The 120,473-nt window shown below is 38.3% G+C and overlaps 6 protein-coding genes across 16 annotated transcripts in view; 3 read left to right on the top strand and 3 right to left on the bottom strand.

Annotated features, from left to right (window-relative positions):
* Positions 1-5,535: 5,535 nt before the first annotated feature.
* Positions 5,536-21,045, top strand: carm1l (coactivator-associated arginine methyltransferase 1, like). Of its 5 annotated transcripts, none has more exons than XM_053475814.1 (13): positions 5,536-5,810; positions 9,726-9,851; positions 10,275-10,381; positions 11,722-11,805; positions 11,894-12,004; positions 12,862-13,039; positions 14,484-14,574; positions 17,213-17,294; positions 17,385-17,470; positions 17,545-17,634; positions 17,722-17,859; positions 17,967-18,056; positions 20,870-21,045. In XM_053475814.1, the coding sequence occupies exons 1-13, from the start codon at positions 5,648-5,650 to the stop codon at positions 20,877-20,879; spliced, it is 1,356 nt and encodes a 451-aa protein (XP_053331789.1). In that variant the 5' UTR covers positions 5,536-5,647; the 3' UTR covers positions 20,880-21,045. The 5 variants fall into 5 exon arrangements, with proteins under 5 accessions (XP_053331789.1, XP_053331788.1, XP_053331787.1 ...); XM_053475813.1 differs by having other exon boundaries at positions 11,701-11,805; XM_053475812.1 differs by having other exon boundaries at positions 10,275-10,411.
* Positions 21,046-21,992: 947 nt separating this feature from the next.
* On the top strand, positions 21,993-36,249 carry pum3 (pumilio RNA-binding family member 3). Its single transcript, XM_053516146.1, has 18 exons — positions 21,993-22,044; positions 22,338-22,421; positions 22,657-22,839; positions 22,953-23,091; positions 23,721-23,796; positions 26,669-26,762; positions 26,842-26,908; positions 27,220-27,394; positions 27,480-27,583; positions 28,434-28,512; positions 28,638-28,736; positions 28,843-28,896; positions 29,218-29,298; positions 30,102-30,244; positions 31,806-32,028; positions 32,873-32,960; positions 33,106-33,196; positions 35,109-36,249. Exons 1-18 carry the CDS (start codon positions 22,041-22,043, stop codon positions 35,233-35,235), a joined length of 1,911 nt encoding a protein of 636 aa, XP_053372121.1. The 5' UTR covers positions 21,993-22,040; the 3' UTR covers positions 35,236-36,249.
* Positions 36,250-36,353: 104 nt separating this feature from the next.
* Positions 36,354-39,116, bottom strand: kcnv2a (potassium channel, subfamily V, member 2a). Its single transcript, XM_053516153.1, has 2 exons — positions 37,266-39,116; positions 36,354-36,845 (listed from the first exon to the last, which is right to left on the bottom strand). The coding sequence occupies exons 1-2, from the start codon at positions 38,589-38,591 to the stop codon at positions 36,594-36,596; spliced, it is 1,578 nt and encodes a 525-aa protein (XP_053372128.1). The 5' UTR covers positions 38,592-39,116; the 3' UTR covers positions 36,354-36,593.
* Positions 39,117-39,203: 87 nt separating this feature from the next.
* On the bottom strand, positions 39,204-63,956 carry vldlr (very low density lipoprotein receptor). 3 transcript variants are annotated; one of them, XM_053516143.1, is made up of 20 exons: positions 63,622-63,956; positions 57,435-57,554; positions 54,829-54,951; positions 52,878-53,000; positions 51,308-51,679; positions 50,817-50,939; positions 50,353-50,475; positions 48,865-48,984; positions 48,568-48,693; positions 48,121-48,292; positions 47,780-48,001; positions 46,269-46,387; positions 46,021-46,160; positions 45,256-45,397; positions 44,991-45,140; positions 43,465-43,527; positions 42,973-43,014; positions 42,486-42,563; positions 42,227-42,396; positions 39,204-40,056 (listed from the first exon to the last, which is right to left on the bottom strand). In XM_053516143.1, the coding sequence occupies exons 1-20, from the start codon at positions 63,674-63,676 to the stop codon at positions 40,021-40,023; spliced, it is 2,619 nt and encodes an 872-aa protein (XP_053372118.1). In that variant the 5' UTR covers positions 63,677-63,956; the 3' UTR covers positions 39,204-40,020. The 3 variants fall into 3 exon arrangements, with proteins under 3 accessions (XP_053372118.1, XP_053372119.1, XP_053372120.1); XM_053516144.1 differs by lacking the exon at positions 42,973-43,014; XM_053516145.1 differs by lacking the exons at positions 42,973-43,014; positions 43,465-43,527 and having other exon boundaries at positions 63,622-63,955.
* A 5,800-nt stretch (positions 63,957-69,756) lies between these two features.
* Positions 69,757-87,242, bottom strand: sh3bp2 (SH3-domain binding protein 2). Of its 5 annotated transcripts, XM_053516150.1 has the most exons (15): positions 87,053-87,242; positions 86,313-86,373; positions 85,942-86,129; positions 78,467-78,606; positions 78,160-78,262; positions 76,868-76,985; positions 76,696-76,763; positions 76,001-76,083; positions 75,840-75,902; positions 75,216-75,729; positions 74,937-75,045; positions 74,601-74,656; positions 74,329-74,404; positions 73,798-73,857; positions 69,757-71,629 (listed from the first exon to the last, which is right to left on the bottom strand). In XM_053516150.1, the coding sequence occupies exons 3-15, from the start codon at positions 85,974-85,976 to the stop codon at positions 71,492-71,494; spliced, it is 1,563 nt and encodes a 520-aa protein (XP_053372125.1). In that variant the 5' UTR covers positions 85,977-86,129; positions 86,313-86,373; positions 87,053-87,242; the 3' UTR covers positions 69,757-71,491. The 5 variants fall into 5 exon arrangements, with proteins under 5 accessions (XP_053372125.1, XP_053372123.1, XP_053372122.1 ...); XM_053516148.1 differs by lacking the exons at positions 85,942-86,129; positions 86,313-86,373; positions 87,053-87,242 and adding an exon at positions 83,498-83,817 and having other exon boundaries at positions 74,937-75,042; XM_053516147.1 differs by lacking the exons at positions 85,942-86,129; positions 86,313-86,373; positions 87,053-87,242 and adding an exon at positions 83,498-83,816.
* Positions 87,243-118,194: 30,952 nt separating this feature from the next.
* spp1 (secreted phosphoprotein 1) overlaps positions 118,195-120,473 on the top strand; it is a 2,843-nt gene continuing 564 nt past the window's right edge. Inside the window, exons 1-5 of the mRNA XM_053516156.1 lie at positions 118,195-118,309; positions 119,244-119,310; positions 119,495-119,551; positions 119,762-119,803; positions 120,108-120,368. Coding sequence (XP_053372131.1) covers positions 119,257-119,310; positions 119,495-119,551; positions 119,762-119,803; positions 120,108-120,368 — 414 coding nt within the window. The 5' untranslated portion in view covers positions 118,195-118,309; positions 119,244-119,256. The remainder of the gene's footprint in view (positions 118,310-119,243; positions 119,311-119,494; positions 119,552-119,761; positions 119,804-120,107; positions 120,369-120,473) is intronic.

Here is a 120,473-nt window from a genome sequence, read left to right as displayed (position 1 = left end):
ATTCAGCAGCTGCAGTTTTGCCTAGCCACAAAAAGAAGCGATGTGATTGGGTCTTTACGGATGAATTGTTGAATTTTTTTTTTACAATACGTAAGTTTAAAGCTTCTAAAAATAATATAAACCTAGAATGTATAGAATCTAAGGAATGTATACAAATATAAACCTATGTAAAAAATTATAGATAACTTTGCCCAATTTCCCAGATTGAGTAAAAGATTAAATAAAAGGTTATTTATTGCATTTTGCAATCAAACCCATCACGTGTACTGTACATGCATGTTAAGAAAAAATCACTTCACAGTCAGTTCACTGCTATTACATGCACAGAAGTCTTAAACTGAGTGAACCTCAGTTAAATACTTTACCTCTGAAAATACACCCAGCTGAAGACAATTCTCATGTGCATTTGGTTAGTTTTAACAGATATCTTATTTATTTTTTTATTCTTTCTTAACATAGTTCTTTTAAATTTTTAAGGTTTTTAAAATTTATTTTTTTTAATAATATTTTACTGTGTGTATTTTATTATGTTCGTGAAAGATTTTTTATGAAAAGAGTTGTCAAACTTGTCCCACATGAGGATGGGTTCCCTGATTGAGTCCGGTTCCTCTCAAGGTTTCTTCCTATTGCCTTCTCAGGGAGTTTTTCCTTGCCACTTTCGCCGTCGTCCTCGGCTTGCTCATCAGGGATAATCTTACCATCTTGGGATAATCATTATTATCAACAAATAAAAATTGAACTGAATTGAATTGTCTTAAGAAGAGCTATTTAAATAAAATTTGCTTACTTACTTATTCATTTATATAAGTTATATTTTTTGTTAGGTAAAAAGACAAAAAATGTAGAGCCAGCTTGTCATTATAAAAGAATAAATCAATAGCACTACTTAATATCCTGTTCGATTTTCTTTTTAATTGTTTTAATTATTTCACACAATTAAATGCATTTTTCTCTGGACTCCAGGCAAATCTGTTTTTTGCTTTCCACGGGATGTGGAAAGCAAAAAGCACAAATGAAAAATATATCTATTACGTGTTTATTTACACAGTGTAATAGTTTATCTAATGTGTGGTAGTTTGCTTGCCCAGTTATACATTGTTTCATTATCTCCATTCACATTGCTAAAAAAAGTGCAGGTACAATAAGGTAAGGCAAATTTATTATTTTACAAAAAAACGTTAGAGCTTTTCAAACTGCTCTCTTTTATCTTCTTTATTTTTAAGATATTGGATGACTAAAATTTGAACGTGCATTGTCAAACATAGAGAAACTGTTTAAAAAAGGCTTAAATGTATGAATCTAACAGAACACAATTACAGTATATGAGTAAAAAATACCTTATATATATTATTATATATATATATATATTTCTCTATATAATCCCCTGTTACACTAATGCACTTATCCAGGCATTTCACTAGTACTTGGATACCATCAAGTTAGAAAGTTTTCTCAGTATGCTGACGGCATGATCTTGCTCCTTGCTTCACATGTGAAACGCTGGCCTCCCAGGAACGCCTTTAATGGCCCAATCATGTGGAAATGACTTAGAGCGAGGGCTCCATAACAATAGTACAATGTGGCAATAACTTCCAGTTCCTGTATTGTGCAAATGGTGTTAATAAATGATTGTTTGTAGAGTTCCCACAGACTTATGTATCTTCTGCAAGTTGGTGACAAGTTATCCATCATTTTTTAAGGATCAGACATTTTATTGCAAAACCATTTTGCACTTGATATAGTAGTGCGAAGAAAAATGTTTTTAAAACCTCCTTTTTAACTTTCCCTTTCTTTATCACACTACCGCACCAGAAGTTTTTAATGATCACCCAAACCACACATATTGTAGTAAATGATGAAAGATGTGCATGCATGCACACAACAATATATCACATACACCAGTGTTTACTTCTTATCAGATAAACATGATTTTATCAGTGTGCAGCTACCACATTTTGTTTATTGAATTATTTTATTACGTATGAGGCGAAATCCTCATGTATAACAGAAAAAAACAGTATATATTATTATTTATTTATTTATTTATAAAATGAACAAACAACTGTAAATGTGAACTGGTAAATAAGTTGTTTTGTTAAAACTAATGAAATACCAAACTTGCTCATGTTCATTACACAATAAGCATTTACAATAATTTATTTCCAAAGCAGCTTTTATGTAAAATTCATTTTACACATTTTGCTCCCAGTAAAACCATGTATATAAAAAAAACGTTAAAAAAAAACTTAAAGCCTAAAAATGTCTTTTTCCCCCCAAATGCCATAAAAGTTCATGTTTAAGTTAAAGAGAGAAGCTAAGTTATTTAAATATTGTAGCAAGCCATCTGATTGCACATCAGACAGTAATATATTAATTTGTGGGCATTGGTAGGTCAGTGGCAGGTTTCTTGCTTGGCATGTGGAAGGCCCGAGTTCGATTCCCAGCCACTGGGTGCAGTGCCGGTCCCAAGCCTGGAGAGAGTGGGAGAGTTGCATCAGGAAGGGCATCCGGTGTAAAACCTGTGCCAAGTTCTGTGGACAGATCAGATGGTCCACTGTGGCGAACCCTCGACAGGAGTGGCCAAATCAACAACAGTAATATATTAATTTAAACAACCTTTTGTTTACAACTGTATGTTTTTTAGCTTAAATGATATTTAATTTTATTTTATGTGACATAAGTACTGATAATATACCTTTTTATATGAGGTTTCTGCATGAGATCCCAGTGTCCTTTTACGGTATACTCTAAGCACATCAGATTTTCTCCTATACACACACTACATTGTGTGTACAGCATATCCTGACTATTTTCTGAGACTTCTGCCTGTTTGATTAAGTTGAATTTATCAGATCAAAGAGAGAGAGAGAGAGAGAAAGAGAGAGAGAGAGAGAGAGGTTGGATCTGAATAGGATGAAATGAATATCTAATATTTTATGAATACCTATTTTCATCTACATTTTTTGTTGTCAAAAAATAGGGGTGAAAGTATAATTTATTATAGCACACAGTAATAATTAAACTCTGATAAGGAGAACATGCTGAGACGAGGGTAATATAAGTGCATGTTGCTCATGTGTAATGATTACTGGTGACCTCAGCACTTATGAATTCTTGTATTTCAGTGGGTGAGACCAATGATCAGTGCTCTATTAGGAACATTAACTAGTTCACTTACTTATTTTCTATACTTTAGAAATCCTGTATTCGGGGTCGCTGGGACCTGAAGCCTATCCCAGGAGGCTTAGGGCATGAGGCAGGGTACACCCTGAACAGGGTCCTAATCCATCACAGGGCACACACACATACACTCACTCACACACTCATTTACACACTACGGGCAATTTGGGAACGCCAATCAACCTAACCTGCATATCTTTGGACTGTGGGAGGAAACCGGAGTACCCAGAGGAAAAGAACGGGAAGAACATGCAAACTCCATGCACACAGAGACGGGAATCGAGCCTGGCTGGGAATCAAACCTGGACTACAGTACATCACCGTGTCGCCAACATTAACTAGTCATGACTTGAAATTTATTGGGTGGAGATGATGATGTCTTGTCCTCTGAATGGGTTTGACTCCTTGCGCTAGATCAGACAGGCATGATTTAATATAATGATAAGGAAATGTAAAACCCTGCCAGTGTTTGCTATAGCTATTCATTGCCACTAATTCATACTGAATATTATTTACCGAGAGAATTTTCTCATGTGATAATAACTGCTGTGTACATTCCTCCATCCGTGAAGCCAAGTATAAGCAATTTAACTCTGGGATTAAGTTCTTTGAATATTAAATCTTTAAATCTTGATACATTCCTGTTCAGGTAGGTTTAGAGATCAATATCTGGGTTTAGCGATTAATCATTCCTTTTTTTTTCAAGTTCTTTCAAATTTCACTTTTTCATTCATCACACTAGTAATTATATGCATTTCTTATAAGTGTAATTATAGTTACTAATATTCTTTAAGATTAATAATTAAATCTTAATCAAAAAGGATCTTTAGAACACTTTATAATGAATATAACTCCCATAATAGTTATTTTGAACTGTGCTCATTTTCAGGTCATAAGATGAGGGTGTGGTTATGCTCCATGCTCAGAATCCATACATGTACCTAAAGGGAGAAACACACTTACACACCCTAAATGGGGAAGTGTTAAATGTGTGTGCACGGCATGTGTACATTGAGTAATATCATGAAACTAAAACAGATTTACAAAACTTTTCCATGGCATGGATTGCACAAGGTGTTGGGAACATTTCTTTGAGACTCATTTTGAGAGGCAAGGCCCCACATTATTAACATATTACAATGTATATCTTAATGTATGTAATTTCATATTCAACAATATACTTCATAATATATTAAATTTCTATTTCTATAATAATCTATATGCTTATAGATTACACTGACAAAGTAAAAGTGTGTGCATAATTCTTAATAATGCACTAGGTTTCAATAATGTTTTAATAGGACAAATATATAAGTATAAATATAATGTTTTTTCTCTTCATTGCAATATTGCAATGAAGCTGCAATTATTGTATTGTAAATGTATTATTTAATATATTGCACTGTATAATCCTATCAGATCTGCAGCACTCTTTTACACCTGAGATGTTTCTCTGTCTCTCTTAAATCATCTGTTTGCTTTTGTTAATAAATAAATTGTTAAACAACACAATTAATTCCAGGGCACTACATAATATCAACAACAGGGGATTAACAACATAAAACTATAAACTAATCTCAAATATTCAGAAACATACATTTCTTGTAGAGTTAGAACACATGTCACTAGCGACATCTTGCTGTCAAATATGGTACTGCACCACAAATATAAGTTGCTTGCATTGTTATTTGCAATATACTGTATAATTAGCAGTGACATGTGATGAATGAATTTAGGAAAATATTTATTCATTCATCTTCTTCTTCTTCTTCTTGTTATTATTATTATGGGCAGTACAGTGACTTAGTGTTTAGGACTGTCGCCTCGCACTTCTAGGGTCTGGGTTCGTTTCCTGTCTTGTGCCTGTGGGCATGGAGTTCACATGTTCTCCCCATGCGTGGTGGGTTTCGTCCGAGTACTCCAGGTTTCCTCCCACAGTTGAAAGAAATGCAGATTAGGCTAATTGGCTTTCCAAAATTGGCCATAGTGTGTGAATGAGCGTCTGAGGGTGTTTATGTGTGTGTGTGTGTGTTTCCTGCGAGGGATTGGCGCCGGGGCCCCCTGCCACCCTGTATCCTGCGTACACAGGATAAAGTGGTATAGGCATGAGTTTAGCTATATGAGTGATTATTATTATAATGATAATTATTATAATTATTATTATATAACTGTAAATACTGAGAATATTTTGCCAACAATGCTATTAAGTATAAGGTGCTGCCTCATTTCTGTACACTATTGCCTGATCCAGAGTATTAGAGAGTTTACAGTCACACCCATTCCTGTTGGACCGTCTTTTCTCTCCTCCCCCTCGTTTGACTCTTTTGAACTTCCACTGAACTTCAAGACGTCCATTTCATTTCGGCTCGTCCCACTACACATCACAGCAGTACACTTCTTTCAGCATGAAGTAATGTAGAAAGCTGTCTGCATTAGAATGTTAGTGAGTGTGTGTAGGGTGTAAAAGATGGGCAGCGGTGTGGAGCAGAGCTGCTTCTGTGTCACTCTGAGCTTTCTGAAGGACGCTGAGGGAAACGATGGACTGCAAGTGTCCACAGAGAGACAGCATCAGGATCTCACACTGAGGGTCAAGAGAGAGACTGAGGACATCACCCTTACAGTAGAGGACGGTAAACATGGATACAGACTTTGTTCGTAAAAACAAATGTCAGCAATTTCCATTTCCATTGTTGTTTAATTTTTATTACACAAAGATCTATATGGGTAGATTTAGAGATTATCATGCTAAATTGCAAAAATATCAAGTTGAGAATTAGGATTTTATTGTGCATTTAGAAAAAAATATATATTTTTGGTAATATCTGAAAACTAGCTGCCTTTTATTTTTTTTTAATAATGCATTTACCAATAATGAGCTTTAATGTTTTATAGAATTCGGGTCAGTTTTGCTGATCATAATGAGAGATGACTTTATTTATATATATATATATATATATATATATATATATATATATATATATATATATATATATATATATATATAATAACAAGATTATTATTATTATGAGCACTTTTTACGGCAGTGCACACATCAAATCGAAAGTGTTTCCTGATTTTTATTTCTCTTTACATTGTAAAACAAAGCTGAAGGCGTCCAAAAATATACAATAATCTCCTTTGAACAGTTAAACAGTTTTGGTCTTGTTTTCCTGGGAAGGTTTTCATGAGAGCCAGTTTCATCATGGTGCTTGATGGGTTTTGCAAATGCACTTGACACAATACTGTTCTTGCAGGAACTATTCCAGAACTGTTGACATTCATGTCTTAAAATTTAAATATCCAGTATTTAAAGAAACTAAATCTTTAAACAAAAAATAACCATTATATTAGAAGTGTGTCCAAACTTTTGACTGGTTTTGTGTATCAAACAGCATCTCTTTGCCTATTTGTACAAAGCTAAGCATAAAACATCACTCTCAGACCTATTTCACATAATTATCATAAAAGCATGTTGCAGCTAATATGTATTAAAGCTAGTGTAGATGCAAATTTTTATTAATACTTGTTTTTTTATTTGAAAAATATGATTTCTGAAATAGTTTTATTTAAAAGGATAAACTAACACAATTGTCTGTACTGAAAAAAAATTAACATGTTCAATTCAACGTGACATATAAATACATTCTACTGAATTCTTTCCAAGAAATATAATCATATGCAGTAATATCAAATAAAATTTTTGTAAGCAAATGTAGGCAAATATATGATTTCATCGAGCATCACTTGAACACACACACACACATGTTTATTCACTCATTTTTTTATTGTATCCTGTCACTGAGCGTCCATAAGATAAAAAAAAAATTCATTATATAAGAAATTTAGAACTTTAAACCTTAGAGCTTAAAAAAGTGAAGGGATGTGTTCTGATTAGGACAATTTAATTAGAGTGATTATTAATTACTAATATACAGTACGATATAATGATCGTAAGAACTGTAATTTTTCTTGCCACTGTCGCTCGTATGGCAGCATGGTGGTGTAGTGATGAGCACTGTCACCTTGCACCTCCAGGTCCTGGGTTTGATTCCCATGTCTGGTCCGTGTGCAAGAGGTCGCCACATGCTTGTTTCCGCCCACAGTCCAAAAACATGCTAATTGGTGTAGAAATGGGAATAAATACATCAGTCACCGCTGGCCTCAACAATCCCTAGTTGGACTACAGAGGTTCATGGATGGATGGATTGTCACTTGTAGCACCAACTGAGACATCTTTTGCACCATTAATGGATTTTTCTCCTTAGAAAGTGCATGTAATGTACCTTGTATTAGAGTGTTTGTCTGAAAGTTATTTAACGGTAAAATACTGAACATTTCAATTGTTTACATTGAATCTTTTGGGTTTTTTTTTTTTTTAGGTCTGCTACATTTACATTATCATGTAACACAGTTACAATATATTTACTCTGGACTAAAAGGTACCACTCCAGTGACAATAAAAGCACATTTTAATACTTTTATTTGTACCGAGAATGTTTTGCATAAATTGTCTTCTTTTAATATATAACCGTACATGCAGTTAATAAAGACTGAGTATAAAATTGCTGGAATAATCCTTTAATGTTACCTACCCTACTATAATAACCCTGTTAAGCCTAGGTAGAGAGGAATAACCAGAGACATGGACAGGTAGACATGTGCCAGCTCTCTTTACTCGGCTGGTCTGCACAACCCTGAGTAACATTTATTTAGGCCCCACGAGGATTTTTTTCCTTTCTTTTTTAATCCAAACCTTTAAATAAAACAGCAAAAATGCTGGATTTTTAACGTTGATTAGCGGTGTGTGTGTGTGCCTGTGTGTGTGTGTGGTCCAGCTGCTATGTGTGCTGACAGCTCGTGAGGATTAACGGCACCGATGTGGAAGCTCAGAGGCCATACGCCGGTTCTGCTTGGCGAGCTCCAGTCTCGCGTGCACTGCTAGACTGTTTTCCTTTGCTACGGTACACTGCACCGCTCCTGGCGCACAGGATCAGATAGTGTGGCCATGTTCGGCACATACCTAATCCCATACTGAGGCTTAGGATATGAAGGGTTATGGACATCAGGTGTGCAGCTGGTGACCCAACTCCATCTCCCTTACACTTTTACTCAGTCCCGATCAGCTTCTAAAGTGTCTGACATTTCAGCTATTGTGTATAACGGTGAAGGAAGGAGAATAAAGGACTTGTGCCAGACCATATAGCCTGTCCATAAAAAGTTTACATTAAGGGACTTACCTGTCTTCACATTGTGAATTTAAAAGACCTATCTACTGTACAAGGTCCAGGAAAAAGAATCTCACTGTTGGTCCAGTATGCACTAATACAGAACACATTGGTTGCTTTCCTGCTCTTAAATAACCTGATTTATCAGTCCATAACCAGGATTTATAGATGTGGTCTGATGTTTATCATGTGCAGCGATACTGTAGGACATCTTCCCAGCTTATCTTCACAGGAGACTGATGTGGCCAGTGTTAACATACTGTGCATACTATCAAACTAAAACATAATGTGCATTAATAGGAGAATTTCATACTTTTTTACAGCAATTATGTCTGGATTTTCACTTGTTCTTTCTCTGTCTCTGGGGGTCTCCACGGTTTCTAATCAAAGCTAGGCTAGTTCTGCCTCTTGCCTAGCCATGCATCATTTGGTGAAAGATACACAACTACTCTGACCATGATTTTAAGCCAGTCTCAAAATTATAATCCATTTACCATGAAAATAGCATTATAGCAAATAGTATTTAACTATTTTTAAAAAAAAATGTTTTAAGTAGATTAAATTAAATCCATCACATAATTGTTCATAACATCACTTTTGTTCAACATTTCGATTTTAGCGCATTCCACTGCGCTCTCAGTTCTGGTATTTTTTTCTCGCTTACGTCGGACTGCTGTGGATATGCTTGCTCTAACAATCTGTGTTTTATATCAAACTTCCTGCAGGAAGACTAAGCATATATTGATTTGTCCATTCATCTTTGAAGGTTCAGTTTTCATAGTCTACTTACCTTTTTTTGGAGTAAGCCATGCTGTATTACACGTGTATTTGTGTTTCATGAGGATTTAAGCGTATTATAGGTGCATTATGGTTGGTTCTGTGTCTTCCGCATATTCTGTGTATATCTGGTAAATTATTGCATCGTTTGGTTCTGCTGAGTGATCCATATAGTCACGCCCACCTTTAAGAAAAATTTGTTATATTCGTCCAAAACAGTGCTGGATGCAAAAAAATCTGCTCATAAAGTCCCTTGGACTAAACGTTCTGATTTCATTTATGGCACAGATATAACTTCAGGCAAATACCAAAGGACTGGCAAAGTTTCATTTTATTCTGTCGAGCCTGTTTTACATAATGCTGTGACAAATTAGGCTGGACAGACATACCTATACACTGTATACATACATCAGACAAAGAGAATAGTTCCTGGTCCTCCAATGCATGAAATGCAAAGAAATCACTGAAGGAGCGAGTTCTGACCAATGTACAGACAAAACCAACTTTTTTCTTTATTTTGATTTTCCCCATGATTTCTTGTAGGTGATGGAGTCTGCGTCTTTAAGGTGTCCATTGTGAGGGAGGCAGAGTGTTGCCGAGTGGGGACTCAGTGTTTCCTCGTAACTGTCGGCTGTGTGAGCATCCTACTGCAGTTCAAGACACAGACAGGTATAGAGTATTCCTTATTATTATTTTCATTGCAAATTACTTACTTTATTTTTTATTCATGCTGTTAACAGTGCAAGATCATGCCAGTGTCGTACCTTGCTGGTGTACATAAAATGTTTTTGGTCCATTTCTTTGTGACTGAATCTAAATACAAAATCTACAGTATTTACAGAACTCATATAAGGAAGAACAATGATACTGTATCTGTCTATAAGTCCTTTTTTAAAAGTTTTTACACAAGAGTATTCTTCATTCTCAGGAGTTTCTTTTAGTTCCTGATGTCTAAGCCCTGCTTTAACATGTCCGAGAAATCTTACACCATCCGGGTGTTTGGCATGTTTCCTGAATGAGTCTGTAGAAGGTCTTGCAGAAATTAGATATCCTGATCTTATCCAAAAAATCAATTATTTCCCCCAAATCTAGAGTTTCAGACCTTCTACAGATCAATAAGGGCGTGGATTGACAGTGGGAGAGAGGCGTCTGCATTCGACCAGAGAACAGAGAGCTCATCTGCCCTCCAATACTTCCAGGTGACATCCAGCATTCAGATTCAACAGTGTGTAAGAAATCATTACACAGCAGCAAATAAGTCTCCAAAGTCCTATAAATGAATATGTTTGAAAAATGTGCACATTTTCCTCTTTAGCCTAAATGTAGGAGCCATATGTACCAAAGCATATGTCGGCTAGGTAAAGCTAAGGTAGTTATTGTACACAGAAGTTGTATTTACCAATACCAGTACAATTTGTATTTAACAGAGCCAGATTATTCTAACTCACACTCTGACTTACACACATTTTTTATACTACTTCTCTTATGCAGGGTCACTAGAGGCCTGGAGCTTAAATTAAGGGACTAAGGGCATTAGGCAGGGGTGTACCCTGAACAGAGTGCCAGTCAATCACAGGGCACAAGCATAAACAGACGCTCACTCACACTCGCACTTCAAGCCAATTAACTTAATCTGCATCTCTTTGGATTTTGGGAGGAAACCCGGAGGAAACCCACTATCGGAAAAATATGAAAGTAGGACTCGACCTTGGAGGTCTGAGGCCACAGTGATAACAACTACTCCACTGTCTCGCCTTACATTAATCTCTGTTAAGAAATATAGCAACCATCCATAATAATATCATTATAATTATTTTATCATGGTTATGCTACAAAAACTTTTTTTAATCCTTATCACTTTTATCACAATTCTGTTCGGAAATGTTGGGAAGTGCCATATGGATCAATAACAAAATTAGTGACCTTGGTTCGGTTCCCGCCTCGGGGTCTGTGTGCATGGAGTTTGCATGTTCTCCCTGTGCTTCTTGGTTTTTTTGGTGTACTCTGGTTTCCTTCCAAAGTCCAAAGACATGCAAATTAGGCTAACTGGCGTTCCCAAATTGCATGTTGCCCAGAGGTTCAACCACGGTTATGGGAATAATTACAGTGGTCAAAATTGGTCCCTAGTTGGACTACAGAGTATTCTAGATGGATGGATGAGATGGCCACTACAATGGTTTTTAGCTCAACCATCCATAAACACATAAACAAGCCTGTTTCAGACACCCAGCATGGTTTATTTGATGATTTTTGCATGCTGTACACTAGAACTGTTTTTTATTTTTTTTATTTTTTTTTTAAGTTAAGCAATTATCCTCATGACATTCAAGTCATCCTGAAGCTCACGGAGCAAACTTTTACAACTTTATGTATATATTTTTAATCAAGTTAAAGGAGAATGGGGAAATTGTGTAAATTCATTTTATGGCCTCGCTCAAATAATTTACAAGAATCCATTTCTAATGGTAATATAGAGAATATATACTATAATTATTCTATTTTTATTTACTCTTCACAGTTTTATGGCTGTCTTTCGCAGCAGCAGAACATGCTTCAGGATTACCTGAGAACGGCCACATACCAAAAAGCCATTTTACTGAACGACCTTGACTTCAGAGACAAAGTGAGCTGGTCAGCGAAACCACTTCTGATCATTTCGGCCTTTTTTTAAAAATTTGTTCAGATATTTACCATCATCTCTCTTTGTACAGGTGGTGCTCGACGTCGGCTGCGGAACAGGGATTTTGTCCTTTTTTGCCATGCAGGCTGGAGCTAGGAAAGTGTACGCAGTGGAGGCCAGTTCAGTGGCCAAATATGCAGAAGTACTCACACCGCATTCATCACGTCACTCTATATGTCTCTTCATTCTGCCTCCGTCTCCATCAGAAAGCTTAAGAACGCTTAAGAATGTGCTCTTTGCTAATGTGTCATCTTCGATGTCTCAATGTCTTTCAGCATGCAGTGAGATCATGAGTGTTCGTGGCAATCGCGGTCATGTTCACACGGGATAAATCACTCAGTGCTGTGAAAATAAGTTGTCGCACATAGTTCCGTTTGAGGTCAAGGTGATCGATCTGGGGAAAACATCTAACACGTGCAAGGCTAAAAGAGCTGCTTTGTGCCTGACTTGAAAGCATGACATTCTGAACACTTAATGGCTTATGGACTGATCTGGTATTTGGATATGGAGTGTGTGTGTGTGTGTGTGTGTGTGTGGGATATGAAGGGGTGGGTGGAGGAAATGAAAGGAAGCATATTTTCATGGATGGAAGGATGCTTGCTCCACAGTCAGGCATAGTTTAAACTTAATTTTTTGCTGAATTTTCATTGGTAACAGTTTTAAAATACAACCAGATGTGTTTCGTGTCATTTCCAGCACACTGCAAAAAATCTGCCAAGTACAGATTTGAAGTGTAAGCTTAATTTTCATCTTTGTTTAGAAAAATCGCAATAAAGGTGCACTTTGTTATCTTAAGTGATCATTATCAGCAGAGCTTACATTTTTGCCCGTGTTGCTGCATGCACCTTAAATGATCTGTAACAGTACGTGTGTGTGTGTGTTAAAGAAGGAAAGATTGTAAAAAAAAAAAAAAAAAGTAAGAAACAAAACTTTAATATAAACTAATGGCAAGTAAAAGTGTGTCTGACAGTGATTGACTGAGGTATTTATATGATGTAGGTACTAGTGAGGAGTAACGGCTTGGCAGATAGGATCATCGTGCTTCCTGGGAAGATTGAAGAGGTGTCCTGTCCTGAGAAAGTGGACATCATCATCTCGGAACCCATCGGCTATATGCTGCTCAATGAAAGGATGCTGGAGAGCTATTTACACTCCAAAAAATGGTTGAAGCCTAAAGGTTTGTGAAGGTGTACCATAAAGGACACCAAAATAAGTTCTGATTACTGAATGGATTTCAACAGTACCGTAAAGTTAGCATTCATTCCTATTTATTTCACTGTATCTCACTTCCTTCATGAGTTCATGCAATTGTCCAGTCAGCAGAGGTAGGTAGAGTAGACAAAAAATCTACTCAAGTAAGAGAAGCCGTACTTCAAAATAATATTACTTAAGTAGAAGTAAAAAGTAGTCATCCAAAATATAACTATTAGGTAGGAGTAAAAAAGTATTTGGTAAAAAGTGCACAAATGCAACTGTGGTTTGATATAACTGTATTCCCCTACAGGGCTCTATCCTAAAGATAGTGGATTGTTAATATGTCTGGCTGTCTGGATATATAATAGACACCTCAAAATTGTTCCCCACTCATATTCCTCTTGGACATAAGGGTAAACCATATAAACACGTTGTTTGAGGTCTCGGGAGAATAGAGTAAATTGACCGATAGCGCCATCTGCTGTTTTGGAAGAGGAAGTTGCTCCATTGCATTTGTGAGAAAATAGGTTGGGTGCATTTGTGAGAAAGTTGATTTTTTTTCTTTGCAAAGCAGATTGTGTTTATTTGTTACATTTTGGCACATAATTAACTCCATATTCGGGCCTCCCGACTGAATGGTAGTAGCCTTAATGTGCAAGCCCCCTAGTGACGGGGAGGAAATGGCCAGGACTAAATTAGGAAGAAAAATCGGAAATTTTAAAAAATATATATTAAAAAAAGCCAGACAAAATGATGAAATAATGTACAGATTCTGGCATTTCCAAATAATAAAATTAATAATGTTCATGCTTCATGGACATGTTTCCTTCACTGTTTACCACCACAGCTAGAAGATATGACTACATGTGGTTATTGTTACTGTGGCTGATTGGTCAAACGGAGTCATGTGATTGTTGTTGCTACATCTGATTGGTGAAAACACAGTCACGTGGTAGATCCACCTGCTGCATTTCTCTGACAAAAATTTAAACTATCTAATGTGTAGTACAAATGGTTAGAAAAGTAACGACTCATTTTAGAATCGTTTTGAATCATTTTAGTGACTCGGTTCTTTGAATCTTGTTCATCATTAAGTTCATTTCGTTCTTTTGATCAAAAATAAAATAAAATGTTACATTTTCAATAAAAAGACCCCAATACGTCTACATACACATATTTTAGCTATAGTTCCAGTAATGAAAATATTACAATGAAGCTGAGGACATACAGTATAATAATAAACAGAATAAGTAGCTCACCTCTCATATCTTCCAGTCTGAGTCGTTCGTTATTTTAAATCTATTGCACCGAATAGCGTCTATGGGAGTCACGTGACAAAAGAACGAACGACTCGGAGTAGAAGAGTCATTGAGAGAATTGCTTAATTCTGCTAAGCCTAATATTAATTTATTTATTGTTTTGGTAAGGTATGATGTTCCCCACCTTCAGCGACATCCACCTGGCCCCTTTCACAGACGAGCAGCTTTACCTGGAGCACCATGCACGCTCCAACTTCTGGTAAACACTTTTCTTACCGTCGCAACATTTTATCTTCATAGACTTGTAATGAAATGAGGTGATGACATGAGATGGGGGAAAAAAGATCTAAAAAGTATGCAGTTTGAGTGTCAAGACTTGCACAATTGTTATTTCTGATGCATTCATATGATAATGTATAAAATGGGACTTGCACCAAATGCCGCAACATTTTTGTCATCAAAATATCTTTAGCTTGGAGACATTTCGAGTTTTAAAGTACAGAATTTGCACATACACTCAGTCGCAAGTAAATATATTGTAGAATATACAAGGGGCACTTTGGATTGGGCTGAATAACAGGATGTAGTTATGAGAGTTAAACCTTAAAATCTTTATTTCTCTGCCTGGTCCATATCTGAAACGCTGGCCTCCCAGGAACTCCTTCAATAATTCAAAATTGCTTTGATCGAGATCAGGATTAAAGGAAGGATGTGGCAATAACTCCCTGTAATGTTCAAGTGCTGTCAAATGATTTGTCCCACAGACAGATGCATTCGGGTTTGTCATTCATGCATTCTAGGACCTGCTTCAAAACGTTAACACCATTCACATGTTTTGTTGAATCTTATCACCATACTGTGTTTGAAGTCTTTTTTAAATCAAGACTGCATTTACGTACTAGAAATGTCCTCCCAAGTCCCGGTTTGACTTGAACGACCCCTTGTAAATACAAAAGCCTGCTTTTGGAAGCCGTAAAGATGACCTGAATAAGTTTATGCTCATATTCATACATTCCTCCCCTCCATGGATGATGTGTTGAACAGAAATACCACTGTCTTAACAGAGCATACTTGACCCTTCCTCACCCTCACAGTCCCTCATGCCTCCAGCACATATTCCTGGTTTCTTCTAAATGTTTATAGTCTCTTCCATGGTTTATTTGATGTCTCCCAAGGGCCTGGAGTTGGCCATCACAGTAAAACGGCAGTGGGCCCACAACCCACAGCTCATATTTTGTTCAAGCATGATGCTGTGACCCATACCAAAGCGGCTTCCTGCTGCTGTACGCTCCAGCAGAGTCCAATTCTGACTCATAGCAAAGAGACAGCGTGTCCACTGCATCTCTGTTTCTTTTTGCTCCAACGATGGAGTTAACCAAGCAAAGTGCGAGGCGGGTGGCTCTGGTTATCTGGAGAAAATTATTTGCCTTTCTGGATATAACATATTTTTGGAATCTGGCTTTTTGATGATGTGAATGCAAACTAGTTTCATCATGTTTTTTTTTTTGTTTATCAAATGATCCAGTTGATATCAATCATATCACCATTTTATCTTGTTTAATGGATGACATATTGTTATGGTTCTATCAGCGCTTTCCTCAGTATGCACATGTTGGCATAATCAGACCGTAATCAGATATTAGGGGATTCTGCCCAAGCAGGCCGCTGCATCAACACTGTGGAAAAGAATACCTTTCAAGTAAAATGGTACAAAGTACACAAAGTAAAGCACTGTATCTAATATTTATTCTTATAGCATTATGTTAAAACAAATATAAGATATGTTTAGACAAATTTCAAACTTTTTTTTAAAATACAAATTCCATCATTTATTGCTAGAACAAAAAAAATGTTTGAGATTTAACTAAGAAAAAAAAAAATTATAAATTAGGGATAATAGTCATATATTTATGTTTTTAGTATAATCTCAGGTGGCTGAAGATGACCTGAATAAGTTCATACTTATGGTGGGTTTCCTACGGGTACTCCAGTTTCCTCCCACAGTCCAAAGACATACAGATTAGGCTGATTGATGTTCCCAAATTTCCCGTAGTGTGTGAATGAGCATGTTTATGTGTGTACTGTATGTGTACAGGGTGTACCCCGCTGTGTGCCCTACAGTAAGTTTTAGGCTCTAGGCCCCCCGTGACCCAGTATACAGAATAAAGCGGTATAGATGATGAGTGAGTGAGAGAATAATCTCAGAATTGCATAAACTTGACTTGTTAAACCTGTTTAGATCTATTTTATCTTATACCCATTTACTTGATCTTGGTGTTTCTTTTTCTTTCAGTTCTCACATCTCATTTTTCCTCTAAAACACTGTAGTATATAATTTATCAGCAGTGGTTAAGAAGAGATCCTGATTAAACCTGTTGTCCATTTTTCTTTTTAAAGAATTGGCTTCATGAAGATGTAATAAAGTTAAAAGAATTGATATCATGTCAATGTTTTATTAAATATGAGTCTGCTTCTCATTAGAGGTTTCCTTTGCTTCACTGGTGCTTTGACTTCCTATAAATGTGTCCATGTCTGAATGTGGAACAAGTGGTGAAAGACAAGTCATCAGATCGTATTATTATCTTTTCCATTGCTTGCCGGTCTGGGCTTTTGGGCTGCTTTAACCAAGCTGTATGTCTTTCAGCACTGCTATTTCAGCCCTGCTATTTCCTGTCAATTTGCAGCTTTACAATGGACAGAGATTTAGGCTGTAAAGATACTTGACTTTATTTGAGGAATTGCTTCAGGACTGTTCCTCACAGTATTACATAACTGAGCACATAGTGTTGATCACTTTTAATTTTCAGTCCTCAATTGATCAAATATTTTTACATTTATTTAGACTTGCCTCTAATGTGTTAATTGTTATTATAAAAAGGGAATAAATATTTCCTCAGGCTTCAGACCTCTTTCTACGGAGTGAACCTGAGTGGACTCCATCCTGCAGCCATGGACGAGTTCTTCAAACAGCCAATTGTGGTTTGTCTCCACATTCCTCATTCGTATCTCACTGTTTTTGTTTGTCTAAAAAAAAAAAAAAATTTTTATTGACGTTCCCACTTTTTTCAGGACACATTTGAAACTCAGATTCTGATGGCCAGGTCTGTGAAACACAGCATTAACTTTATGGAAGCGAAAGAAGAGGACTTGTACAGGTATAGAGTTATTGAGTACTTGCTTAAGCATGCTTGCAAATAAAATGTTAATGTGTGGCTCTGTGGTTCTACAGGATAGAAATTCCATTCGTCTTCAAAGTCATGCAGTCAGGACTGATTCATGGACTTGCGTTCTGGTTCGACGTGGCGTTTGTAGGATCAAGGTGAGAAGTAAGATATTCACCTGATGTGAACTGATTATGTTGTCGGGTATAATGTCTAACCTAAGGATATCTGCTGTACTTTAAAAGGACAACAGTGTGGCTGTCCACTGCACCACATGAGCCCCTGTCTCACTGGTATCAGGTCCGATGTCTCCTACAGACACCTCTTTTTGCCAAACTAGGCCAGACATTGTCTGGACGGGTTCTTCTGATTGCCAACAAGAGGTAATACTACTAAAGATACTGTACATTGGTTTAATAACCAGCCGTGATGCTTTTCTCTAAACATTGTGAAAATTACGCTGTACTGTACCATTTTTATTATTTGACAGACAGAGCTATGACATTCATATCACAGCTGTAATTGATGAGTCTGGCTTTAAATCTGGCAACACCTTGGACCTGAAAAATCCCTTCTTCCGGTAGGCATCACATTGATTCCAACCACACACACACACACACACGCACACACACACACACACACACACACACACACACACACACACACACACACACACACACACACAAACGTTTTAATTACACGAGAGTAACAATGAAGCAGAAGTGATGCTGGTAATTTAGAAATATATATATATATATAAAACAGGTATAAAAACTAATATATATATATATATATATATATATATATATATATATATATATATATATATATATATATCCCCATGTATAGATTTGTCCATACTTTTAATTATACAATGACAAATGTAGATGGAATATTTTTATTAAAGGCATTATATTGGGCATTATAGCTAATAAAATTATTTTTAGGGTTGATATCAGTTATCAGTATATCAATATAGCCATTTTTTCCATTTTTTGTTTTTCAAGGAACCAATGAGGTAGAGGAAATTTAAAAAAGCAAAAACTATTGTAGTGTTTATTGTTTTTTATTTTTTACTCTTGGAAAATTGAGTCTTATAACTCAAAATAATTGCAGCTAAATAGCTTCAGACCATATAAATGGTATATAACAAACGTTAACTTTTAGAATATTTTTTAAATTATTTTTTGAGTTTTGAAAGTGTGTATGTACAGCGTATAAATAAAACATAACACTGTTTTAAAAAACTGAAATTATATGATGGGCAATTAAGTTGAACCAGGACTTGTGATTGAACCTGATTGACATTTACAGAAGACGTCAAGCACAGTACAGAACAACATTTAAATGGTGCAAAAGGCCGTATACCTGTGAATGGCGATCTCCACTGAGGTGGCTTAGAGTCTTACTGCAGTCATAACTGTGGACATTCAACAAGTGAAACGCCTGATCCTTGAAAATCAATGGATAACAGAAAGTTTTCTGGGTGTTATAGCCACACCCACCATACAGTCCTGACCACGCTCCAAGCCATTTCCACATGTTTGGGTCATTAAAGGAGATCCTGGGAGGCCAGCTTTTAAGATTTAAAGCAGGAAGTGAAAAAGTAGAAAACTTTCTACCTTGATGGTATCCAAGAACTGGGATGAGTGCATTAGTGTAGCGGATTTGATTCTCATATCTGTGTGCTGTTATTCTGCATAATCACAGTCAAAATCCCAGTTTGACTTGAACGCACCTCATACTTTTTGAAAGAACAATTTAAAATGTCCTACTTGTGTGTAGCAATGCTGCCTAACACAGAACTTTACTGCTACCTAGTGGTGAAGTTTGTCATATGAAAACTCATACATTGTTTGTCTGATGAAAACTATTGTTATTTTATGAGGGCTGCATTAGTAAGTCAGTGGTAATATATTACATACATTATACGCAGCCTGTATGCATTCATTACATACGTCTGTATGCGCTTGCCTGTTTAGGGTGCCAGGGTGGCTGCAGATGTAAAGAGCATTAAGTGAGGATTGGCAGAGTAGTCAGTGGCACAGTGGCTGGAGTTGGCTGGGTAACGTGAAGAAATGTGAAGCTGCAGAGGTAGTTAAAAAAATAAAAACCTTATAATAATTTATATGACTGACCTAACAGCTTTTTATAAGAACATAAAGATAAAATTAAACCGCTGGAGAGCATAGAGTACGTGTGGTGGCCTGGGAAAACCCTTACCATAGTCATTTTTAAAAATGCAATAATGTGCTATTTTTTATAAGGCTATAAAATTACAGACTTTATAGAACTACATACGCTCCAGATTAGATGCTAACATTAAATTATTTAACGTGCTAAATAGTAAAAACACCAGTTCCACTAAATCTCATTTTGCAAAATGAATGAATTTCAAAAGACACTTTTACATTAATAACCGAATATTCTTATGGAAAAAACAAACATTAGAGCAATTACATTAGGAATAAGAGGTTTATAGATATTGTTCATGTAGAATAGTTTTAATGCCTTAAAGTTTAAGTGAATATTAAAGTATTTAGTTAGTTAAAATTCTGTGTATAACATAAGAAAAATAAATACATTAAACTAATTTGAAATGTTTTTAATGTAGGGTGAATAGTGGTAAAGTGGGACACTTTTTGAAAATGGTTGTTAAATATGATGTGCCACACCCTGGAAGTGATGTCATAGCCACAGATTTATTATTATTTTTTTTTAAATATACTTACACATACTTGCTAATGATGAACTCATTGTGGATTTTTAGTAATAAAAACATATCCATGCAAAGATATTAATTATTAAGCTTAACTGTCCCACTTTACTACTATTCACCCTACATATTTTTCTTGATCCTTGTGAATGTTTCTAAAATGTGTGATCAGGGATCTTTATAATACTTGGGGTAGAAACATGGCTGTCACAAAAGAACATGATGCAAGCACCTTTCCTGTTATATTAAACTTTCAATCTTATAGTACAAGGTATAGTACAAGTACACAGATATACCAGGGACTAAGTTACGGTCATACTATCTCATTTATTAATTAAATGAGGATGGGTTCCCTGTTGATTCTGGTTCCTCTCAAGGTTTCTTTCTCTTGCCATCTCAGGGCGTTTGTCCTTGCTACCGTCGTTAGGGAGAAACCTATAGTTAGTACATTTTTCCTGTACATAACTGTATACAAAAATTATTTTAACAAACAAGGAAAAAGCGAACAAATGAGAAAAATCTGATATTTAAGGGTTGTTCTTGTAGACTATTTGAGATTCAAGTGGTCGTGTTGAAAACAATTGTGTATCAGTTAATATTATGGTGGTCTGGGGTCTTGTTAAAAATGTATTTCTCTCTCTTTCTCTCTCTCTCTCTCTCTCTCTTTCCACTCACAGGTATGCTTGACTCACAGTTTGATGCTGGGACAATCTGCTCCAAAATCCTCACTCAGTCCTACAAATACCCCGTATATGCCTGGACAATCACTTATAATACTCATAATTTAAGTCTGTAAGAGCTGTTTGTACCTTATCAAGTCTTTATCTCAAAAAACTGTTTTAGTGAAACTTAAACACAAATAAAAAACATTTTTATGTAATAAAGAACTACTGAATTATTTTTTTTTATGATTCTGGTATTACTTTTATACATGTATGGTATTCTTAGTTGAAATGATTAAGGCAAAACAGGTAGGTGTTAAAATATTTTTCTACATAAAATTATGCAAATCTCACTTTTATTTTGTTGTTTGTTTTATTCACATGGATGCATTGATAAAATATACCTCTAACATTTGAAAATAAATTAGATTATAAACAAAATAAACATTCATGAATAAATGCATTCTTCTTGCCATACTAATTCTGATTAGGGATGGATAAAGTAATATTTTTTATCAATGTATTGATAAAATATGTATGGTTTTGAATATGAAATAAGATTTCTAATTTATTGCAGACAATATTACTGTTCATATCAACCCCCCCCCCTTTTTTTTACTACATAACACACATTTGTCAAATAAAACAATGAAATCCTTCTGTAGCTCCCAAAATACAATATAGGTGATGTCTGTCACAAACGATTACAGAATATAAAATATTATCAATATAGCAAAATAAGCCTAAAACATGTAGTTAAAGAATTTTTTTTTTATTTTCGTTATTTATTCCTTATTTTGGTAATTTCTCAAAATTGCAAAAATTATAAAAGAATTAATCAAATTTAATTAAATTTGAAATAAAATTTTCTTTGTCATACCCACAGAGCCATAAACAGTATGATATGCATTGAAATGTTTATATAACTGCTCATGACAGAAAGAAAGATTTCTCTGAGATTACAAATAAATAAAAAAATATTTTCCAATAGAAGTAATATGTATATTTAAAACACACACACACACACACACACACACATATACATATGCACCGGGTTCCCTCTGGGTAGAGAAGCCGAAAAGCAAACCGTAAAGCCATTGTTTTGTCGCGAAAAGGAGACAGCCTGCTTTTTCACGACACCCGTAGCAGCGCTGCGTGCCGTAAAGCGTTTCTTCAATCCCAACACATGGGTAAGTGTTAAACGTGTCTTTTAGAATTGAGCTAAAGTCACTTTTTATACACACAGACGCGTCTTAAACGGTGTCATATCTCATATTTGATATATTTTTGATCAGTATTTTTGTCAGCTGCTTAAGTGAATGTATAACGCGTTTTTTCAGTGGTTATTAGCAAAGTTTACATGTAGCCTAGCTTGAGCTAGCACCTCTGCTGAAACATGAAGCATTTAAACTTCAGTGCTTCTGACATATATTTATTTATTATATTTCTTAACTTTGATTTTTCTAATGTTTCTGGTTTGCAGTTTGGTTGGACACCATGGAGTCCAAACCTAGAAAGAAATCATTTAACCTTAAAGATGGAAAGAAAGCTGGATATAAAGGGAAGGGTAAGAACAGATTCAAGTCTGTGTTTTGAGAGACTTTATTATTCGATCTAGTGTATTATAAGATGTTTTGATCCATACTTCTAATGAAAATGGCTCTACAGATTTCTTATTGTGATTTAAAAATGTTCTGTTTTTGTTTTATTTATCTGTTAATACATAACTGATTAAAGATTTTAATAAATTAAAGACTTTTCTTAATGTTGTATTGGACATATTGCTGTCTGAAAACCTTTAGGCAAACCTGAGGGAAAGCCTGGTGGGAAACGTCCTTTTAAACCTTACAACTCGGACAAAAAGAAAACTTTTACAAGACCAGCAGGTAAAGGAGGACCGAGGAAGAAGTTCTTAGATCAAAAGCCAACAGATGGAAAAATGACAAGGAAGAGAAAATTTTCAGATCATAAAAACTCAGAGGAAGGCATGTAATGTTTTTTTTTGTTTTTATTTATTATTATTGTTTTTAACATCCTTATTCTGAAAATTGAGCTGTATGGTCATTGTAGATGTTTGGGGTTGTTTTGAATTGTGCAGGTTCAGAGGCAAAGAAACCCAAGTGGAATGAGTTTAAACAGAAGAAGAAAGAGTTGAAACAGAACCGGCAGCAGAACGAGAGGAAGGAGACGTACCAAATTGTGAGCAGAGCCAAACAAGTGTGGGAGATGGTCAGAAGGTGAACAGTTCTCTATTTCTATCATCTTGGTGTGTGTTTTAGTGCTACTGTTATTATTTTAATAAAAGAATGATAATGGGTCTCTGAGAAGTGCGTATAGCTGATGCTGATCTTATACTAATGTCCTTAAAGGAACCGCAAAATGTTCTTGTCCTTATTATATTACACAAGCTTTTTTTTTCTTATTTACATCCACTTTAGTGAACTCCCTAAATAATATGCAGCCTGATATACCTTTTAATTTTTTCTTACATATTTATTGCTCAGAAATAGTTTTGATGGCAATGATGACTCAAAAATATCCAGTTTACACACCAAGTTTTTTTTTTTTTTGGTTCTGCATTCATCTTATACTGTTATGTATTTGCACTTTGTGTAGTCTCCAATTGTTCTAGAGAAACTTCATTTTATTTCAGCACAAACTATATACAATTAACAATAAAAACTCCCTTAAAATCTGTTTGATCCTTCTGTTTGACCTGTATTGGGTTGCTGTATGTTTACTCTGTCGAAGTGCCACATCTGAGCTGCTAAACTCATCTAACTACAATTCCATACACAGGTGTGTAAATTATGTAATTTACAGGTAACTACATTGCGTTTTTTTTTTTTTTTTTTTTTTTTTTCAGGAAAGACTGTGATGCAGACAAGAGAGCAAAGTTGATGAAAGAACTTCAGGAGCTTGTGCGGGGCAAGATAAAGACGGTACATGGTTGTTTTAGGCCTCATGTTCTCAGTGCTCACAAGGCAGATGTATTTGTTTGACTTTAAAACATTGGTTTTGTTCAAGAATTTAATCTTTGAAAGCCGTGATTAATTCTTAATTGCTGTCTCACAAAAATGGAGCATTACTGATTATTATACAACAGCTAGTTCTGTCTGAGTAGGTGGGAGGGGATCCACGAGTGCTGATAGAGCATAACAGTACTTGGACGTTTAACTATACGCATCATCCCACATTATGGTTGTTCTACAGTCATTCATTACACTAATCTCTGAATGATAGAGCGAGCCAATAAAGTCGGTAATTCCCATCCATCGTTAAGGCACTCCCACATCAAGGCTACAACTACCAATCAAGAGAGGGCTGAAGCCTGTCACATGTTTACTTTAAGCCATGTGACACTGGTGGATCACATTCTTTTTGAACTGCCTGCTCACGCATCATTGCGAGCAGCATAACACACTTGGAGGACAGCAGGAGCTCACAGACATCTGTGATTGGTTATAGGGCCAACATTGATGTGAGAGCACTAGAGTGCTTCCAGGGCACGCTGTGAAAGAGCTCGGCCAATCAGCTCTCATCAGGCACCCCAGCTGCGGGAGGCTACAGTATCACCCAGGATTCTAACTTGCAATCTCCAGATGATAAGGCGAGCTCGTTAGTGCTGCGACGTTCTGAGGCTACGCTTACCCCTGTTAACCCTAGGATGCACAAGTGGGTCAAAAATGACCCGGAGAGGTCATTTTCTTGCAATATCTTTGTAATGAAAAGTTGTTATCTTTTCATATTCCAGGTATTCCTCAAATAACATGTTTTTGATATCATTCCATTAAAATGTTTAAGTTACCTCTTATACTTTTTAAGAAATTATAATATTTGTATTACTACCCCAAGTTTCCATAAGTGGGTCAAAAATGACCCACATGCATTTCCCATACAATTTTATGGGAACCTCAAGTCAAGTCAAAGTTTATTGTCACAACCATAGTTATACATGCACAACATGTAGTGAAATGTATTGCATACAACCATCAGCCTCATTCAACAATCTGACAATAACAATTATTACATGACCTGTTCCTATAGTCAACTGCAGTCAGCGATTCATTCCCAGTGATTGTGTCACTGTGAATGAACAGCTTGTGCCATTCAGGGGCAGGAGTAAGTTTTTGCAGTACATGCCAAACAAGCCCACCAAGTACGGCTTAAAGATCTTCTGAGTTTGTGATGCACACATCCCATATGCGGTAGATGGGATGGTTTACATAGGAAGCCAACTAGGGGAAGAAGTTCAGAAAAATCTGGGGGAGAACATTGTCTGGCAGTTGTGCACTAGATTTGGAAAAAAACAGGTCGCAACATCACCACAGATAATTTTTTCACCAGTGTGCCTCTTGCGCAGCATCTCCTGGAAATGGATCTCACTATTGTGGGGACTCTACGGCAGAACAAGCCAGATATCCCTCCTCTGATGAAGGGCTCCAAATCCAGGGAGGTTCACAGCACAGAGTTTGGATTCAATGGCAGCATTACTATGGCCAGCTACGTCAGAAAGAAAGGAATGGCTGTTGTCCTCCTGAGCACGATGCACCACAATAAAATGGTGGATGAAAACACCAGAAAGAAAAAACAGAAGTGATCACATTTTATAACAAGACCAAAGGAGGTGTTGACACCATGGACCAGATGGTTGGCACATACACCTGCAAGCGACAAACACAGAGGTGGCTCATGGTGCTGTGGTACAACATCCTTGACATCGCCACCCTAAATGCCTATACCTTTTTCACGACTCAGCACCCTGAATTCAACAAAGGTATCACCAATGCACGACGACTATTCCGCAAAGAGCTCTCAAAGGAGCTTGTCACACCACACATGAGGAGTCGACTGGAAGGCTGCCCACAACTGCAAACCCCGATCATTGAAGCAATGGGAAGGTATGGAGTGACAAAATCCACAACCCAGCCAAAGGACAGAAGCAGACAGGGCCAACTGAAGAGAAAGAGGTGTCAGATCTGCCCAAGTAACAAAGATCGCAAAGTCAGCAATAGGTGTGGGAAGGTGTGCAATGATCACAGCCAGAAACAGGTAGTCTGTCACAACTGCATGCAATGAGGAGACAAGAAGGCAAAACAGGGACTATCACATCAAACGCTTTAGCAAACACGGAGACTTACCTGCAAGAGAATAGAAAGAGTGAGGAACTGTCAATGACCAGACATTTACACACATACACATAATGAATGTTGACATTGACCTATTGCTGTTCTGTATAATATTCGTTTTTTAATTATCAAAATGTTCAAAATCTGTAATAAAGTGAAAAATAATAGAATTTCAAACATGAAATCATTTTTGTGTGGTCTAAAATGTAATACAGACTATGTTGCAATTCATTATTCACAACCAAAATGACAAAAATAGCATAAAACACATTGACTTTTATAGGTGGGTCAAAAATGACCCATTTATGGAAAAGTGTAGGGTCATATCACTCGTGCATCCTAGGGTTAATTAAACTAACTGTCGGTCCCCAGCTCTGCCAGAATCAGAAGCATGTGTTGGCAGAGCAAAGTAACTGGTTGAAAAAACAAAACAAATCATAATCTATTGACAATAAATGATGTTAGTGGAACGGTTGAATAAAAGCAATATACCAGCGGGAGTGCTGTCATACTGAATATCGGCACCCTTGTCTTTCTGACTGCATGACACCAGTGCTGATATGCAGCACAATGAAACTACATCTCGTGTGAGATTATTTAAATAAAGGCCGATAAAGTTTGTGTAATGCGTCTTTTAAAAATAGAACAAATTCTGTTAGTCACAGTCATTCTTATCTTCTTCTAGATTGCTTTTGCCCACGACTCAACTCGAGTGCTTCAGTGCTTCATACAGTTCGGGAACGACAAGCAGCGGCAAGAAATCTTTGATGAACTCAAAGGTTGGTGTTCACAACAGCACTGTTTTGGCCATTTGGTCTAAAATTGTTTGTAATATATATTTTTTCACTGTTTGTCCAGAGCACTTTGTGGAGTTGAGTAAATCCAAATATGCAAGGAACATCGTGAAGAAGTTTTTAATGTATGGGTAAGTAACTGTTTCTTAATGACAAACACACTTTAATGATGGATGATCAGCTTTTGAACACTTTCCCTCATGACGTTTTTATAAATCCTTATGAAACAACAAAAGAGAAAATGCTGTAAATAAAGGTCGCCTACATTATTCTTTCATGAGCTGCTGCAGTGCGCTGCCTTATCCAACCTCCCATCTTTTACATTTCATCCTTGGCCTGAGATCATTAATCATCGATTACGACTCCTTCAGTATTTTCTGTTCATATCCACAGTTTGAGCTGTGTCCTGTAATAAACCCAGCTTGTGTCTCTGCTCCATCAGGAACAAGAACCAGGTTGCGGAGGTGATGGTGGCATTTAAGGGGAAGGTCCGGCAGATGCTCAGGCACTCGGAGGCTTCGTCTGTTGTCGAGTACGCGTACAACGATAAGGCCATCCTCTCCCAGAGACTCATGCTTACAGAGGAGCTCTATGGAAACACCTTCCAAATCTGCAAGGTGAGAATATTATCAGACTCATTATATTTAAAAGTAAAGTCACTCGACTCTAGGGTAGATTGTAACAGCAGGATTTTGTCTCCAGTCCTCAGCATGTCCTACGATAGAAAAGGTCCTGGAGAGCAATCCCGATAAAGCCGAGAACATCATGGAAGAAATGAAACAGATCCTCACACCTATGGCTCAAAAGTAAGCGTGAATAATAAGTGGCTATATAACGTGTGTGTCTTGTGTTATGTGCATTTCTTGATCATCGAATCAAGTGAATAATTCTATGTAGATGTTATAGAACATCCCCCCCCCCCCATTATCAAGTTTTTCTTGGCTTTCCTTTGTTTTCTTTTTTTTTTTTGCGTATGATTTATTTTTGGTTAAAGTTAAGTGTCAGGGGTGACAGGTCAGATTTGGTGGAAATTTTGAGCTCGTGTTACATAAGACAGCATATTTCTGTGTGCCCCAAATTCATTTATGGAACAAGTCCAGATATAGGAAGGAGGGGGAGAGAGAGAGAGAGAACATGAGTCCAAAATTAAACTTTAGGCAGAAAATAGGGTTTGAGTTCTAAAGGGCAAGTTATATTTGGGGGATTTAACTCCTTTATCTGCTACTTTGGTAAATGAGACGGTCACACTGATGTGCACAATCAAAAAAGTGAGTTGTGATGCATAAATAATACAGTTGCATCAGCTTGGTGTGTATTGTGCAGTTTTAGGACATTGTCTATTTCTTTCATTTGCAGAAGAGCATGGCACAATGCATGTTTAAAACATTTATCAGGCCAAATAAAAATGCGCTAATGCAACATCAAATCAACTTAACTATAATACATCACTTTCTAGCCTCCTATCAAATGGAACAAATAAACCAAAAATAATACAAAAATTCCCCCCCCACCCAAAAATTCCAAATTCTTTTTTTTTTCCTCAACCAGAATTCCAAAATCTTACATGCTGTAGTCTTAATCTGAATATTCACTGTTTTCCAGTATAATATTAACATTATGTAAAGATGTCTAATCTGTTTGTTTTTTGCTTAACAGAGAAGCGGTCATTAAACATTCACTTGTCCACAAAGTGTTCCTTGACTTCTTCCTCCATGCCCCAGAAAAACAGAGAACAGTAAGTGAGCAGTAAAGTGGGAATATTACTTCCTGTTTACTTCCATACTTTTAGAACTTGCATTTAAGTTTGTACTTAATGCCTATTTGAGAAGTGTACATATCTGTGTTAAATCCGCATTGCAGGAAATGATCGAGTCTATAAGGGAGTCAGTGGTGTACATGGCACACACACACGATGGCGCTCGGGTAGCGATGCACTGCCTATGGCACGGCACTGCCAAGGTGAGCTTACAGTGTGTCCGAAATCCTGTAATGGGTGGTTACTTCATCTCCTGTGATACTGCATTCCTCTAAATGTGTGTGTGTGTGTCTGTGGATTGCATTTCAGGACAGGAAGGTTATTGTGAAAACCATGAAGACATACATGGCAAAGTTTGCAACGGTAAACTGAGCTTTTTATTCAGGAATGATGCACAAAAAGTTGATTTAGCAAGCTTTTTGAGTGAAATACCTTACTATTGCACTTTATTGTCTTAGCACTTTCTTATACGTGTTCAAGTCAAACCAGGACTTTTAATTGTTTATATAATCCTTTGCTACACTAATGCACTAATGCTTGGGTACCATCAAGGTAGTTTAAAAGTTTTCTGCCCAGAAAAACAAAAATATTGTAAAAAAAAAAAAAAAAGATGCACATTTAGGTACATACAGTAACATTTTATATGCTTGCAGCAGTTGATGCATTTGATTGTGTGTGTCACAGGGAGAATATGGACACTTGGTGCTACTCGCAGCCTTCGACTGCATCGATGACACCAAACTGGTGAAACAAGCGATTATCTCAGTAAGTGCTTTTAATTTTTAATGCACACAATATAATTTTGGTTTTATATCTTCGTTCATCACTGAAGGCCATTAATCAGTTTTACAGTTTGTTTTTTTCCTTCCTAAAGGTTGTGTATAACTCTGAATCTGCCTCCTTTATTAGAGACTAGATGTGCCCATGTGGAAATTTAATTTCACACCCACAAGCACGTTTTAATATAATGTACAACGCCATCTGTTGAATTTTAGAACGAACTAAAAATTTTAGTGTGTGAAATGAAGGTGCGAGATCGCGTTTATTAAGTAGATTTTAACTGCACACTCATAAGCGCGTAGTTACAAACGTACTGTACAGCGCCATCTGTTGAACTTTAAGATGAACTAATGATTTATAAATTTTTTTTAAGGTTGATTTTTTTAAAATTTAGTTTATGATCTATGGGCGGTTTACAGTTACATTTTAAAGTAGCATATCTTCTTTTCCCGCGGGCTGATTGCGATGGAAAAAAAATAAAAATAATCATGTTTTAGAATGCGTGCCAAACAAGGACAAACAAAAATTTCAAAAAACAACTTGTGTTCTATTACTTACCTACTCATTTAATATTTCTTTTTTTCTTTTTTTTTAAATATCTTCAATGTACAGAAACACCAACTTTAGATTCTTATTATAGATATGTATGTATAGATTGCATATTCATTCGATTTTGAAGACTTTTAGGTCTCCTATTTTATCAGGTTTAAATGAGTACCATTTTGTGACGAACATCAGTGATGTTTTTTTTTTTTTTTTATCTGATTGAGAAATATTATAATCCGCAGGAGCTGGTGAGTTCCCTGGCAGAGGTCATCAGTAACAAATACGGCAAGAAGGTGCTGCTGTATTTGCTTAGCCCTCGGGACCCGGCTCATCTGTTACCTGAAATTGTGCAGCTGCTGGAGAAGGGGGACAGCAATGCCCATAGGTCAGACACACACTTAATTTGTTTGCTCATGTCTATATAATGGACCAGTAGTGTTTTATTTCAGGAGCAACAATTTACATTTATTCAATCTTAAATAAGATTAGAAATGGTTTTCACTAAAAACTGAATGATTGATGATTCTACAAGGGGCGTTCAAGTCAAACCGGGACTTGTGATGAAACTTCTTGTGAGTCAGTGGTTCTCAAACATTTTCTGTCATTTCCCACTTAAGTGGGGGGAAATATCAATTTCTAAACCAATAAGATCAAATAACACCAAATTCAAAACAGATAAAATACATGTGCAATTGTTATAACAGACTTACTTCGTCATTTATCTAGAGCTTTCTTTTAAAGAAGTCGAGTGGCTTATTAACCAGACCGGGGTGTGTTGTCTCTAAGTGTCTTCCTACTTTGTTGGGTCTCGTGCTGTCTGCTGTCAGCGGTTTAAGACACATAACACACACGGGTCTATCCTCTGCCCCCACCATTCCCACCATGAATCCAAGCACAACATAGGCTTCATCATGTTTTCCTTTCGACTGGCTTTTTGGTTGATTAGGCTGATAGGGCTGAATCACCTGGTTTTTGTGGTTCATGTAACAAATGTATCCATTGACGTTATTATGCTCACTACATACAGTCCGCTACTGACCCAGTTTGTGTGCGCGATAAGGTTAGTTTTATATATTTACATCTCCGAATTCAATAGCTGCGTAAATAAACCCGCAAAAATGATACCCACATATACATCCTCTTTACATTGTCTTTAAGCTACATCCGCCTTAAATTCTGCATGTTTAAAAGCATAAACATTATTATTCTCTACGGCGCAACAAATTATTTAGGGATTATCGCAAAAAGCCGCACTTTCTCTGATGTTATTTTAATTCATTTGTATTATTGATCCATTTCTTTGCATGTGATTGTTTAGTTTCGAGTGTCCGATCTTTATTGTCAATAAAGAAAAGCATGAATTAGAATAGGTACTTTCCTATTATTTTCCACTAATTCCCTCCCGTTCATTGCGCCCCACCTATCATGTCGGTGTTCCCCACTAGTGGGGCGCGCCACACACTTTAAGAACCACGGTTGTAAATGAAGGTGATGAAGGTAAATGAAGCTAGGATAAGTGCATAAGTGTAGCAAAGCATTATATAGAGAAATAAAGGGAGTTATAGATATCATAACTGTATTGTTAATCTGCAAAATATATATCAAAAGTATATGAACACCCCTCATAGGTCGCAAGCAGTAATTAAAAAAACAAACACTGATCTGATTAATCAGGGCTTACTATAGTCTTTGCTGTAGAACCAGAACTTAAGAATGTGCACCTATATGCCTAACTCAAGAGACACTGTACAATATTATAAAACATCATACTTAACAACACACACGGATATCCCCATCCTCCAGAACTTTTGGTTCGGAAACTGTATCCTAAGGAAATTGTTGCTCAGTGTACTATAAAAAAAAAACTGTATGCCTGTATTCATCTAACCATAATACGTTCACTTAGGTTTTACCCTTCTCTAACTAATATATTGTTTGTTGTGTAGTAAAAAGGATATGGCCGTGAGGAGGCGAGAGCTCTTGGAGGCTGTATCTCCTCCTCTGCTACAGTACCTATGTGAGAACACTCGCTCCATGGTGATGGATAAAGCCTGCAGCGTAGCAGTCAGTGACATCCTGGGAGCCGCTGTCGGTGACCTCCGACCTGCCATGGAAGCTGTAGCTCAACTTGCAGCTGAAGACTTTGTGGCCGGCGGTGTGGAAGGAGAGGTGTGTTATGGACTCGTCATTTATATTTATGGAATATTCAGGTTTTTATTCAGAATATTCAGCTGGAGGATGATGTATGGCTTTTATGAGGGAATTTGGGGGACCCTGTATATGTGAGGAGTGTCTTTAAGACATGGTGTGCCTTCCAGATCTCTAACTGATGTCTCCTTGATGCCTTAATGGTACATCAGCAAAACAGAGTTCACAGTCCAATACAGTGGAAAAGAGCTCTGAGACAAAATGGCGTCTGGAATTCTCTTCACGATTTAAAGGCACAGAGACAACACTATTAAATTTGACAGTACGGTGAATAGGGACAGAAATTTTGTCAAGTGGATCGGTATGCCTTACATAGTATTTTCGTGTCAAAGTCGTATAAGACTCATTTTGTCTTATAGTGCCCTTATATTTTGACTTAAGAACAAATTGGACTTGCAAACATGCTCCCGGAACGGAACTCGTTTGTAAGTCTGGGAATACCTGTACTGCACTTCAGAATCCAGGAGAGAGGAAGTAAAGTCTGACAAAAGCCTAGGATGTTCTTGTAAACTTTAAAAAAAAAAAAAAAAAGACATTTTGATAAATGATACAACAGTAAGAAGCACTTGTATAAGATGTGGCTTTTTACTTCTCTTTTAATATTTCTGTGCTTTTTTTTATATTTCTGAATTGCATGCAAACAGCTGCATTAATCCACTCTTTAAAAAAAATTTGAGAAACACATTGTGCCATCTTGAATAGAGTGATGCACATCCCTTCAAGCGTGTTGTATTAAACAGATTTAAAGCTTTATGACAAAAGTACAAATCTTTTTTTTCCCCTCCTTTTCTTTTCTTTTGTTTAGCTGCACATGGCTGAACACCCTGCTGGTCATCTTGTTCTGAAATGGCTGATTGAGCAGGACTCCAAGATTAAAGCGTCTGGGCGAGAGGGTAAGGGGGTAGCTTTTCTACCTTGTAGCCATTGCGCCTTGGAAACAAACACCCAGGGAAACACAATAAGTTTTAAAATTGAATTTTGCCTTGGATTTTGACTGAGACACCGCCGTGAATTTGTTTGCTGTGTGTGTTTGCGCAGAGCGTTTCTCACGGACCCTCCTGGACATGGTGGGGTTAGAAAAGCTGAAAACATGGGCTTCGGTCAACCGTGGAGCCATTGTGCTGTCCTGGTGAGTAAGCTTGTTTGAAGTGCTTTAAACGTCCTCACAGACTTTAGTAAACCATGTTGATGAATAGAGGAATCCTGATGTGGGACGGCACAACTTGGAGGCTTTTAGTGATCTAAAATGTGTTCGAAGGCATTTCTATTTACAGCCAAATGATCCCTGCTGAATTCCTGTAGATTATATGGGAAAAAAAAGTTTCACAAACTTTCACACCCAATTTCTCGCTCTCCCATCAATCCTGCTGTTTCTCAAAGCTTTCTTTTATTGTAAAGCTATATATATATTCTGCTGCACTTGGCCCTAGTGTAAGCCAGTTGTATAGTATTCATGCCACACCCCCCTCCGCCTGTGTTGGAGTGCTAATAAAGCCCTACACAGTGGCTCTCTCTTTCCATTCAGCCTTCTAGTAGGATTACTTCACTCCTCCATAACTCTCCTCACCCTCCCTGGTCATTGTGCCTGACCTCCTCTAATCTCCCTAAGACTTTAAGCAGTGAGAGATTTGTCTGTTTCCCTCCATACACCATACATGCACAATGGAGTTTTGTTTCAAGGGTCAAGGCATTTCATGACCATGTGGGAATGTGATATTTAATGTTATACCACGGTCCTGTCTGACCTTAGCTTTAGCTGCATGGGTTATATTAACACGCTTGTTTTATATTAACAGCTTAATAACGAGATAACGGAAATAATAATAAATAAATAATGATTATTGATAATGTGAGACTTCCTGGAAAGATACATTTAATTGAGTCGCTATTGTTTGCACCATGTAAAAAGTTTATTGCCACCAAAAAGGTTTTTTTTGCTTTATTTTTAAGTCTTTTATTCTTAACTTAATTTTATTAACTTTAAAATAGGGGGAAAAGAAAGTATAAGAGAATAGCTTTTTATGGCTGATATGCTGTAAGTTATATTAACAGAAACTAATTTGTTTCTTATAATTAAATCTTATTGTGACATGTTATTATTATTTTTAATGAGTGTAGAACATATTAAAATAAATGAACTTTTGCTAGCAGTGTTTTATCCATAGTTTCCTTACCTGTTTTCATATTTACTATGTATACTGGTTTTTTATTAAAAACTAATATATAAATATAGAAAGCTAAGTGGTCTAAGCTAAGTATGTCACAGAGGTTTGCTGTTACCTCCAAGTATGTATCAGCTGTGTCTTGAATTTCCGGTGTGGCTGAATTGGCCGTGTTTTCAGAAAGTGCGACTGGCTTTAACCGCAGTATAGAAATAGAGAGCGATTAATATGATGCATTGTTGTGCTGCATGTGAACCTCAGGCAGCTCGCAGTCTGAACAGAGACAAATCTGATCTAATCTGATCTGATCACTTTCAAATGAGTGTGAAACAAATCAGATTTGCCCGCAGTCAGATGCTGATGTCTGGCAAGGAGGCTTGGCACTGAGTCAGCATTTCAGTTCATCCCAAAGGTGTTCAGTAGTGTTAAAGTCCCACATATGGATGTGATGCTTAAGTGTCCTCATAATTTTGGGTATATAGTGTAAATAATAGATTTTTTTTTATTGAAGTAAATGGAATTAAAGATTTAATATAAAGTCGAAAGTCTCCATAAATTAAAACCTGTAGATAAAAACATAATTAGACATGGTTATGACATGAACTTATTACTGTGTGTGTGTATATATATATATATATATATATATATATATATAAGGGAGAAACTTAAAGTAATCAGTAAATGAATCTCTAATTGTGATATTTATTTCTCCTTGTTTTTCTGTCAACCATTTTAACCTGCCTGACTTATGATAAAGATTATAAATAGATATTAACCGCAGTATAAAAATGTATTACCATTAGTAGTGAATTCACCTAATATGTAATGGCTTGCATGGATTCTGAATTAACATTAAATTCACGTTTCCGCCCACTCCAGTCTTCTCCAGAGTGCAGACGAAGGTGTTGCAAAGGAAGTAAAGGCTGCTTTACGGTCTATTCGTCCTGCCCTTCAAAAAGTTAAAAACTTGAAAGGAGTGGAAGTTCTGCTGGAGAAACTGGCCTAGTAAAATCCTGGTACTGATGCATACTTCCCGTACACACTGCATCGTTCCGGTGCTAGACATCAAGACGGTGACAATTCTCAGCAATGAGTCTCCAGTTTCCCATCTCCACTCTGCTCCTCAGTAGGACTTGGCTTCATTTGGAATTGTCTGTAACTAAGCAAGAGGACAACAACCGTGTGATGTAATAAGTTTTGTAATTCTCTGAGATTGTTTTCTTTTGGATGGTTCCCCAGTGATTATATGTATTAAAATATAAAATACATGAACATTTTCTTACACACACCATTCAATTGTTTAATATTTTACAAATTTACATTTTTTTTTTTTCAATATTAAATATATTCCACTTAAATTAGAATGTGGTCACATTATTCTGTAACATGACATTATGCATATAACATTTATTGAGTTACAGGATGATTTCAACCTTGTGGAGTAAAGAACTAATGGATTGTATGGACATAGTCCTGCTCCATTAAAAAAAAAAAAATCTTAAGCCTGATGCGGATTTTTTTTCTCCTCATTTAGAGAAAATGAGTTCTGTTGCCTGGTACCCATCCTGTGTTCATGGAATTAGCAGCACTTGTCCTTATGCTTAAGTTATTCTAAAATCTGTTAATCTTATGACATAAGCATCATAATTGCTTTTTCATTGGTCTGTCTGGTTAGTTTAAATTGGCATTTTTAATCATGCTTTTTTTTATATATATTATACCTTAATCAGCTTTTACAGATTGAATTCTGTCCAGATGTTTATGAAGGTTTACTTAAGTAGGCATGGCCAGATGTTGGCCCTTGAACTTTTTTTATACAACCCATCCCCACAGGATTATTATTTTTTTTAATTCTCAGTGACCCATCTTTGACCTGTCTCTTAGAAAATAAAAATCCAATATGAGCATCACTATGTAAAAATTACTACATCTGGCTTGTTCCTTTAAATTCATACTGTGGGACCTTATTAATGATGTTGGAAAATTAAAGCTTACAAGGTTTGTCACCTGGTGTATTGAACCATTAGTAGAGAATTTTTTATTTTATTTACAACTACCATGTTAAATTTAAACTTCTTAGAAAAACAAGCAAAAATAGATGTTAGAGAAAATGTTTTATTGTAAGTACAGCAAAAATTTAATAAAGACATAAATCTAACAAATGCTGAAGATAAGTAACCATTATGAGGTGTGCCTTCCTCCAAAACTAAGATTTCCATTATTAAGTTTCGATTTCACATGTCCAAAGCTGAAGTACAATTGAACCGAACCAGTCTCCTTGAGGCTTTTGTAGTTTAGTTCCCCCCTCCAAGTTGAACAACACTCGGCCGAACCTCTCTTGGCAGAATGTTTTATGGGTCAGCATCAGGCTTCCTCACAGCATTCGGCAAACTTCTTGACGGCTCTTTTGGCAAACCTCACCTTGCCACGTGCCTTTACGGTTGATGTGTATTCGTGGGATTTCAGCTTGGAGTAATAATCCGAGAACTTGTTGTACAAGATGGAGATGGGCATGCCGTTCAGAATGATCCCGAATGAGATGCAGGCAAATGCAAAAATCCGACCCAGGTGCGTCTCTGGAAACATGTCCCCGTAGCCCACGGTGGAAATACTGACCTGCGGAATAAGTAGATGAACAACCATTGTAATTCATCTGTGCAAATAAATGTTATAATTTGCAGCTGTTTAGTGTATGTTGGGGTAAAAAAAAAAATAAGGGGGGGGGTGCTAATAGGAATGTGTTGCTGCTAAGCCTCAATTACGCTTAAGAGGCAATGTTAAGTAGCATTCAATTTTAAATAGTACAGCTTTGCATTGATCAGGCATCTACTGCCAAGTATTTCAAGGAAACCCATTTGTGTATAATCACAGCTACACTTGGGAAATTAATTTATAGATGCAACCTGGAAAGATTAATAGGAGCACTCAAATTTACCTTACATTTTTAACTTTTTTTTTTGATGGGTTAAAACCCTTTGCCCCACTTGAAGGTGTAGAGCAAAGACAAAAAAAAAAAAAAAAAAAAAAAGTACTTACAGCTGCCCACCACCATGCATGGGGTATGCTAGTAAAGTTTGTCTGGTGGACATCATGCTCCACAGTGTAAACCATGGCGGAGAAGGTGAAAACTCCCATCGCGATGAAAAGGAAAAGGCATCCAACTTGCTGATAGCACTGACGCAGCGTGAAGCCGAAGGCCCGCAGTCCGGTGGAGTGTCGGGCAAGCTTGAGAATACGGAAGATCCTCATGAGACGCATGATACGCAGCACCTGTCCCACTTTCCCCACCCGCCCGACTGTCTCAATGTCGCTACCATGCTTCTCCATGTCTTCGTTTTCAAAGCACTCCAAGATCATCTGGAGGTACAGAGGAAGAATGGCGATTAGGTCCACCGCATTCAGCATACTCCTCCCAAAGCGTTTAAGATCTGGTGTGGACACAAGCCGGAGCAGGTACTCCATTGTAAAGAATGCGATGCAGAGGGTTTCCACATGCTCACCATACGTTTTGCCACTAAGCTGACCAGATGGCACCGTGTACTGCATCTCCTCCACCGTGTTAAGGGTCATGGCCACCAGCGACACCAACACAAATAAGCTGGAGGCCACAGCCATAAGTTTTGCCGTTACTGAAGAGAAAGGTTTCTCCATGAGGTTCCAAATTGTGTGACGCGTATGCCCGAAGGCCATTCCTCTGAACAGCTCTTCGTTCTCCTCCACCTCGATTTCGGCTTGCAGCTCACGTTGCACTTTCAACTGCTCATTCAGCTCGTCTTGTCGTTCTTCAAACGAGATGCGGCAACAGCGGTGAGTGTTCTTGATTCGCACACCCCAGTAGTTAATTTCCTCCAGGAAGTTACGAGGACACAACTCATCTTTTATCCAGAGAACTCCAGTCCGGTAGAAATTAAAGATGATATGAAAGACATCAGGATCTCGGTCGAAGAAAAACTCTTTATTCTGGACAATGTAGTCATCGCAGAGATCAAGCTTCCTGTTATGGTCCGTGTATGTCGCAAGACGTCCAATTCTGGTCTTGGGATATCTGGCTGCCACCCTGTAAGGAATCTGGTAAACCTTACCACCTACGTTGATGTTCAGCATGTAGTTTTTAGTTGGAGATGATGTCTTTTGAGGGAGCGGTAAAACCTTGTCGTCATCTTCGTCGTACTCCTCCTCGAGGCTGTAGATATCACGGCTGAGTTCCTGCATCGAATTCCATGGTTTCAGCCAGTTTTGCTGAGCAAACGGAAGCTCATTTTCCCCAACTGGAGGAACGCTGGGAGAAAGGGTTGTGACCCCAAGCTTGTAATTGGGGAAAAGGCTTCGTCTCCTGCCCTTGAGCTTGAACATGGCCATCATGTCCCGTCAGCCAGTTTCACTGGGTATTGAGCAGGCAAGGCCAGTGCATATCCAGGGGGGGTCCTAACACACCAGTAACAAGGAAGCAGCAGCGATCGTCTAATGTTGCTGACCGAGAGGCTCTGTATGCTTAACGGTTTAAATGCTATTATCCTCTCACTAGATTCCCCACCCCGGTGCCTTTCATTTGCCTTACATCCTCAAATCTCTTCCACAACAGACTAGGTATTATCCCATATGCTGGGCATAAACCCTAATAAGGTTTTCAGGCTTTCTACGCTCGTATACTGGATCTAGACTAACCAAAAGGTGCTACCTAGTTCCTTTCAGAAGAGCCTTATATTATAAACATTTAGCCAATTTGAAATTCTAATCCGGACATCTCCATAAAAGAAAAGCCCTTGAACGTCAAGTGCATTACTCCATCCTGTAATCCTAATTACCCTGAGCCATATAACCTTTTCATACACTAGCGTTATCTCCACCCTATGGAATTGAATGATGCATTTGTAATGATAATTTCTCAGTTTTGGTACATCCCCTGCAATGCTAATCTCTTTTCGTTCATCAACCTGTTCCCATGAACAGAAAAGGAAAAACCTTCATGGCGACTTACAACTGATCATTTCCTTTTATTTTTATGTATTTGCAATCGTTTTTTCCCCCCCAACACAGCATTTACACCTTCCTGTACAATGCTATAAAAAGGTTACAGGAACAGCACAAACATACAAAATAGTTTAACAAACCTTTCTTTTTAAATACACTTTAATCTACCCTGGTACTATACCCCACCATAGCAAAAAAATGTTTCAAGTCAATTGTATACAATCTTATTTACACATGACCATTTGACCAAAGTGCTTGGAGAATCCTGAAAACTCGTTAAGTTAGGGATATTTACAGCATTTTACAAATGTTCCCACAGCACTCCGTGTGCAGAGCTTAGTTTTCCCCAGGACAGACACAAGAAGCATTGTAACAATGTGCTTCAGGAGGTAAATATTGAAGAGAAAAAAAAAAGAAAAGAAAAAGAAACTGGCTAAAAATTCAGACTTCTTCTAAACATTCATTTGCACAAAACATTCAACAGCACTAGCCTTGTGTACATTCTTGGTTTCAGTCCGATTTCCCCCCTCACCTCCTCAAAAGTAAGAGCTGTCGAGTTGCAGTCGTTTTGCATGGACCAAGATCGGTGGCATAACCAGTAAAAGGCCACGTCCTCGGTCTACGTAATGCTTTGGGCTTGTTTACTGTGAGAAGGAAGCAAGTCGTCATCGGATTTTCACGCAAAAAGACACACCATCCCTAAGAAACAATGGAGAAAATGCACTTCGGAAGGCATCTGACTGTCAGCCTGCTGAAACAGCAGTGTTTGGTGAGCATCCCAAGTGGACAGTTCATAAATAGGAGCAGTGCAGAGGCCCGGCTATGGCATGTCATCTTCTGTGTTTACTATAGAAATCTGAGAACAGAAGAACAGACATTTACAAGCTGATTAAAAGGTGATCCTTAAGCACAGCCATGTCACAAATAGGTGTTAATACTAATGATTAATTGGCTACAAAGTAATTTTTGGCTTTGATTTCATAAGGTCACATGTAAGGGAATTAACCAAATGATTTTACCAGGATGGCCTGTGTACCCTGCCTTAATTATGATGAGTAAACCTAGCCTGGGAAATGTGCCTATGCACAGATGCACTATTTTGCCAAATGTATTCACTGGCCTGCCTTCGCATGCATATGAAATCGAGTAATATCCAAATTCTTTTTTTTTGGGGTGGGATTTTTTTTTTTCGATTTTCTCCCTAATTTAGTCGTGGCCAATTCCTCCCTGTCACTAGGGGGCTCCCACATTAAGGCTACTACCATTTAGCCGGGAGGACCAAAGACTATCACACGTTTCCTCCGAACCGTGTGATGCCAGCCGACCGCATCTTTTCTAACTGCTTGCTCACGCACCGTTAGGGGCGGAGTAACACACTTGGAGGACAGCACTATCGCTCCTTCCGCGTGCGTGAGCTCACAGACGCCCCTAATTGGCTGTAGAGCTGTGATTAATGTGGGAGCACAGGGTACCTCTCATTCCTCCTCAAGAGGTACCTTGTGCTCTTGAGAGAGCTGATTGGCCGAGCTCTCTCAAAGTACCTCTCATCCCTACCCTCCGAAAGAGCTCGGCCAATCTGCTCTCTCTAGGCCTCCAGCTGTGAGAGGAAAACAGCATCACCCGGGGATCGGATGATAGGGCGAGCACTTTACCACTGCGCCACTCGGAGGCCTAACATCCAAATTTTTAATCCATAGGGTTTAATATGATGTTGGCCCATCATTTTAACTCTTCCAGAATATTCTTCACATTTGTAAGGTCAGACACTTATGTTGGACCAGAAGGCCTGGTCTCCGCTCTAATTCATCCCAAGGTGTTCTATCAGGTGTGGTCAGGACTCTGTGCAGGCCACGTCAAACTCGCTCATCCATGTCTTTTTATTGCTTTGTGTTCAGTAAATGTTCAAACATTTATATTTAGGCATTTGGTTATCCAGAGCGACTTTGACATTTTTCTCTCATTGTACATCTGAGTGGTTGAGGGTTAAGGGCCATGCTCAAGGGCCCAAATAGGGACAACTTGGGAGTGGGATTTGAACCGCAGTCCAATGCTTTAACCACTGAGCTACCCCTGACAAGGGCAAAGAAAGGCAGGTAAGGTGCCATCCCCAAACTGTTCCCACAAGGTTGGGGGCACCATTCTTCTGGCCACCAGCCAAACCCAGACTTATCCATTGGATTGCCAGACAGAGGAGCATGATTCTTAACTCCAGAGAACACGTCTCCAATGCTCTCGAGTCCAGCGGCAGCGTCCTTTACACCACTGCATCCGATGCTTTGGCGATGTAAGGGTTGGATGCAGCTGCTTGGCCATGGGAACCTATTCCATGCAGCATTTTGAGCTAATTTGAAAGCCACAAAATTTGAAGGTCTCTAGCTATTGATGGCGACCTCTGTGCTCTATGCGTCTCAGCATCCGCTGAGCCCTTTCTGAGATTTTACCTGGCTGAGTTGCTGTTGTTCCCAATCGCTTCCACTTTGTCATAATACCAATAACAGTTGACTGGAATATTTAGTGGCGAGGAAATGGACTGGACTTATTGCACAGGGGGCATCCTACCATGCTGGAATTCACGGAGCTCCTGAGACCCTGATCCATTCTTACACAGATGTTTGTACAGTAGAAGTGGTCTGCATGTGTAGGTGCCTGATTTTATAAATCTATAACCACAAAAGTGACTGGAACGCCTGAATTCAATGGATGAGTGAATACTTTTGGCAATATTGCGCATGTAAAAAAAAAAAAAAAAAAAAAAAAAATGCACACACAAACACACTCAACCTGGACTTTAAATTCCAAAAGAGGTTAATGTATGCAAAAGAGGGCAGATCGCACTTTCCTCCTAGTGAGTTATGCATGCCTACACTAGTGTGGGAAATAGGCAAGTGACCCAAGAAGGCTGTAGTTTAGGTAGATGGTATAATGTAAACTAATCTTTAAATTAGAAAGCCAATCAGGACACTAGTTCAAATCCTTGTAACATGCGACCACCGTTTTACATTGCTCTACAGAATAAAAACACTCACAGCAGGATACGTGTGACCGACTGATGCAGTTTGTGAGTCAATGTTGAGGTTGAGGTCTTCTTCCGTAGTCTTCAGGTACACCGGATTGTCAAAATTCATGCTCTTTTTATTCTTTATCTGCCAATTCCGCCACATTACATAACCCCCAATTGCAGTCATGGCCAGCAACACTATAGGCCAAAGAGATCACATTTTAATACAACTTAATAAAAAGAAATGCTACATGTTTTTAACTGCGAGTAAAAAGAAGGAGACTTACACAGTGGCAAAGCTGCCCACGCTGCAGCTGATCCTTTGGCTGATTTGACCTCATGTATTGAAGTGCTGAGATTTTTTCCTACACAAATTGATGGGGGGGAAAAAAAAAAAAAAAAGGTTAGAAACTGCTCCGTTGGGAACTGAAGAACATTCGTTCGAGGTTTAGAGAGGACTAGATTGCTAAGGAAAAATGAAGTGAATAAAAGAAGTCAACCTAAATGGTGATCAACTGCAAAGGGACGAGATTGTTTATAAGAGGATGACCAGACCCATGCAATGAAATGGAAATAAGAGCACACAAGCTTTCGACAGACAGCCAACACCCCGTTGAGCGAGCCAGGAATGTCACACCTGCTCTTTAGTTAATCTGAGCACAGGTATTCGCTGAGGCCGAAGAGCCTGATGCAACACTGGATCTACTCTCAACAACAAAAAAAAAAGTCGTGTTAGTCTTTAGAGTAAGCACTCGGCCAAACGGCAGAGCTTACCAGTCGGCTCGGACTGTGCTGCGACCTTGGGTTTCGGGGTGTCTTTATATGATTAAGGGGAAAAAAAAAAAAAAAAAAAAGTTTCAATAGCACAAAAGCAATCAGATATTCTCCGTGTTATTTCTTACACCCATATTCATGACCACTGAACTACCGGCTGCAAAGGAACCAGGCAAATTTGGCGAGTGTTTATCTCCGAGTGTAAACACTGAATCTAAAACTAGGTCATAGTGCTGTGCTAGACATTCAACAGGTCTATTTTATTATAAAGTGACAACTCTGCTCTTATTAATCATGAGAATAATCAAGTGTAATGATTGTGAGTGGGGTATCATGTCATTTAACTTAAAGTAACCACATTGACTGAATTTCATCCAAAAACAGCTTGATTGACAGACATCAAAAAGCTACATCAAAAGCTATGAAGCCGCGTGGCTGCACGGTTTTTCATGCACATGCAGACTAAAGGCTTGCACTGCGACACTGCATTACCTGGAGGATGTGTGGGGTGTGTAAGCACCCGCCCTTCATCTTGTGGATCAGCTGTAGATGGCACTGTTATGAAAGAGCACAGTGATATAAAGCCATGGCCAAAGCCGCCTAATACTACTGAAGTTAGAAATCACAAAAGGCAAAAACAAAATGGCAGAAGCGCTTTAGAAAGCAAGCATTGGCTGAAATGGAAATAAGCACACACCAGCCAACTATCTACAACATGACAGCTACCATCTGGATCAGGTCAAGCCCAACACATGCACCTTCTCCAAAGGCTGGGAAGACTGCATCATAATGGAAGAGCTTTCCATCCTACACGTCTATGAGCTGAGACAATCATGGCTGGTTAGTGTCACTGGGATGTACAGGCATGCACGCACGCACTAATCTCCTTTGAACAGTTGATATTGAGATGCAGCTGTGTGTTATTTCATAGTTTTGAAATTTCAAATGTACTAGAACGTAGAAAATAAATCCAAACTTCTGACTTGTATTGTATACAAAATGAACCTTTGCTGTAGAGAACCACTGATGTTTTTAATGGCCCGAAATATTTTCTCTACTATATTGTATTTTCGACAACCATTTTTTGACATGTAAAAAAACCATGTCTCCAAGCATGTGACTGCTCCTAGGTGACCTTTAGCTCAAGTCCAGGCACTCAGATGTTTGACATTACAGAGGCTGTTTGGCAGAACACCCTCACACTGGAATCCAGGTATAGCTTTCTTCTACATGTTTAATCCACTCACGAAATGTCGTAGAAGTAGAACAAGGACATGCTTACCATCTGGACATCATTACCCTGGGCAAACCATAAAGCCAAACTCTCAAACAGGGTGTAAATCTGAGGCTGGCTCAAATATGGCCATGGAAGGCATTCGTTAAAAGGAGAAAACGTCTACTTTTCATCAGGTCCATCTAGCAGTAGGGAAGCCCGATGAAAGCTTGGCCCATTCAAACACGACCGGGTTCAGGTACTTTATCTTCATTTAGTGAAAGCGGCCATGTCGGAGAGAACGGTTTACTGCTCTTGCATTCTTCATGGAAGCAATTACAGGGCTCTCCTGCTTCCACCAGCATGCTGCATAGTAAAGAAAAGCCTCATTTCGTTTAGCTTCAAGTGCCATAAAAGTATTTGTGCAGTGGTGGTTGTTCTTAAACCCCCCACCCCTTGCTTATTTCCTATGGATTCCCCTTTAAATGTTGCCAAGTCCCATCTGTATATTACTCAACATGGCATATTCTCTGTGGAGGGAGTATTCAAATAAGGAGGACAGCCCCTGCCTGGATTCAAGAGGAGAGAAAGAGATGCACGGAGGGGGTGAGGTGGTGGACACAGGGACTGAAGGGAGCCGTCAAGCTACACAAGCACGACATTTCAAACTGACACGCACAAGAAGAGGCAATAAATGCAACGGCAAAGGAAACCGCTGCAGAATGGACGACGGACAAAAGGAAGAACAGGGACAAAAAGGCTTTAGCACGTCGCTTCATTAACCCCCACGGCACCAGATACTCGCCTGGTTTGCACTGCAAGCCGTCCGAGGTGAGCTCCTGACCTTCGGGACACATGCACGTATACTTGGGAGAGTGCTTGTTGATTTGAGGCGCCGGCAGACACATGTAGGAACAGCCGCCGTTTTCGACCCTCTCGTCACACCAGTTGGTGCCTATAAAGAAAATCAAACAAACAAAAAGGTACTGATCAACCTGGACACATTAAAACCATCCCACGTCATGCTTCTCTCCGGTTGCAGCTCAGTCCTGCATATCGAATGCGCTCACCGGATAGCTGGACGAGTTCATGGTAGACAATAATGTCCTGGGGTTCGTTCAGGTTGCTGGCCAACATAATCACATCTGATCCTGTAAACTTATTTGCTGCATAAATAGCCTCACTCTCGCCATCCGTCCAGAAAACTCGATCCTGTGAACACGAGTAATGCCAGGGTGTTGAAAGGTTGCTCACAGAGGTTATACTTCATGCCTTTTCAGGAAAAATAAGTGCTAGTGAGATTAAAGATAATTTAACTTTAATAAGATAAGATCAACTTTTCTAGTTAAAAGACCAACAGTGCAGTGGCATCGCAAAAACAACAAGGAAAAGGACTCAGTTTGGTACAATCACGAGAGTATACATTTCCTTTCCAGGTGCCTAGACTAGGGTTACACCCATGCTGGATTTTTTATTTTTGGATCAATTACTAAAGGTGATAACATCTTGGACAAAGTATAATGAGGAACACATTTTAAACCACACAAACATTGTTTCAGGTCAGTAGAGAATCTCTCAAACCATTTGCTCTTGTATACACTGAATCTGTAGTTAGACTTTCTTTAAATAGGAAGGGGGGGGGGGGGGTAAATCATGCTACACAGAGAAAACTTGGCAAATAAATAAACAAAAACACTGTTGCCTATTGACCGTGTCTATAGTTAGCCTGAACCTATTCAAAGTGCGGGGAAGTATAAAAAAAAAAAAAATTAAAATAAAAAAAAAAAGTACCGAGAGTCAACATGGCACAAGGATAGGATTGAGATCCTTCTTACCTCAAACACCGTGAGGGCAAAGGGGTGAGCCAGGTAATCTTGGGACTGCAGGACTTTTTTCCGGTTATCTCCATTTAGATCCACACTACACAGCGTGTGCAGCTTGGAATCGACCCAGTAAAGTCTACTTTTGATCAGATCTGTAGAGGTTGGAATAAGTCATTTTTATTCTAGTCAACAGGCAGCTGTAAAGTAAACATCGTGCTAAAATCAGTCAATTACTCAAACCTCATTTAACCTGCACTTACCAAGGGTGATACCGTTAGGCCACTGGATATCGGTTTCAACTAGGACTTGTCGGTCTACCCCGTTCATTCCGGATTTCTCGATTTTAGCCGGCTCGCCCCAGTCTGACCAGTAAAGGAACCTACAATGACCAAAAGACATTAATGTCTCAAGGGTTATAATCAAGCAGCGAAGAAGTCTTGAGCTGCAACCTAGTATACCGGATAAACAACAGTCTGAACATCCTATACACACACACACAAGGATCAGCAATAACATTACAAAAGTGCTAGGTCCAGTGATTGTGTAGGTTCCCCTTGTGCTGTCCGGGCAGCTCAGGCCCCATGGGACTCGACTGAAACACATCCAGGAGGGTGCTGTGGGTATCTGACACCAGGACACTGATAGCGGATCCTTTTGGGTGCTGCGTGTTGTGGAGTGGGGCCTCCATGAATCGGACGAGTATTATTGGCACATCTCATGGGTACTCAATCAGACTGAGATTGGGGTGGTTGGAGTCCTGGTTGGCATCCTTGGGCTCTTTGTGGTGGGGTATCTGGTTCCTTTCCATCATGACTAGGCTTTTTTTTTTTTTCTAGCGAGTTGTGCTGCATTGGCTTTTCTTGGTATTGCACACAGATTGCTCCCCACAGGCATATACAGCATTTCTGCAGCTGTCATGAAATTTTAAGGGGCATTTATTATGCAAAACTGACGTGTACACTGGCCAGGTTTTAAAGAAGACAGTTTTCCCCTATTGTGATCTTATATAAGGAGATCTACCCCTTCCGCCCCAAGCTTGTCGCTCAGCTTGTCTGCTGTTTTCTAGAGGGGGCGTGCCTCTGCAGTGGCTCATTTACATAGACAATGCACCGGTGCATTCGGAAGAGGAGTGATGGGAGAGGGAGTTTCAGGCATGAATGATGAGGGGTGTGCTTTAGGGGTGTGAATAATGCATTATCTGAGGGGTATTTCAGCTGGAGCAGTAACACACAAACACACTTTGGGTGACAGAAGTGAATTATTACAGAGACGCGCTGCTCAGTTAAATGATTAAAACCCTTCTATCAGTTTGTATTGTTGAAATGCAGCACTTTTTCCTCAACTAATGTTTTAAGGAATGGGGTAAATTTTTTACGGTTTAAAATTGTAATAAATCAGAATATTTATAAAATCGCTGTACTTATAGAATGACAATTTTAATCGAATTACCACCCAAGTATTGTGATATTGTATCGGAAGGTGACTGGTGAATATATATATATATATATATATATATATATATATATATATATATATATATATATATATATATACATATATATACATACACACACACGCACACATATATATATATATATACACACATATATAGTATCCTATATATTTTTTAATATGATATAATAAAATAATAATAAATATAATTTGTATAAATATTTTAATGCTAAATTAATTGCTACATGTTTTATATATAATAATCCATCAATAGCCCCCCCAGGAACTGTGTATAATTTATACCCCGGTATAAAATTACCCAGAGAGAGGATCCACTGCAATGGAAGCTGGCTCCTTTAAGTCCTTGTCAAACAGCACTTTCTGCTTCGTGCCATTGAAATTGGTCACAGCTATGGTCTTACTGCCCAGATCTGACCAGTAGACGTTCTTGTATATCCAGTCCACCGCTACTCCTACAGGCATTTGGACATCAACGACTTTGGTGTGGCTGTTCTGATCTTCACGCTTGTCTAGCGCTGTGCTGTGAAAAACAAAAATAGCCGATTAAAAATTGGTCACAAAACTGTACTTCATTTATTCATATAGCAAGGTTTTTCCACACTTCCTATCCACCCACCCACCGTAGGGTGGTGAGGGTACCTGAAGATGGCTTTCTGTCCCAGGTCGGCCCAGAAGATTCTCTGAGAGTTAAAGTCCGCATCCAGGGCCACGGTGTTGCGCAATTGTTCGACGAGCTGTGTATACTCGCGCCTTTCCAGCCCCAGCTTCCGGATGTCTCTCCGGTTTGTGAAGATCAGACAAGGCTCCTTGCCTGGAACACAGAAACTGGTGCTTTTAAAAGGTCTGGTCTGGTAGTACAAGCAATCAGGCAGCTTATGCATGTTCAGTCGAATTAAGGTTTGCATAGCCTGAATGTGTACACACACACACACACACACACACTCGCAAGAGAGTCAACACTGGTGATAAACTGGCTCCAGGCGGAAACAACCTACAGCGTGTCATAGCATGGAAAAACACACACACACTCCCAGAAGCTCAGCTGATCAATGATTTATCTCGAGCACTCGGCACAATCACACCTACCTACTGCTTTACACACTCCTGTGCTGGAATTCATCTGATAACCCTCATGGCACTCGCATTTGTAGCCTCCTTTCAGATTGATGCAAATCTGACTACAGATCCCCGGATTCAAGCACTCGTTGATATCTGCACCGAACAAAGAGAACGATGAAAGCATTAACCAGACAAAAGCGGTTACTGAACAGTGTAGTAATTGCAGTGAATGGCATTTGGGAGAGAAAGCGCTTTAAATCGCTTTACTGAAAAGCCGACTCGGATCGATCGTTAATCTGAACAATGTGTACTGGTTGCACGGACCCCCACAGGTTTTGTGATCGATGAGCTGCAACCCAGGCGTGCAGACGCACTCGTAGCCGACGACCAAGTCACGGCACAGGTGCGAGCATCCCCCGTTGTTAACGAGGCACTCGTTCAGATCTGAAATGAAAAACCAGGCCAGAGAGAAGAAACTCAGTGTGCGATATTCTGCAGGCAACGTTTGGGGGAAACGGAGGGAGCAGACAGACACGTCCTTGGGATGCTCGATGAGTCACTGAGGAAGTCAATAGATGCTTGCAATTAAACACCATGTTCTTTTGTTACCCTGATGTTAAATGGCTTTAGACAAAGAAAAAACAAATCCCTCGTGTGAGAATACATTAGCTCAGATACTCTACAATACCCTACATTTATACATATTCAGAATAATATGTAACCAGTGGTTTGCAGTGACCCTTCTCTTTAAGCAAAAAAATAAATAAAAACGTCTAAATTACCCACAAAGCGTAACCGAAATGCCAGACACCCTCACTGTAGCAACCCTGCGCTTTTCTCTTATTGCACTCCACACAATTTTCTACATGTTGAGAATGTCGTGATCTGATGACATCACATTTCTAGACTATAGTTTATGGTTTATGTCCCCTTACTTATACCATATATTATATATATTATTAGTAGTATTATGGCACAGCCTAATTCTTTATTCCTTACATATTTCAGGGAAATTATATATATATATATATATATATATATATATATATATATATATATATATATATATATATATATATATATATATATATATATATATATTTTTTTTTTTTTTTTTTTGTAGAGTCAGCCATTAACGTCACCCCTGGAACAGACAGCGTTAAGGGCCTCGCTCAAGGATCCAACAGCGGCAACCAGGCGGAGCCGAGGCTCAAACCATCAACTTTCTGATCAGTAACTCAGAGCCTTAACATACTGTACTATTAGCTGTTAAACCCCAACCACAATTTGGACCTTGAGCATGGCCTTTAACCCCATCTGCTCCAGGTGTGTTTAATCCTGGCTGACCCTGCACTCTGAGACTAGCATCACCACTGTGCTGTAACGTAAATGGGACAAATACCTGAATCTTAAATAAGACTAAAGCCTTTTTTTTTTTTTTTTTTTTTTTTTAAAGTGTCGTGTGGCCCGAGTTCATTGACCCAATTCCAGAGCCATGGGCAACCCTGATGGGCGCGTCAGGGTAAGAAGGGAAGCGCATGAAGCGGTGTAATCATGTGTAGAGGCCACTGGAGGCAGGGTTATGATCTGGGGTCGCTTCAGTTGGTCAGGTCTAGACTCGGCTACGTTATGTGGCAATAAAATGAAGTCACATGACGACCTGAATGTACTGAACGACCAGGTTATCACATCTACGGGGTTTGGAAATCACAAGCAGGGCATCCATTTTTGCTCACAACTGTACATATTTACATAGCATTCCTATGGATCAAATGTTTCAGAAACTGAAATCTCAGGAGGAGTTTTACTTACCGCATTCGTTCATTGGTTCGTCGCTCCAGTCGGCGCAATCACGGACCTTGTTACAGATTTTGCTGATCTCAATACACTCTCCACTCCGACACTTGTACTTGTCCGGGCCGCTACACTGAGTCACTGTGACGGCGAGAAGATGGAAGTTAATATGAAAACCTTGTTAAATACACATACGATACTGGAGCCACAGGCGATGCTATTTCACGCATGCCGTTTCCTCATGCCAAGCCCACATGCAGTGTGTCAGAGTGCGAAACCTGAAACCCTAAGGTAATATAATCAATTACAATTCTGCAATAACCAGGAGGAAGGGGATATCGACTCTGGGTTTGACCCAATTACTCGCTACAAAACGGCTTCTGCTCGTTTGACCCAATTTTATTTAATAACGACGTGTCTATAAAAAGGGTTCATGTGGAACATCTAGAGATTAAAATTGGCTAGCGTTTCAGAAAGCTCACGGTTTTTGCAGTTGTCTTCGTCCGTGCCGTCTGAACAGTCTCGGAAACCGTTGCACTGCCGGCTGCCATGGATACAGGTTCCGTCGTCACACTTAAATTGGTCCGGGCGACAGGAGCGAGGAGCTGCAGGGGGGGAGGGGGGGTGGGGTGTTTGGGGACGGAAAAACAGAGCTGTGAGTCACCTTACAGGCTTAACCATGCAGGGAAGTTGACCTCTAACTGCATGCCCCACACTCGCCCTCACACACCGCCTTCTTATCAGCTTGGCATTGCTCCAGTTTTGGCACTTGGCCAAAGGCAGCGGCTGATTCTGAACCTGGCCTTTAAGTGGGACTAAGTTCACATACATGGAATCCCAAACAACAGCTGTCTGGTTTGATGAAATGACAATTGTATCACCGTCAATCAGTATAAGTACTGGTCCAAACACTAAATACAAAAAAAAAAGAAACATCTATTAAAATTTGCCATCCTTAACCATGGCCACTTACGACAGCTCCTCTCGTCGCTGCCATCTTTGCAGTCGGCGTCTCCGTCACAGCGCCACTTGCGGTGAATACACTCTCCTGAGCCGCACTGCGTCTCGCTCGCTGAGCATTTCGCCGGCGGTGTGGGGTTCCTCCCACAGCGCAGGGGCGACTCGTCCGATTGGTCCTGACAGTCTGCGTCGTTGTCGCACATCCAACCAACAGGAATGCACGTTGCGTTGCCGCACTGGAACTGGTTAGGGCCGCAGGAAGAAGGAGTGCAGTCCAGTTCGTCGGTACCGTCGCCGCAGTCATCCTCGCCGTTACATACAAAGCTCTGGGAGACGCAGCGGCCGCTGGCACAGGTGAATTCCAGAGGAGAGCAGGTGATGTTACCTAAAGAAAAAAAAAAAAAAAAGAAAAAAAAAAAAAGAAGTATGTAAATAGCTCAGATTCATTCATCAGATTCAATTTTATTTCTATAGCGCTTTTAACAATAGTCATTGTCGCAAAGCAGCTTTACACAATCTAAAGTATTATTTAAGTTTGTATGGAATGCGAGTATGCATAAATCAAAATGAGCAGTTTGTCCCTGATGAGCAAGCCGAGGGCGACAGTGGCAGGAAAAAAAACTCAGATGGTAATAGGAAGAAACCTTGAGAGGAACCGAACTTAGCAGGGAACCCATCCTCATTTGGGTTAAACAGAGAGCAGTAAATGATCTGCATTTATACTGTGTGTTAGGTGGCAGGCAGTTCAGCTATAATAGCTGATGTTAATTGATGTTAATATGGAGTCCAGATCGTTATTGGGGACTCGGGTAGACTTGTAGGAAATTCCAGTCTTGAACTATCCAGCGACTGCAGCCAAGTCAAGTCCTCTGAGAAACAGCTGTCAACACCAGTCGAGGCCAAAACCGTCTTCATGGTAGAGTGAAACCGTCCCCAGACACCAGACGCATCCCAAAGAGACATACGGGGACATCCATGCGACGAGATCTCCAACCAGAAGCGGAGCACCAGGATGGGTCAGACAGGTCCGGAGGGCAGCATATTGGGATCGTCATCATAAGGGCCAGTATTGGAACATTATCAGGAAAAAGGTCCAACAAACCAACAGCACTTGTTACAGTGAGACGCTTATTGAAGACCTAAAACCTGAAACGCAGAGGACTGCTACTCGAGGGCGTCTTGCACGACAATGCACTTTTGCGAACACTGCAAAAACGTTTTGGAGGTGTTAAAGCATTCTCCCTGTCCCTTTACTGAAAGAAGCCCTACAAGGACGAAGAATCACTTCTGATGAAGTGAAAACAGCGGGGCATTCGTGACTCAGCCTAAAACTATTTTTACTGCGGGAATACAAAAATAATCTGTGCTTCATTGGATCTGATCACTTACTCGCTTATTTTTTGCACTGCGTAAACAATGCATGAACACTTCTTGCATACTTGAGCACTTCCTTTATCCTTGGCTGACTCACTCTTTGTTGCCATACGCAATGGATAGCTATACTTGCATCACATAACACCTGAGGCCATGCACTCTAAGCAGGTTCGTTACAAAAATTTATGCTAAGGCACGTTGTGACTCACCGCAGCTTGCCTCGTCTTCTCCGTTGTCACAGTCTCTCTCTCCGTCACACTTCCAAGAGACAGGAATGCACAACGTTGAGCCTGTGCCGCAGCTGAACTCGTTCATTCGGCAAGTTCTGGACTCTGAATGTTAGGGAATAGAGTTTTTTTTTTTAAGCACGCAATTAAAAAAAATAATTATGAAAACCATGCACATAATCCTGGGAGAATAATTCAGTAACATTTGCCCTCACACAAAACATCGGACATGTTTGAAATGCTCCTAGAAACCAGTAGAACTTGACGAATAGGTTCGCCTTAAAAAGGCCGGAAACCTTAAAAAGGAATATTGTAATTGATTTATTGTTACATAAAAGGTTAAAAGGACATATGCTTAATAATTAGCCCGACTCATTCTGAATCAAATCGATTCTGTAGCCTGTGTACAGCCTACATGTAAACCATCTACAGTAAAGGAAAGTTTTGATTAAACCATTTCCCCATAATAAACAAACCTAATGTGGACATTTTATGTTAATAACCTCGACCTTATGGTGTTTCAAAGGTCACCTAGTGAACACCAGATCCCAGTCAGGAACACCTATCAGAGTTCAAGACACTCCTCCCAAAGACATGATTTTCAACACGTACACTGATAGCCACACACACACACACACACATACACACAGTCATTCATGTATTACTGACTTTCAACAGCTGGTCAAACAAGTAGTGTTATGGATGCCTGTCACATGGAACAGCACGTCCGACGTGTAAAAATATCTTGCTGGATTGCGCAACACTCCAAAACATTAACAACAATAGAGCAGTCGGTCCCACGTAAATGCAGACAGTAAAGGGAGCGGCTCGAAGGACGTGGGGAAAACTTTGGCAATTTTTATTCTTATACCGTTAAATGTTTTGGTCGTGGGTTGTATTTATAGGGAATGTTGGGTTTAAATAATGGATTTACCCAACACGACCCTTTCAATATGGAGGCGAGTCAAAAAAAAAAAATAATAATAATAATAGTCCACACTCTGGCTGTAGAATTTATTTTCATTTATTTTATTTTTCGACTATTCACCAAACAGGTGAAAGTCTGCTGAGCCAAGATTAGGACTATAGGGAGGATGCTTTAACACCCTAAAACAATGTTTTTGCCTTGTTTCAGCACCAGATATATCCTCAGGCCAAAAAACAAAAAAACAATCACACAGTAGCCTTAAATGGAAAGCATGGATAAAACAGTGCGCCGGATTTTAAGGTTTTATTATAACCAGAGTGTGAATCCTTTTGGTCTCGCCTCATAAATATACTTATTATATAAATTACTTACTTAACTTGAGTAAACTGAAGCAATCCAAAAAAAGAATCCAAAAAGGATGGAATTTCATTTTATGAATGAATGATAGGATCTGTCTCTCATGCTCAACTCACACCACTATAAACAGACATGAGGCATCTGACCTTGAGCAACAACTTCTCACTACGCATGACTAAAGCAGCTGCTCGTCTTTCTCAGCGAGGACCGATTAAGCACTTTGTAGACAGATCTAAAGGACAACGTGCTGGACCTACAGAGAGAAGCGGATGCATGTAACCTGACCAGACACTCCGCCATAAATGACCCAGCTGCTGAAATGGAGTGACGTGTTGGAAGTACAGCATATGAGATTGACTTAAGGGAGATGAAACTATGCAAAAAATAAATAAATAAATAAATAAATAAGCAGACTTTCAAGAATAATTTCCGGTAACTTTACCCCCCCGTTCTGATTCATTCTTTTTCTGCTACACCCACACGCGAGTTCCTCAATCAGAAATCATGTCATGGTTTGCGGGACACAAACAGGAACTGGTAGAGATTTTATCAAGGTCACGTAATCGGAGCGCTGTAAAGTCTATCAGCTGACTAAATCCAATTTCATGAGACAACAACAAAACCAACAGGGAAACCTAGCCGACTCACGACACACGTCCATGCTCTCGTCGGAGCCGTCTTCGCAGTCAGGTTCTCCGTCGCAGTGCCATCGTTTGGGGAGGCACTGGCCGTTGCGGCAGACAAACTCCTGATCCGTGCACGTCTTCGTCACTGGAACAGGGATTAGATAAAAAAAAAAAAAAATAATAAACATTTTATTTATTCCCAAAAAATATTCATTTTCCTATGAGAAGTAAATGAAAACAAGCAGCTCAGCAAAGACTGGAGCAACATCCACATATTCCCGAAAATGTCCTCCGTGCTTATTTACTGCTCTTCCATAGTGCTTTACACAACATGCTGTTAAAGAACCTTGTTTTCTTTTGCATTGCTCTTCTTGGGATTTTCCATTAATTTTCTCCCCTCATCAAGGCTACAACTACCTACCCGAGAGGGCGAAGGCTATGACGACACATGACGCCAGTCATCCGCATCTTTTCGAACTGCACACTCAAAGTAGTGATGGGTCGTTCATGAACGATTTGTTCTTTTTGAACGAATCTTTAACGTGACTCATAAGAACGAGTAGTCCGAGAGTGGTTCGTTCATTTTCTACCGGCCGTGCATGTGCAAATCACCGCAAAACCTCCATGGGTTATGTACAGGAAACAGTGAAATGTGTAGTTACGTTTAAGTCTTTTCGGTCCGTTCGTTCTTTTGTCACGTGACTCCCATAGACGTTATGCGGTGCAAAATATTTCAAAAGAACGAAGGACTCAGACTGGAAGATATAAGAGGTGAGATACTCATTCTGTTTATTATTATATGTCCTTAGCTGCATTGTAATATTTCATTACTCGTACTTTAGCCAAAATTTGTGGATGTAGACGTATTGTGGGTCTGTTTATTGACAATTTTACATTTTATTTTATTTCTGATTAAAGGAACGAAAAACTAAATGACTCAAAAAATATGCGTTCATTTTGCTGAACGAGATTCAAAGAAACGAGTCACTAAGTCACTTCGTGATCTCAGACTTGTACGACGAGCCACTGCTTAGTGGCCTGGTGTGTAGAGGTTTCTAAAAGTTTCATGATTTAAATTTCTGATGGTCCTGTTAAGGTTAATAGGGACTGTTGTAAATCTTGCAGCAAAATACTGACCAGACGATTAGACGATTAGACGACTAGAAATCAGGAGACTTATGGCATGGCCAGAGGGGGCGACGAAGAGAAAGGCTTATTGAGGTCCAGAAGAAGGAAAAAAGCCGGGCACCCTACTTTAGCTGATAGCAGCTGTTGCCAGCACTGCTATGACATCCCTGCGGTGCCAGTGCTGACTGATGATGTCAGTGTCCAAAGGCCAAAAGTCACCTGCATTACCATCTGCCCGTTCTCATTCGAGTCGCATGACTTGATCTGTACCTGACCTGGGGTCAGAGGTAGCTCAGTGGTCAAGGTTTTGGACTATGGTTCGGAAGGTCCCATGCTCAAACTGCACTACAACCAAGTTGCCACTGTTGGGCCCTTGAGCATGGCACTTAACCCTCAACTGCTCAAATATATAATGAGGCCAAATGCCTAAATGTAAATGTGATCCAGAATCTTTTATGAAAGTGACTCAGATTTGCCAGCCCTAGCAAAATCAGATCTGTGTCACATCAAGGTTCAATTTTTTTTTTATTATTATTTTTTTAATCATACTTGGCGCTGGTGATGTGAACGTAGCCAATAAATTAATAAATAAATAAAATTAGTATAAGAGCCAGTCATGACTGAACTACTCAAGATCTGCTTCTTTAATAGAAGAAGACTAAGAACTGAGAAGGATGGGAGTGCTGGTGGGGGAAAAAAGATGGCAATTAAATTACGATCTGCCGTGCCAACCCCTGCCAGACATCTCCGTGAGGGAAAGTAAATGTATACTTTCTTCATGTCAACAGTCATGCCCTACAAGTTCGCAAGCAACCCGGTCACCCCTTGGCACGGAGCCCAGTCCTATTATCAGTCACTTCATGTCCACTCAGTATACAAGTGTGCACTCCAGTGAAATAGGCTCCTGTGGCTTGAATGGGCCAGAAGTGCAAGGAGGACTCCTGACACATAAATTAGCATGCTCACCACAGGACTAGGCCTTTACACCTTTTCACTGGGTTAGACTGTGCAGGAAACGCACTCGGGGGCTCATTGTGCCAGGAATGGATTGGAACCTTGATGGCCTCACTGTAAGTGTTACACTAATGAATTACAGTCATCTCACTCGTATCTGTGCCAACCCCTCCCTTACACATTTCCCACCCCTAAAGTCTATGACCTAGTTACCATCGATACAGGGAGAGCTGGATCACCCAGAAGGGGCTCCCACAGTGTAATCAGATGCAGATCTATACAGTGTCTTTCGTCGATAATTGAAAGGACTGTCCCAGCCTTGAACACATCGTTATCGGGCCACTGGGAAATTACATCAGTGCTCAAGACTAGTCCAAGTCTCAATAAACTTCAGAGATCCAAGTGCAAACATCCTACTAATAAAAATGGGTTCATTGTACGACAAGGCAAAGTGTAGGCGTTCCCCTCGAGGACTTTAACGGACACACACACACACAGGAGGAGAAGAAGAAAAAAAAAGAAAAAAGAAAAAAAAAAAACACTCACCACACGTGTTCTCATCGCTCCCGTCAGTGCAGTCCACGTCACCGTCACACTGCCACACAGACGGGATGCAGCGGCCGTTCCCACACTGGAACTGCGATTGCTCACATTCTATTCGCGAGCCTGATGTGGCGAGAAGAAAAAGACATGCAAAAATGACGGACTGTTACTCTCATGATTACCAAGAACAACAACAATGCTGTACTAATGATAACGGAATATGAAAGCATTATTCAATTCAAAATAAACACCACATTCCTAAGAGTCACAGTTACAAATAGGAGATTCACCCTTTTTTTCCCTCTTTTTTTAAGAAAGCTTTCGAGAACGGTCCACATGGCATCTTTCTGAGACTAGTTGTGCGTGTGCGCATGTGAACACAGGTACACGTCAGATATGAAACTTAAAGGAAAGGGGAAAAGAAAAAAAAAGGGGGGGGGGGGGGGTGACCACCAGCTGCATACCAGATGTGGGTAAATTGGGCTAAAATCATAGATCACATGGGGAAAAAATTTTTTTTTTAGAAATGATACATGCAGACACATCAATATTTATTTAATCCAACTGAAATAATTCTGATTAGATATTCCAACTTAACGTTGTACATGGAGGCTAATGATGCAGTATAACCTGTGTGTGTATATATATATATATATATATATATATATATATATATATATATATATATATATATATATATATGCTAAAAGTAATCAAAATAAAAATTATGATGTTTAAAGTGGTTCTACCTGCTAAGCCAAAATGAAGTACTTTTATTCAACTTTGTAATGTTAGCATCGTGACTGGTTACAAGAATTCAGTCTCATCTACGATTGGTTAGATGCTTTATTGCATATTAAATCAGGAGCCATTTAGTGCTCCTTGTTCAGCCAGAGACCCCGTGGAAGAAAGTAAAGACTGATGGGGGAGATCTGTTCTCATGGAGTTTAGCGATTAGGAACAATAGAAAAATGTGTCATCTATGCTTACACCATTCAAAAACACGACGGGCAAAAATGCACATTTCGACAGGAGAGAAAAGATCAAATTAAGTGTTTACCAAAAGGTAAAGAAAGTATTTAATCAGAATTGGGGGGGGGGGTTAACCCCTCTCATTCTGATTAAATACTTTCCCTTCTAATTCTGTTCAAAACACTAAAAAGCTAAATCAAAGGGCTCAAACACATTTGCTTTCATTATGCATTCTCTGACCCCCATCTTAAATAGAGTTTACCACTATGTTTAATGCAGCTCATTGGTACCTAAAGGAGAAGAAGTGATCGTACAATTTAAACTTCATCCCAGACAAACAAATGGATTACGTGAGTGAACACTAGACTTTCCTTAACTGTCACACAAAAGCACAGAGCTCCGCCTGAAAACACCTCGGTGCTTAGCAGCATTGAACCCGTTGTCATAAAGCTCTGACCTACTCATTAAATCCTTTGTATGATTACAGGGAGCCTGTAGTGTGCTTCTATGCAAAAAGGAAGAACCCATAATTACTGTAGGGTATCTAAGCTCTACTTCATGAGCTTTAATCTTCAGGTGAATCCAATAAGCAATCTTGAAGGGCCAAAACACTGGCAGTGTTTGGAATTCTGTCCTTAAAACCTTAGAAAAATGAGTGAGGAGCAATATGGATCTATTCAGACATGTGGCCCTCCAGCAAATGAGTTCAGCCTAATGGTGGGCTAACCTAAGAATCAGATAAAAACAAGAGCAACAGAGCCACATCAACAGGCAAACCCATTTTAAAGCGGCGCACTGGCAACTGTAGCTGCCCACAGCTGTCCAGTCTGCATTCCCTGAACCTACATCCGCTCCTTGGAAACAATGCAACACTCATTATAATGTGCGACGTGTTGTCCGGACCAATCAGGCTGTGAAATAAAGCTCCAGATCAAACTGAATCACAGACCAGGCGGCTGGCACTGCCAGCCAAAACGAAACCTCAACTGAACCCAGAGTAAAAGAGGAAACAGATGGATACGGCAAACGTACTGAGATATCAGGGTCTTCTTTATGCACATGGGGTACATCATAAAGATGAAAATCGCTAGTTGTTTTGATTTAGAGAATAACATGCATGAGTTACTGAAAATAAGACATGAATTAAGGGATTCCATCTCAGACAATCTAGACTACAGAGATACCAGTGTGTTTGGGAACATCACAGAGCAGGTTGAGCCGACATCAAGTTTGTTCCCCTACTATCCATGCAAATGCATGATGCAGCATAAGAAAGGACCTTCTATTTAGCATGATATTTTTAACCCACAGTACATGGATATAGGTTTCCTGTGTCCTACAATTTCTGACAATCTGGTATCTTAAGAGCCCCAGAACAGGGTCAAACAGATTGCAACTTTTCTTGGGTTTATTAAACTTAAAAAGATATCAATCTTTCCAAAAAAACAAAACAAAAACATTTGTGCCACATTATTGTCTTTAATGCATTGCTACTTTATCAGCGCTTAGGTCATGACACCGTGGCAGCCTTGAAATAAAAACCTGATATGATGTGCCTACTTTCACGGTAGGCTCAAGACAAAACATTTAAAAGAAATTGCAAAATAAAAAAAAAAATGTATATACTTACTGGTAGATATAACTAGTAGAGTCCTGGGGGGGAACGATCATTTAACTCTAACTTCTAAATAACTCTTTGTGCTCCATTTAATTTCATATGATTAACTAATTGAAGTAGTCGTCATTGACAGGAAAAACCTTTGTAGAAATAGTTACAAGGTTAAAGCTAAAAATAAGTTGCTCATCTTTAATGTAATTAGTGATATTTCAGGTTGAAGCCAATGTCTGCCTGTCTTTCTGTGCAGGCAAAACTCTGCCTAACTTATTAATACAAAGAATTTTTTTTTTTTTTAAATGCCATGCCTTGTTTACACTGTTGTACTTCTTACGTCGTCAGCCAAATGCACCTTGTTTGGTAATCGGAGAGTGAATCACAAATGAGAAATCAAAAAGAAGTTGAGATAAAGATTAAGTTAAGTTTAGTCTTAAAATGACTTCAGACCACATACCACTTTAGCGCTGTTATTTCAGCAGTGAAAATAGAGTAATCCCAGTAAAAGTATTCAGTTTAGATTTTCTAATTAATATCTATTGGTGCAGGTGTTTGATTACATTGAGCAAGTAGCTTATTTTAAAGTGCTTTATTAAATCTACCACATAATTGTTCATAACATCGCTGTTGCTCTATATTTTGATATCACTTACGGTGCAGGTTAAACATTAGTGAGATATCAAAGTACTGCACAAGTTTCATTAAATTATGTGCAGACAGTTGTGTGTGATGCTGTGACAAAATCTGGCTAGATGAACTGACGTACAGACGAAAATTCTGAGACTGATTTCTGGTCCTCAAATATATGAAATGTAAAGACATAATTGAAAGAGTGAGTTCGGACAAATGTACAGACAAAAACTCTCCATTTATAAAGATAGTTCATCAAGTCTCCTTAATCATCCACTTTATAACTCGAGGTTGGTAATTAAAACTCTTGTCATCCTGAAACATTAGTCAAACCATCATAAAACATTAATCCTACAAAAAAAAAACAAACAAAAAAAACCTTTAGACATTTAGCGATTTACACCCATGTTTACATCTTCAGTCACTAGTGGAAAACTAGCAGCGGTGCTAACTAACTGCTTTTGTTTTTTTAGTTGTAGATCACTAAAGTGGAAGTGTCTTAAATGTAGACACATTTACAATGGATATTTCCCCATGTTCACTTCCATACTCCAAGAGAAAAATTAAGGAAATGCTTTTTTTTTAATTTTTTTTTATTAAAAATGCTTGCTAGCACACTTGCTAGTCAGTAATACCATGTAGCATCACAATAATGCTAACATCTGTGACACAAGCATCAAAATGAGGCCCTTAAGAACCACAACCATATAGATATCTCCTTTTTCTGTAATATAGCACCGAAATCTGTGAAAGACAGATGACCAGATGAACAGGTGTGGTAAATGAGGCAGAATGCTAATTCAGCATGTGATGAACCATTAGCTACCTCCTGAAGTAAGACATATCTGAGAAAATTAAAACCGTTCCCGTATCTGGATGAATAGCATGTCCATTTAACATACATGAAGCAACACTCTAATGGAGACTAATATAATGTTCAAAATGATAAAGAAACAAGACAATGTTCCCGCTTCAGATTAAATCAAATGTCAAGTATCTTTGAAAGAAGATTTGTCTCCGTTTACTGTTAGCACCGACAATGCAATTTGCCAAAGTAGAATTCATGACCAGCAGTCACATAACCCCGTTTTTAAATTGCTTTAGTAATACCAATCATGGCTTTAGGAACCAGAAAAAGTATTAAACTAGTTAAAATCTTAAGATAAATTCAGTTATGTTTACATTACAGGCCTGAAGTGACTCAAATCTATTTTCTGGATGCACAAATCTTTTCTGATATTTTTCAATTCAGATATGTATGTCAGACCTGATCTTTTCTGATCAGATGGTATGTGGTTCTAGATTGGATATATATCCGATACATGATCATGCAATTTGAATGCAAATGATCAGATCAGAATTTGTGCAACTTTGTCTCTGCCCATGCATATCAGTCAGCACCAGCAGCACAGGGTTTTATTTCAACAGAGGACAGCGGTGAAAGTATTCAGTAGATGTAAAGTAACATCTGTGATTTAGTAGATATTTTAAATCCAACTGACTGTTTGCCATCCCCCAGAGCTAAACCCCAAGCATATTTTTGCTTAAATTACATCTATTGTCTGAAACAAACAAGAGGTCACGCAAAAATTATTTAGCAATGTGCACATGCATCCTGTTTTAAAGGACAGGTGCATCCACATAATCAGATAAAAGTCATTTGGAATTATAAACATGGCCTGTCATTACATGCAAATTCGGAATTTAACAATGCGGCTTATATGGTGAAAATAGTCTTAATCTGGGAAAAAATGGCTACACTCGGGAAAGAAACTGTACCCTGGTCTTTTGCACTGACGCTTTTTAAATTTTAATTTAGAGGCTGATCAACTGCTCCTTAAACTATTTCAACAAGTAAGCCAGATCTTGTAACAGGCTCGTAATACAACTTGCCTCTTTGACATTAGAGTCATAGTGGCCATTGATGGTTCAGTGGTAGGTTGGTACCACTCATAAGGCCTGGGTTCAATTCCCATCCAAGGTACAAACCCCAGGCACTAAACGCAGAGCCGGTCCCGGATAAAATGGGAGGGTTACATCAGGAAGGGGATCAGGCGGAAAAAAAAGTGGTTGTGTGTGGATCGGATGGGCTGCTATGGCAACCGCTCTATGGGAGCAGCCAAAGGACCAACAGCTACAATGGTAGTCAATGCATGGTGTCCTTTGAAAGAAATGTGAATGCAAACTTACAGACGATGGATAAAATCAAAACAGGTAACTTCATGAATCAAAATATTAAACTTGCTGTTTTATCCTGGTCAGATAAGTCAATAAAAGAACGACAAAACTGAATAATAAAGATTGGAATCAAGCTAGTAATGGACTTTGAGCAAGCATTCAGCATTAGGGACCGAACTAAATTTGTTATCCTGATTATGGAATATGGGCTCTGAGTCTCTTAAGACTTCAATGTAATTATTTTACTCATGACTTTTGCGTTGCTGTTTTTTAAAGCTCTGGTCCATGACGTGGTTCAACGTGAAATCACCTGCTTTAACAGCAATTAGGCAGTGTGCGGACAGTAACCTGCGCGCGCGCGCCATCAGCTATACTTTTACACGGAGTATTCCCAAAGCACGCGCGCACATGCGTGTCCAAGAATAAAGCTATAAATGACCTCATCTAATAAATACATCAAAGAGAGGGAAGCGTATATTTCAACGCAATATATGAACGGAAATTAAATTAGGAGATGAAATCTGGGGGGGTTCAAATCCTTCAGGGTGCATGACGATTAAACGTGCCAAGCTGCACGTTGCTACCAAACACTCAAAGGCCCAGGCGCCCAATGAAGCAGGCAATTACACAATGAAGGCTCGGTTACAAGCAGTTTGGTTAGAAATAAGCAGTGTTGCATCATGCTACATACACTTACACTGTGAACGCATCATTAGTTAGGACGTTATGTTGCACGTGCTGAATTCGCCTGCACGGGCTATTTTTATTATTAAGTCTCTCGGTAGTGATACCACTCACCGTCGGTAAACCCGAGCAGTGGCAGGAAAAGAAAGCCCAGGACGCACAGGACCATGTCGCGGTGGAGTGTCTCGCTCGCTCGCGCGCTGTCTCTCAGGCTCTGGTCCTCGGCGTTGTCCCGCAGCGCGAGCGCTTGGTCCGTGCTCGAACACAACAGAAGCAGAACGCGAGGGCGGGCGGGCGCGCGCGCTTTTTATCTCATCCAGGCGGCAGAGGCGTTCTCTTCTCAGGGGCGCTGTGCTCGCGAGCGGCTCGCGCGACTCATCACGTCTCTCCTAATTTTACCCGACAGTCAGCGCGAGCGAACCTGCAGCGAATAAAGCACGCTGGTGTGACCGGGAGCTGAGCACAGGGCGTCTTTCAGCGTGTCATTTCCATTCATTAACCCTTTCTCTACCACAACCGACGACATGAATATCATGCAGAAGTGTGTGGGTCTCGACTTACACAATGACGAGCTCACAAAATATTTGTCACTTATATTTAGCATTATGATGCGATATCGCATGTAAGATATGATAAAGCAAATACAGCATCTAAGTGACACCTGTGCATGTGGCTCCACCTATCAGCCAGAGCTTTGACTGACCGAAATGTGAATTTACTCACTCATCGTCTATACCCTTTATTTTAGGTGTCCTGGGACAGGCTCGAGCGACCCTCTCCCAGGACACATACTGTAGGCAGGAATCGAACCTGGACCCTGGAGATGCAAGGCGACAGTGCTAACCACTACAGCATTGAATGTGACTGACTCACAGGTCAAGTCTATACCTTCTGTACATTTTGGTGTTTTTGGTTGTGTAGAGGTTAGCACTGTCACCTTGCACCTCCAGGGTCTGGGGACGGTTCCCACCTCTGGGTCTGTGTGCATGCAAGTTTTCTCTGTATTTGGTAGGTTTCCACCGCGTAATCCTCCCACAGTCCAAAGACATGCAGATTAGACAAACTGGGGTTCCCAAATTGCCAGTAATGTGTGAATGAGTGTGTGTGTACTCTGTGATGGATTATCCAGGGTGTACCTCACCTTGTGCCCTAATTCTCTAGGGATAGGCTCCAGGCTCCCACCTCCCTGTATACAGGATAAAGCGATGAGTGAGTGACAGTTGAATCTGATATGTTTGGAGCAGGGAAAATACTAATGTTCAGGAACCCCAGGACCAGTGTTAGGAACCTGAATCAGAATCAAAAGGTGAGAAGGGATGGATCATAGGCATAGAAAGTATTGTTAATTTGAGATTATTGTCCTGTCCTCACTATATTTACAGTAACAACATTCAAGTTTGTTGACCGTGAAATAGAAAGTCACTTGTATGTTAGGAACCCTTCATGACATTTCATGAATTTAAAAGACACCTAATATGCAAAACCTTCTTTTCGATAATCTAGCCTAGCTATTCATACACACACAAAATATGAGGAAAAAAGCATTCTAGTGACATATACGTGAGCCCGGCAATGGAATGGCACCCCGGGTTGCCACTCATTGTCTATACCGCTTATCCTGTATACAGTATATGGTTGTGGGAGACTAAGGGCGTGAGCTAGGGTGTGCCCCACCTTGTGCCCTAAGACTCCCACAACAATATATACAGGGTAAGCAGACGATAAATGAGTGAATAGTAACATAGAGTTCATGGAGTCCACCATTGTGATTTCCTACACAGCAAGAAAAACAAAGCACAATCAGTGCCCTGTTGTTGCCTGTACAATGAACATGGATGTCTCTTTTTACACCCATAAACGTAGAAGACACAATGAATGAAATGTTTGCTTAAAGACAGAAGCTAGGATCGATTCTGACACTCTCAACTGTAGATGTAAACAGCAACTTGTTGCATATATCCTTATATCTTGCAATGACATCCTCAGAGTTAACCTGTTTCTTAATAAAACACTTAAAATCGGACAGATATGGAGATAAATCTCCCGTCCTGTCTGCTTCTTAAGAATAAAGAAGGTCATGTTAGTCACATTAGCAAGCTAGTTCCTATAGCTAACGGTTAAAATTTATCTTCCCAATGTAGATGGCTAGTAGTCTCACTGTCAGACTAATCATCTTTAGACGACGAGATGATCACAGCTGAGATGGTTTGGCCATGTGGCGAAAATGGACCCATCACGAATGCCCAACCACTTGCTACAAAGACACAGACCAAAATTGACCACAATGCAGAGCGTCCTGCAAAGATACAGTAAATCTGTCTTGGTTGCCACAGCGCCAACAAGGCTACCTTACAATATTAGGAACAGCTCCACTGGAGCTAGAGCGAATAAAATGACCTGACATGATACAACTTCTTGCAATAAAGACATAAACCAGAAACAAGACCTGTGAAAAGATCTATTCCAGTTTACGCCAAAACTTTGTTGTATGTAAATTAGCCTAAACCTATGATGATGCTAGTACTCTGATAACTGTTGTTGGTCTTTCGGCTGCTCCTATCAAGAGGTCGCCACAGAAGATTACTGATCTGCACACACAACTTGGCACAGGTTTTTATGCAGATGCCCTTCCAGACACAACCCTCCCATTTTCAACCGGCACTGCATACTGTGGCTTAGTAGTATGCTGGCTAACTAGCTTGCTTAAATGGCAAACCTCAGTCCTTATGAAATAGTCAGGCTGAAAGATTTAGGTCTTTATTAGCCACATTTTAACTTGAGGATGTTTTTACAATTTAATATTCCTACATGCACAATCAATAGACATTCAAAAAACAATCAAAGTTGTTAATAAAATCCCTTATTTTGTCTCCCAACTGTTTCCAGGCAAATCCTGGAATCTAACTTGCCAGAAAATGGTTGGAGAACAAAAATAAGGGGTGTTTTGTTCCACACACCTTTGCTTTTAAAGCTACAGTACAGACACTGAAACTGAGTGTAACAGGACGGATTGCAGGGATACCCCACCCCATGATCTGAGCTGAAACATTAACAGACAGAATCTCCGAAATAGGCATCACTAAATGGCGGACCACAGTCCAGATCCAGACCGAGTGACAGTTTTGTCCGGATTCTGATTCTTTCCTGATAAATGAATAGTTTATGTATCAATTATGTATCAATTATGTAATCTATTGCTTTTTGAGTCAGCAATACAGAGCTTTTAATGTCAAATCAGCGTTCGGCACTCCACCACCTTTTTCTCCTCAAGTGAAGAGCAATAATCCAAATAAAATTAGCATACATTTACAGCTGTGTAAGGCATCAATCGCGCACAAATGAAATGATCATTAATGAGTGTGTGAGGGCAGTGATATAGTATTATCCAAAGAGGGAAATACATGTCAGTATTTACAGTGGCATTAAAATATTCGCATCAACTTTAATCATGTAGTACTTTTTATATTTGTAAGACACTCAAAGGCCAACGAACCGGATTAATACTGATAAAAGCGAAGACAATCACAATCATACATGCAGCACAATCCCACTTTATATTCAATATCGTTTTTTTCTTTTTTCTTCTTCCATTCTTTTGTATCAGTAATTATTCTTTTTTGTAATTTTTCACATTTATTATTATTATTACGATGATTATTAGTATTAGTAATAATAATAAGTAGTAGTATTACTTTTGATTTTTTGCTTTCCTACTTTTCTTGTAGTTTTCATCTCACCGGGTGAGTGGGTGTAAAATACCTGAACTGAGGTGTTTGATTTGAATGCTTCACACTTAAGAATTTTTTTTTTTTTTTTTAAATGTGGCCTTGAAAGTGTTTTGTAAAAACTGTGGGTAGTGGGTAACATTCCTGCCTCAAAGCTTCAAAGTCCTTGGTTTGATGCAGGAGCTTGGGTACTGTCTCTGTGGTGTTCTACGTGTTCTCCCAATCTCCTAAACCGAAGAGGGTGTATTTCTGCCTCATATCCAGCGTTCCTAGGATAGGTTCGGCATCTTCTGTGACCCTAAAAACATTTCTGAAAATAACTCAACTGTTAACATTAACACCCTTTCCACAAAATAAAACTGATCGGCTCTGATCTGCTTCAGAAAGGTCAATTTACAGATTTAACCAAGGTGGTCTAACCAAAGTCTGCTGTTTTCAATGCAATTGCAGTTCAGCTTCTTGACAGCAGAGGGCTCTATAACTGCTTCTACTGTATACTGTATACATTATATGGAAGATTATGGACATCAGATTAAGCTGCTGTTTTTTTTTAGTTGTTGTTGCTTCATGGTTCAAGATTATATCGCGCTTGGCCAATCACAAAACAAATACTGGTAAATTATACTGAGTAAATTATTGGCCTGTCAGGCAAAGAAATCATTGAATTGACTTTAGTTAAGAATTGTCTAATGCATTTTTAAAAATCTTGAAGCATAGTGCTTCACTCCAAATTTGGAAAGAAATGTGTTCAGGAAAAACAACATGAATAGCTGTAATCAGATTTTACTTAAAATCTTAGTAATAAAAAATATTGGTTATAAAAAACTTCTTGTTAATAGGACTAAATCCAAAAGCATCAATTTGATAAGGACATAAATATTGGACTTTGGAGCAATGGAAAAAAATCATGTGGTCTGATGAGTTCAGATTGACTATTCCAGAGCGATGGATTTGTCAAGGTAAGAAGGAATGGGTGCATGATGCATAGTGCCCACTCTACCAGCCTCTGGAGGTTGTGTTTTAATCTGAGTTTGCTTTAGGTGCTTAGATTTAGACTCAGCAATGTTATGTGGCAATAAAATGATTTCAGCTGATGACCTAAATGTCCTGAATGACCAGATTATCACATCAGTATTTCTTTTCTTCCCTGATGGCACAGCCAACAAAAGTGTGACACAGCATGGCTCACTCACTCACTCACTCACCCACCCACTCACTCACTCACTCACTCACTCACTCACTCACTCACTCACTCATCTATACTTAATTCAGTAAGTATAGTATAATCCTGTATTCAGAATCATGGGGGGGCCTGGAACCTATCCCAGGAGATTTGGGGCTCAAGGCAGGGTACACCCTGGACAGGGTGCCAATCCATTGCAGGTGCCAATTCATTGCATACACACACTCACACACTCATTTATTTACTACGGCCAATGAGGAAACCAGAGTACCTGGAGGGAACCCACCAAGACAGAATGGAATGGAACAGAGGTAATAAGTAGGTGATGGATAGGTACAGTATGGGGCCTAGGACAGGAATGTGGAGGAACAAATTATTGTAGCTTTTGCAAAAGGGATGGAAATCGCAGTGGTAAATACATATTTTAAGAAGAAATAGGGTAACATACTGTATAAGAAGGGATATTAGAGACAGTAAGCTGGTTGCATTGGGTTGTGTAGCTAGCCAACATTGGATGATGGTCTTTGGGATGACTTTGAAGGTACAGAAGAAAAAAAGAGAGTGAGAATTGGATGCAAGACATACTCCAAAAAATGGGACGAACACTATGAAAACTTGAAGTTTGTGCCAAGTGCAGTTATGTGTCAGATACTGATCAGCTTATTTTTAGCTTTAACCTTTTAACTACAGTATTCCTAAAAACTCTGTAACCGTCAATAATGGGTACTAACGCGATTATATAAAATATTTACAGGTTCCTTCCAATTTCAATTTCCAAACATCTGATTTTGCCGGCCTTATTTGGCTCTCTGGCCTTTGTAGGTTTTTAAATCATTAACTACGTTGTATTTAGTTTTTCTAGAATTAGTCCATTATAATAAATTCTATTAATATTTATAGACCAGTGCATCTTTTGAGTGTCATGAACAAGGTTATTATATATATATATATATGTACTGTATATATTTTTATACAGTATCTGTATATTATATATATATATATATATATATGGTGATTACCAGCAATGAGGAAACTTTGTTACTGTTGATTTTCAATACAAAAATATAGTTTCCTGGAACAACCCACATGAACTGTATATCTGTAATGTGTTCTGGTTTTTCCCCAGCATGTGACTGTTCCTTAACTCCTAAAGAGGACTTTGGGTTCATGAATCAGCAAACGTCATGCCACTGAGGTTACAGAGAAGTCAGAATGAAGAGATGTATCACATGAACTTATAATTTTGGTCGATTCAGCAGTCATTTGTTTGACTTTGCTGATAGAGCGTGTACTGGGATAAGTGAACTCATACTGCATGAAAAAACAGATATTTAACCATCCAACAGTTTAACAATTCTTTATTTTCCTTTCCAGTAGCACTCATGGCCTACCAGGGTAAAAAATATAATTTAACAATGAAACAAAGAGCGGTTTAATTTACATATGTGCATTTTCCACAAGTAATAAAATACAGGTAAAAAATATAGAATAGGAAAAAATGTACAGAAATGATAATGCTTACAGTTTTGTACACAGATATATATGTATTACGCAACACAACACTTACACTTGCACACTCCTGCTTTGTTTTTTCTGACATAAAAAAACTTAAGTAATATTTTAAAATACATTCTTACATCAAGAAATGTAGTAATTTTACCTGGAACATACAGTATATCGTCCCAAGTCAGTGGTTACACCATCTACACAGTGGTGTTTTCATTCATTAATCTTCCCGGCAGGAATTTTTAGTCATCAAAATGTTGTGGCAACCTTAATTTGGCAGCGGTATGGACATTAGAACACCGTTAGTATTAGGCTACTTTTGAAAGTCAGAATTACTTTATAGACGTTGAGACGCTGAGATAACTTAGAACTAATGACTCCCTAAAAAAGTTGCAAAAACAACATCGAAACATTACTAGGGTTCGAAAAAAAACATTTTTGAAATTCTTGTGCCGGGTTTTATTATTTTCAGCAACAAAGCTGTTGCACAGAATACGCCTTGAACGCTACTCAGGTCAGTGAGTTCTAACTAAGTGTTCTAACACTGATCCACCAGTGTGACATGCCTATATGGTTAAAATGGTCACTGATTATGTCACCTTTATTTATACTAGCATGTGTTTTGCTGTGTTTGGAAGTCATGATGCACTTCATGGGTTGGACATTGTGTGAACAGACAGCATACATACTATAAGGAAATATTCATATTCTGTTGTTTTGAGGTTGTATTTGCAACTTTTTTTTTTTTTTTTTGTCATCAATTGGGTGTAGGCCATGGTTCGAATGGTCAGGCATCCCAATCTTGGTCTGGAATTTCACTGTCCACTCTACACCATTCTCAATGATCATCCTTTATGTTAATGGGACCCACTTCTCAGCCTTGGTTCAACAGTAGCAACCCATCGGGGCTCGAACCCCGAACGCTGTGATCAAGAACCCAAAGCTTCAACTACTGTACCTCACTTCAATCCACCACTACCCCAACATTTTTTGGGTTATAATTTACACATTCGAAACTTTCAAAAACTATGTTGGTGCATTAGACAATGTCACAACCTAGTTAAAACTACACAATCACTTCTCCAGTGTTGATCTTACACATTCACTTAAGTCCAGCACCTTTAGAAAAACTGAATGGTGTTAATTAAAAAATATACTCAGATTAGAGGTTTAAATAACATCCCACTGTTCCATCATGATAAGACATTTGCTTTTATGACCTGTTTGTGTTAGATTGCAGATTGTACATAAGTGCATAATGGCTGTGCAGAGGTATGAATAGTTACACGATCCCCAGCATTTCTGGATCAAGCACAGCTGAGCGAGACCGGCATCCACTTCAGCTGAGATAAATCTCCCCAATGGCTAAGTTCGCTTTAGTCCGATGGCAGCTAAAAGATGCATCCACGTACTGGTGTCCATATTTGCGATCTCACTGGCAAGCCTTCCTTGTCCTTATAGCTGATTATCAGCTGTAGTGAGCCGCTATAGCCAACAGGGGGAGCAGAGGCTACGAGAGGAGATGAGAATACGAAGGTCGCAGTCCACGGTGGGGAAAAGGAGGACGGGATCACCTGGGTGGCGTGTAGCCGAAGGGCTGCTGTAAGCACAGAGAGCCGTGGTTGGGCAGGGGGTTGCTGTAGTAGTGCTCCACCAGAGCCGCTACAGAAGGGAAGGTCAAGTCTGACTCCAAGTACACAATATGATCCTGCGGGAGGACAGAAATAGAGATCAACTGTAAGTGTAACTGTTAATTATGTATTATATACTGTAACTCTGATGTTTCTGAATAAAAATAATAACAAAAGCATGTGATAATCTTAAACGTTCTATCTAAGCAATCTTCTCTAGTTTCACATCTCTTTCGAAGTTCGTACACTCACAGAAAAGAAGGTTAAATCTAGAACACTGTTGTTTGTGCTGCTGGCGGAGCCCTTACAAATTCTATATGCAACAGGAGATGTTACACGAGTGCTTAGATGAATCCTTAAGTAATCATTTTTTTAAACTGGCAGACAGGTTTTCTAGGTTATTTTTTAATGAAGTACATCATTATAACAGGACTAGAGACACAAAAAAAATTGCAAACTGCAACTTTTCCACCCTTTCCTCTGTGGCCAACAGTTAACTTTCAACTTTAATTTCTACTTTTTGCCTAGTGTAGGGAAAAAAAAAACATTATTTGCTGTCATAGCTTTTTTTCCATAATGGCTAGTTTGCAGTTTATTAAAAATAATAATACTTTATTATTATTATTATTATTATTATTATTATTTAGAATTATTTTATCTAAAGAGGAGTTATTTCTTCCTCATAGATCTGATATTAACGTGTTAAATCTTCCCTGCTGCTGTCTCCCTGTCTCCTCTTGCATCTGTTCTTAAAGGTGCGAATGCTCCCACGCTCACCTTTCCATTATCGCTCTCTCTCACCCTCTCTCTCTCTCTCTCTCTCTCTCTCTCTCTCTTTCTATCTCCCTCTGTCTCCTTCTGTCAACTTTGATGCCAGCTTGGATTACGGTGCCCAGTGTGACGGCTATTCCATGTGATAGATGCGATAACCTGGTCATTCAGTACATTCAGGTCATCAGTTAACTTCATCTTATTGCCACGTAACATAACTGAGCCTAGACCTGAGCAACTGAAGCGACCCCAGATCATAACACTGCCTCCAGACGCTATGCATGATGGTTGCATCCTTCCATGTGCTTCCCTTTTTACCCTGATACACCCATTACTCTGGAATCTGGCCTCATCACACCACATGATCCTTTTCCATCCATCCAAAGACCAAATTTGATGCCGAATCAAGTCTCACCATTAATACAGGTTTTCTTGTGACCACAGAGCAGTTTAGTCCCACTCCTGTGAGTTCTCATTACATTGTGCATGTGAAATGTGGAAAAGGTTTTAATAAACGTTTCAAGTTTTAATAATGTGTTGCACAGATCTTTACCTAATTCCAATATTTTAATATTTTCTTTACTTGATGTAGGCCAATAATTTTACCCGTTTGAAACAGCAACATTTTACATTCCACTACTTCTACACTATGAGCCAAAATATAAGGTACTGAAATGAAAAGAGGAACAACTGTGAGGGTATTTCTCCTGAAATAAACGAACATACACAGTATTAATGTGCTCATTTACCACAGTGTGTTTAAGTGTGTGTGTGTGTGTGTGCACCGCCTCGCTGTAGACAGTGTTCATATCGTTCATGCAGATTCTCAAAAAACGGATTCCCAGAACAAAGGTCGCTGCAGATTCCTGCGAGACAAGGCGATTTGCTTGTGCGATGCATGAACAGTTCTTGGCGGATCTTTAACACTCTAAATGTCTCCGTTAACTTTCCCCATTAGTAGGAACCAGGTGGTGTAAGATCGGGGGAATGGCACGGGTATGGGAAGGTCCTCCACCTTTTTCAAACTCGGTTCCCATTCATGACTACTTCTATTTCTGTATGAGCGGAAATAATACTCAACTATGAAATTTTTTTCCTCCGTCGAGAGACCCCTTTCCAACAACAACTGCACAACATAACTTCCTTTTCACTACTGGGAAAAGTGTGTCTGGAGCTCTGCCTCGATGACAAACGAACATGCGTCCGAGTTTCAGTACTGTATATTGTTCCGCATACCAAACTACTACTACTACTACTACTACTAGTAATAATAATAATAATAACAATAATAATAATAATAATAATCATAATCATACTTATTATTATTTATTATTGCTTTTTACTTTTTTCATTAATTATTAAGTACTAACACCCACAGTACTGTATATTTTGGCACATAATGTACTATTACTAATAATAAAATGATTATTTCTGTTTCTTTTTCATTTTACATAAATGCAAGTGTAACACCCACCTCTTCAAACAGTCTGTAGTTTCTCGCCTTGTTCAGACTCACATCCCACACAACAAGCACCTACACATCCGAAAAATCAAATGAATATGTTTAAACAAACAAATACAACCTCCCACATGCACACACGCACTAAAAAAAGCACACACACACACAGTAAAAAAAGCACACACACACACACACACACAAAAAAAAGCACACACACACACACACACACACACACACACAATAAAAAAAGCACACACACACACACACACACACACACACACTAAAAAAGCACACACACACACACACATTAAAAAAAGCACACACACACACACACACACTAAAAAAAGCACACACACACTAAAAAAAGCACACACACACACACACACACACAAAAAGCACACACACACACACACACACACACACACACACTAAAAACACACACACACACACTAAAAACACACACACACACACACACACACACACACACACACACATAAGACAACTACATAACCTATAATCTACAGTATGCACCGTGCTGTGCTGTACCTTTGAGGTCTTTGTTCCTGAGTTTCGGATGCAGTAAAGGCCATCCGGCGGACAGCTATACGTCTCTTTATATATTCTAAAGAGATAAGAAGGAACAAGGAATGATGAGGGTTTCTCAAACCTGGCTCAGCTGAAGGACAAAGTCAACATTTATAAGTCCTGTGGCACTCCAGTCCACTAGATGGGGCTAGAGAATAGCTTTAGTGTATTTTTATAAAACATCTGATGAACAGAATGTCATAAATCTAACACTCATCGGAAATGTCTCTTACTTTTCAACAGTACTCGTCTCGGTCGTTTCCAAAAAGACAGAGTCAGGCAACTGTACCTACAAACCAGACAACAAACCGAGATGAGTTTTACATGTTCATGTCTCACTTAGTTCCTTTTTCACACCCACTATTCTGAGTTACCTCATACTTTATAGTACTTCTTCTGCGTTTATTGCGTCATTGTTAAATACTAAGGAAGCCATTAGTAACACCATCCTTGTTTACAAAAAAGGACCGAAGGCCCATAACCATCCCATTTATTTAGAGAACATAATGAAAGTTGAATAGAAAGTCTGTTCAGGAACTGACTTGTAACCACAATAAGGGCTCACTTACATTTTCGTAGTCATCGTCAGAATCTTCATCCTGGTTTGATAGGACAGGCTTCCTCAAGGGCTTCTCTTCTACTGAAGACCGAAAACTTTGGCCATCAGGCGACGATCTTCTGAGAGGAAAGACTTGTGAGTGGTTTTGTTGTAAAGGATTTAACAGATGCACTTAAATCTCCCATGAAGAACGAAGGATAAACCAGAATCTACGGTGTTGTATTCACATATACTGTATGTATGTCTTTAAAGTCGCAATAGTTAAAACAGAGTGAAAGCAGACACCTACTGTAAGAATGACGGACTCAGTTTGGGCTTCATTGTTGGTGGCGGACACTTGGGCGGAGGTTTGAATTTTCTGTCACTTGGTGAACTGCTCAGGTTCTGTGAACTGGAGTTCAGCACCAGTTTGTTTCCCAGGTCTTGGCAGATATGTAGAGTCGACGGGTTGTTTATGACCATGGCAGGAGATAGCTTTCTCTCATATCCTGGAAGAGTGGATACAGACACGCTCCCAGCTACAGTCTTTTTCTGGCACACAGGAAAAGGAACCGGCACAACTGTCTTTCTGTGAAATGGTGGTTTCTGTAGTGGAGGAGGAGGAGGGCCTGGTAGGCCAGGAGGAGGGCCTTTACTCACAGCGTCACAGTGTTTGGGTGGGCCCGGAACTGGGACTGATGGCTTCTTGTGCATGGGGCTCGGTGGTGCTTTCATGGGTGTATGGGGTACTGGTGGTGCAGGGCCTTTGGGATGGTAGGGCACAGGTGGAGGAGGGTAAGATGGAGGTGGCACCTTGGTCTGAACTGAAAAGCACAAGGCAGCTATAGTTAGTATAGTTGATCTTTTTTTTTTTTTTTTAGAAAATGTCGTCACGAATGTAAAAAAAAATGTGCATCAAAGTGTGTAGCGCTACCTGGTGGCCCATCAGGCAAGAGATACTCGTCTTCATCGCTTTCATCGTTCTGTTCCCCATAGTCTATTCAATAAATGCAGAATACAGATGTTGAACGAAAGCTCACAGAGCACGAACAGTTAGTTAGTAATGCTTCCTGTTGTTATACACACACACCCTACCTCCTTCGTGGTCATCATGGGCACTGGTGATTTCCATCGGACTCTCGATAGGACCGTAGAAACTTTCATCTGAGTCAGAGTCACTGGAGTAATAAAGAAAATTACTGAATTAATTAAGCATCACTATTCACAGGAACGGTACGCATACAGGCAGAGAATTATATCCCCAGCTAATTTATCAGAAAAGGGAAGTGTCTTCAATTACACTGTACATCTGTGGTTCTTAGCACTGTGGTCAGCATTTTATTTTTAAATGTTATATATATATAACCGAAAAGTTCCCTATGAAACAGCACGAAAACTGCAAGGCTAAAGTGGGCACCTCAAATACATCGTCTAAACTGTAATGTCTATCAAATTTATGGGGATTAAAAAACAACAACAAAAAAATCTTTAAATACAAAATTTAGCCATGTAATTCTGTCAAGAGTGAGCGAACACATTTCATGTAATGGAATCTCATTTGTCATCAAAAGATAAAAGATACATAGGTAACAGATAAACATTCTAAAACAACACAGGTTGATGTTTTATCTATCTGAACATACTGTACATAAGTAGCTTCAGAAGTAAAAAAAAAAAAAAAGTTATGCTTTTTTCTTTTTCACTTCCCAATTTTGTAATGTGAAAAGCAACGCAAACTCTATTTTTTAAACTGACCTTTATAAATATACACAAATATATCTATATTGTACCTTGGGTCAAGTGAATCTTTCTTATCGTTATAGTGTCCGATCTCTTTCCGCAGATAACGCATCCATTTCTGTCAGTGATGAGAAACATTGTTAAACCGAATGCAATAACATCCCTGACACAAATATAAATCAAATAAATGATCATATGAAATATAAAAAATAAACATCTCACCCTTCTCTCATCCTCACTGGCTGCTGAAAAAAACCACGTACGGTGCCTCTTACTGAAGTGTACGATCTTAAAGGGGAAAACGTTGCTGGATGTGGTCTCCTCTGTGGCCCGCATGACCCTGAAGAGCAAAAACCAATCATTTGTTAATGGGTGTAGTTTTTGGCTTGAAGTGGATTCATCTTTGTTGTGAAATATCTACCATCCTGTTTATACTAAAAGAAACTTTATGAAGATTTATATTTCGGTCTATAATGAGCAACATAGATGGTGACAACATCAAGCTGACATGAGGAATTACCTCCAAGAGAAACCAGATTAAAAACAAACCCACTTTTTTCTGATTGATGTCGGATAGTGCTATTCTAACTAAATCATGGAAGGTATATGCAGAGGTATACTATAAAGCCAAACTTAAAGGAGGCGGCATGATGGCTTGGTGGTTAGCACTGTTACCGCGCACATCCAGGGTCCTGGTTCGATTCCCTTTATGGGTTTCCTCCGGGTACTCCGGTTTCCTCCCACAGTCTAAAGACATGCAGATTACCCTGATTGCCGTTCCCAAATTACCCGGAGTGTGTGTGCACCCTGTGATGGATTAGCAACCTATCCAGGGTGTACCCCGCCTTGTGCCCTAAATCTCCCGGGATAAGTTCCAGAAATAAAAATAGACTGGAACCTGTAGACTTTCAGCTATCTCTACAGGATCCTCCACAGCATCATTAAGTCTTCTGATTTGTCAGTATGAATGAGTTCTACTAAAAATCTCTCTGCTTTTCTATCATCTCCACGTTACACTGCCTGTGAGGACCATGCACACATGCAGCTGGGTCGGAGACGTTCTGCAAACTATTTGAAGATATACTTAAAGTCTATTTATACCACATTAAGACCACAGCTGGGACTGGAGACTAAACACAATAATTAAGTACACACTAGATACACCACGCCGGCCCAACACAGAGGAGGAACTGAGAGGAGTACCACCAACTTCTGTGTTGGTGGCGAAACACACATAGACACGTATCTCACGTTATCACAAAGTACCTAATCTGCATGAGGAAACTATCTTTGAGTGGACAAAATAGAAACTTCTCTACCTCTCTATCTTATACTGGGCCATAAGTAGGACAGGATGTGGCTAAGCAAGCATGCAAAGATCAACCTGGAAACCATGAGCCCTTTTTAAAGACACAGCTTAGCCCTAGTTTTCTAGTGGAGCAAAGGTAGATTCGGTTAAACACAAAGTTTTCGTTCCACATAGTCAGTAAATAAAATGGTCCACATGAACTTGCCTGTTGTAGCCGTTGAGCGAGAACGCTCCCTGTGGTGTGGCAGACGTGCTGGTCTTGAAATAGTAGACGCAGCCTTTGTGGATTATAATGTAGCGCAGAGGCCCTGGTGCAAAAAAAAGCAGAATTTTAAAAACCCATTGCTTTCATATTGATCACTCAAAGACCTTAAAGCAGAGGATGATTTTTTTCAGTTCTTTTAAACAAGGCTAGGAGATAATATGAAGGAACTGAGTTTATATATATAATTTTTAATTTTTTTTTGTATATGCTAGCTGCAAATTCTTTATGGACCAATGATGGAACTTACATTTCATCAGGCTGAACTGGCTTCCCCCCTTTTTGTGTAAATACCCAGAAATGGCAACACCTCCAGGCATGGTCAGCAGATTCTGAGCTCCGATAGCCCTCATTGGAACGGGCCAGGAAATCGGCACAGCGGTCATATTTCTATAGGAGAGATGAAATTTTTAGTCATTAATGAATGTTATTATAAAGAGAGATTTTGCAACTTTTAAAAAAAACGAGGCGTTCAGCAGACAGGAAACTTAAAACCTAAAACAGTAAAACAGTATAAGATACACAATATAAGAGCAGAACGTTGTAGGTTTTTTATGCATCAGATCTATACTTGTTTAATTTATGAAGCTGACTCCATGAATGTAAAAATGTAATGAAACAGCTTGGAAGTTTAAAATCATCGAACAAGATCTATGTATATGATGACTTATTAACAAAAAATGTGGATGGAAGCAAAAGTCTCCAGTACGCAGTGCTCAACCGGTTTTTGCATTTTCAAAACTTCTAACTCCCTCCATTCTTTCATTCCACAGCCTGAACTTACCTCTGCCTCATCAGCTTCCTAACTCCCCTCTCTGACATGCTGACATGCCGCTGGTAGTGGAGGCAACATCCAGAAAGAGATCCTTCTAAATACTAAGCACATGCAGCACACCACACATCTAATATTAAAGCTTTCACCCTAGACCAGACAGAGCAGGAAAGGACAGAAAAGGAAGGAAACAACACGTTTCCCGCGGAATGCACAAACTCCCTACCGCGCTCCTGATCGTGCCGAGGGTCACAGATTTCCAGCAGAGTCTGCTTTTCCAATCCTACCATGAGACACCCGGTGCCAAAAGGCTGGTCCGCAGACATGTGAAGCAGCAAAGGAAGGGGGAAAAAATAAACTCCCTCACATCTCTGAATCTGATTTTGTCCCAAATTGCTCTGTAAGCTCATTAGTGGGTGGAGCTGGGACATTATCTGGGAGCGAAGGTTCAACTCAAAGAACGGTACATGGAAATGGAGCGTGACGGATGCAGGATAAAACCGTAAAGCAGGATGTAATTTCACAAATAGGAAACATCTACACAAACGCTGACTTATTTGTGGATATGTAACCGAAATGTTTTTTTTTTTTTTTTGCATAACCTAATGTCATGTGTGAATATTCACGGCGCTCCTGGTGCTAATTTTAGCTGAAATGTTTTTCTTTAACCTTTCATGATCTTAACTTCATACCACATGAAAGCGAACAACAAACAGGCATTATTTCTTTTTCCTCTTTTGAACCCAAGTTAATTTCCACCGGGGAGCTATAGACATAAAACACACTCTTACCCTCAAAATTTGCATCAGTGGCTCCCTTCCTTTCCCCTTAAACTGATGCGTGGGAGACACAAAGTTAAAAAAAGACACTTACCACCTACAGAGTCGTGTTTTTGTCGTGGTATAGTGCGTAAGCTGTTACGGCTGATGATAACAGCCATCAAATCAGGTTACGTCACTGTGCCAGACGTTAGGACTTGAATTCATTTATTTATAGAATGAACTTGAATATCAAATCACTTTTTTCACTGTAACTGCATAGAAGCAATATAATAAAAGTAACCAACATTTGTTTCTGTTTATCCATAAGGTATCACTCACCGCAGAATAACATACTGTAGAAGTATCTCTATCTGTTCAGTGCCTCGATTATCTCTATCTGGATTTAGGTTTGAACCTGACGTGGGCATGAAAGATAAAAAATCCACCACACATCACATGTTAATGATCCGAGCCTGATTTGCTTTGAAATCTTAACCATATGCACTGAGAGTTTTTTAGGCGACTATTCGAAAAAAAACAAACAAACAGAAAAACAAATACGCTGTCTCTTATTAATATTTGTGTTTATGTATTTATTTAGAACATGTTACTGTATCTGTTCAATTCGTAAAGTAACGTAAGTATTCAATTACATCACTATTTATATGGGTTATGTGTGACTAAATGGAATTGCATTAGACTACACTCGAACCTACATCACTGTGAGCAATATGTCTAGAGTCTGAAATACTGTGTGCTCAGCATTTGCAGACAGAAATTACAGAAACTACATAAACATGAAACCTAAAGATATCGTTACTGTATGTTTCGTTCCTGAAATCTGCAGTGCACTATGTACTTTTACAGTAAAAAAAAAAGTAAGTAAATAAATAAATAAAAAAATGTAAAAATTCTGTACTTGCTACAACGTTATCTGGGCTTCAGATCTCGGCGTGCGCAGACGAGAAAACTTGATAAAGCTGACAAATGTTTGGTTTATCCAAAACACTTCCTGAGATGATTTCCCACAAGATGAGCTGAAAATCCAGACGCCGAGATTCTCACGCAGTACAAGAATCCGCACAGAGTCATAACATTAAAGTGAATGACTGTACGAGTTAACATTTAGGACAAGCTCATTGATTAACTCTATACCGAGCTGTATTTATTCGTGTACTTCACCTGACACTAAAGATTTAGAGTACATCCATCATGGTGCTGGATCAGATTAAATAAAGACAAGTCTTTCACGCAATAGACGAACATAAATTCGCTTATTATGGTATATTTACATTGATGAAACATCGTAATAACCTGTTAGAAAAGCTATAGCGCAGTAAAAATACCATGATACAATCCACAAAGTAGTGGTAGACCAACTGTAGACCGCCAGACCAGACTGCTTCATCCCTGAGATTACCAATTTGCCAATGTTCTGATGAAATGACGTGATGTTTGTTTGACATCATCTTCGATGTTATCACACTGTAATATTTCCTCAGGGACTACGATTCTACTAGAGAACCAAATTCTTGTAAATCAGGATTTACACATGATATTTTACTTTCATTTAGATCTTCCATAACACAATCATAGAGCTTTCAGTATTAATACTAATACTATGTAAAGTCGGGTGGTTTCCCTTACACAATGTTTCCAATGATCACATACTTTTAGAGGAAGAGGGCCTTGGATTGGACTGACTGGTAGGATTATATATTAGTTAAATATTATATTTGAAGTTCTCCAGTTTACAGTTTTTAATCCGTGCATTTCTTAAGTTAAGATTAAAGAACAAGGGGTATGCGTGCACAAGAAAAACAATCCATGGAAAGGGGTGATGCAGCTTAATATGAAAACTATTTTGTTGTATATATATATATATAGTCTTAAGAAATACTGTTTCTAACCAACCTACAGTACTGTGGTGTAAACAAGCAAAGCGCTTGTACATATACTGTAACCAGAAGACTCCATGGAGTAATTCTGCTTTGGTGGTTTCCATGGTTTTCCCCAACTGCATCATTTCCTTTTTTTTCTCTCCAAATAAGGACATGGCCCTCTGAGCAGGAAGCGTTGCTTTTAGTTACAGATGAGTTCTTAGTAACAAAGGCACATGGCCTAAATAAAAGAGCCTTAAAGGATGTCTGGGTTTAGCGTGAGAAATGGATTGCATACACCTGCTGCAGGAAGCTCGCCCACGCAACCACACTCACACCACACACACACACACACTGACCTTCTGCATGCAGCTCTGACTCAGTGTATTCTTATAAATCAGGCTCAGGTAGTTTACAGCTAAACACTTTATGATGGTGACTTTTGGGTTTGAAAATTAAATTCTGCCAGAAAGCCAATAAGACAATAATTCCATCGCTCTGACCCTAATTTCTGTAAAAGTTCTCCTTAAAAGCTTAAATGCATTTTAGCCATTGTTTATTTAAGTTCATTTTGCAGTTTAAAAAAAACCCGCATATAGCGCTCAGGATTGTGCAGTACAAAATGACATATCTTTTTTTTTTTTTTTACAGCACATCTTAGGCAATATAATAAACTGAATTTTTATTTCATTTTAGTCAACTACAGTATACAAACATGTCTAAGCAAAAACAATAAAAAATGGTTCACAAACGCTGTTTATTTTTCTGGCTGTTTCTATGACCAAAAAGTTCTACATTTTTGCCATTTTTCTACATGCCACATCCAAAAACCAAAATGCACATTTTGATGTCTGAACCATTCCCGCTGATACACACCAGCAAGGAATCCATATAAGCACAACTATTATTTTATTGTTATTGACCTAAGCGTTCTCCCTGGCACAGATTTGTGCTTCTTGACTTTTACGGGTTTTATCAATTGGAATATGCAAAAAAAGAAAAAAAAAAAAAAAAAGAAAAGTGGTTCTGTGAATGTGTATATATTTATTATGCTTATTAGTCGACATTATAATGATTCACCATGAGTCATATCAGATTCTGTATCTTAGTAGTGACCATGTAAACCTAACTAACCATTTGTCACGTAGGACTTTTGGACAAAGGACTTGTTGGACAACATCCCAACAGGTTTGATGATAAGTTACATACTACAAATCTGCCATACAACCTGAGAATTGTTAGTCAGACACTGAGGCTGCCTTAAGGGATGCATGTCTAGACAGAATGCAATACTGACATGCCAACCTTTAAGGATGACACCGCATCCTTTTATAGGGCCAAATTTTCAAAATGCTTACTTTGATGATCACCAGATCGCAATCCCGATGAAAACCCTTCGAACAGCATGTGAAAGACACACACAGCAACTCTGCATTTGCTACACAATCATTGGAAGATAAGCCTAAAAGAGGCATTGAGACACTGCTGGCATCCTAACCTGTTAGGCTTGGGAAAGTTATTCAAGATGTTCAGCAAGCATTAGGAAGAAAGGACCAGAGAGATGAAGCAAGAATCAATTTTACACACTCTCTTTACACACAGCATGTGACAGCGTACAGAATATTGCCAGAGTTCATTCTGTTTCCAAGCAGCAGTTTGCAAAATCAATTTCACAGAAAAGCCTCACAGCTTTAGTTTCACTTCTATCGACTCTACAACTTCTCAACAAACTCGCCAAAACATTTTAACGCCTCAAAAGCTCGCACAAATAATCACTATAACAGTATTACAATATACATAGTATAAAGCAAAGGTCAAAGACAAGATCTGACCCCGATCACTTGAACAGATAAGCAAAACACACTTACATAACATTCCAACACATTTTCGCATGAGGTTCTGGATATTGATGTACAAAGGCTCTCTTTTGCTTCACAGAGAGCGCCATGGAAGTACGCCAGAGTCCATTACTATGTTATCAGGCCTAAGCTGAACGTGTGATTGTAGACAGTCTGATATAAGAAGAAACCAATCTTCAGGAACTGATAGAGCTGCCAATCTAGAGACGAACTGTCTGTGATCTGAGGCTCTCACACATCGTCAAGTCACTTCCTCCAACAAGCCACAACATGAACACACTGCAACTGTGTCAGAGCCACACTTCCTGTTGGTTGACGGCTCGGACAAGCTGATTGGCCGTCCCCCCCTTTGAGGGCCTGTGTCTGAGGGACTTTCCACCCCTGCAACCATAGGTCTCTAAAGTAGCGTCACTCACTTGTAACAGGTGTCCAGACATGTTTCTATGGAAAAAGACATTTCTTTTAAAGGATTTTCCTATTTCTCTTAAAAACTGATCTTGAATGGCTAAGCACTTCAATACATCGTGTTTCCTGTTTAAGCACGATATACTGCACATCTAAGATCTGGACATGGAATCCTTTTATGTTTATACACATACTCCTAGAAAAAGTCGAAATGTCGAAATTTTTCAAATTTCTAGATAAAACCAAAGTAAAAAGCGATATATTAAAAATATAAAAAAGATATTTTTATAAATTCTATACTATACTACAACCTTTCCAAACACACAATTTTCTTCTCCTTGGAACTGCAAATCTTTTAATAGCATTTACAGCAAGGAAAAAAAAGTGTGCATGTCTTAAAGCTAGACTCAGATTTCAATTCATACAAGAATACTTACTGTACCAAGATCTTTTTATTCATTTTTTTTAAATAAAAATTTATTTTATAGTATTGTAACCATTCTCCAAATATGGTCAATTTCCAGTTTATAATTCTATCAGCTCATATGAAACAAGTACAGAATGAACCACTCATCTCACTTCCTAGTCCACAGGTTGAAGCCAGACGCAAGTGACCGCATGGTAAGGGTAAATTCAATGAACACATACGAGAAGGGGAAAAAAAGGCCAGACCCGGGTCACGAAATCTACAGCATCGCAAGCAAACCAAATGTTTTTTTTTATATTTGCCGTTTCTTACATGTGGAACTAGCCCCTTTCTATTATCAGTTATTAACACTGATAACTCATACTGTGGCTATTATGACATTTTTTCCATGAATCATAACTCCATATTCTAGTCAGCATATGCAGATGGCTGACCTTAGTTTTACTCTAAGAAGAAAAAGAAAAAGAGATGATCTCATAGGTGAGGTCATTATTGGGATACACAAAGACCACTCAACTGGTTGCTTTTTTGATAACAAAAAACAAAAACAAACATGCATTCAGATCTATTGAGAAATAATAGTGGCATAAGGTTGGAAAGTGTTGGACAATAAATAACTGAGATGCTCATAAATAAGTGCCATGTGTAAGAAAAAAAAACAAGAAGAGCAACTGTTATTGACGTGATAGAGAAAGTCAGTGATCAGACATTCAATACAAGCAGTCCATTCACAATTACATGCTGGGTTTTTCTTTCCTTTACTTGTCTGTTTACATAAAGTCTCTCTCATTTCCAATATTTCAAATGAACTCAAAGCCAAGAAATGCTTTCTGAATCATAATTTGAATGACGTTATGATAAAATAGTGTTAATTCATAATTCTAACAAAACTGTAACACTGAAGATCCTCAAATAAAGGGCAAATATGTAATATTTCCTAATATGATGTTTTTATGTAAAAATATATATAGAACCATAAGCCCATTCCTACACATAATGACTAATTTGAAGCTTAAAATGGTTTTATTGTATTGGCAACTAAACAAGTTTAAAATAAACAAAAGCATCATAAAAATGAAAACTATTTAAAAAATGAGTAAGAATTCCCAGGAATATGTTCCATGATTATATATTTGCTTAAAAACAATTAAATTAATTTATATTTATGATGTTTGTAGATGCCATCTTTGGTAGACAGCCACGATGCAGACATAATACAGAAAACCGGCTGGCATGTTGTTTATTTGTGTGTGTGTGCGTGTGTGCATGTGTGTGCAAAGGTAATATCTCTAATGCATGTACAGAATGATGCAAAGAACATTCAATTCCATTTAAGTTCTTTTAGACAAATAGAACAAAGCTCAAACGCGCCTAATAGAGAACAACACTCAGCAGTCTTACTCTGCTCAGGCTATGGCACTGCCCTCATTTGTCACTTTTCTGCCGGGTGCAAAAGTGAATTCTAGTCCACGTCTACTAAAATTCCTGACTGTACATACTGTGTCGCTTTGGTATAATCTCAAAGAACGGACGGCGCACTAATATATCACCTAAATATACCCATTACCTAAAAAAAGCTTTCCTTAAAAAGAAACAAGGAGAAAACAGAGGGGGGGCTTACCCATTGAGAACATCTGATGGAGCATGAGCGTGCATTCTTAGTCTCAGCGGTTTGCAGTGAACAAGTCCACTTCCTCTCTGGCCCTCTTAGAAGTGCTATTCATGAGATCCTCCCACTAACACTGCACTCTGTGCTTTGTTATGTAGAAAACAGTCGAAGGTGAGGTTCTACAATCTGCTATCCATAAACTAGAAGAAAATTGCAAAAATGCAACGCACTAAGTAAAACACTGAGACACATCTGATGATCATATTGTACAATTAATGCTAAACGGTGAAGTCAGATCTTTTAGGTTAAACTCACAGTACAAAGTACAAACAAAGTTCATTGAACTCATGTACTTAGAAAGGTCCCCATAAAAACCTTGTTACCTTAATGATTTACTGCTGATGGCAATCCGAGCGTACTGCATGGTAAACATGTTCAGCTCAGCTAAAATAGAGGATAAAGAAAAGACTGTGGTTTTTCTGGTTTACACTTCCAAAAACAAACCACAGTGTGGAAAGGTGAGAGATGTTACCCGGCACATACACAACCTTCCCATCACCACCCACTTCGGAAAGCTTGCAAGGTTATGACAATATTATAAACAAGAATCAATAATTAAAAACATAAAAAATGAGAAAGGAATCGAAACCGTTGCATTGGAAACTTTAACAAAACTGCAAATAATTTTTTCCGTGTCAGTAATAAATCACTTTCTATTTAATCATCTTGCAAAAGCAGTTCGGTCGCAGCTTCAGGCTTATTGCAATTACATGGAAATAAGTAAGATACATGTCTAGAAAACTACTTTAGTCGACGGCATAAAAACTGTTGCTTGCTACAGTTGATCAGGAACTCTAGCTTTCTAAACATAAACCAGTTTGGCTTTAGTAATAAACCTTTCAATGTAAAGGAACCAATTACAATCCAATCACACTGTTTGAGTAATTATTTATCTGAAAGCAGCTCGTTGGACCAGAGCGATAGAGAGATTAGGTCAGAGGAGAGAACTTTCACTGATTTTCTTTTCACTTTTATTCCTTTACTTTTTAGTAGTCTTGGAAAGAGATGTGAAAAAAAACAATCTAAGAAACAACAAAAGAAAAGTCACAGATGAAAAACTTACCAAGTTCATGCTTACAAGATCAGCCATGACTTTAAAAATGCAAAACATTACGTGCAATATTGTGTATGTTCCCCTTGTACCACCATAAAAAAGCTCCAGCACGACTCCACAAGATCTCTGAAAGTCTGCCGTGGTATCTGACCCCAGGAAATCTTGCAGTGCTGTAAATTGCCATGTAAAAATGCCCGCCAGACTGATGATGAATCTGTTTAAGTTAAAAAAAAAAATACTGACATGTAAAAATAACTTCCTATTTTTTCCGCTTTGTTGATTACCAATAACAATCAGTGACTTTCTTACAGATCATCCTTTATGTCAGCAAATCCTGCTTCCCCTTGCACTGTGCATCGGGGTAAGGGCCTTGCCCAAAGATGCTTAAGTTAGGAAGCTTTAATGTCAGACTGAATGCCATGAAATAATATCATATAATATCATCTGGACTAACCAGCCTGCAGGAGGGAGAAAAAGGAACAAGCTAATTACTTTATGCAACAAATGCTTCAAGTCACTTTTATTCTTTTGACTTTTTCTTTTAGCCAGATCAAGGGCTTTAGTTTTTGAAGATCTTGATCCTATAAAAATGCAAAGCATATATGATTTATATATATATATATATATATATGTATATAGTGTATATACTGTGAGTATATAGTATATACACTATGGTATCTAGGTAAGATTGAATCTCTGCCAGACTGTGATGTTTACTGTTTACTGATTACTGTCACTGTGTTTATGTTTCTTCTCGTGCTGGAGTTTTTTATGCCCAAAATAAGGGTCACAAGGGTAAACGGAAATTACCAACTTGAAGGATGATAAGTCATCTAGAACGGTGTAGACTGGACAGTAAAAGGAAAGACTTGGATAATATTAGCTTTGATTCATCATCCAAACATCGTCTGGTGAGCATCTTTGATTAAATGCCATTTTGGCAATTAACGAATGCTCTCTGTGCTACACCTTGCCAATGTAACCTTTGGACGTACTGTATGGACGCTGTCTGGTCCAATCTGTAGATACTTTTAATCTGGAGAATTTGGTTGCCAAATTTTCCTTTGGGATCAGACTGGAGGGGTTTGTCTTTGGTCCCCACAGAGATAAATGAGCCTTGGGTCCCCTTGATCCTTTCACCAGTTTGCTTTGCTGGTATATAATTGATAATCAATGTTATTCAGTTCACTTGTCGTTGGTGTTGTGGCTAATTGGTGAAGGTTATATTCAGTTATGTATAGACTTATATTTTTATGTATTATGAGACATCTCACATAACATCTCACATACTGTATATACAGTATAATGACATATTCATATAAATTTTTGTTGCAAAATACAAATTTTACTGTTACATTCAATTATGTAACACACACACACACACACACACACACACACACACACACACACTCCAGGCAATTTGGGAATGCCAGTTAACCTAATCTGCACGCCTTTAAACTGTGGGAGGAAACCGGAGTACCCAGAGGAAACCCACTAAGCCCTTTCATATGTCAAATGTGGGGTACCAGGCTTTGCTGGTGTGTCAGAGCCAACAAAGGAACACAGTACAGTACCTAATAACACACACTGGTTACATAAGGGTATTTTTTGGCCCATATTTTAAATGCCACAAAATACACTGCCCGGCCCAAAAAAAAAAGGTCACACACGCTAATATGTCATTGGGCCACCTTTTGCTTTGATTACAGCTGTGGCATAATTTCGATAAGCTTATGTAATGTCACAACATCATTATTTCAGTCCAGAGTCGCAATAATTTTCTCCGTGATCATATATTGATGATCAAACCGCTGCGTAAAACCTTCTCCACCGCACCCCAACAATTCTCAGTGGGAAATAATGTCCCATGCTCCCTGAACCACTTATTCACAATTTGAGACCAATGATTCCTGGCATTGTCATCTTGAAATATGTCTGTGCCATCAGGTAGGAAAAAATCCGTTGGCCTAAGTGATTTTCTTAAGCCTACACAGCTGTTTAGTCCCAATCCCTTGAGTTCTCTTCACACTGTGCAGATGGAAATCTTCTTCTACTATTAAACAGAGCCGTGATCACTACTGTTGTTTTTTTAATGATTTAATTTTACTAAGCGTTTAAAAGATCTCCCATCATGGTCATTCAGAATGTTTTTCTCTGACCGCATTTCTTTCTCAAACACAATGGTTCAAGATGATCCTTCCAGGTTCGATTAATGCGTTTTACAGTTCTAGTTTCAGCAAGCTCCATGGTTTTTTTCTTTGCTTAATGCAGGTCAATAATTTCACCTATTTTCATCTGAAACAGAGTTACATCTTTGCCACGACTACAGGATATGTCTTCTGACATGGCAGTTTAAGAAATCAGAAGCTCTTCACTGCAGTTAGAGTTAAATAACTTGTTTGCCAGCAGTAATTATTTAATAATTAGCAGTAATTACTTAATAATAATGTAAAATATCACATTCAATCTACTTTAGAATAACCATAAACTTTTGTTTGTAATAATTGTATAAAATAAATCAGCCATATTGTACATGGAATCCTTTGCTATGTGGATCATCCCCCATGCAAAAGGAATAATATGCTTGCAATTTATTTTAGATTACAATGATTGTGTATGTCAGTAACAATGAATATGCATTTCATAGCTAGTGGTGTGAATTTTCCTTTTTCATTCAAATGTTCACCCGCATTTTTTTTTTTTATCATATAGAATGAAAAAAGATAAACGATGTGACAGGAAGTGAGAAGTTGCTGCTGCTATAAACCCAACTCACCAACGCATTCATGTGCTCCTTTTACTAGTCATGTTTCCATCAAAACACGCCTGCTGTGGTAAATGAACTTTAAATGAATGTTAAACCATTTTTCCCCACCATACAAGAACATTTGTAGAAGTAAAGACGGGTGACACGGTGAAATTTGCTCCAGAGTTCACAGTTTGATCCAGAGCTTGGGGTACTGTATACATGTTCTTCTCACGTTTGAGAAGTTTTTCTCCAGTTACCTTCCACTTCTGAAAACATGGTGGATTGCCATAGTGCATGGTGTCCTATAGTGGACACATTGTACTGTATTCCCATCTCACACACAGTGTCCCAGGGATAGATGCTAGACCCTGACCAGGATAACAAGGTTACTGAAGATTAATGAGTTTTATCTTAAGCTAGTTCTATTAACCTACTTAACAGATTAGCCCTATGACTTTTACTATTTTATAAGTAATGCCTGTCAGTGTAGAAAACCCACCAGATTAAATTTCCACACATGATGCAAATAACAGGGTACCTACAGTATGTTTCATATCAGAAGCGGACACCTGACAGTTTCAGTAGCTAAAATTATTATTATATGTTTTTGACTAAAAAAACATTTTTTTTGCTTTGAACTTACAGTAAAGACTAAAATTCTGCAATACCCTCACCAGCGTTTCTCAATATATAGGAACACCCTTACTATGCAATCTAATCATGTGGGAGAAATGGATAAGTACAATGCAAAAATGTCATCTCTCATCAACAATGCAATGCTGTGTGTATATATATATATATATATATATATATATATATATATTCCATCACATGCTTTTCTGTAAACATCTCAGAACCTCTGTACTCCAACTATGGACCATAAATACAATGCTGGTCACTTTATTCACCCCCCCCCCCCCCTTTTTTTAATCTTTCTTTATTCCACTTATCCTGTACAGGTCACGGAGGGCTTGGAGCCTATCCCAAAGGGGTTTGGGGCACTAGGAAGAGTACACCCTGGGAGGGTTGGGGTTGCAATCCATCACAGGGCACACACACACACACATACGCACACACCAGACAATTTGGTAACGTGAATTAGCCTTATCTGCATGACTTTGGACCGTGAGAGGAAACCTGAGTAGCTGGAGGAAACCCACCAAGCACGGGAAGAACATGCAAACTACACGCGCCAAAGGACCAAAGGCGGAACTCTTGACCGTGAAAGTGTGAGGCCACAGTGCTAACCACTACGCCGTGGTTCCGCCCATAAAAAAAGATTACATTCCATAACTTTATTTATCATGAGTCATTTTTTACACTCTTGATGGAAATATGCTGACGTCACAAACGTCTCCTCCACGGAAATAAGTCCTCATCAACTCTCCTGTCCTGTGCACTTTTAGATGATTTTTTCCCCCAGCAGACGTGCATGAAAGTGACAGTTAAATTGAGATCTTCACACATGCTTGTGGTGCGTCTGAAAACATTTGACCTGCAGAGGGAGAGATGTGCTTTCACTCGGTCTGATGCGTGATCTGTGTGACTAAAATAGTCAGCACCATCTGAATGTGTGTCTCCTTTCAGTTTCACTCTGTCTTACCTTTTCTCATTTACCTGCTCTAACATGTGCACTATCCTCAGGAAGTACTTGAGAAAAGTTATTTATTCCTGTGTGAGTTACAACCTGGCGGAAAAGTGCCGTGATGGAGCGCGTCCACTTTACACAGCAGTTTATGAACCAAGACCTCTATCTGCTGGTACAAATAGGGTATTACACATTTATAAGTCGCATTAACTGTACTGTATTCCATATAAGTAAAAACAAAATATAACATAATGTGTGCTTCGCATTGAAAGATTGCATTCAGCATGAAAAATATTATCCTATAAATTTATGTAAAATTGAATATGAAAAATACATTTTCACCTTATTATTTATTTGTGCATGACCGCATGGAGTTTGTATGTTCTCTCCGTGTTTGATGGGTTTCCTCCAGCTACTCCGGTTTTCTCCCTTTGACCCTGTATACAGGATAACGCAATAGACAATGAGTGAGTGAGTGAGTGAGTGAGTGAGTAATATACTGCCTATACTCACCAGCCACTTTATTAGGTATACCTTTTAATCTGCTCGTTAATGCAAATAAAAAAAGCCAATCACATGGCAGCAAACTCAACGCATTTAGGCATGTAGGCACAATCAAGATAAACTGCTGAAGACAATCTGCTTAAAACAGAGCATCAGAATGGAAAGGAAAGTTAAGTGACTTTTAACGTGGCATGGTTGTTGTTGCCAGACAGGCTGGTCTAGGTATTTCCAAAACTAATGGGATATTCACACACAATTGTCTCTAGTGTTTAAAGAGTTGTTGGTCTTTCGGCTGCTCCCGGCAAGGGGTTGCCACAGTAGACTATCCGGCCCGCACATACAAGCTTGGCAGTTTTTAATGCCGGATGCCCTTCCTTATGCAACCCTCCGATTTTATCCAAACTTGGGACCGGTACTGCGTCCAGTAGCTGGGGTTATAACGAAAAACCCTTGTTGATGGCAGACTGGTTTAAGCTAACAAAAAGGAAACAGTAACTCAAACAAGATATTGTTACAACTGATGTATGATGAAGAACATTAGTTAACGCGCAACACAACCTTGAAGCAGATAAGCTACAGCAGCAGAAGATCACAGCAAATGCCACCCTTGTCAGCTAAGACCAGAAAATTGAGGCAACTATTCACATGGGCCCACCAACACTGGACAATAGAAGACTGGAAAAACATTGCCTGATGTGACAAGTCTCAGTTTCTACTGCAACATTGGGAAGATAGGGTGGTGGAAGCAACATAAAAGCAAGGATCCCTCCGGCATTGTGTCAACAGCTCAGGCTGGTGGTGATCGTGGTGTTGTAATGGTGTGGGGGATATTTTCTTGGCACACTTTGGTACCAACTGTGCACTGATTAAAAACCACAGCCTAACTGGGTATAAAAATAATTTTAAGCTGGTTTACTGAACATGGAAATGAGTTTAGTGCACTCACATGACATCTACAGCCACCAAATCCCAATCTAATTGACACCTTTGTGATGTGGCGGAATGGGAGTTGCGCATCATGCATGTCCAACATCATGTCAATAAGGACGACAATTCTTAAGGAACGTTTCCAGCACCTTGATGAACCTATGCCATTAAGACAGTTCTAAAGGCAAAAGTGGGTCCAACCTAGTAAGTGTATGTTGAATTAATTTATCATTTTCAGGAACCACTTCATCATGACTGGAGGTTATGCTTGGAATACTAGGTGCAAAGAGGAAACACACCATGGCTGGGCTGGATGCCAGTTCATTACAGGAGGCCATGTACACAAATCCACACAATCATTCACACCTAGAGGATAATTATTTTAGCCAGTCCACCTACTGGCAAGGTTCTGGGAGCTGGGCCGAAACCAGAGGATTATTAGGAATCCCACCTGAACACAGTGAGGACATGGAAAGAATCTCCTCAAAGGCATTAATCCAGGCTCAGGCTTAGAGGAGCTCTAAGGTGTCAGTTCTACCCACTGCATCTCTTTTAATTGTGCCCTCATTCCTAGAAGGAGTTGGCACACACAAATAACAGAATCTATATACAGTACAGACAAATGGCGTACACCAGTTCATCACAGGGCACCATACACACACATTCACATACTCATTCACATCTATGGGGTGAAATAGTATATACAGTACATTCTCTCTATCTGCCTCTATCTGTTGTGGGAGATAGGAGGAAATCAGTGGATTTGAAGGAAATTCTACAAAGACGAGGGCGAGAGCTCTACAGAAAGCAACCCTGGGGCTGTGAGGAGTGTTGATGCCGCCCTGTTAGAGCAATGGTTCTCAGCTTTTGGGGACCACCAGCATTGAAAATGTTTGTTTTCTCAGCTCACCTAATCAGCTAACTAACAGCCGTTTCTGAATTGAAATGGGTGTCATGGAACAGGGAGAACACTCAAATGTGCAGAGCAGGTGGCCCTCTTGTGTTAGAGGAAGCACAAATGCAAATTAGTTCATGAATAAAGTGGTGCAGATGTTTACTCCGATAATATCAGAAAAAACATTGTTTAGTGCATCTTAACATTGGCCCATTTACTATGCATGTAAGGAACTTCCTGTTAGTGTATGTTTGTAACTGTGGTTTTATGAACACTAGCTGAAGATTAAAACCCCCAGACACAGGTAACCTGATGGTGGGTGCCAAATCTTTCCGTCCATTTGCTATAACGGCATAGTGAAAGTGGATAGGCTGGCGCTGGTTAGTGTAGCAGTGGAAACCAAGATTTCGCGTTGATAAAGCTTTGACCTGAATTTGCACCCTGTGGCATTCCTGACTTCTGTGCAGTGTGGGCAGATTTAGTGGTGGTAGCAGAAAAGAATATGGTAGACCTTGTGAACGTCTTTTGGCTTTGGATGCTTTGGCAAGATGATATCAATTTCTTCATGATATCAATCGATTTTATGTCTTGATGGAATTTTATAAAACAAATTACAAATATAAGCATTTTAAAATGGTTAATCAGAAATACAGACGGGTTCTTATGCGCAAAACATTTAATGATGAGTCCTCCATTCCTTTAGATCACATTAAATTAAAATCCTGGTTTTCCTCCATCCTTTTATGTGTTATCTATACCGTGTATCTAACCGCTTATCTTGTGTATGGATACAGGAGGTCTGGAGCCTGTTCCAAGAAACTTGGCACAAGCCAGGTTATAATTTGGATGGAGTGCTAACGCATCACAGGGAACAAGCAGACACAATCATACACTATGGGAAATTTGGATGGGAAATGCCAAGCAGCTTACAGAGAGAACGGTGCATGATTTGCTGATGATCAGTTTACTTCATTAACAGTGCATATGGGACAGTTGTGCCTTAAATAGTTACAGCTCTGGGTTACTAAACGGGAGGTTTGTGGTTCAAGCCCCAGCACCACCAAGCCACCACTGTTGAGTTCTTGAGTAACGCTCCTAACCTTATATGCTCCTAACCTGGCTGACCATGCTCTTTGACCCCAGCTTCCTAACAGGGAAAAATTATTTAAGTCTGCTGCAAGGTACATGTGACAGATAAATGAATCTGAATCCTAACAGTAACTGCAAAATAGAAGAGATTAAAAAGACATCATAGCCAGCATGCATTACCAACATTGTGGATTATAAAAAAAAAAAAATCTGCCAAACTCATAACAATGAACTTATGTAACTGACATTGGATAAAGACTGGACATACAGTATATACTGTAAGTGCTGTATATGCTGCAGTACAATAAATAAAGACAATGTAGTGGGTTTGCATTAAACATAATGCTTTTTTCGGGCTCTCCGTCGTTGCCGCCTGCAATCTTGTAAAGTCTCAGTAACAGACGTTTTATGGGCTTCACTATGCTTACAGGAAATGGAAAAAGTATGTTAGAATGCTCTTCTGTGGCTGCCTCTTAAAATAGTCAGTAGCTGAAGTAAGTATAGCATCAAATAAAAGATACAATCCTATTAAAAAACCAAAGGAGGCCGGAAGATTCCTATATTTAAACAGTAATAGCTTGCGTTTTGTTTTGCAACAGAGAGACTACAGCAAAAAGCGATGAGGCATTTCCTCTACAGGCAGTGCACGTACTGTAAATGACTGTCTCTTATGTACATGCAACCTTAATTTGAACAGTTCTCATGCACATGCAACCATAATTGAAATAGTCTGTGTTCAAAGAATAGGAAGAATGATTTTAACTGTCTGTTAAAAATGTAAAAAATAAGACCAATGAGTCACATCCATTAAAGACAGTTTTTAATAAAGTAATATTAAAAAGTTAAACTTTAGATATGGTGACCCCTTTGACAACTGTTAGTTGTCCGGAATTAGTATAAAAAAAGAAACAAAATCTATACTGCCATAACTTTAAACCCAGAACATTAAGCCCAACATTGTTTGGGCTCCTCCTTAGGGCAAGACTCCACAAGGCCTCTGGGGTGTGCTGTGGTGTCTGACACCAGGATGCTAGTGGTGGAGCCTTTGGGTGCTGTGGGTTGCAGGGTGGGGTCTCCGTGGATCAGTCCTGTTTATCTGGGGCATTCCGTGGATGTCAATTGGAGGGAAATGTGGGGAATTTGGAGGTAGGATCAACCACCTCGAACTCGTTGTCATGTAGGGAGATTTTTCTTGTCACTGTTGTCTCTGGTTTGCTCATTTGGGATTGAATTTTGTAAAGCTGTTTTATGGAGTATCTAGTGATAGATAAACCTTTTAGTTTATTGACATATCCTGTATACTGTACATTTTCAGTGACACTGTTTAAGCAAAGTCCTTTACCCTGATTAAGCCACAATCCCATTACGTCCACAAAAAATGGTGAATGCAGTTAGAACTTGTATAACACGGCAATAATGCTGTAGAAACTGTCAAGGACGTAGTGTTGTCTCCCCTACCGCTTTTTTGGACATGGATGAGCCTGGTCAGGACATGGTCAAAGCAAGACACAGAAAGAACTTAATAAGGACAGAGTAACGGCGGTATTGAACAATTTTTGTCATAACTAACACCTCTTATACCATAATATATACCATAAGCTTGCCGCAGACGGGAAAGATTGGATGGCTGTCAGACTGAGTCGTCATTGAGATCTCACTTTGTTGTTGCAATGTCAATCAAGTTCCCACATCGACCGCTTCAGGGTAGTACAATGACTATGCTACATTGTAGAACACCAAATTACGTTCATATTACATCCTTATAACAAATAACTGATAACAAATTTTCCTGCTCACAACAAAACATGCGTTTCTCATTGGCTAAACACACATGCAATATTATGGGAATCCTGCTTTTCATTTTCTAACACAAATACCGTGCTGGAGAATGAAACAACACAGGACTTTCAAAACAGTGAGTTTGAGGACCCTGCCTTAGCACCACGGTTTTATAATGACTATTTAATGTGGTTTTGATCATTGAAAAGGGTGTTTGGATAGACTCAATTTTCGAGAATCAACAGCACTTGAACTGAGTGACTCTATTACATAATTAGAGGGTCTGTCTGAACAACAAATTTCTGGGATGTTATGATTCCTGTAAACATTATGCTTGCCCAGTGTTTGGCTTGGCACTTGAGATTTTGGTGGAACTGGAATGAAAAAGAGCTCCATATTTACGTTCTCAACCGCTCTTCAGTTTAGGAGTGGTCGTAAAGAACGTGGGCGAACGCTGCCTGTTGTTTTCACCCAATCGAGAACACAGATTACGTAACTGTTGTGCTATGCATATTTCAATATATATTATTTAATACATATACTGTACATAATTCAATGTAGCTCAGAAATAGCTGTAAATTCTCAGTAAATTAAAACACTCAAATTCCTTAGACAGAACGAGAGGGCTCTGAATATTGTTACGGCTTTCCCTAATATCTGCCTGAGAATGATAAGGCAGGGCATGCATTGTGGGTGTTACCCAGATGATGACCATGTAAGTCTGCTTCCTCCTCAGGGGGAAGGCACAACTGCTTGTCAGTCATTCTGCTTTTTCCACTGCACTGTTATTATCTCTGCGTGGGCAAAGTCGCAAAACCAGCACTGGCGGTAACAACTAACACCACATCTACCGTAACTCTCAGGAACTTCCTGTGACACTTTAGCCGGCCCTCAGTAGAGCTAGACAAACGCGTGGTCCAACGTTTGTGGACATTAAGTGCTCAGGAAACTGAGGAGACACTGTCATGTTTGTGGACCTATGGAAGGGCCACACTTTGGTTTTATCATGACTTTTCAGCTTTCTGCCGGGTGTGTACGCCTGAAAACTGTAGGGATCGTGGAACATGTGCTACTCCTCCAGATATCCCATAATGCTTAGTATCTAAATGGTGTACATGAAAGGATATAGAACGCTGATTATTAAATTAGGATTTATTGCACAGTTGAAAGGAATAACAGATAGTGGTACTGTACATTCCCGGTACACAATATAATATGAACAAACACTGCAGTAAAACAACAATAATAATAATAATGAAAAAAGTATGACCACATCCTGTGCTATGTTTCAGTGGCTTTCTGGTGGGCAAACATTTTGTATTACATTTTTTGTTATTTGTTATTATAATTTGTTCATTACTCTAATGAACTGAAAATTTGACAAGCTTTTTTTTTTATTATTTAAAAGATAATGCTCACAAAACATTCGATCTCGGCTATGATACAACACTTGTTTTTCCGTCCATTTTGTTCATGCAACAGGTAGACACTCCAAGTTTGTAGGTTTATGTACAAGTTCGTAAACTCAAACATTTTTTTTTTTTATTTCTGTAAGTGCTATAATTTTGTCTCCCTGTGGCACTTTAAACAGACGTAAACATGCTCTACACATGAACAGCACTGGTGTTAACTCTTAAAGTGCTGATTTAACTTTCACTGCCATCAAATGAACACTATAATGGTTATATCAAGCCTATAAGCGGTGATTCAAGCTGTGCCAAACACTGTCCATGAGAAATGCACTTTTCCACATTCACCCGGTAAGTGGGAGCATTAAACAGTTGGCTAATCACTTTGTCTGACACACAGAGCGCTAAAACATACAGGACAAGGTTAAATATAAGCCTGACCTTAATGAGGAGGTCAGCTGGAGCTATTTTGTGTGTGTGTGTGTGTGTGTGTGTGTGTGTGTGTGTGTGTTGTGGCATTAGTACTGCGTTTTACTGCCTTTTCCTGCAGACTGAAGCGGTCTTCTCCCACACACTGCAAACTAGACCACCACGGTCTTTACACACCCACACACACAGCATTGTCATAGACAAAGTTTTGCCTTTTTTTTTTTAACAGTCACAAAATACACCATTACCTGCAATTATTTATTAATTTATCTTATATACTGCTAATCCTGAACAAGGTCATGCAGGCCTGGAGCCTATCTCGACTTTGGGTACAAGACAGGGTACCAGACCATCACAGGACACACACACACACACACACACACACACACACACACACACACACACACGGGCAATTTGGAAACCTCAATTAGCCTAATCTGGAGGTTATTGTACTGTTGGAGGAATATAAAGTGGTACAAACGATGCGTGAGTGAGTGATTGTCATGCATATACTGTAAGAGATAATAATAATAATAATGTAATATTAATGACATTGCTTGATTGAGCCATTAATCCAAATCTCTGTGAATCAAAATCACTGGGTCTAAAATTAGGATCACTATGTTACAAATCTTAAAAACATATGCTATGGTAAAGAGATGTTTTTTTTTTTTATTATGCAGAATGTGTATCCTTGTGTACAACGTACAGTACCATTTCTCTTTACTGTAGAAGTCACTAAGTGTCTCAAAAGTTCATTTCTAGTGCAAAAACTGACTAGAAATTGGGGAAGAATGCAAGATAAGGTGGTTTGTTAGAAAGGAAAAAATTCTGAATGTTTTTTTTTTTGTCTGCTGATTTTGATTTGCTATTTACATCATTCACATACATTCCATCTTTCTCTACAGATTTTTATTTATTTTTTATTATCAAGCATCATTAACAATTTTTCAATGAATTTCATAGAAACATAAAATGAAAAAAAAAATATTTTCTTTTAAAGGCACATTTTGTGCAACAACCCTTGCGGTTTAGCTCCAGGAAAAAAAAATATTGCTTAAAGATACATTTTAACAAGAGAAGAACGTTCCGTCCATTTCTCTTTACAAGTATCTAAAATATCTTTTGGGAACAAGGAGCCACGCACTGCTCCTGAAACAAAGCATTGTTAAATAATAATTTCACAGATGTTTTTGCTTGTAGCACGATTTCATATCACTTATGGAAGAAACATATGCCAACACATCTGTTGTCCCTGTTAGAAAGTGTGTTAATGAGTGACATGAAAAGAACAAGTTAGGTTTATTTGCAGTCATTGGATGGTGACCTTTAAGCGTGCCCTGAACAGGATCTGCAGAGGATTGCTGAGTCTGCAGGATGGCTTCTCTCCATCCTCACTGGCTTTTAGATGCTTGGGAAGTCTTTGGGAAACACAAAAATATTTCAAAACAGAGCATTATTTAAATTAAAAGAGAGGTCAACATTTTTTCCTGAAATACATCAGGGCTTGTTAGAAATGTTATATTCTTCTTGTCCAAAAAAAAAAAAAAAACCCAAACTAATTCTTTGGGCTAAAATCTTAAATTAAATTTTAAATAATAGATGTATTAGTGGTTAGCACTGTCACCTTGCACCTCCAGTCTGTGTTTGATTTCTGCCTCGGGTCTGTGTGCATGGAGTTTTTATGCCAGTGCATGGTGGGTTTCCTCCAACAATCCAAAGACATGCGGATTAGGCTAATTGCCGTTCCCAAATTACCTGTAGTGTGTAAATGAGTGTGTGTTTGTATGGATTGGAACCCTGTCCAGAGTGTACCTTGCCTTTGGATAGGCTCCAGATAAAGCGGTATACTGTAGACGATGAGTGAGTGAGTGTGTGAGTAATGGAAATGTTGGGTCGGTTGGTTAGTCTTGCCGCATCACTGAGTCAGGGTTTGAACCTAAACTTGCGTTTCTGTGCATGTTCTCACCTGTGCTTATGTTCATTTCCCCAAAACATGTCCGTACTGTTAGTGGAATGTTCCTGATAAATACATTTTTTGTAACTGAATGTGTAAGTGTGTGTATGCATGGAATTGGCTCTGGATCCATAAAATGAGTTTTTAGTGGTTCTGGGAATAGGTTCTTTGTTTTCTAAGAACCTTGTTTTCTGTGTGGACAAATACAAGCCAAAAAAAAAAAAAAAAAAAAAAAAAATATATATATATATATATATATATATATATATATATATATATATATAAAGGTTTTATATACAGTGTATAGACAACGATTTTGTGGGTACGTTACCATTAAACTGTTTCCACAAAAAAGGAAAAACAACATAATTGTATATGATGCCTTTGTATTCAAATTCATTGGACCTAAGTGGCCCAGACCTGATCCAGCATGGCAATGCCTCTGTGTCAGAGATTTTATTTAGCTGGGGCTATGGGGTTTCTTAACTTTTTTTTCTAGGGTCCTTTGAATAGGGTTTTACATGAATGTTAGTTTAATTTCTATTTCAACACCCTGATACTGTACATGCACACACATATTGCCATTCTACCATAAGCACAAGTTGACATGTTCAGCTCATATTGTAGGGTATACTGTAGAGCCAACCTCTATAAACAAGAAATACATACACAGGTGACTGGGGTGACTATACATATGGGTGAGATAATCAGGTGCAGAACTGAGCTGTGGTATAAATACTAATGAATAACAGATAGGAAGGACTAAGAAGAACTTTTCCAGCATTAAATATATCACATTTTCTTATCTCTAAATAACAGCTTAACATCACAAATGAATTCTTAAATGCCTGGTATGATCCGAATAAACTTTCTTTTAGGTCAAGGACAGGTTTTATACCGTGTACCCTACCTAACCCAACCTCTTCAATTTTATTATTATTATTTTTTAATCCAGGCTTGGGAGAGGTACTGCATGCAGTGGCTAGGTAGTATGGGGTGCAACAACTATCTCACCCCCCATGCTCATGGGGCTCAAACCCAGATCCTCCAATCCCCAAACTAATAACCTAGAGCCTCAGCAGCCTGAGCCACCACTCCCTATATGGTACAAACTGTTTATAGCATATTTCTGTGTGTGTTCCCCAGATGACAATAACTATTTCATAAAATTTTCCTTGTAGAATTTCTCTTCTGTTCATTTAACTGTTCATAGCCACCATATTATGACTTCTATTCCCAGTATTTTGCTTGGTGGTAAATTCATTGCCCAGTATTTTTAATGATACAGATTAAACCTCAGTGAAACCCGACGTTTGATTAATGGGAATTTTACTGCACAAGCTCATATGAACCGCATCCACTAAAACATTTATGTACATTCATTTACAGTACAATGTTATATAAAAAGCTGTCCAAAATGAGCATGGTCATGAATTTAAATTGGCAGTGTAAGCCTTTATTGCCAGATATAAAAGACCATAAATTTGAACACATTTAAACATGCTACCACAAATTTCCCAAATGGAAAATGTATGAATATGCACAATCTGTGAATAGTTTCCTTGGTCACACCAGTCTGTCCGATGCCTTCCGAGCATCTGAGTAGCTCTGATACAGCCGCGGCTGTGGATTTCCCCCACACACTCCAGAGGATGGGGTTAGGAGTAGTTGATTTCCTGGAAACACTGCTGTTGCATTGTCTATGAAACATAATTTTTTAAAATTCATGCTTTTAATTAAACATTGCTGAAAGAACCTATAAAGGCAGCATAACTGATCACTGTCCTGTTGAAAGATTATTAACAGTCCAGATGATTCTTCTTGTCAGAGGTCGCAATTTTTATATTATTTCCTAACACGTCATGGAGTTGGTGGCATTTTGATCCTCCAACATACTGTACATACAATAACAGAGGTTCTTTTCTGTACAACCATCCTGATCATTATACTAAAGACACCTTGAGTATTTGCTTTGTCTTATCTATCCATAAAAATAGTTCCATTTAAAGTAAGTGAAATCCAGTACCTTGCCTTTGTATTTATGAAAATTAAAGGCTTTCCATTCTTCCCCATTGTACTGTAGATAGAGGCAAAATAAACTTGTGTCCTCCTCAACACTTTCATTACAGCTCTTGCTTATTGCCCTAACTGTAAATGTGGGTATTGTGATTATAGCCATTATTTTATTTAAGAAAGAGCTGTTTTGTCTCGTGTACTTTTTGTATTGTCTAATTTTCCCTGTGTTGATGAATGACTACAGTGATTTGGCCTTTTGTGTCAGTGTAGATTTATAGAGAAAAGAGAAGTTATGGTTGACCAACATAGAACATGTAGGCATTCAGATATATATATATATATATATATATATATATATATATATATACTGTATACATTTTTTTAGAATGGTTTGGGGACAAACGTTTACATTAGAATTGCAAGTAACAAATATGCTGACCGTATATGTTTGTTTTGATAGATAGATAGATAGATAGATAGATAGATAGATAGATAGATAGATAGATTGATCTAAATATGAACAAACTTAGTTAATCCTATAATCTGGCTCTCTTTGATGAGCTGGTCTGAGTAATTACTGTTACAGGAAACAGCAGCACAACACTGTTTCATAGTTAAGCAGATGGATATCTTTGCTACCTGGTTAGTGTTACCCCATTTCCGAAAACAGTTCCAGTAATCCTTTTAATCTGATTTAATCTAATAGTGAAGCCAGCATTAAGTTCCACTGGAAAATGATGCTGGATCAGACATACCTGAGACAGACAGATCTACATACAGTACATATGCATGTCAGTTCAAACACACTGCCACGCCCTTGGCAAAGTTTTATGAGACATCATAAGTGTTGTTCTGAAATGTATATGCTGAAATTCCTCAGGGTATATCTGTAGCGATGTTGCAACTAATGCACAATTCATAAAAGAGGTAAAGATGTATTTGGTTGAATATGTTGAGAATGTGTAGCTGCGAGCTGTCCTGAGAAAACCTGGCACAGACCTCTGGTGCTGTATCTCTCGCTGGTTTTCTGTCCTGTAATAATCAGGCTGAGACAAAGAACAGGGTGGTTGTGCAAGATCTATGAGAAAACAGTAAATGTGAGGTAAGAGGCAAAGTCATATGCTCAGATCTTGCGCAACACAGCACTAAAACATGATTTTGCTTCATAGGTATATCATATTTTTGGGCTTATATTCCAAATATAATGTGCATTTTGTATGACATATAAAAGTTAGTTAAACTTATGAAATTAATATAATTTTTAATAGACCTTTGGACAAAAGCTCGGGGGGAAATACTCCACTACGTAACATAACAAGTGCATATTTTTACACCCAAGTCAAAACCATGATTTAACACTGCCCTTAGACTTCAAGCCTCAATTTACAGGTTTTCCTCAACAGAAAAATGTCAGCAGGAATTTAATGGCATCTTTTAATAGAAAGCTTGTTAAAGCTTAATATTTTGTAGTCCCTCCATATCACACCCACTAATCCCAAATGCAAACACGTCTTTGCTTTCTGCTGTCATCTACATTTTCTAATAGGGGAAACTGTTTCTTGTTGCAACATCCACACACAAATATGCACATAAAGCACGGAACAATTATAGACACCACCAGTAATTTTTTTAATTTTGTAAAAGTTTTACAATGGAGTCAATTAATTAAAAAAAATTTGATTTGTACTTTATCCAAAAAGGAATTTTTCCACTGATTTTTAATAATGAACTAGTGATTTTGTATAAGGACAAATCTTCATAGGTAGAAACTCTTTACAAACTTCTAATGCAATATTCAGAGATTTATTGTCATTTATTTATGAAATTTATGCTCAAACCTTTAACAACGTACAAATTAAATGTCCAAAATGTTATCAACTTCTAGGCAGTCTAAAACTTCTTTTTTTTCTTCAGGAAACGGCTGCCAGTGTTATCCACTTTTATTATATCGATCATGTATCAGCATCAGTCATTGCTCATTGGGAACAGTGGTGATTAGTGACTGCTCACTGGGAATGATGGGGCTCAGTGATTAGTGGTGATTAATGGTGAGTTGATGAGAGCAGGTGCTAAGACGAGAAAACCAGCTCTCTTAACAACACAGTCTCTAATGCATGCTCAGAAAGACACTAAATTTGTTACAAGCCTCTATTTTGAAAAAAATAAAAAATAAATAAAATATGAAACTGTCTGCTGATTTCTACTGTATGTACAGGCACAAACAAAACTAAAGAATAACCTGCTAACAATAGTGTTTGGTGCAATATGGAAAATCTGATAACAGACAGCATATGGAGCTGTCTCAAAGTTTCCCCTACAGTCATTTTTTTTAATGATGATGCAATGGCTGACCACGAGGTCTCTTTTCCTCTATACTGTAGTCTGTGCTAAAAATGTGGCCTATGACCTACAACACTCAGTCAAGCATTTTTTAAGTGTTTACAGTACTGTATGTCAAAGTGCCCAGTTTCAAGTTTGTACATTTATCATAGGGGCACAGTGACTCAGCACCTAGCACTTTTGCCTCGCACCTCCAGGGTTGGGTGTTTGAATTTTGCCTCTGGTCAGTGTATGTGGAGTTTTCATGTTCTCCATGAACATTGTGGGTTTCCTCCAGTTTGCACTAGGCTGGCTGGTGTTTCCAAATTGCTGCAGTGTATGATTAAGTATGTGTGCATGATTGTGCCCTGTGATTGGTTGGCGCCTGATCCTGAGTGTCCCCTGCCTTCTGCCCTGAGCTCCCTGGGATATGCTCCAGTCCCTCCACTGTGACCTTACAGTCAGAAAAACCAAGCTTTAACCATTTGAGCCACAACTCTATCAAAATCTGGTTTCATGAGACTTAATTGATCTTTCTCATTAAAAGCTTTACTTTGTCTTTTCTATTTCTCCTAAAGGTTATTTAGAAGAAGCAAAGAGACACAACAGAGATGCAACAGAGTCTTACTTAGGAAACTTTTGAGAAATCCGAGACGTAGGGTCTGTATAAAAAATACAGACAGTCAAATGATGATCTTTTGATCAGCTAACAGTATGAAATGTATCAGATGACCAAAGTAGTCATGACAGAAACAATGTTAAGATTAAAAATGCTATCCTTTAAGACCATTGTACTGGTAATGTGAAATCACTAAGCATGTCTTTCGGAGGTAACGTAATCTTAACCTCAGATCCTAAATATAGCTCAATTGCTTCTCTTTATGTAGAACTGTTGCTCATGTACGTCTTGGATTTCTCAAAAGTTTCCTACGTAAGACTTTGTTGCATCTCTGTTGTGTCTCTTTGCTTCTTCTAAATAACCTTTAGGAGAAATCGAAAAGACAAAGTAAAGCTTGTAGCACCAATGATTTAAAAATACTTTTTTGCGCCCCTAATCCAGCAATGCTTTATGTTGACTGCCCCTGCCTTTGACCCCAGCTTTCTACCTGGGATATGAAAAAAGAAAGTAATTGTTCTGTGCTATAAGATACATGTGACAAATATTTTAACCTTAATGATCTTTTTAGAGCAAAACATAGTCATTCAAGTAATCTAGACTTTAGAGGTTATTCGAACGTTTTTAGTAAAATGCACAACTGACTGTTGTGAGTTTGGTTTGTAGTTCGGCACCAAAATCTTTCTTGCTGTGAAATTCCTGGCCACATTTATTGATGAAACAAACCAGCCAATCTAGCCTATAAATTTGGACTTCTAAAGTGTTTTAAACGAATTTAGTTTAACACACAACCTTTCGGCATAGGCATTACCATTTCACCAATGTACTGTATTATAAACTATTACTGTGTGATATTTCACCACTATTTCCAATCACTGGTATAATAATATATTTTTTTTATGATTTTATCTACAATATTTTTTGCCGCTTTAGCACACAGTAGTATGAAAAATTTACTAATGTAATCACATCACCAAACAGACAATGTTTTTCATAAAAACCTTCATCAAGGCCACCTGGGAGAGCTGAAAAGCTTCAAGGCCATCTGGGGGAGCTTAGGGAGAATGAATAACTGCTGCAAGTTCCCAAAGAAGCTTTAAAAAACATTCCAGGCTTAGATACAGTGTATCTAACCTACTGCACCCTGTACGGTTTAAAACACAGAGGCATATTTCTTTCCTTTTAACTAGTACATTATATTTGATGCAGCTACAGTATCATCCAAGCTTACCCAGCAGTTTAGCAGATAAGCCTAGCCTAGTCAGTTAGCCTAAGCATTAATAAAATAGTCTTTTTTATTATTATTTATTTTATTATTTAAAGGGTCCAGCAGTTTGTGAGCCAAACCATGACATAATCAGACGTAGGAGTTTCCTAATGAAAGGAATAAAAATAATAACCTTTGAAGCGTTTTATAAGGTTTGCCTCCGGCCTTAAAAACCATCAAAGGCAAATCCATCAGTGTTTACACAGTACAACAATCAGCATTACTTTAATAAAAGGCAACTAGAACTAGAAAAATGTGTTGCGCTTTAGCTTGTTGGTGTAGCAGCTAAAAGAACATCATGTTAGCATTAGCAAGAGTGATGTTTTAGCCTCATTTTTTTCTCCTAATTAAGTCATTTTAGCAGTAATATTTACTATGCCAGTACCATGTGTCTTATTTCAATGGCAGACAATAATAATTTTATTTAATAATTTATTTTTATAGTATGCTAGGAGGTAGCTAAGCTACAAGGTAAGCTAGCTTTTTAGGCATTTGTTCTTAACTAACCCAATGGCGACCTCTTATTATACTCCTAACTAGATATACATAATATTTTTGTGGTGCTTTTTAGCAGTTAGACCCTCGCTGCAATAATATCTGGCATATATATATATATTTTTTTTATTATTATTATTATTATTGTTATTATTTTTTATTTATTTTTTTTGGCAGGCAGTTTTTACTTACTAATTCATTGTCTATACAGCTTGATCCTGTGTACAGGGTCATGTCTGGGAAGGGGGATGGAGGGCCTGGAGCCTATACAAGGTGACTTATAGGGCACAAGGCGTGGTACACCCTGGACTAGGTGTCAATCCATCGCAGGACACATACACAGACGCTCATTCACACATACAATGTGCAATTTGGAAATGGTAAATTATAATAAACTGCATGTCTTTGGCCTGTGGGAGGAAATCAGAGAACCCAGAGTAAACCCACCAAGTACGGGGAAAACATGCAAACTCCATGCACACAGACTCAATGCAGGAATCGAACCTGCATCCTGAAGGTGCAAGGCCACAACGCTAGCCACTAAGACACTGTGCCACCCATTAAATTATTCAAATGCATATGTTTAATTCTTCTAAGTTATTCTTGTGTTTTTTAACCAATGAACACCCTGAACCGTGTTCTTTATAGTGGAAAAGAATGGTTCAAGATTAACCACTGGCACCTTGTTAATAATAATAAAAAAACTGTGTTGTTTTATAGTCGAATCTTAGACACTAAATCTGTTCAGTTCCATGACCAAATTTTTTCTGGCTTGGAAACAGGAAGTAGCTTGTGCTGACTAAAGGGTTGTCATGACAACAATAGAAACCACAATGATGACGACAATAAATCTTTAAATGCTGCCCGTCGACAGTAAGATTTTTCTAGGTTTATCCAAAACAGAAGACAGGTAACTTTATGTCCCTCTGTCTTGGCTTCTGGTGGTCTTTGCCAGAGAAACCTAAATCACAGCCTGACATTCTAGAATTTATGGTTGACAATAAGTTGAAATGGAACACCTTAAGTATCACTGGGAAAATAAAAAAGGAAATATTTTCTTTGATATATCATAAGCCTTACCAAAATTAAAAGGCCAGAAGAAATATGGATAGTTTACAGTATTTATACTGTAGACAATGCTTCTTTTTGATTTTTACAGAATTCATGAAACACTGGAATGGAATACTTATGATAAATATGAAAAAGGAAAACGAATACATCTAAGATGCCTTTAAAATAAGTCCCTGAATACAATTGTAACTGGCACCATATTTCTTTTTTTACACAGATTATCATGGAAAAATCAGCATAAAAGTATAAAATAAAATATTTCATGCAATGACAATAAAGCTAGTATATTCTTCTACATTCTATTGCATTTTATTTTACTAACATTGCATTGTATTCTGTCACACTGTATTGTATAACATTAGTTTCTAATTTATTCTATTTCGGTGGCACAGTGTTTAAATGATTAGCACTGTCACCTTGCACTGCCAGGTTCTGGGTTCGATGTCTGTGTGGGTCTGTGTGGGTCTGTCTGATTAGAATAAATTTTATTCAGAAACGCTGCATTGAATTACATGCTATATTTTTCTGCTATAATTTTACTCTATTGTCTAATATTAAATTCTTTTGTTTTATATTTCTGTTTTTTGTTTTATTGCATTGTGTAATTGTAATATGTATATATGTAATATATCTATTTTATCACATTTTATTAATTCTATTCATTCTTTTATTTTTACAATGTATTGTATTCCGGTCCATTATATTCTGTCGTATTGTATTGCAATCTATTTAATTCTATTAAATTCTATTCTATTTTATTATTTTTGTTCGTTTTCATTGTAATGTATTGCCTTCTGTCTCATTGTATTCAAATGTGTGTAGTATTTTATTAAAATACATTCATTAATATTGTATTACAGTATATTCCATTAGATTGTATAGCATTGTATTGTATTATATTGTATTCTATTAAAATGTATTCTATTCCATTCTCTTTTATTTTAATGTATTATATTGTATTACATTACATTTCTATTCTATTCTATTCTATTCTATTCTATTCTATTCTATTCTATCTACAATGTGTGTTTAAGTCAAACTGAGACTTGTAATAAAATTTCTTGTGAATGAAAGTGTAAAACTGATAACATTTACAGAAGACTTCAAGTACAGTATGGTGATGAGACTCTTAGCCTTAGTTAAACATTTAAATAGTGCAAATGTTTTAAAGAAGATTGTTCGCCCACTGTAGCTATTCGAGTGAACATTTAGCCAGCAGAACGCCTGATCTTTGAAAATCAATAGGGAACTTGTCACCTGCTTGTGGAAGAGACGCATCTGTCTGTGGGAACTGTATTCATGAACACCACTTGGCTTTACAGGTACTCGGCTGGGTGTTATTGCCACACCCCCTGCATAGTATGGTGGTCCAGTCATTGAGGAAAGCGTGGGGTGGAAGCCAAAAATACACCAGACTGCATCATAACAGGATGTGGGTAATGCCATGCACACAGACACATGTATGTGAACTCAGACATACTGTATATAAACAATGATTTGAGAAGTTTCTTGTAAGTCTTACTTACAAGAAATAGGAAATTAACCACAGTTTGCATGGCTCATTTTCTGGGAGTTTTTGGACTGTAATTATGTTTTAGTAAAACTGATAATAATAAAACTGAGTCCATCTACCTTTTAGTTTGTCTACAGTATTAATATCGACACAAAACATGTATCCAAATATAAAATGTTGCAATTGTATTTCAACAACAGAGAATGGGTCCAATTTCATAGTTTATTGGTAAGGAAAGTCAGACAGCCATTGTTTTTGCTCTTGACTGAATCTTTAATACAAGAGTACACACAAAAAAGTCCAGATCATTGGTCCCACTGTCATCACAAAGTTTAGTGGTTGTGCAACATGTTGAAAAGGTCATAAATATTTGTGGCAGTTCCCTAAACCAAGCACAACCTCGTCACACTACAAAATATTAATATCCTTTAAATGGACGCATTTTCCAAGCAAATAGGCATTCATTTACAAAGTGTCTCATTAATTCTTGAACTGTTGTTCAAACATCTGCTTAAGCCTTTTGTAGTCAAATGGAGCAAAATAGTTTTCTCGAAGGCTGAGATGTCCTGTTTGTTTTAAGAGTTTTTCCGCGAGATTAACTTTATTGTTCTTATTTGGGTTCCTGTTCAACTTGACCAGTGTTTTGCTCAAACTACAAGAAAAAAACAGAACACCGGCTTTGTAAAATTACAAATATGTTTTCTTTACTGTGTACTAAATGCATTTCTTGCATCTGGTTACTCTAACCAATAGAGAGAACTGTATGAAATCTTATGCATATGGATTTCCACACACAGCTGTGCATGTGGATGTGTTACTTTTTCCAGACCTACTGGAAAATATGAACAAATGTCATATACTAAAGACGTGAAACGATGGACTAAATTTACCAGACAAATGAAACGTGGCACATTAAGGGCTTTTGCACTAACCTACAGTATCCCATCATGCACCACAGTATGAATGGTTTATATCAGGTAATAGACAGGAAGTTGAATATACATACATTATAAAAAATATAAAAAATCCATGCATTAAAATAAAAAAAACATGCTGTAGATATATATTACTTTATTTACAGTACTTTTACCATAATTGAAATCTGACCCTGGAGGTGCGAGGCAGAAGTGTTTACCACTTCGGCACCATGCCGCCAAAAAGTCTTTTATTTTGGACCTAATTGAAAGTTACAACTAGACTACCATCATCAAGAACAAGAACAGACTTGGGCCAAAATTGATTCAAAACTAAGTCTAATTTCATGTGGATTTAATCTTAGACTAGATCGAATCTAAGATTAAATCCACATGAAAACAAAACATAATAAAGATGGAGACCCAAAACCAGCTAATTTATTTCTAGGCCAAACATTTTAAGCTTCATTTTCAAGTTTTGTACACAATAAGAATAGACAACATGAAAAAATTTTTTTTTTACATTAAATGTAATGTAGTTTAAGACAAATTACTTAAGATAATTACTCAAATATTTACCACATGACTTATTTTCTGACCAATTATATTTGCAACCTAACTCTTCCACTGTAAGGGAACAGGCAGCAAGTTCACTTTGTTGCTCAAATCCTGTTTGTCTTTTGCTTTGCTCATAAGGAAGTCCCTTATAAACTGCTCTTAGCATGAATTTACTTGGATTTCCTGGCTATGAATTTGATTTAATGAGTAAAAGCCCAACAAAGCAACACGTCTATCAGGCATTTGCGTTAAGAATCTACCACTTAAAACCACCCATAAAAATCCCAGAGCTTTCAGGAATATATTTTTGTGGTTCACTTTGGACAGCTGCATTTTAAATGAAGTCTGTACCAAAAGTAATGCACAAGGGAGGATAAATTTGACACAGATTCTCAGCGTCAATCATCTCCAGCACAAGCAAAGCATTTGTTTCATTGTTGAACTCTTAAATCCTCTTGAAAAATTCCTTTTCGTAGCAAATGATGGTCTCCCACTGTGCTACATTTTTATAAAGTTGGCACCATTGACAAAAGCAAAGTGCACAGATGGATGAAGAAGTTTAAAAAAGAGGGAAAGCATTGAAGACAATAGGACAAATGTATCCCTTGTGATGGAGACTTCTTGAGTAGTACCTTTGTAAAAAGGAGGAGTTACTCTAGGAACATTGCATTTTGAATGACCTATGTCAGTTAATGAAAAAGATTTACCCTATTTTGTCGGTACAGCCCTCGTACCCTTGGACCCACTGATACACTATACCTACAGTATGTTTCATGTGCACCTGATCATTGTATTAGAGAGAGTTAAGATGTTTCTGTTCAAGGTGGGTTCCTGTCTTTCCCACTTTGAACTGGTGATGTAACTGAGTTATTCTGCTCTTTAATAATTAATATGAGACAATGCTATTCCACTTTATAAAAAGCCCAATGTAGACCACATAATGTTTCCGATCTCATATACTGTTTAATGGTGCAGGACCCAATAGTGGATTTCAATGATATTTTAAAAAAAGCATGTGTGGCTAAGCGAAAACCTTGCATACACATAATATTTCCAAACAAGCTGACCACAGAGATTGATTGCTTAAAAACGCATTTTATGATGCAGAACCTGTTGCTTATGAGTTTCACACTTATTAAATGGTGACATCAGCTTCATAAACCAATGTTGTGGAACCAGGCCTCAGTTAAAGGCCTGGGTATTAATTCTTAATTTTTCCACAACTGACAAATGGCCAAATAAGGGCCAGTGTTTGGGCAGATAAGAAATAATTTTTTAAATCTGCTTTACTCTACTACTGACGATTTACAGGGTCAAGTTACAAAGCTTCTGTTCAGGGTACATGATATTATTTATATTAATACTTGTTACAAATGTGCACAAATTTACCAAACTCTGATGCTAGAGACAGAATGAGTTTCAGTCCTTATCTAATAACCAAAATTTTTAAAGGATGCATTCTGTGGTCAGAAACTACAGTAATTTTAAGTCACGATTATGCCATAATGATCTTTTTTGTAATATCCTCTCAAAATGTTTTTTTGTGTTATGCTTTTATTGGACAACAAATACATAAGTAAAATGATGAATATATAAGAAACAAATTACCAAATTGATATCTATAATAGGAATGAACACAAAGGGCTGTGATGTTATAGAAAAATAATCAATGATGATGTGGTCTGGTTTATAAAACAATGTTTATAAAATAGCATAATTCCTGTTAGAATCGCCATTAATACTAATTCCTTCACCAGCCACTTTTTTGTCTCTTAAAATTAATCCAACAAGAGATTATTTTTTAAAAACCTAATATTTTACCTTTGAGAGAAACTCTAAAATAAAAAACAATAGCATAGGATATTACTGCATTATAACCCCCTTGGGTCATGCAGACTAGTGCTAGAAAGTCTTTAATACTCAAGACTCCTTGAGAGGTTTTTACGAGGGGTGTTTAAGTTAAACCGACACTTGTAAAGAAACTTATTGTGAATAAAGGCGTAAACCTGATTTACAGGAGACTTCAAGCACAATACAGTGATAAGCCTCTTAGCTGCAATAAAACATATGATTTTAAAAAATCCTGTGCTTGGTGGTTCGGAGCCCACTGCAGTCATTCCTGTGAACATTCAGTGAGTGGAACGTCCAATCCTTAAACATCGACGGATAACTCACCAACTTGTCGAAGAGCTGGGTCGAAGGGCCCTACATTGGCAACTTGGTGGTGGGGTTTAAACCTGGAACCTTCTGATCACTAGTCCACGCCTTAATCAGTGAGGCAGAGTTTATTAAAGAAGTGGGAGGCCCGCGTTTCAACAACACTTGAATAAATGCGTTAGTGCCTGATTAAAAGTCCTGGTTTGACTTGAACGCCCATAGTCTTAAATATAGATTTGGTACTGTATAAAAACTTGTAAGTAATTCATTTGAAATTAAACTTGACATATAGGTTGTTAACATTTTTGAGGGCTTTAGTGAGTACTAAAGTTATCCCAATAAATCTCTAGTGGTGACACCACATAAACCGACCATGGAATATACTTTTTTTTTGGCCTTGTACTCTTTTATTAACTATTGACATTCTATTAAAAAAAAAAAAAAACACTACATAAAAGTTAAAATAAAATATTTCCATTAGTTTTTTAGTTTTAAACTTTTAATTTTTTTAAATTGTGAGGCAGATCTATTATCTGTTTGCTCTAAAAAGCTATTTTAACTTACTAATCAATTCCCTGTGACACTGTACTATGCGATGACCTTGAGATCCTGAGTTCATGAGCCCCGCTGAATGTGTAGACAACAGGTTATGTGCTGCGAAGCTCACTTGTGTGATTATTGCAGAAAGTGGGAAAGTTTCTGTAATCTTGTGGTAATGTGGTGGTGTCGTTGTGTTAATCCGTCTGGGAACCACGGGCAGCCTGGCAGCCAATACTGTACAGCGAGACACTTATTTTAACATTTGAAAATTCCAGACACAAACTATAGACTTCAAGGCTGTGCCAAGAACCAGAGTGAAGAAAAACATCGAGCTTCTTTTCTCCTAAATCCAACAGCACTTCAATGTAACATGTTTTAACACATCTAAATCTTTCTGGATGACAACCTAGGATTAGTGTGTCTGATGAAGTGTGTCGTTTTCTGTGATGTTTTTACTGTAACTACCTTTTAGTCAACACCCTGTATAGACTCTATAACTCACCGTATATGAGGCATCGTACAGTAGAATCCTGAACATGCTGTAAATCATCAATCAATCTCCCCTGAAGAACGCTTGATCATTGCCTTGAGGTGCAGCTCATGACTGGTAGACAAATCATAAACCTCTATCAGACACTTAGATGTTCTATTTAATTAAACACACTTTAATGACAATTCATGATGTACAGTTCTGGAATGTCCCACTTTCTGGAGTTTACTTCTGTTGGCGGCTTAAATACAATGTTATCAACTTAACAATAGTACTGTGGATCAAAATAGTTCCTGCAATTCTGCAAAAGATTGACAATCAGAAGCAGTCCAGAATCTGGATCTCTAGGTGACGCACCAAAACTAAGACTGGGCATACATTTTATTTAAATTTTATGAAATTTAATATTCTTTCCTTATGTTTCCAACTTAATTAGACATTGCAGAATGAAGATTAATGCTGTTGTCCTATGAAGCTTAAGCAAATATTAGCTATGAGGGTGCTGATCGTTTTGCATGTTACCCCTATCTTATCTTCACTGCATTGGCTCCCTGTGAAATTTCGCATTGATTTTTAAAATACTACTCTTGACATAATAATAATAATAAAATAATGATAATGAGTTTATTTTATATAGCGTCTTTCAAGAGACTCAAGGCCGCTTTACAATAACAAAAAGCATTAAATGGTCTTGCGCCGCGGTATCTGAGTAAACTGCTAGTGTCTTACGATCCACCACGCCTTCTTCAATCAAAAGATGCAGGCTGCTTGTCAGTACCACATATTACAAAAACTACAGCTGGGAGCAAAGTTTTTTCTTACAAAGCCCCAAAGTTATGGAATAGTCTTCCAAATAGTGTTCGGGTCTCAGACACATTCTCAGTGTTTAAGTCCAGGCTAAAAACCTATTTATTTAGCCAAGCATTTTTGTAAACAGATTTGCCTTAGGTAAAGGAGCAGATCTGGGGGACTCATGGACGTAGAGTATTATGGTAAGCTGGTATGTTTAGATGCTGTCTTCCTCACTCTCATTGATCACTCAGGTTTGTTGACGATGAGGTGATTGGTTGCTTTACATCTCAGGGAGCCCTCATGTCTGTGTTTCCTTCTGGTTCGCCCTTTTAGTTATGCTGTCGTAGTTTGTCCTGCCGGAGTCTCTGCTTGCACTCTACAGTTAATATACATTCACATTATACATTATTGTATGTGACTTTGACCAGACCTACTGTAACTGTTATCTCTTCTCTTCTGCTCTCTCTCCCACTCTTTCTCTTCTCTCTCTCCCCCTCTCTCTTTCTCTCTCTCTGTCAAGCTACACATGTTATTCCTGAGCTGCCAGTGATCCAGACTCCCTCTGCCCTCCGGACCTGTCTGACCCATCCAAGGGAGAGCTTCTGCTTAGAGATCTTGTCACATGGATGCCACGTCAAGCTGCTTTGCGACAATGACAATTGTTAAAAGCGCTATATAAATAAAATTTAATTAAAATTGAATTGAATGTTATATATTTTATACTGTTAATAGTTGTTTTGTTCCTTTTTACGAAGGGTGCCAGTAATTCTGGAGATGACTGAATAATAATTGTGCATTAGTGGAATATTGAGTTTCCAGAGTTTCCAGTGCATGCGTCATGTTGTGTTGTTAATTCAAACTTGGTCTTACTCAAATCCATGACTCACTACAAGTCTAGAACATACAACATTTGTCAGCGCCAGTTAAATAATATTTTTTTTACGTAGCCTTGTTTCTGATCTTGAAGCAGGTCCATGTTTCATAACAATACAGTATCTTTACAAATATGATAATTTGCAGTTAGGTAGTAGCTTATTATTTCGGTGTAAACTACTTTGGAGTGATTGTGTTAACTAAGCAAGTAAGCAGTCCTCAACAGTACAAAAAAATGTAATGCTAGTTGGATAGCTAACTTAGTTTAATGATATTGGAGTTCATTAGTTTGCTAGGTCCATTAGCCAGCTAGCTAGCTAGGCAACTAGCTCATACTCATACATTTTTCTAGTGACCTAGTTAGCTAGCTATCAGTTGCTGCTTGTTGTTACTCTTGGCTGTGAAAGCATTTCACAAAAGGCAATCAATATCAAACAATGTGAGTTCTAGCTAATTCATACTGTAGCTAATGATTTACCTGTAGATGTACAGTACAGTATGTGCATCCTACTGTATATGTTGAGCTGTGGCATGCTGCTTTTTTGCTTGCATAATATGCAGATCATTTTTATTGCTCTATTTTGATAAGCTCTTGAAATAGATTTATATATATATATATATATATATATATATATATATATATATATATATATATATATATATATATTCATTTTACTCTTTTAGTTGGTGTTTCCGAAGTGTTTTGAGCTTATAAGAGTATCTTCAAGCTATATAAAAGTTCTCACTTTTACAATTTTTGCTAAGAATTGGGATTTGGCAATAGCAACAAAACACTAAAGCAGAATTTAGAAAAAAAAACTGTGGTGCCACATACATGGTGTACATAAAAGCACAGAAAAAGCTAAAAAATTGGCCACTGACAATGATTATTTATTAAAAATAGCTTTATGATGCACTACTTGGGCCTTCAGATTCCTACAGAGAAACTTGTGATTACAGACAAACTGCTACAGCAGATGTTAGTTATATATCACGTGGAACGCTGAATGTGAAATAATGTAATATCATTAATTGCACTGGTTATTAAGATGCAGATTATATTTGTACTACATTATATAGACAATTATATACACACTGATTAGCTATAACCTATTTTGCAGGTTCTTCTTTTGCTGCAGGGCAGCTTTGGCACCTCGGGCCAAAAGACCTCTACAAGACCTCTGGGGGTGTGTTGCGGTGTCTGGCACAGGGACATTAGCAGCGTATACATTGGGTGCTGTGGGTTGCAGGGTGGGGCCTCCATAGAACAGTCTGGCACATTCCGTGGATGCTTGATTGGCTTGAAATCTGAGCAGTTTGAAAGCCTAAGATTTTTTTTCCTGCTCCGTAAACTGCAAGGTGTGATGAACTGAGTGTTCCGGTGCTTTTCTATCAAAGCCAGCATTAACTTAGTTGTTAAATTTGTGCCAAATTGGCTTTTCTGCACTTCTGGGTTTAATGCAAACTGGATTTATTTTACTTGTATTTTGTTTAATGACAACAAACTTGAATCTAATCTAATCTAATTTAATCTAATCTATTCTATAATCTAATCTAGTCTTATATTTGCTGATGGTTTTAACATGCACAACCTATTATAGTTATCAATAAAAACATTCCAGAAAAACATTAACATTCTCGTAACATTTCAAACCTATTCATGTCATGTGACACATGCTCAAAAATGTGAGACTACTCATCATGATCAAGTGAATTCATAACAATCCTCAACAATAAATGGAAGTGGTATGGAAGTGGTAACTGTGCTTAATGGTGACCAAATAAACTGTAACTGTAGTGAAGTTAAATATTTCTTTTACATTTATGTAAAAATAAAATTATCCAATGATGGTCGTTTATTAAAAATAATTATAGTGAACTATATCCTCATGTACTTTCCACTTTTGCTTTCAGTGTAAAGGTAATCCATAAACCAAGTGCAAAAGACTGACTGTCACTACAATATATGTTTGTACAATAGATACCATGTTCGCCAACAGATGTGGCATTTCACAAACAGTCTGAAAATGTCTATAACATTGAAAACAATTCAAGACATGTTTCTTTTTTCCTAAATGTTTGCATTTGGTGGCCACAGAACCCACAGGAAGAGTGGGAGTAAAAAAAAGGTGGGACAGCAGCGGTAAAACTTATGACATCACAAGATGCACTACGATTGGCCAAATCCAGACTCAACAGGGTTTAAAAGCTGAGCAGCTGTGGACATCAAACCAAATCGAGGTCTCCAGCTAGAGACTTGGAAAGTAGTGAGCAATCCACTATCACATAGCATCAAGATTCACAGCAGCCGAGGAACAGGTAAGAGACGGCGTTTATTCTTTGTATTGTAACTTTAATTACACTTTATTAGAGATATTTTTATGTCATAAAGGGCTTCTAAAATTGGTTTTGTAAGTTTTGATAGCTTAAGCACAGGGAACAGTTATTTACTCTTTCCAGATGTGAATCTGTAAATTCTTGGAATCTTCGTCTGGAAACATCATCTGTTGCATTGAAAACAATTAAGAGCTAATCTGAATGCTTTTAAAATGCAGTTTATTGAAGCAAAATGTGAATAACTGAAAAGGAAGTTGTATTGGTCAGCTGACTCATTTATTTCAGTAACAAAACCACACATTACAGCCTCATACCAAAGACTAATAATAACAACAGATATTTCTCAACACGCAAGCACAATGTTTGGATTTTAGGGATTTTGCATCCCCATTCATGTCTCCATCAAAGACGAAAAACGAAGCCCATAATAAAGTCCCTAATGAGAAAGTTTTACTAAAATATAATGTTCCAGGTCTAGTGGCTGACAGCTGTCTCCCTATAACTCGAAGAATTATACACTGGAAGAAGCATATTATAGGTGTAGCTAAACTCTCAGTACTACGGTTTATAGTTGATCTAATGTTATAGTGGCTAAAAAGAAAAACACAGGGGTTGGTTCATGGTGAAACCTGTAGGCAGTTAGAAGGCAAAATGTTTTCTGTCTGCCAAAAATGTTGTGGCTGGCTTGATATGGGCATGCTTCCGTAGCAGCGGTTTCGAAGAATGTACTGTACAAGCCCAAAAAAACTAATTGGGGCAGTTTATAGTTTGACCAGTACAAGCTCTATATTGAGGCTGATATGGAAAGAAAAGCACTTTTCTTATGTGTCTGCATGTTTTATTCATTTGTTTTTTCGATTAAAATTTGGACGTAACATTAATCTAAAGATAATGTGTAATCTGTCTACTTTCCTAGAACACCGAGGAAAATGAAGGCAGTCATTGTGTTCATGCTCCTTTTCGCGGCGGTCTATTGCCACCCTGTAAGTTTAATGCAATATGAAGAATATAATTTTTTTTACAAACCTTTACACTATTATATGGAGGTCTGTTATGCCCTTTTTAAGTAATTTAAATGATGAGGATGGAATATTTAAGTATTACAGAAAAATTCCTTTGTCACACATTTGCTGTTTGATGATTCTGTCTTTTGGGATTAAATTACAGGTGAAACGTTCCGCCAGCAGTTCCGAGAGTGCTGACGTGCAGCCTGTAGATACTCAGGTAAGCATGACTTGAATTTTAGATTCACCTTTACGCGACTGTGGGGGTCAAATCAACCTCCGAAGGCGTCGACTGAATTAGAATTTAATTCACACAGCCGACTTAATAAAACTTCAAGTATTTCATAATGGCTACTCAGCACATATTTTAAAGTGAGTGCTTCTTCTTTGTCTGCTTCTTCTTTTTTTCACATTGGGACTTTTATTTCAGGCTTTGAAAGTCGCTCCGGTCGCTGATGTTAGCTCTGAAGAGGTAAGGGAGACTCATTCTCATGCTGACCCTATTAGACTCTCTTGCAGAACAAAGAAAAAAGTCTGTTCACTTCATATGCTTTTATTAAAAAAGAAAAGAAATTCACAACCATTGTTTAAAAACCCATTGTTGTAAAATGGGAAAGTAGCATGTTATTGTCTGTGTCTGCTACAGTATATCCCACAAAACTAAGATTAATAATGGTGTAGGATTAATGAGGATATTTAGATGAGTTCATAAGTGTGAGAACTGCAAAAATAATTCCTACAAATTAGCTTTACTCACAACTGTGCACTTTCTTTAGGACGATGATGCTGATGATGATGATGACAGCGACAGCGATGAGTCAGATGAGAATGTGGATCCCACCAGTTCTCCCCCTACCATCGAGACAACCGTGATCCCTGTTATCGATGGACGTGGAGACAGCATTGGCTACCAAAGTGACTACAAGAAGCCAGGTTATTACGTGGATGGCAACAACATCGAGAAAGGACCTTCTTCTTATAAATCATATGGATCTGACAAGAACAAGCATGATGGTGCGGATCTGAAACTGTACAAGGTAATTGTAATAGTTGAAAAATGTATTGAAAATTGTCCTGAAATATGTTAAGTTTTCTTAAAGGAAGCATTATCCTAAAAAAAAAAAAAAAAAAGGAAAAAAGCA

The sequence above is a fragment of the Clarias gariepinus genome, chromosome 17 (assembly GCF_024256425.1).
Source record: "Clarias gariepinus isolate MV-2021 ecotype Netherlands chromosome 17, CGAR_prim_01v2, whole genome shotgun sequence".
Taxonomy (NCBI): domain Eukaryota; kingdom Metazoa; phylum Chordata; class Actinopteri; order Siluriformes; family Clariidae; genus Clarias; species Clarias gariepinus.
Note: the sequence above shows the minus strand (reverse complement) of the source record. Positions and strands in the feature narration are given on the sequence as shown.

What these genes read in the sequence shown, in the direction of transcription:
- vldlr (XM_053516143.1), bottom strand. Translation starts at nt 63,676, where the DNA reads ATGGTCCTGTGCGTCCTGGGCTTTCTTTTCCTGCCACTGCTCGGGTTT. An exon ending in CGATCACAAAACCTGTGGGG is followed by an intron (nt 48,694 to 48,864) that starts GTCCGTGCAACC and finishes TGTTCGGTGCAG; the next exon opens with ATATCAACGAGTGCTTGAAT. An exon ending in TCGGTCACACGTATCCTGCT is followed by an intron (nt 40,057 to 42,226) that starts GTGAGTGTTTTT and finishes TTCTGTTCTCAG; the next exon opens with ATTTCTATAGTAAACACAGA.
- carm1l (XM_053475811.1), top strand. Translation starts at nt 5,648, where the DNA reads ATGGGCAGCGGTGTGGAGCAGAGCTGCTTCTGTGTCACTCTGAGCTTT. An exon ending in AAAATGGTTGAAGCCTAAAG is followed by an intron (nt 13,040 to 14,483) that starts GTTTGTGAAGGT and finishes TGTTTTGGTAAG; the next exon opens with GTATGATGTTCCCCACCTTC. An exon ending in TCTTCAAACAGCCAATTGTG is followed by an intron (nt 17,295 to 17,384) that starts GTTTGTCTCCAC and finishes CACTTTTTTCAG; the next exon opens with GACACATTTGAAACTCAGAT.
- sh3bp2 (XM_053516147.1), bottom strand. Translation starts at nt 83,577, where the DNA reads ATGGCGCTCTCTGTGAAGCAAAAGAGAGCCTTTGTACATCAATATCCA. An exon ending in CTTGCCTGATGGGCCACCAG is followed by an intron (nt 75,730 to 75,839) that starts GTAGCGCTACAC and finishes TGTGCTTTTCAG; the next exon opens with TTCAGACCAAGGTGCCACCT. An exon ending in GAGACGAGTACTGTTGAAAA is followed by an intron (nt 74,405 to 74,600) that starts GTAAGAGACATT and finishes TTATCTCTTTAG; the next exon opens with AATATATAAAGAGACGTATA.
- pum3 (XM_053516146.1), top strand. An exon ending in AGCTGGATATAAAGGGAAGG is followed by an intron (nt 22,422 to 22,656) that starts GTAAGAACAGAT and finishes GAAAACCTTTAG; the next exon opens with GCAAACCTGAGGGAAAGCCT. An exon ending in TAAAGCGTCTGGGCGAGAGG is followed by an intron (nt 32,961 to 33,105) that starts GTAAGGGGGTAG and finishes GTGTTTGCGCAG; the next exon opens with AGCGTTTCTCACGGACCCTC.
- kcnv2a (XM_053516153.1), bottom strand. Translation starts at nt 38,591, where the DNA reads ATGATGGCCATGTTCAAGCTCAAGGGCAGGAGACGAAGCCTTTTCCCC. An exon ending in ATGCATGGTGGTGGGCAGCT is followed by an intron (nt 36,846 to 37,265) that starts GTAAGTACTTTT and finishes CTTATTCCGCAG; the next exon opens with GTCAGTATTTCCACCGTGGG.